Source organism: Sminthopsis crassicaudata, chromosome 4, assembly GCF_048593235.1.
Source record: "Sminthopsis crassicaudata isolate SCR6 chromosome 4, ASM4859323v1, whole genome shotgun sequence".
NCBI classification, from domain to species: domain Eukaryota; kingdom Metazoa; phylum Chordata; class Mammalia; order Dasyuromorphia; family Dasyuridae; genus Sminthopsis; species Sminthopsis crassicaudata.
Window position 1 is genome coordinate 426,496,376 of NC_133620.1, and position 120,763 is coordinate 426,617,138.

Here is a 120,763-nt window from a genome sequence, read left to right on the forward strand (position 1 = left end):
CTGGGACAAATGATCTTTGAATTTAAAAGTCTGAAGTTTTGATCGTGTTAGAGCAAAATTGCAGCAAGGCAGGAATCTCACCAGTTCTTGAAGAGAATGGTCACCACCAAAAATTGATTCAGGCTTGGCCATTTCAACAGAAAAGTTCATGGAGTTGTTTTGACAGTGCAAAGCTGAAGCTAATGGAAAATACCTAATTCAGTTGTATCATGGACAACTTTTATGTTCTTAAAAAATTTAACTACCTTCCAGGAGATTGTAACAGTAACTAAGTTTATTCTGCCTAGTTTGTCATGCTTAATGTCTCTGTCTTTTGTATTTAATATTTCTTTCATGCGTAAGAACAAATTATCTGGCCCACATTTAATTCGGATAACTTAAGAAAGTTTGTCTTTGGGAGTTTAATAAGTCAGATTGTAGTTTTATAGTATGTCCCCTCTCCAATCCATTTTCCCTAGGTCTACAAAATCTTTCTAACATACAGGTCTAAACATCACAAACCTCCTCAATAATTTTCTGTGCTCTGTTGCTTCTGGATTAAAAGATACTATCTCCTGTCATTGTCATTCAAAGCCCTTGTGGCTCCAAACTGCTTTTCCAAATATTTCACATTATTCCACTATATGCTTTAAGTCATTGTCTGACTCTTCTTGATCCCATTTGGGGTTTTTTTTTTTTTGACAAAGGTAATGGAGTGGTTTGCTCTTTCCTTCTCCTGCTCATTTTACAAATGAGGAAACTGAGGCAGAGTTAAATGACTTGTCCAGGGTCACACAACAGTGTCTTGAGGCAAGATTTGAACAAATGAAATTTTGACTTGAGGCCAGGTGCTCCATCCACTGTCCCACCTATCTGCACTAAACTGGCCTTTCTACAGACCCCTGAGCTTTTAAGCAGGCTGTCCCATACAGCTGGAATGATCTTCACCTTAGCCTCTTAGAATCCTTAGGATTCACTTATAAATTCAGTCTTGAAAGCTATCTGATCTTTCTTCCCTTTTCTTATCAGTATTCTGTCCTCCTTCAATTATCTCATTTACATATAGTTTCTAGTGGTACATTCGAAGAGATCTTAAACCCCTAGATAAGATTGTACCCTCAGCACAAGCCTTGCATGTACTAGGTTATTTAAGGAATTGTTTGATTCGAATTACTGGTACTTGGTACAAGAGGACAATATCACAAGAAACTATAATTTTAGGCTTGCTGTGCAGAAAAACTGCCCAGAGTTGTTTGGAAGTAGAATGGGCTCCCTTCAGAAGGCAGGGCTCCACTTACAGATTAAAAACCTGTTGCGGTGATAGTATTTTTGTTGAGACAGATTGAAAAATAACATGAAAACATCTAGTTCAACTTGGAATTTTTATGAAGTCTTATGTAACTGAAGCTTCTAGGAACTTGAGAAACCTGCTCAGGAATCGAGAGTCCTAGGTGGTAGCACTGGTTTCCACTTTTCCACAATAAGTCTACATATGTCTTTTCTAAATCAACTTAAGTATTGTTTTCCTGACTACATGTAAATTAAAGTCCTTTTCTGTTTTAGTAAAAGCATGAAAGCTTTTCCTATGACAAATCTCGACTTTCCCATCCGAAAGTCTGACTGCTCTTGGTTTTCATCTGATATAGAGGAAGCTTCAATTTCTGCACATCCATAGAATACATAAAGCAAATGTTTAGTCAACAACTAATAACGGAGTTATAAACTACAAGAAAAAAATATTCCTCATGTAATTGAAGCAAAGATTGAGTGACAATGTTTAGAATTGGCCTTGGAACCAGGAAAGCCTGGATTCAACTCTTAGGTCTGACTCATCCAAATGAAGTTGTATTCTGGGTAACTAAAAGAACATTTTCTCTTCATGGAGAAGTCACAGATTCAATCCCTGTATTTTGGATATAGTTCTTATAACAGAAACTTAAGAAAACAAGGAGACAAAACATGATGCCATTATAGTTCCTTCTTCCCTTATTATAATAGTGCTCCTTATACATACATAAGTTTCTTGTTTCCTGAACCCATAATTCCTTATCCACTCATCTCCAGTAATTTCTCAACTTCCATAATCAAATGCACCATATCTTACAGTCTATATATGGCCATTTTAGAACTTGGGAACAGAATTCCCTTTAGCATCAAAGGCAAAACAAGAAAGAGGAAGTACATAATAGGCTTTGCAGGCACAGGTAGGAAAAGGGCAAAGCATAGAAACACCTCACAAATCCTCCAGCAGAGTTGCCAAACACCTTGGCCTGGGGTAAACAATCAATACTGAGTTCTAATGGGGGGAAAAAAACACCTTATTAGGGATATTGTTTTATGCTTAGCATAAAAGGGCATAAGCTAGCCCTGTGTTCTGAAGGGATAGTGTTTCTGGTAAGGAGAGTAGGACTAAGGGAGTTTGAACCCCAGGTGTCAAACCAATAGTCACTGGGACACCTAAACAAAACAAAAACAGTGGAACATATATTGATAACATGGTTTTTTTCCCCCTAAGTTAGTATGTAGCCCCCAAGGATCCTTATGAATAGTTTAGTAGTCCCATTACTATTTCAGTTTAGCAACACTGATTTTACACCATCAATAACTTAATTCCAAACTTTAAACTAATAAAACTGCTAACCCACAGGGGAAAAAAAAAAGCCAGCAGAGCCCTTTAAGTAGTTTAATTCCCTGAATTTGTGAAAACAACAACAACGACTTAGCAATGATCTTCATGGTCATCCCCATTATACACAAGTCCTATTAGAGTCACAGATAGCTCCTCCTCATTGTCATCCAAATCATAAGTCATCCCCATCATTGTCACTCAAATCACAGTCCTCTTCATCGACAATGTTAATCATGACAGAAGAACCATCACTGCTTAGTGTTACTTCATCAGCAATTAGCATTTTTAACGTCTCAAGGTCACCACATAGGTGTTTTATTTTGGGGAAAGAGAAAAGCCTTTCCAGAGGTACATAGAATACATTTTCAATACAGAACGGCTTGGGGGTCTCCTCAAAGGGATCATTTTTAGATTCATTATATTTAGGCTTGACAAATTCAAGCTCATCACCACTGTCACTGTCATTCTTCATCTTGAGACTCTCTAATAGAACTCTCTTCATTTTTAAGATTTGAGAAAAAACTTCATTGGATACTGCCTTTCGAAGGTATTTTTCTTCCTTCAAGCTTGGATATATTACTGTACCAACCTGGAGGGAATAAGAAAAAGATTTCAGCTGCTATTCTTAACACAATAGATGTCCTCAAGCATACGTGCACATACACACAGATCAAGAAAAAAAATCTAAGCAAAACTGCACTGCAAAATGACTACATGAAGATGGAGGAAGGCATATGAAATTATTAGTGGAATCCTGATCTCCTAAAGGAGATCACAAGAAGTTTAAGAGGCTTATTCAACAAATATTTACTAGCACCCATAATGCATTTATTTCATCATTCCTGTTACATGATAGGCACTTGAAACAAAGACAAAAATTAAGATAGTCCCTGTCCTCCAGAAGCTTATAATCTACTGGAAGGGGAAGGCTGGGCACATGTAAGTGAAATATAAAATAAAAGTATAAATTTTCAAGAGCAAAGCACTAGAAACTGTGAAGATTAAGATAGAGCCAGTGCAGGAGGCTGCACCTCATCTGAAACTTAATGTTCAGAATTTCGAGAGAACAGATGAGGAAATGTACTCCAAGGAAGGAGAATACCCTGAGCAAGGCAGGAAGACAATATAGAATGGAGTAAGGCAGGTGGGATGGAATCTAGTGTTAAGAATAATGTATAATATGATCAGAAAAGATAGTAGAGAGGACACCAAAAACCAACCTAAGACAAAAACCAAAACCACCAGTCCTACCTTCAATGAATTAACTATATTCTAATTTTTAGGTATCCTTCTAAAATATGAAAGATGAATTTATGTATTACAAATTGATATTAAATCTGGAATAATCCAATCAAGCAGACTAAAATTTAAAGATTTGTTTAAATTTTTCAAGTCTATTAGGAAGCAATGGAGAAAGAAAGGATATTTTCTTCACAATACTTTTCATTCTGACTCTCTAGAAACAAGTCACTTTTAAAAAAAAAATGTACATTTCGTACATGAAGAAGCAGCAACTTTAAAATGTCAATCTTCCAGAAGTTTTATCAAAAGCAAGGGATCAAGTCTACATAGTGAAGAGACCAAGAAAAATTAACAGCTACCTCTGATCCATGACTAAAAACTCTTGGGAGTTTTATCAACACACAAGATGCTCTGTTCAAAGATTCTCACAGCATTATTTTTAACTTCTAAAGACTTGGATAAAGCGGCAGTATAGATGGTACAGTGGACAGTGCATTGGCCCTGGAGTAGGAGGACCCAAGTTTACATCCCTCCTCAGATACTTAACACTTCCTATCTGTGTGACCCTAGGCAAATCACTTAAGCCCAAAATGTGTCTCAGATATACACACAATTGGAGGGGGGGGATAAAAACCTGTATCCAAACCAGGAATGGTTAAATAAATCATGGCTCACTGATATAATGGAATAATTAACATATACAGTGTTTTAAAGATTTACAAAGTGTTTTATATTCTTATTTTATCTTCACATCATGTAAATGTGAAGCAGGGCTCAAACTCTGGTATCCTGACTCCTAGTAAGATGATCATGTAAGAGCAACAGAAAAATTCTAAATGGATCGTTATGAAATAATTCAAAATAAGAAAAGCAGGAAGAATTAACCAAAATTCACCTAAATGCAAATTATCATGAAATAAATTAGTTGTATAATATTGTTTACAATAAGTAATTTCTAAATAGCAGTAGAATAATAATAGGTGCAGATGTTTTGTTTTTATGTCTCACTTCCTCTTGATCTACTTCCCAGCTTCTCTCCATGATCAACTATTTTCTGAAAGACTAACTCCCATGGCTGATCCTGCTGATGACCTCCCCCATGGCTATTTTCTTCTCCCTCAGTTTGGACAACTTTCTCCTGGTCTAACTTTCCTCAGTTTATTGTGCTGAATTATACTCCCCCTAAGTGGAAGTACCCCCAAGGCCTTAACTTGATCTGTGTCCTTTTTGTGAACTCATCAATTCAACTTCAGTTTACTTGATGTAGTTTATGCTTAGATTTCATTATCTGATTATCTCCTGAATCCCAACCCCATAATACCAAATGATTGGTGGGTAATTCTATCAATGTCCCACAGACAAATTCAAGATGTATAAAAAAAAGAATTCACCATTTCACTCCTTAAACATCTCCTTCAGCTTCCCTATTTTGAGGGCACCATCATGTTTCTAGTCTAGGATTCACAACCTCAGAGCCACTCTTCTCCCTTTTTGACGGTCATTGCTTCAATTATTTCCCTCCCTTCCAATTATGTATGTAACGTACCTGATGTTTTCTCTCCTAGAACGTAAGTTTTATAAGACAGCCACTTTTTGGTCTTGTATCATCATGTACCAGTACAGGACGTGGCACATAGGTTATTTAATAAATGTTTGTTGTGGGGACAGCTAGGTGGCACAGTAGATAGAGCACCATCCCTGAAGTCAGGAGGACCCAAGTTCAAATCTGGTCTCAAACAGTTAACACTTCCTTGTCGTGTGACCCTGGGCAAATTACTTAATCACAATTGCTTCAGCAAAACACAAATAAAATAAATAAGTGCTTGTTGATTAATTTTACATTCAACAGGTCAGCACTGTAGTACCATTGGGTCACAACAAGTTTTTTTTTTTTTTTTTTTTTTTTTTTTTTTTTTTTTTTTTTTTTTACCATTTCAACTAAGCCTTTTCAGTTTCTCAGATTTGTTTTACCTTTCCTCCTTCACTGGTTAACAAGAGAACCAATATTTGACTCAGGTCTCAGGCAAATACAAGAAAAAACATCCTTTTTTGGAGTACATCAGCTATGCAGTTAAGCAAATTATTTTCTATTGCAGAGCTAGAGAAATAAAATCTAATCTTTCAAGTTTCTCTTAGCCTTGAATTCTCTCCTACCAAAATCATTAATAAGTCTGTATTTCAACTTACAAATCTAATACTTACTGTTGTATGAGTGCATTCTATAGTTTTTTCATTGTGTAGAGGTTGTATGTTTGGTTTATTTTTCATAAAGATCCCTATCTGAGTACAGAATCCAACAGCCTCAGCTCCAGGTGGTGGTTCCCCTAATCCAGTAAATTCCACTGAATAACCATAATTTCTTGCTGCTTCTGAAGCCCCTGAGGAGAAACAAATTATCTCTTTAAGTTATATAATTTACTTGGTTTTTAAACTAGATCAACATATATTAGGGGCCAGAAGTCTAATCATAAGAAATTCTATCTGAAATAGCTTAAGTGAACAAAGTTTTATATTAAAGAGTTTCATTCACAAAGAAATCTCTATTGATCTAAAGATATATAAAAACATCTATAGATCTATAAGTAGATCTAGAGATATATATCTGTAGATACAGTATATATTATCTCAGATATAATATATACACACATGTACATAAGACATTACAATTATAAAACGCATGTTTTTCAAAACTAATGCTTTACTACTCAACTTGGAAATCATTTTCCCCCCTAAAAGCTGAGGGCAACAGGTTGACATCTTAATAGTAACTGTAAATCATTAACATCAGAGAAAAATAGTGCTAATAACATTCCTATCTAAAACTTATTTAGCTTTCAAATGTAGTAGAGGTAACACAGGCTATCATTTAAGCAGTCAAACACAATGACCTAAGAGCAGACCTAAGTAACGTTATCCAAAAGCCCAGTTTATCTTTGGTGCGTTGTCCCTTCCTTTTTTGGGCTTCTGGAGAAGGAGTTTGGTGTGGTAGAAAATAATGGATTTGAAGTAAGATGCAGGTTTCATTCCCAGTCCAGTCATTTACCAGCCAGATAAACAGGGATAAGTTACTAAGTCTTTCTGAGCCCAAGTCTTCAAATGTCTAAAAGTGAGACTGATACTTCTATCTCCCCTCACAGAGGTTTGTAGGAAATTAAGCTTTTAAATGCTGTTACTCCTGAGGAGTCCTGCTATTCTTTATTCAATCCTATTCAGCCCCAGATGTTCAGGGGCTTCTACTCACTCTTTATCAGAAATTGCTCAATTAAAGAAATTTTTATCAGTCTTTTATTTCTTAATATGAATAGAAGCAGATATGTTCCCTCTCTCTAGAGGATTACAGTTAAATCACATTTCAAATTGGTGAATGAAAGACTGTTTTAGAACCAGTCTGAGGGAAGTTCAGGGTTTTTATTATTATTGTTTTGGTGAGAGGAGAGGAAAAGTCCTGAAATGCCCTGGACAAATACCATGTAAACCATTACCTTTTCTGGCATAAGGTTGTCTCTTTGTCAGATATTTATTTCCTTTCTTACTGGCTACAATACCCAATTTCATCCTTGACAGTTGATAATAGGGGGTAGGAAGCCACAAGTGATTTAAAATAATCCATTAGATAGATAATGCAGTCATTAACAAATGAAAGCTGGCTAAACTGAACAGAGAAGGCCAAAAAGGACAAAGAAAAAACACATTGTAGTACTTAAACTCAATTAATTGATATAATACAAGTGATAGATAACTAAAAAAAAAACTTACCTGTAAAGCTTCTAGAAATACGAAGGGATCCACAGCCTGCAGAGAGTTTGCTGCTTTCATTTCTATCATTGCTAGCTAACCGCTAAGTGTGCACAAAAATGCAGGCTTGGTCTTCCTGTTAAGGACAAAAGGGCTGTTGGACACCTTTTTGGCCTTCAAATTATTAAGGGGAAAGAAATGCTCCGTGGGAAAATATATATATAAATAAAACAAGTGTCTCAAAGAAGCAGAAGAGTATCACAACCCATGTCACAATTGCATCAGGGACAAATGACAGAAGTAAGAAGACCTATGAACCTTAGCCATCTATTGATTAAATAGTTCCTATTTCTATCCTGAGCTGGAGAATGCTGTTTCTCATGCTCCATGGCATGATGATGTCACCAGGGGAGACGCTCCAACCAAATGTCCCAAAATAACCATGTTAACTTGACATGAATAAACAAGTATCTGATTTTCCTGTGGCATTCATCTGGAATGTGCTTGACCTTGGATGAATAATATATCATTAAGGCAAGAAAAAAAAGTGCCAAACTTGCACAGCTAATCAAGGATTTTGAGTTCAAAATAAAGGTACCTACGTATATTTATTTTTATAGATACAGTTATGGATATATATCTGACAAGTCAGATACCAGAGAGTAAAGAGTCCAACAGGAAAAAAACAGAAGTGAGGCACTTATTCACAAGATCACTTCTTGCAAGATCCAATAAGGGTAGTGATAAAACATATAGCCTCAGATATTGACATAAAGCAAATTATGCATAATTAACAATGTGGAACAGATTCTAATTCAAATTGTTGGAATTTGACCTGGGAGTTAATGAGACTAATGAGAGCATTATTAAAGGAAATCTATGTCATTCCCATCAGATAAGTCATCTTTCTCTATCTAACCCTTCCACACATTCCTATTCTTTTCTATCAAAAAAAAGTCTGCCAAACATTCTCCTGGCTGAGAGCCTTCAATGACTATTGTCTTTAGGGAATCTCAAAAAAAAAAAAAAAAACAAAAAAAAACAAAAACAAAAACCTCCTACCTGCCATTTAAAGCCTTTCATATCATGACTTCAGGTTTTTGTAGAGTTCCTTTTACTGTCTTTCACATAGTCCATCTTTTAGCTGTTTCCCCACACTCATTTCCTTTTCTGCCTCTCTTCACTAGTCTAAGCTGAATCAACAGTACAGTCACTCTCTCTCTCTCTGGCTCTCTCATTTGTCTTTCAGAATCCTTGTTTTCCTTCAAAATCTAGCTAGATAAGTCTTCCCTCATCTCTGCTCCACCAACATGTTTCTCCTCTCAAATTACCTCATACTCTTCTACATGTATCACATATTCTCCCAATTAAAAATATTTTATTTCTATCTTTGCGCCCCTAGAACTTATAGTTCAGTGCCTTGCATACATTTTGATGGATTTATCATCTATCCATATGAGTGCAGATTCTAGCCCATTGATATCTTCTTGCTCTTGTAAAGATCCTCCCATAAATCTACAGGGATTTCCCCATTAGGGGTCATCTTCTAATCTGAATTTAAAGTAACACTGGAGCATAAAGTCCGGGAAAGCTACCATTTATTTCCTTTTATTATGACTGCCCTCCTTTCCTTTCTTGGTACACATATTTTGGAGAAAATCTATTATGGTGCTACTTCTCTGTATTTTTTCATTGGTAATACAGTATAGCTTATTTGTATCTATAGATCTCTCCAAATCTCTTGATGTGACTTGAACCTTGAATTCTTTGGAGATAGAAGTATGCAACTATCCTTAGAAGCCATAACACATCACCAAAACACTAATGTTACAAAGTTGGGCCTCTGTTTCAGAGAGAAGGTTATTAAAAGCCCAGTATAATTCCTCATATACAAGTCTGACTATTTTCTTCTCTAATTCTGTTCTTCTAAAGTGTTTTCCAGTAAATAAAACAAGCACACAACATGCAGAAACAAACATTATGGGCCATCAATTCAAGTGCCTGACAGTGTGAACACCAGGCATTCTTTGTCAGTGGGTGTTTCTTGTATATGTGGATGATTAGACTCAACTCTGGAGTTGTAGTGTATCCCATTTAGGAAGTTTGCAGTCTTCTGGAGACCACCAAATCATTTACAAACAAGAGCCTCCAAAGGACCTCATCATCTATAAAGAACGAATCCTGTCATGAAGTCCTCTGTAACAGTGGTAAATGACAAAGTCTGGTCAGCATGTCACACTGGCTTATGCCTCATTTGAATTATTACAGGGTTTAACTGGACATATGAACTACATACTGCAAAGACCCATGATTTCTTAAACAGAACTAATTAGTTGGTTATATACTTAAGTTACTGTCAATTTTAACTCCAAAACTACTATACTACTGCTGTCTCAAGGTGAAATCTATGCACTAGAAGCATGTAAGAAATGGTAGAAGTGTTATTAAAGAACTGCCCACAAAGCTTAAGATTGCTACTATAAGGATACTTCAGATTCAGGAAACAATGGCGAAAAACAATTATGTGAACATCTGCTGGAATGCTGTTAACAGCAGAAGTAGCTAATAAACACTTGTCTAAATGATCACTTTGGAAAAAAAAATTACAAATAGAGGGTGAAGAGGCTGATATTCTGGACTTGCTTCTGATCTTAAAGGACCAAATGCAGATTATGTAGTTAAAGTAATAGGAAGCCAGTGACAACTCAAGTCTGTGCCAGTTGAAAATGGAAAAATTTGGGCATAAGTCTGTAGTGCATCCTAAACTAAGAATATATTTCAGAAAAAAAATAGGTAGGTAGGAATAGGTAGGATTGAATCTGCAATTCTATAGGGGAAGCTTTCCAGGAGAGATGGAAAGGTTTCAAAGATTTCTGACAAGTAATTACAATGAGAAAGAAGAGATGAATAGATATGAAATTCATCAACCAAATTAAGATTTTTTTTCTCCCCTGGAAGAGAAGCAAAGGCATGCAATTGGAGATGAATTCAAAAGTCCCAAGACTGCTAGGGCTCAGAATGAACCAAAGGTAGCAATGAATGTTAAGGACAAAAAAAAAAAAAATATATAAATATATGTATATATATTTATATTGATAGCAATGAATGTTAAGGACAAAATATACATACATATATATATATGTATATCTTCCTAAATAAAGCTATATTATCAACAAAGATATGTATCCATGGAGCAAGGGATGGAACTATAGAATAAGACAAAACACTAAATTCTCATTCCTTTTCTCTTCTTTTATCTGAAAGTAATGGATTTTCTCCTACTAAGGCTAAGCTATCTAATTGTGATTCTGATCTCATCCTTCATCTTCTCTTTCAGGACATTTCATTTAAGAAGTCCCTCTCATCTTCATTTAACCCTACAAACCTCCTATTGTCCCATCTCTTTCACAGCAAAATGTTTATTAAAGGCCATTTACTCTTGTTGCCCTCACTTCCTTATCCCCTACTCTTTTCTCACTTGTTTGAAATATGGCTGGCAACATGCTTAAAACTGCTTTCTCCAAGAGGGGTTCTCATTCTTCTTGATTGCTTTATTTTTGTTTGACACTTCCTCCTGGAAATTGTTTTCTCTCTTATCTTTTGTAATACTGCTCTCTACTGGTCTCTTCTCTAATTGATTCTTTTTGTAGTCTTCTGAAAATATTAAGTGTCCAATGAACCAAAAGAATAACATAGTAACTTCCTCTCCTTTCCCCCGACCCCCAAAGAAAAAAAAAAAACCCAATATAATCTTGAGATACACTAAAGCGTAACTTCTATAAATAAGTATATGACAGTCACTACTGTACTCTGTTCAAATGAAGCTAGAATATTATTTCCTCGTGGGCATCACATTTTAAGAACATTAATAAGTAGAGGGTCCAAAGGGAAATAACCAAATTAGTGAAGGACCTCAAATTTGTGCTCTAGAAGGACTAGTTAAAAGAACTACAGTAATGAATGTATAGAAAAGAAGGGACAAATAGTGGTCCTTCACATTTTTGATGTGAAAGGGGGATAAAGTATGTTGTGTTTAGCTCCAAAGAGCAGAAGCAGAAGCCAACCTGGAAGCTACAAAGAACTAAATTCATATTTGATGAAGGAAAAACTTCTTAACATAAAAAATGGAAAAGGCTGCCTTCTCAAAGATCTTCATTCAGCGTCTAAGCACTGAGTAGCTTGAGGGAATTCTTTTTCTAGGTACAGGCTAAACTTCATGACCACTAAGATCCCTTCTATTTCTGAAATTGTGATTCTTTTGATGGCTCATCCATGTCTCACCTCAGTTAGCAATAGTCTTTACCCAAGATTCTCTCCTGGCTCTTTTCTTTTTCAACCTTTCCTTTTAAAGATCTCATTAGATTTAATGACAAATTTTCTTGATCATTTCAGAGGCCCTGACAACCTACTGTGTTACAGATCAGTTTAACTCAGATACTTAATCCCTCCCAAAAGGACCTTTCTACACAATAGAAGAATTAGGAAGTATTATAGAATTTGAAGGAGTCCACTGACTGACATGAAAATCAAATTGTGAAATACAAAGAACCAGAAGCACAGGAAAAACAGGGGGAAAAAATACAAGTGATAAAATGTAATCTACAAATTACATATAAATAATTCTATCAAGTATAAAAAGCAAGAGGAAGTCTGTATGTAGAGATAACTCCCAAATACATGTAAGGCCTGCTTCTGAACTCCAGTTTCACATCACCAAATGCCTACCGAATATCATATCTAGAGGTCCTAGATGTCCCAAAGGCACCTCAAACCCAAAATGACCAAAAAAGAACTCATCTTACTCAACATTTCTTCCAAATTTTCCTATTACCAATACCCTCCCCCTAAGTACCCAAATTTTCAATCTCCTCCATTTTCTAAATCCAACCAGTTGCCAAGCCTTTTCATTAACTCTACTTCTATGTCTCATAATTTAACACTCATAAGGCTACAATCTTCATTCAAGTTCTTCCCATCTTTTATAAGAACTATTCCAATAGTCTCAATAGGTTTCCTGGTCTCCAGTTTCCCCCTTTGTATAACAAGTCTGACATGGCTGCCAAAATAATCTTTCTAAAATGTAAGTCAACTATATGGTCATGAGCCTTCAGAAGAACTATTACCAAAAAATATTTCTGTCCTCAGTTTGCCAAATTGCCCATAATCTGTCTAAGGCCTATTTTTTCAAGCTTTCATCCTTCAATCCCTCTTCATTCCTGTGCCTTCTTTCTGTTTATTTCTTTTTTATTCTGGACATAACATGCAAAGAAGTGCATACAAAAACGAGTTATCTCCCCCATTGAATTCCGAGCTCCTTGAGGATAGGGAATGAATTTTGCCCTTCTGTATCTAGCATACAGCAGATGTATAAAATGTTCATTGATTGACATTCTAGCAAAACTGGCCTGGCTAATATGCCCAAACTTTGATTCCACCTCATCCTTCCATGTCTTACATGGGTTTTCTCCAGTCCTAGAAAATCCTCTTGAATTCACCATCAATTCTCAGCTGCTACATCTGACTTGAAGACCTTTCCTTCACTTAAATCTCTCTCTTCTCAGAAGGCCTCCATAGCAGTGTTAGATGATGGCAGCATAGCAGTACGAGTTGAGCACAGAATGAAAGGAGATCCAAGGCTCTTCAAAGTGCCCGGAAGAAAAGTTACATGCCACTCAAGAGAAACACTGCAAGGACGCCAGCAAAAGGTCTCTAGGAGCTGAAGGTTATCCTTTTCTCACATGTCCCCTGGCCTCCTACGGATCTGGTAGAAGAATGTGTCCCAGGCTTTTGTTTAATCCAAACCACCTTAAAGGGCCTGTCCCTGCCAACAAGCACTCAAGCACTGCCCACTAATGGACAGGTGAATATAAGAATAGCAGAACCCCTCCTTTAAACTACTAACCCTGCTTTGAGCCTAGCCCCCAAAGACATGGTCTAGGGTAATATTTTGTTGAAATTCAATCTGGTTCTGCAAGTGCTGCAGTCTGTGCTTCTTAGGTAGCCATGGTTACTGAAGACTCACAAAAACAGTTCTTCCAAACCCTTATTGTCAAATATTTAAACAGAAATAGATTTCCAAATGGAATTAACACTTTAAAAGATGTTTTTACCACTACTTTCTCACTGTACTCTAGAGAACCATTGGGCTTTTCTAACTTGGAACTAAAACCTATGTGTGATGTTCCCTCATTAAAAGGTGAGCTCTGAGAGTAGGAATTGTCCTAGTTTTGGATTTGTATCTTCACCACTTAACATAGTACTTAGTAACAGTAAACAATGCCTTATTTATTCATTTACCTTGCAATTTAATATGTACTTTAACATAAAAAAGCAAACTAATTACTTTAAACTTGACTATGAAAATTATTCACAAAACTTACCAGCTCTGAAATTGTGTTCTGTCCCATTCAAACTTATGATCTGGATGTCGGAATAGTGTCTTTCCTGAAAACAAGGGATTAAATTCGAAATTCGGTGTGCTGATAATAACTGTGGTTGGAGAGAAGAATCCAAATAATACTTCTGGGAACTGGGCCAATTCCTTGGCTTCTAGATGTTCTATTCTGAAAAGGTTGATACACGAATTTAAATATAGTATTGATTTTTAAAATACTTTTTCTAAATCAATTTAATAAAAACTATACCTTGTGTGACTCATCTCTCCCTTAATATTAACAGAATATTTTTGATATCTGTAGAACCACATTAATCATTACAACAAAATACACTCAAAGTCAACATACATTTATTTATTAAGCACTTACAAAGTACCAGACAGTGCTAAGTGTTAGAAATACAAAGAAACACAGATAACATGTTATTTTTTTCCCATCTACTGCTTTATCCTTAGCCTTATATCCTCACCCAGATTGTAAGCTTCTTGAAGACACAGGTCACAATTTATACTTTCTGTACTAGGTGATAGATGAGAAATGTATTTTAAGAATCAATAACAAACTAGTAGAGCACCTATGCAGGTAGCTAGTGGAAAGATACAAAAAAATTCTATGTCAGAGGTAAAGTTCTTACTAGTACCCATGGATCAGGGGAGGTCAACTATTAAGGAAAGTTTCATACTAAAGAAGTAACTTGAGTTTTTAAGGACAGGTAGAAATTGTAATCAACCAACAAGAATTTATTAAGCACATATTTTGTCCCAGGCCCAGAAAATACATTTCTTTTATATTCTGCTTCATCACCTAAAAGCTCTCTGTTAGCTTTGCAACTATGCACAACACATTTGGGCCAGAAAGGTCCCTTCCAATTCTAAAAATTGTATTAACAATGAATGTCAGTCTTGTGTTATGCCACATTTGATTAAAAAAAAAATATATATATATATATATATATATATATCACTAAACAAGGTTGGTTGCACCTAAACATTTTACAGTACTAGGTCAAACATTCTAAAACCAAAGACAATAAAATTTTTAAAGGTACATTGGGAAAAGGAGAATCAAAGGAAAGGAGGTGAATGGAATGATGGAGAAGCCTAGGTAACTTAATTCTACTTTGCTTTTCCACCTCTGCCAAGAATGATCTACAGACTAGCAAAGACAGAATCAAAATGCTTATTCAAAGAGTAAAAAGATAATAGTAGCATGTGACTGTCAAAGTGACCAAAAGTGTAGACAGACCACCACTCTGGAGTCCTCATGTAAACCACTACTAGCTATTTTCAAAGGGCCACTGAGAAAACCGAGAGGCACACCTCAGCATAGAAAGGCCAATGTTAATTTGATTAAAAAAAAAAAAAGTCAAAAAGCTTGTATTATTCAAATATATCTATGTTTAACTGTATCTTAGGAAAGGGGAAAAGAAAAGGAATAGAATAAAAAGTACATAGTAGGGAACAAAAGAACTCAAAAGAACAAATTGAGAACTCTAGTTTTACAAAGTTTTATTAAGCCTTTACTATGTATATCTTTTCCTTGTAGACCTGAGATGATTGGTGAATTTTTTCTATTTCTACTTTGTGTTCCTATTCTATTACTTTAGGACAATTTTCTTTAATTATTTCTTATATTACTGTGTCAAGGGTTTTTTTGGTCAGTTTTCAGGTAGGTCCAATTATGTTCTCATCTTGACCTGCTCTCCAGATCCATTTCTTACATTTCAGTCTATTTTTTATTATTTTATTATTTCTCAGTCTTTTATGGTTTCCACTTGCCCAATTCTAATTTTCAAAGTGTCATTTTTTTTCACCCCTAAGACAGGATCTTCTGAGTGAAGCAAGCAGAACCAAGAGAACAGTGTCCAAAGTAACAAGATTATGTAATCAGCTATAGACTTGTGTTTTTTTAAGCTTATTTTCAAAATATACGCATAGATAGCTCAACATTCATCCTTGCAAAAACCTGTATTGCAAATTTCTCCCTCCCTTCACCCCCTTCCCTTAGACATCAAGTAATCCAATATAGGTTAAACATGTGTAATTCTCCTAAAGTTATTTCCATTTATCATGCTGCACAAGAAAAAAAAAAAAGTGAAAATACTATGCGATCCACATTTAGTTCCCATAATTCTTTCTGAATTCAGATGGTTCTTTCCATCACAAGTCTATTGGTATTAGCCTTAATCATCTCATTGTTGAAAAGAGCCAAGTCCATCACAGTTGATCATCACAATCTTGTTGCCATGTACAATAATCTCCTGGTTCTGTTCATTTCACTTAGTATCAGTTCATCAAAGTCTCTCCAGGCCTTTCTGAAATCATCCTACTGGTCATTTCTTACAGAACAAGAATATTCCATAACATTCATATACTATAACTTATTCAGCTATTCCCCAACTGATGATATCCAGTTTCTGGTTCCTTACCCACTACAAAAAGGGCTGCCACAAACTTTTTTTTGCATATGTGGATCCTTTTCCCATTTTTATGATCTTTGAGATATAAACCCAGGAGAAACACTGCTAGATCAAAGGATATGCACAGTTTGATAATTCTCTGTGCATAGTCCCAAATTGCTCTCCAGAGCAGTTGGATTAGTTCACAACTCCAACAATGTATTAGTTGGACTTGGCTTTTTAACAATGAAGTGATTTAAGTCAATTCCAATAGACCTGTGATGTAAAGTACCACCTGCTCCAGAAAGAGAACTATGGAGACAATGTGGGTCAAAGCATAGTATTTTCACCTTTTGTTGCTTGTTTTGTTTTGTTTTTCCTTTTGATCAGATTTTTTTTTCTTGCACAGCATGACAAATACGGAAATATGCTTAGAAGAACTGCACATGTTTAACCTAAATTGGATTGCTTGCTGTCTTGAGTGGGGGGGAAGAAGGAGGGGAAAAAAAAAATTGGGACACAAGGTTTTGCAAAGGTGAATGTTGAAAACTCTTTGCAGGCACTTAGAAAAAATAAAATACTATTTAAAAAAAAGTCTCTGGATAGCCTTTTCTAGTTGGTTTACTTGTCAATCCTTGTTTTTCTTGGATTATTCTTGTTTTTCCTTCATCTTTCGCATTTGATTTTTAAAATCTTTGAGCTCTTCTATAAATTCTTTCTAGGTAGATGATCATTTAACTTTTTTATTTTTTTTAAACTTCAGTATCCTCCTCTGAAGATTAACCTGAGGCTTCTCTATTCCTATAGTAACTTTCTATGATTGGATTATTTCTCCTTTGTCAGTTCATTTTTTTTCTAATAACTATTTATTAATGTAATGACCTCTAGTCCTGGGTGTAGGGGGATGGTGTCTCTGGTTTTATTTCAGCTCTCCCATCTGATCTGGAACTTCAAACCCAAATTTCTATCCTCCTGCAGTGTACCCCCAGCATCCCTGCCCCACAGTTTCTGCACTTTACCTGTGTGAGAGTTCCTTTTTCCACTAGGCTCTTCAGCAGCAGAGCTGGGCCTGATGTTTCTAATCAGCCAAGGTCCCTTCAGGTTTTCTAGATTTGGACTGCCTGCCTGTGCCTGTGCCCCCTCCCCACAATCTAGGAGGAGAAAGTTCCTGAGGTTCAGGCTGAAGCTACCTCAGAACCCAGACCATGTCTCAAGGCTCCCTATTGCCATTTCTGTGCAAGTAATCTGGAAGTGTTTACACTTTACACTTGATTAAACCTCCAATCAATGGTCTTCCCTCTGATCTACTCTGGTTTTTCTAGGACTTCTGTTCTGCCCCAAGGCTTAATTGTTTTTTCCACTGATCTATATTCACCCCGAGGTACAATTTTGTTTGTGAGGGAAATCTGGAGAGTTTGGAATTTTCTGACCTACTCCTCCCACCATCTTCTAATCAATGTCTTTCTAAAGAACTCCGTCATTCCTCAATATCATGCCTCTCCTAACAGAAGTCTTATAAACCAAGAAATACAGTTAAATAAAACCAATCGATTATGTCTAGCAAATAGCTCATGTCTTATTCCACATTAGTAATCTACTACCTCTGTGCCCTAGAACTAAGATTTGTGATGCCTTGTTTAGAGGCCTTTTAATTTCGTGGTCACTGTATATATTTTCTTGGTTCTGTCTCACACAGTATACGTTTACTTAACTGGTTGGATTCATTTGTATGGATTCAGGCAATATCTGCCTCTAGAAGGCAACTACTGCCTTTACAAAAGCATAAAATAGGGCTTAAAAGTAATTCCTACTAATTTAGGCAGAAAAAATCCTCTAAGTTAATATCACAATATCTGTCAGATTAATACTCACAATTCTATGCATGTTATCAAATCAAATCCAAGGAGACAAGGATCTTTTTCCACCACAGAGCCATGATATAAGGTAATAGTTAAAGGTCTTTCCCTGGGGTCTAGATAGTCTCCAGCACCTGTATGTAACCTATAACTGTAAAAGCATAATTTTTAGAGTGACTAAAAGTGCTCCAAGTCCAATACCCATAGTTATTAACAGTCAAAGGTCCACCAGGCCTTCAAGACAAAGGAAATTTATTCCCAAAGACTATTCGTACTAAACCTGACCTGAGAATCAAACCACAGCATAAAACAAAAGGAAGTTAATGGAATAAAAACCATGGGTATTATAACATAGCACTCCTTGGTCTACAGATAATATCCTGTGAGAAAACAGGTAACCACACCTTTCCTAGAAAATAAGACTTTTAGAAATGTATTGTGATGGACTTGAAATTTAAAAGTACAAAGTATCAATAGGCAAAAGCCAATTTTTTTTAGTATGGTAAAGGATTAGCATAATCTGAAGGACTAGCAATCACAGGACTTCACATTTATGAATAGATATCTAATTTTATCAGATCATTTCCTAGCATTTATTATATTAGGAATGTACATGTATAATATGCAGGCAAAGTGAATTAAATTAAGGGGCATTCCTAGAAAAAGGGAGTGTGAATTTTGATGCCAGCAATATTTTACTCTAAAACATTATGAAAGTGCCTAAAACCATATGACACTTAATATTGAAAATAGATTATAATTGAATGGAATTCAACAAGTTGAATAAAATTGAAAAATGTTCTATTTTGCTCTAAAAATTACCCAACTATACTTTATTTGGAATTTTTTTCTTCATTCCCACTCCAAGATCGGGATGTATGTGTTCCACTGTTACTTCAAGCCCAAGTTACTTCAATCACCAAAACAGGTTTTTTGAAAATAGAACTACAAACTTTTGTAGCTATGAAAAATGCTTAATTTTTTTTTAACAGAAACTAAGGCCTCAAGTAAACTGTAGTGTCATAAAATTTCTGGGGTGCTATGTTCATCAATACAGATTAAATCTCTCTCCAGTGTGGTTTTTGTTCACTTCTTTACAAGAACCACACATGGAAGAACTGCACAAATTAGAAACTTTCTATTACTGTCAGCAATATCAATATATTTAACAAGTCATCTTGTCAATTACAGTTATAACTGACCTCATCTTTTTGTCTTTCTACACAAGTGCCTGATTACTAATTGCTCTTCTCAATACAAGTTTCATCAAAGGAAATAGCTGCAGCCACTTTGTACTACCAACCTGGTACCCCATGATTCATAATCATTGCAGCATTATTAGGAGAATAATGGCATTAAAAGCTAGGCTTTTGCAGCAAAAAAAGTTCACAATCTATGAAAGTGCTATGTACTTGGTCAGATGCAATCTAGCCTACTGTTTTTCCTAATCAGTTTTAGGCCTTGTTCATAATTTATCTATAGACTTCATGCAAGGTCCCTTACAGGTGGGACCAACTCATTGGGCTACTTCTCCCACATGTTATAATCTGAGTGACATGTACTCTATATTTCCTGTGTAGATAGTATGAGATTAGTCTCTTTAGCATGATCACAGATTTCAATGGAGGTATCCATTCTGTAACTTAAAGCATTCAGATACATTATTTATAAGCAAGACCATCTAAAAACCTATTTGAACTTTATACACAAATTTCATTCAAGGACATTAGCAAATAACAGTAATGATTGTGTCTCCTAACTTATGCTGCATTTATTTTTGTTTAAATGATATTTATATTATAATTTAAAGTTTCCACAGGGCTTTATATGCTTCAACTCATTTGATCCAATTATCAGATGATATTCTTAAATAAAATGTCTGTATTTTCATCAGCAAACTTGAAAATCTTTTAAGTTCTATTTTGTTCAGATAAATGTTTTGTTTAATTTTTGTTTTGCAAAAGATTTTAGATAGTCTATTTATGATTTTCTATTTCCAATATTTCAATCAAATGGGTATCTGAAGATATGGTGCAATTAGAAAAAAAACCTGTCAACATCTTTTCCTCATAAAAATATGATAGTTTCAACAATACAAAATTATATAATAAACTGACTCACAGGCTAAGTACCTTTTAGCACCATGCACTGTCATCTACAATAATAAGAAAGATAGAGTATAATTAAATAAGAGCAAAATGGACTTGGAATCAAGAATGGCCTAATTCATCTTAATGGCATAGGAACAGTAATTTCACATTCCTGTCATGGCTTTCACACAAATAAAATATGGTTGTTCCAACCCCCTTTTAAAACCACAATCCAACTAAGTTCAGTGCAGGAATACTATCACCAAGAACAAGAAAGAAAGAAAGAAAAACATCTTATTCACTGATCTTGTCTAAGGCTCTATTCCTCCTCCCCCAATCTTCCCAACTTTTCAAATTCAATATTTACAAAATTTAAACCTATCATACTGTTTTCTGTAACATTTATCTAAAAGTAAAGAACTCTAGAAAAAATTTTTCAAGTACAATATTACATGTTCCGTGTTAATATGTTCTCATCAATATCCAATCCAGCAAGCACCTCAATGGATTCATGATATTTTAGCCTCCATAATAGCTTGCAATTGGCACATCCCAAATCAGCAACCTATAAATAAAATGGAAAAAACAGTAACCATATACTCTCTCAAAAGGTATTTTATAACAAAATACACTTGAACATGAATTAAGAAGACTTCTAGAAATAAGAACAGAATAAAATAACTACATGGAAAAGAAGCATGATGCAGGATATCATCATGCTAGACTTCAAAGTTAGATGTGAAAGACAGTTCTTCCTTGCTCCAACATACATCAACTGTAACCGTAAATAAATCACTTAATCTGTGTCTCGGATAACTAACTAAATCTACCAGTTCCTCCCTTCATGGAAGCAAATCATAATTCTGGACCACTTCTCTAAGTAATGACAACCTATTTTACTAAAAATAAACACATTAACCCAATGAGCTCAAATAATTTTTAAACTGATAAAGTAAAATAATAGTATAAGAAACTTTTTAATTTCAATGCATATTTCAGTATTTCCTTGGTGGCAAATTTCCATAACAAAGAGACCTTAATAGCAGAATAACTGGTTTCAGTTTTCTATTTATATAAAATAGATATATACATATTTTGCACATTGTATTATTTACTAATCTGCAGAATATAAGGCTTAAAAAAACTGGGTGGTTTTCTTAAGTAGAAACCTATCCTTCCTATTGTAAAAATATTATCAGCCTCTCAGAAGTGGCTTTTTGCTAGTCTATGAACATCTAAATTAAAGGAATATAAATAAGTCAAAAGTCCTAAAAAGAGCCACAGCACCAAAAACCTAACTCAAAGGGTATGGAATACCTCCAAGTACCTTAAGACCATCTGGACCAACTCCATCTGGAATAAAGCACACATTTAACAGAAATTTCCACATCATAGTTTTTTTCCCCCCTTGGTCAGGAAAATGTGAGCTCAGGAGCAACATTAATACCCATTAAAATGAATGCTAACAAAAAATAAAATCCTAGATAAGGCTGCTTTCTCCAAAATTATCAAGACTTTCTTGGTGATTAAATCCACTGACCCTTATTTCATGTTCGTTTTTCTTCACTTCAATGTTGTTAATTTCCTTCCACTCATTACTCCCTCTTCCCTTTGTTTTCATAGACAATGCTTTCTCCTGCTCTTCTTACCTGACCATGCCCTTCCTTTGCTGGATTATTTTATCTCCCACCGCTTTTCATGCATTTCTTAAATGCTCCTCTTCAATGATATCAAACAAACAGAAACTGGGGCCACTAAATTAAAAATAAAGATACCTGTGGCCAATTATTAACTTGGTCTTAAAATGTAATATTAATGTTAATAATTAAAATGTAATATTACCTATGTTTTGTGTTTTTATTTGTTAAAAATTTCCCCAATTAATAAGTTTTCCCCAATTTTAATATGATTCTGGCCTCACTCAAGAATATTGTGAACTATATGTTTGGCATCTTTACTTCCCCCCCCCCCATTCTCTATATTCTCTTAGGTGGAAGTTTCATTAGTCAAAGTGCAATCATCTTTTTGCAAATGAATTCCATTTGATCAAGTACAACAGATCCCAATTCATGACAACAATTTTACTATACTATGCAAATGTATATCAATTGCCTAAATCAAGCCTAAATGCCTCGTAGTGAAAAATCTAATTTTATTTATATTGGGTAATGCTTAATTCAGTTAAATAAGCCTATCAATTTAGGAGCATTCTCTAAATGCTGAAAATCAAGTTCATTAAATTTTAGCCAAACTAAGATATTGAAACTACAATATACTCTACTCAAATCTTTTTATGCCCTTTTGTTCCAAGCCTGTATCAAGGGCAGTTGTGCTAGGCCTGAGATACAAAGACAAACAAAAAAAACCCAACTATATTCAGTTAAATACAAGTGTTTTGCTTAGTTTCCTTCATCTACTGCATTTTGGAGATATGTTTGAAGAAAACCCTTTACACATTTGTACATTCTTAAAATAATGAAATAGGAACCAACCTTTTGGGGTTTGTGTTTCCGTACAAAATCTAAAACAAACTTATGCCGCTGTTCAGATAATGAAGGTGTGAATTTAATATTCTCCTTTACTTGAACTCTTTGAACGTCTGAATCAACCATAACGTCACTAAAAATAAAAAACAATGTTTCTCTAAGTACCAATTTTTAAGTATTTACCCCGTATGACTCTTAATTATGATTAGAAAAAGGAAAAAACCCAGTCACATTATACCCTCCTATACACTACTTATTGGACAAGGTGTCCCAAAATCTTAGTGCACCTTGTATTACACTCTCTCAATTATAGCATAAGGGAGATCATACAAAAAAACTCTGATTTAAAATTGAGAGTACAAAGTTCAAAACCTTCACAAACTGTGTAACTTTAGGAGTATTATCAAAATTCTCTGGGTCTCTTTTTTCAAAGAGAAAGACTTGGGTAAGCTTTAGAAATTTCTTCTAGATAGGATTCCTAGTATCTTACATTCCCTGAAAGAATTTTTCTAATACAAAAATATCCCCAAATAACAATTAACCTATTGGTAAGTATTAATTCTATCTCTGAGTACCATAGTGAGCATGTGCAAACATGGTCTCCCAAGTACTGTGTAAACATATCACTATATTTTCAAAAGACATTGAATTTTATGAAACTTGTAAAAATTTTAATTTGGTTTATCTAGTTTGTAATCAAATGTTCTAGCATCCTACACAATGCACCTTGTCTATATCACATTTCACATTTAACCTGTTTATAAAGCCTAAATAATACCTTTCATTAAATATTTTACTAATATTGTTTTTCCTTGAAAGCCCAAATCAAGTGCAGTATGTCACCTAAATATACCCTCCTCTGATTCAAGAAATATGAGAATGTTATGTGGCAAGAAGAATGCTTTTTAAATTTCTGATAAAATGTACTTCAATGCTAATCATAAAACTTTCTATTTAATGTAGGTTTATCAAACAATGAATAAAAACTAAGTATAATTTTCTGGTAATTGAACTTTTTCATAATTTTTTAAAAATCCAAGTCTTGTTAAGACTAGGCCAATGAATGTAGTCTCTGAGCTAGTTTCTTAAAGGCATAATGTAGCCGGCCCTCCACAAAAACAAAGAAGGGATGGCAATAGAACTCGGAAGGAAATCAAAATTTGATGAAAAAGTATTCGGGAAGGAGAAGAAGGTTTGGATGTTGCAATTCTTCCAGACAGCTCCCTAGTCTTTCTACTTGAAAAGAAGCAGTAAGGATATGGAATTCACACCCAGCAATTTGCAAAAGTGTACCTTTATTTTCCTTTCCCCAAACAACCTATTATGAAATAAAGTAAGCATGACTATTATCCATCTAAAATTATTCCAAATAGGCGGAAGAATACTGCACCTTCTCTCAGCGCCCAATCTCTGTTCAGATTTGCCTTTAAAAGAGCATGAATTATTAATGCTTTAGTGGCTGGTAAGTAGTAAAGTGAATAGAACACTAGGCTTGGAATCAGAAAGAGTTTAAATCTGGTCTCACATTTACTAGCTGTGTGATCCTGGGTAAATTACTTAATCCTATCTGCCTCAGTTTCCTTATCTGTAAAATGAGCTGGAGAAGGAAATAGCAAATCACTCTGCCAAGATAACACCAAATGAAGTTGCAAAGTTGACTGAAAAAAGAAATTGACTGAAGCAATACAACAAAAAATTTTAAAATTGCATCAGTTTCCTCTGGCAGTAATAGTTCTTGAAGGAACCTTGGAGGCCATCTATTCCAACAACTGCATTTTATGGAGAATCGAAATTAAGCACAGCTTTTAAGCTACTTGCCTAAGGCAATTCCAAATTGATATTTAAGACTCCTTTAAAAAAAGAAAAAAAAAAAAAAAAAAAAAAAAAAAGCCTGGCTTAATTCTGTAATTTTTGCCCACTAACCTTCATTTATGTAGTACAGCTCCTACGGGTTACAGAACTAGTTTCTGTCGCTATTAGTATGCCTAAGTGTAAGAATAGGCTAAACTAATGGCGCTCGTAGGATCCTGGCCTGCTGGACTCTCACGTGGGATGTGAGGGGTCCCCACTCACCCTAGAGACCTACGAACAAGGAAGGGGCCCACAGGGCCTGGAATCACGGCTATAGTGCCCGCCGTCCACGGCCAGGCCTGGAGGCTTCCCAATCTCCAGCAGACACGCAGTAGGGTTCCCTGGGGCGGCCCTTAGAGCCAAAAAACCCTCAGCAGCCCCAGTATGCTCCCGCCTCCGCCTACTTCCGACTTCCTGCCTCCTTCTTTGCCTTCTTCTCCTCCTCTCCTAGTCCGATCTGGCTCAGAGACCCAGTAGCCACGCGCTTTGACTCAGCTTAGGCCTGCCCAGGTGATGTAGCCAGCGAAGCCCCGCCCTTGGCTGAGGGAAGGCTGCACGAGGATGGCGCACGTGTAGGCCGGGAGTTAATCCCTAGAGCTAGCCTAGTTGGATAAAGTGATGAGCTTCCCCGTGTCCACGTGCTTCTCAATTGGCAAAAGAGGGAAGAGCAGCAGTAACCAAGGCGGTGGGCCGGGCAGGCCGCGGGGCCTACCAAGTGGCCTGTAAAAAAAAAACTGGTGGGCAAGGCCTCGGCTTCTCTTTTCATTCAGGCGACTAAGTAGCATTTCGTAAGCACCTACTATGTGCTAAATGTTGAGGATGAGGTGGGGGGAAGGCAAAAATCTGTTCCTGCCCTCGAGGAGTCGACCGGCTAGTGGGATGCCAACAAGTTATTTAGAATCGAGGCTGGGGGGAAGGGAGGGTGACAGAGCGAAGCCACGAGGTCCAGGAAAAGGCGGAGAAAGTCGAGGGGTGGGGTGAGAGGGGGAATCCCAGCCTCTACCAAGTACTTTTTATACAGGGAAGACACAAAAAAGGAATAATTTGTTTCCCGCTCTTATAGATCTCATAATAATGAGGTTTTCTAGCCTGTACCTTAAGTGGTTTATTTCATTTCCCGCCCTGTGCTACAAAGAGTGCTAGAATCAGAAAGCAGGCTGCTTGAGACCTTTGGAAGTCCGAGGTGTGTAAGGGTACAAAGAACCACATACACTTCAACGATTAGCAAGAAATGGAAAGGGTCTGGAATTTTCTATATTTCCAGTGAATATTCTGCCAAAGGACAGAAGGAGATACAGACCGAAAGCAATATGGTGAATTTATTATATATTGAAAAGATAAAGAACAACATAAGGGGATTCCTCATTTCATGTACAACCCTTCCTTGTTCCTCGTTATATATGGAAATGTTTGTTTTATTTGGTGTTAAGAATAAAATGAAAAGGGGAAGATAAAGGAAAAAAGATTTTCTTAGGAAATGTTTAGAAATTACTTTACCTCATTCAAAAACAAAAAACAAAACAAAAAAGCCCTGTTTGGGGAGAGTGTTTGAACTCTTAAATAGTGAAAACACTTAAATAGTATTCTCTTTAAGTCAGTTTTATTTCAGGAAAACAGGTGGGCTAAATAGCATGGGCAACTAATTAGCAATTAGGATCAGGGGGAAGAAGGCTTATCTATCATAATTTTGGCTTTATGCCATGTCAGGAATTCTAAATCTGTTTTTAAAAATCTTTTTTCTAAAAATATTCTAGTCACAGGGTCTGTTAAGAACAACTTAGTCAAAACAGCAACTTGATTACTTGAATTCAAAGAACAGTTTGCTGGGCAGGTGTTTCTTCCATGATCCCAGCATGTTTAAACATACTCATTTTAATGATTTTAGAAAATGTTAGTAATTTTTATAAACTAGTCTAATATCCAAAGTGAGGGTCTAGCGTGTCCTTTACAACCACTTCAAGGTCATATCCTAAAAATGTAAGGATTGAGCTTCTGTTTCCAAACCAACTTTCAGCATATTCTTAAAGGCTAAAATCTAACATCCACTTATAAAAATTATGCCTTTGGAGACCATCTTTTGGATTCATTCTTAAGATTTTTTTATGATAAACATGATTAATGTTTATGAACAATTTTTTTCTAGTTGACAATTAGGGTGGATTCCTGTGAAGTTACTGCTCAGGCAGATGGAATTAGAAAATTGATCTGTAACATCTGGATCATTCAAATCATTTTGCAAGGACTATTTTGGTTCTTTTCATAAAATGCAAATGCTTTAAGTATTAGAAATGCTGAATGAATGAAATTGGGTAAAGAATAGTTTGTTAATAATATACTTAGAATATTGCACTATAATACCAATTCTAAGTTCTAATGAGGAAACAAAGTTTATATTTCCATAATCCATAAAATACTTTCCCCACATGAATTGATCTATTCAATTTTTAGACTATACACAAATGGAAGTTTTTTTTACATTTTTAAAATTAATTTTATAATTATAACTTTTTTTTTACAATACATATACATGGGTAATTTTTTACAACATTATCCCTTGCATTCACTTCTATTCCGAGTTTTCCCTCCTTCCCTCCACCCCTCCCCTAGATGGCAGGCAGTCTCATACATGTTAAATGTGTTATGGTATATCCTAGATACAATATATGTGTGCAGAACCGAATTTCTTGTTACACAGTAAGAATTGGATTCAGAAGGTAATAATAACCTGGGAAGAAAAACAAAAATGCAAACACTTTACACTCATTTCCCAGTGTTCCTTCTCTGGATGTAGCTGATTCTATCCATCAATTGGAACTGAATTAGATCTTCTCTTTGGTGAAGATATCCACTTCCATCAGAATACATCCTCATACAGTATCATTGTTGAAGTGTATAATGATCTCCTGGTTCTGCTCATTTCACTCAGCATCCATTCATGTAAGTCTCTACAAGCCTCTCTGTATTCATCCTACTGATCATTTCTTACAAAACAATAATATTCCATAACATTCATATACCACAGTTTACCCAGCCATTCTCCAATTGATGGACATCCATTCATTTTCCAGTTTCTAGCCACTACAAAAAGGGTTGCCACAAACATTTTGGCACATACAGGTCCCTTTCCCTTTTTTAGTATTTCTTTGAGATATAAGCCCAGGAGTAGCACTGGATCAAAAGGTATGCACAGTTTGATAACTTTGGGGGCATAATTCCAGATTGCTCTCCAGAATGGTTGGATTCGTTCACAACTCCACCAGCAATGTATCAGTGCCCCAGTTTTCCCACAGCCCCTCCAACATTCATCATTATTTTTTCCTGTCATCTTAGCCAATCTGACAGGTGTGTAATGGTATCTCAGAGTTGTCTTAATTTGCATTTCTCTGATCAATAGTGATTTGGAACACTTATATGAGTGGAAATAGTTTTAATTTCATCCTCTGAAAATTGTCTGTTCATATCCTTTGACCATTTATCAATTGGAGAAGGGCTTGATTTCTTATAAATTAGAGTCAGTTCTCTATATATTTTGGAAATGAGGCCTTTATCAGAACCTTTCACTGTAAAAATATTTTCCCAATCTGTTACTTCCTTTCTAATCTTGTTTGCATTAGTTTTGTTTGTACAAAAGCTTTTTAATTTGATGTAATCAAAATTTTCTATTTTGTGATCAATAATGATCTCTGGTTCTCCTTTGGTCACAAATTCCTTCCTCTTCCACAAGTCTGAGAGGTAAACTATCCTATGTTCCTCTAATTTATTTATATATTTATGCCTAATTGGAAAAAGTTAAACTATGCTCAAAAAAAGCTTTCCCGCCACGTGTTAATAGGGAAAGTATTACCAATCCAATCTTAAAAATTACTGAAACTATCCAAAGGCACTAAATATCTTTTCAGATTTCCCTTTAAAAAGCATGAATTATTACTGATATAAAACTGTATGTCAGTTTTCCCTCCAGGAGTATTATCTCTAGAAGGAATCTTTGAGGCTGTCTTTTCCAACTTCATTTTCCAGAGGAAGGAAATTTAGGGCAATTTCTGTGCTTGCCTAAAGCAATTCACAAAGTCGGAGGTCTCAAATTGTACATTCTGGGATATTACTTCAAAACACTCTTCTACAAAGTACACTTATAGTCTGTATTTGAAATTACTATGCCAAAAAGGTTTGGGGGGCTTTGTGCCCCCCTTTGTAAATATTGTTTTGGATATTTCGGATTTCTAGCCAAGGAAGAAATCTTTGGCACTTACCCTATTTTATGCAAATAGATCACCTGCTAGAACCTTAATTATGCATATTAGGGAAGCCACCTACTCTCTTTTCACCCTTTAGAATTACTTACTTTAGATCTTTCAGCTAAGTAGAGACCAGCTGCTGTATGTTCTCCCTAAAGTTGGGGTAGGATTGTTTAGTTCACTTAAAGCTAGTTGCTGTGATTTTATTTATTGGGTTCACCTGTGGCAGTACTTTGACCAGGTCAGGTCTTAAAGTCTACCCAGAGCATCTTGGATCAAATTTTCCTTAATGAGTTTGGGAAGAGAGTGAAGGGCACAGCTGCATTCTTTAATTGTGGTTCTTTTTAAATCCAGGATGGAAGACCCTCATCCTTTCCCATAGTATTTCAATGCCTTTTCCATTTTTAATTTGGTTATAGGCTCAGAAAGAACTGGAAGGAAGGGGGAAAAACGCCAAAGAGAAACTAGCTGTGTGAAGTTGAGAGTGTCACTTTTCTCAGCATCAGTTTCTTCACTTCTAAAACCAGAATTTGGACTGGGTTATCTCTAAAATCCTGCCTAGCTGCAACATTTTGTGAATTCCTGACTATGGTGATAATGGAGGTCAACTTAAAGCTGTTTGAAAACATTGAAAGAAATAACCCTTTAGAAGAGAAGCCTGTAAATGGTATGCGAAGAGGAGTGTCTGCAAGAATAAATCTTTGTAGCATGCTTTTCTGAAAAGAACTGTCTAAGGTATATAGGGAACGGGTTCAGAGTTACAAAAATAAGAGTTATGCTTCATATAATAAATGATCAAAAGATACGTACAAGCAGTTTACAGAGGACAAAATCCAAGCTATCAGTGGCCATATAAAAAAATGCCCCAAATCATTAATAATTGGAGAAATGCAAATTAAAACTATAAATTAACAGTCCTCATATTGATGGAGTTGATAAACAAGGGGGTGGGGGAAGTAAGTCAAATGGTAGGGCAGCTGAGGGAAAACAGGTATATTAATACATTGTTGATAAAGCTGTAAAGTGATCCAGCTATTCTGAAAAGCAATTTGGAACCAGTCCTCAAAAGTTATTTAAGCAGTACAATAACACCTTATGACCTAGCAATATTACTATTAGATTTTACTTCAAAGAAAACAAATAGAAATAAGACCCCTATGTACAAAAGTATTTATGGAAGTTCTTTTTGTGGTGAAAAAGAAATGGAAATTGAAATGAATCCTACCAGTTGAGGAATGGTTAAACATGCTATATGTGAATGTGAGGGAATACTATTGTGCTGTAAGAAATGATAAAAGGGGATGGTTTTGAGAAACTTGGGAATACTAATATGAACAGATGCAGAGCGCAGTGAGTAGAACCAGGAGAATAACATGCAATAATAATATTGAAAAAACCAACAACTTTGCAAGACTTAAGAACTCTCATCAATGCAATCACCAATCAGGATTCCAGAAGACTCAACTACAGATTTCGACTAATTTTTTTTAAACATGGTCAGTGTAGGAATTTGTTTTGCTTGAGAGGAAGAAATCCAAACTCTCAATAAACTCATATAAAAATGCTCCAGATTGTTAGAGAAATACAATTAATATAATTCTTATGTAATGCTGAATATCCATCAGATTGGCAAAGCTGACAGAAAGAAAAAATGACAAATGCTAAAGATTAGGGATTTTAGTTAATTTAAAAAAAAAAAATTAAGAAAAATAGCCACCCAGCTCTTTTTGTTGTAGCTAGAAACTGGAAGTTGAATGGATGTCCATCAATTGGAGAATGGTTGGGTAAATTGTGGTATATGAAGGTTATGGAATATTATTGCTCTGTAAGAAATGACCAGCAGGAGGAATACAGAGAGGCTTGGAGAGACCTAAATCAACTGTTGCTGAGTGAAATGAGCAGAACCAGAAGATCACTGTACACTTCAACAACAACACTGTATGAGGATGTATTCTGATGGAAGTGGAAATCTTCAACATAAAGAAGATCCAACTCACTTCCAGTTGATCAATGATGGACAGAAATAACTATACCCAGAGAAGGAACACTGGGAAGCGAATGTAAATTGTTAGCACTACTGTCTATCTATCCAGGTTACTTATACCTTCGGAAGCTAATAATTAATGTGCAACAAGAAAATGGTATCTACACACATATATTGTATCTAGGTTATATTGTAACACATGTAAAATGTATGGGATTACCTGCCATGGGGGGGGGGGGAGGGAGTGGAGGGAGGGAGGGGATAATTTGGAAAAATGAATTAAAAAAAAACCAAAACCTTAAAACTAAAAAAAAAAAAAAAAAAAAAAAAAAGCCACCTCCAAATCCTAGCACTATTTTCTAAGTTCATGTTTTCCTGAGCAAATTCCAGAATCCCTTTCCAATTTTCCTTTTGCCTAACTTCAACTATTTTGTTTATTATCTCTATTCCTGGGTGTAGACTTCATGCTGTGCCCTTTTCTCTCTTCTAATGCCTGGAGTTACTCTAATTACTTAGATTTTTTTTTCTCTCTGTCCCTTCTAGCTTCAAATTCTATGAAGGTTGTTGATTTGGTTTTTTTATGTTTTGTTTTGTTTTATTTCATCAAATTTTTTTTTTCCATTCTGGTCCTCAAAATAATCTTCCTCTGTTTAATATTTATTTAAGCCTCTCCTACCAAAAGTCTATGCAAGTGCCTCTTCAAAGCCCCTCTTCTTAAACATTTTCTCAGGATTTTCCCTCATGTTGAATACAATAAATGATGATGGTATGTCAGCTAATAGTTCTTGTTATCTTACAAAATTACAATGTACCTTTTTAACATATTCACTTTCATATTTATAAATATATTTATAGAAAGATAAATAGTACTTCTGTGAACCACAGACTTCAGGCTTTGCAATCATTTATTTTTCTAGCTTCTATTCACACCAATCTTGTTTTTTTTTAATGTTTTATATAAGGATATAAATGACATGTTTCTCAGGTTTATTGTTATTGTTCAATCGTTTTTCAGTTGTGATCAATTCTTTTTGACCCCATTTGGCATTTCTTGGCAAAAGATGCTAGTCTTGCCTTTTCCAACTCATCTGACAGATGAGAAACTAGGCAAATAGTATTAAACGACTTGCTCAGAGACACAGGACTGGTAAGTATCTGACTTAAAGGTCAATGTTCTATCCATTGTGCCAATTAACTGCCACTTACCGGTTTACAGATTTGCAAATGTAAAGAAAACCAAAAAATGAGAATTCAGGTCAATGTAATAATCAATCTTGACTCCAGTGAATTGATTATACAATGTTTCTTTTCTCTCAGTGAAAAGATGGTGATCTTGAGATTGGGAGAGATGGCTAACATTAAATAACAGCCAAGATCCATAAAGATTTTGCAGGTGACCACATGGGGTTGAACTTGATAATATAAACTTCAATAGGAATAAATGGAAAAAGAAAAACACACAAATCATCTCCATGTCTGTATGCTTCCAAATGGGATAATAGTTGTAAAAACCATTTAGCATAGTGCCTGACATTCAATGGATATTTTAGAAATGCTTATTCTTTTTCCCCCCTTCTAAAAAACTAATGTCTTACTGACATTAGAACTCTTTGTAATGGTGCAGGTATCGTGATTCTTGTCTGTATTCTCTTTCAAATCCTTCTCTTTTATTACACATTCATCAATGATGCCCCCAATAGGTATACATATTGTCTTTGTAATGATTTTGTAGCAATACTAGAGAAAGCATGGTAGTAGTTAATTAGTTATTGATATTTCTCCAGTATCCTTTTTTGGGCATAAGAACTGTAATTTCTTTTCCCAAGCATTTTGGCATTTTCCTCTTTTTCATATACCTTGAGGTATATTTTTAATATACTCTTGAGTATACAAGCTTCCTTTAGTTAGGAAGTGAATACTTGTCTGGCAGAATAGGCAGGTGAAAACATTTTGTTCCAATAGGCCATGAAGAAGCATGCATTTAAGAGTTTTGTCAGACATCAAAGATGTCAAGGTCATCACTGCGACCAGAGTCATCTCCAGTTGTCTTGTTTTTTGTCTTCCCATTGATTATAAAGAAAAGCAAAGACAAAAAGAAAATTCCTTTATTTTTCTCTTCAAGTAGGATCTATGAGTCTTTGTTCTATTTAGTTAAAACTTCTTTATATAGTCTGGCTTCACTTATTCAGAGAGAATAAGGCTGAAAACATTGTGCAATGTCTCACTTAAATCCTATTTACCAAAAAGTCAAAAAGCAAATTTTATTAATTTACTATTAAAAAAAAAAAAACTACTATGATGTCTTTTGGTCCTCTTGGCTCCAACTCTGTGTATACTCGGACTAGTCTTGGAGCTCTTCAAAAGATGTTAAAAGCAAAAAGAAAAAGAAAAAAAGATGTTTAAAGCTCAAAGATGGGCTTTGATTTCTATTTAATAATGATTAAATGTTTAATAAGGATTATGATGTTGGAGTCCAAATATGATTGCATATTCATTAAAGAGAAATTTTTTACAGAAATCTTGACAGTTTATTTTTCATATCCTCCAGATTTTTCACTATCTCTATATATGCCTTATCCTATTATTTCTACTTTCACAACATGTCTCTTGAACATCCATTCTCCCCTCTGATGCTAACAACACCCTGGTCCAGGCCTTCATCACAGCATTGTAATAACCAGTTGCTTGGTCTCTCCATAACCCAGTCCATCTTCTACTCAACTGCCAAATTGATCTTTCTAAAGTACAAGTTTGATCACATCACCTTCAATTCAGTTAACTTCAGTGACTCACACATTCAAGAATCAATGTTGTAACTTGATTCTAACATAGTGATGTCGTTTTGGCCCTCTTCAAGAACAAAAGTCAACGACAACCCCTCATACCCTCCACTTACTCTTTAAATGAGGGGAGGGGAGGAGCCCATGACAAGCATTTATCAAGCACTTACATTATGCTAAGGGAGGGCAGCTAGGTGGCTCAATGGATACAGCACTGGCCTTAGAATCTGGAGGACCTGATTCACATATGACCTCAGACACTAGTTTGTGTGACACCAGGCAAGTTGCTGAGCCCTATTTGCCTCAGTTTCCTTATATGTAAAATAAGCTGGAGAAAAATGTGGCAAACCATTCTAGCATCTCTATGAAGTAAACCCCAAATGCGTCATGAACACAATTGAAAAACAACTGACCAATAAAAAAAAAATGTGCTCAGTGCTTCACAAATATCCCATTTGATCTTCACAACAACTCTGTGAGACAGGTGCTATTATTATCCTCATTTTATAATTCCTGGCTGTGTAATCCTGGGCAAGTCACTTAACTTAATATCTTAGCAAAAATAATAATTTTAAATGAAATATTTTTTGCTGCTTTTAAACTAATTCCATTGAGTCAAGATAAAAAGCATCTATTAAGTACTTAACTAATCGCTAAGCAAACTTCTGAGAATATAAAGGAAAAGACAAAAAGAAAATTCTTTAATTTCTCTCCAAGTAGGATCTATAAGCCTTTGTTCTATGTAACTGTAATTTCTTTACATAGTCTGGTTTCACCTATTTAGTGTTTTCAAGATTGACTTTAGTTCCCACAGTTACATGCCCACTTGTTGGTCATACGATGATTTCACACTTAGATTAAAAATACATCTAATGTTAAAGTCTAAAAATAATGTGATTTTTAGCACCTTCTGTCCCATTTCCCACTACTCCCCCACTGTTATTGCAGAGGAGAACCAAATAGGATTGAAGACCATTTTAATTTTTATTTTTCTCTCATGTTATTTATACTTTTCTCTCATGTATTATTTATATATCATCGATTAAAAAAAACAGGGAAAAACCTCCTTAACTTGGTGACACCTGTCTGATATTTACTTACATCTACTCTCTAACCTCTGTTCTAAATGAGTTTGTCTCTTCCATATGCTCTGACATGCAATGAAGTAACCAAGATCTGCTGCCTTTTCTTATTTTGTTTCTTTCATATGGAATGTCTCATTCTCTTCCACATACGCAAAAAATCTACTGATCGTTCAAATGATTTATTCAAAATTCTTCCCACTTTTTCCATGAAACTTTTGACAAAAACCTTTATTGCTTTTTCACTTCTCTGAATTCCTACTGCACTTATCAAAAAACACTCATTTTAGCTCTAGAGTGTCCTCTAGTTGTTTCATGGTAATTCTGTTTCCTACACTATATTATAAACTCTTATGTAGAGGAATATACATGATAGAAATTGAGATAGTTAGAGATCATGTCTACTGTAGCTTTCATGTCATTCACAACATCTAGCACATACAGGCTGTCATTTATAAGTCATAGTCCTGAAGTCAGGGAGACCTAGGTTCAAATTTGATCTCAGACACTTAACACTTCCTGGGCAAGTCATTAACCCCAGTTATCTTAGACAAAAAAAAAAAAAAAAGAGTAAAGCTAGCAGTGGATCCCCAAAGTAGTATGGCAGAAAAAGTGAATGAGATGAAAAGTAACAATTGCATAGTACTGTATAAATTACTTTGTGACTATGTTGCAAGGAACAGTTGTAATGCTATAGAAGAGATTGAAGAAGGAATAGAATATACTATTTTACCCTCTGTCATATGATTTTACAAAGTTTAGTTCCATTAAAGCCAACATTAATTGGCTTTAATTAAAGTGCACAATACTGCTATTAAGAAAGCAAAAGTAAAAGAAGCAATGGTTTCTGCCTTTCCAATTAAAAAGTCTCTTGAAGAATAGATTTTATGATCCTTAGTTGCATCAGTGATCAGGGGAAACACTGGGAAACAGAGAAAAATGCAAGGAGGAAAAGAGTATTATGATGATGATAGCCAGCACCCACATAACACTTTAAGATCTGTAAGGTGTTTTATTGTATCTGATTTTATCCTCACAACAGCTCTAGAAAGTAGGTACTATTATTTTTCCCATTTTATCGTGGAAGAAACTGAGATAGACTTGCCTAGGTCACATAGCTGTTAAGTGTCTTAGGCAGAATTTGAACTCAGGTCTTCCTGACTTAAGGTCCAGCAATCTATTCACTGTGCCACTTATGTATAAGGCTTAGTATGTATATTCATGTATACCCTAAGTGAGATAATTATCACTACCTGTTACTAATTCATTTTCTTCATGTATTTCCATTATAAGTTCTAAAGTAATCTAGGTTCTGTCCCTGCATTTCCACATTAATTACTAACAGGGCAATATCGTTCTCATTAATTAAATATTTAGCTTTGAGCCCCTTGTTAGGTTCATTAAAATCTTTTTCTTTTTATTCTATTCCCATAAGTGTTGTGTCAAACCCTCTAATCTCTTAGGCCTAATATATCAAGGTTACTGGCTATACTATTTATTATGTATCAAATAGTAAGACAAACATATAAATAATTCTATCAATTGTGAGAAAGGTCACTGCCAAAATCACCTTTAACCATAATTGCTTCTGATTTCTTAATCTGGGAAGCATAATCCCATAATTCACGTTTCTCTAGATACCACTTAAAGGCTTTTTCTCAAGAATTCTCTTTATGTTCCTTTGTAAGATAAAGGCTAAACCCAATTGTCTTAGAGGAAAAGACCTAATATTTATTTCTTATCTCTTCAACTAATACATTGGTCTCTGTAGAATGACAGTTAAACCACAACTATCCATTATTCCATTGCTAGTTCATTTTCTTCATGTATTTCCATTATAAGTTCTAAAGTAATCAAGGTTCTGTCCCTGCATTTCCACATTAATTACTAATAGGGCAATATCGTTCTCATTAATTAAATATTTAGCTTTCAGCCCCTTGTTAGGTTCATTAAATAAGTAATGTAGTAAACAGTCTCTATGGGAGAGAGTATTGAAGCTGGAGTTACAAAAGAAATTAGATAAAAAGCTTTCTTCAGCCTACAATTTGATAAGTTTCTTAAGGATATTTATGCTTTCTTTCAAAAACACCTCTTCCATTACAACAGGTAATAAGGTATATAGTATAAGTATTTCCATTTTACTGAAAAGATAACAGTCTGCAACTGAAGTGCAGGGTACTAGATTTAAGAACCCTGGCAAGGAAGATGGCAGCAATACAGTTTGTGAACAGAGGTTAATTTACATACATACATACATACATACATACATCCCATTACCACCACCACCCTACTAATAAATTATAAAGAACTAGGAACCATTGAGAAGTAGGGTAGAGTAGTAGCTATGGTGCACTGATCTCCTTAATTATGATTAACATAGTAAGTATTGACACTCAGATTGTGTAAACAGAGCAAGAAGGTGACAGTATAGATTGTGTGAGCTTGAGGTATGTGAGATCAAGGGAGAATATAATTTGTGCTCTTACATTTTAAGATTTCAGATGAGGAATTCTGAAGGGTTTTGGAATGTAGAAAAGTTGAGTGTTAGAGATAGTGGAGTTTTAAGTTCCAGTAAAGATTTAAAATCCAAGCCCAAAGGTTCAGGATTTTGGAGCTTGAACCCCGGATGGTGATTGTGTGCTGATTCTCATAGAAGAATCTCAACATTTCCATCATGTCCAAAGTCAAGTCCCATGGTCCTTTGTGAAAATAAAGAGAGCTCAGAAAGAAGCCAGAAGCCCAGATCCTTGAACAAGGGAAGCCTGGAAATGAGGACCCAGTGTAGAAGTTAGGCCTGGAAGACAGTCAAAAAAACCAGATGAGGGTGGACTGGATTGCAGAACCAAAGAGCATCCTCGCCTCAATAACAAGACTATAATTTCCCAGTCAAAATTTAGGAGAGGTAATGGTAATCTTTAGGTGTGACCTGGTCACTACTACAATAAGTATCTAACCAAACAACTTCTCATTTACATAGTAATTTACAAAATTACAAAGTAAATTACAAAGCTATTAACTCCAGACGTGGTTATTTCTCCAGTCTAGGTTAGATGGAGCAGATTTCTGAACTTTCTCCTTTCTTGGTACACAGGCCTAGGCCTCCCTACTTGGGAATGCCACCCCAGTGTGGGTCTCCTTTTTAGTTCACCATGGATCTATAACTTAGAACCGAGTAATGGACAGGTAACCAAGCTTCCAATTTGTACCTGTGCTGGTCATAGTGACCTCTGTGGGTCTTGCCTTGGTAAACACAACCCTAGGTGGCAGATAGCTCACATCCGGCAGGTATATTCCTGGCCCAAGCCCATACCCAGTATCCACAGACCTCCCTATCCGTCTCCTTGTGTTGAACAGGAACTAATTTCCTTATTTCTGCCAAGGACATCACCATCTTTCTGGTAATCCAGGTTCACAACTTTGGAGTCATCTTTGTTCTTTAACCCAATGAACTGCTAGTTCTTGTGGGTTTTATTTCTATAATATTTCAAATCATTAGCTAATATCTTATTAAAGAATTCTGTGTACTATATAAGGCATAGACTAAATAAGTAACTTGTGCCTCCAGGTACCCAATCCGAGCCACATTTCACAGAGTGACTATTTAGGTACATCACCTAAATGTTTACTTCCACCACAATAATTCATCAGTATTTTATTCCCACTTTTACCTTTGTCAGCCAGACAATACAATTAGTACAAAGCAAAACCATTTAATGACATAAAAGTAGCTATATAAAAACCTGAAGCACACTGTTCTATAAATGTACACATTATTATGAGGGAAGAACAGACATACATACTACACATGTATGACCAAGGTATATTCATAGAGTATATTATGGAATAAAACTACTTTCTCCCATCTCCAAGATTATTCAGTTATTTTTTTAAAGCTGGCAAAGCTAGGGGACATTGCATCTTTAGGGAAGTTCCTAGCTCTGTTAAAAGATATAAATATCTTTTATATATACAGAAAAAAGCAAACATTAAATATAAATGCATAGCACAATGTCTGGCATATAGGAGGCATTTAATATTTTTTGGTTGACTAAAAGACATGTAGAAGTTATTAGGATGTGTGTTAGATCCACACTTTTTTGCACAATATCTGAATTTAGGCACTCTGATTGAGGCAAGAGAACGAATTTAAGGATTACCTAATCATTTAGATTGGACTGGCTTTAATAGCTGGACAGCTTCTTGTGCATGGGGATAGACAATCTTTGGAAAAAGAGAAAAGAACAAGGATAGTGAGGTAGTGCTTCCTTGCTTTAAACAATAGGGGGTGAACAGTTTCAAAACAGAAACTTTTGCACTTGGCCCTTCATGCCTCCAACCCTTTGAAATGTCTTTCAGTAAAGTTATTGCATTGCTCCTGCCTGATTGGATTAACCAATTGTGGAGTCTCTATTGGCAGTTGTCCCATTGAATGCATGCATCATCTTTGCCAGACAGCGGCCACTGCTACAAACAGCCCTGCCAGCCATAAAGATATGGAGCTTCTTCTGTATGTTTCTGGCTTAAGGTAAAGATAATTTTTTCTACATGGGAGAAAATCCAGAACCATTTAAAATATTATTAGAAAGAAATATTGATGTTCTAGTTAGGGTTTGGGTCAGAAGAAGCATTCCATAAGGGCAAAAGACTTATCCTGGATTTTTGATTTTCCTTTATGAATAGCTCATCTATTCCTTTTTAGAGTCTAGGCTAGAAGGCCTTTCTACTTTAAAAAGATAGTTATTTGCCCCAGGCCACAAGCACCAAGCAACTCAGAAAAGGTTTTTTCCAAATTAATTCTCTTGGGCTTCATTTTTAATTTGTATTAAAATTTCTGGTCTCTGAAGTTTGAGTTATCTTGGGCAAATTAATTCCAAGTTGTAGTGAATTACCTATAAGCCTCAAGATTTTTATTTCTAATGGCTAAAATACACCTACTTAAGGATTGCTGGCCCATTGATTGCCAAGGGGTTCTAAGATTCCAGGCTGTTCCATTTTATAAACTTCAATCCCTTCTGGTCCCCTAAATAATGAAGCAGGAAGGGTAATATCATCACGGTAGAGATAAGTCCATGGAATAAGGTCATTTATTGTCTTTCCTGTAGGTCTAGCTTAGTCCTTTATATGCAGGTATAGTAGGTAAATGCTTAATGATGAGATTGGGTACCAAATGAAAGGAGTTTAGCATCAAATGATGAAATTAGGCAGCAAATGATAAAGTTGGGGAAGTAATTCCTAGTTCACATACAAAGTGTGAGGGACAAAGCAAAATGTGAAGAAGTAAAGAAGTCACAATGGCATTCTCGATGCCAAAAGTTACTTTTATTTACAAGAAGAAGTTATGGACAAAATGAAGAGGTAAAATAGATACCAGGAGTGGTAAATATGAAATAAATTTGGGAGAGCATATAGATAACAAGGAAAAGGGTTTTTAACAAATAAGGAGGGAAAAGGCAATTAACCTCTCAGTTAATCAGAAGAAAGGAAATAGGTCATGAAGTGGGACTCTGCCAATAACTGGCAGACTAAATTCATAGAAGAATTTGGAACCCTAAAAAATTTAGTTAACTATAATAAGGAAAAAGATAAGATTTTTAGGGGAAATTTAACCTCAGAGGATTTGACATCATAAATTGGCTTTCTAATTGGATTCAGTAAGGATGTTACCCTTAAGATAAAGGCTTTCCACTCACCCTTATATTTACTGCTGTTTTTCAAATATAAGTAGAGAGTTTTAATGTTCAATATCATTTAAAAGCATTATTGAATTTATAGTAGCTTTTTGTTATGTATCTTTTAATAAAATCAGATAGTACACCTATTGCAAAGGAGAAATCTATGAAACTTTTTTTAAAATTAAAATGAGTCCTTGTTCCTGAAAATGTTGAAAACTATTGAACCAGAGGACTTCTACCTAAGGTTCCTTTCAGCTCTAAAATTCTATGAATCAGCAAGACCATTTACACTTTGATAACACTTTAAAGCTTATAAGTCATTTTACTCTTAACTGTTCATCAGTAGATAGGTAGGTGGTACAAATCTTAATTGTCCTATTTTACAAATGAGTAAACTCTGAGAGAAGTTAAGTGAATTGTCTTAAGTTCACTCACATAAACAGTAAGTGTGAGAACCTGGATTTAATTCTAGGAGTGTTGACTGCAATCAAGTCCAGTAATCTTTGTAATACTGCTTACTGATCTGTAAGCTTTTTTCTGCTCTTAAATTCTATGACGATATATGATTTGTGATTTTATTTGTGATTTACAAAGTGAAAGTACTTCATGCATTAGTTTGTAAAAAATAATGTTTTACTGCATGTGTTAATAAGTTAAGTGAGAACCTTCTTTTTCTCAATTATCCATTAAGTAAATATAATTGCCTTGTTTAATCTAGGTTAATGTCAGGTTCCAAAGGAAAAAAGGCAAAGAGAGTGTCTAAGAAATTTTAAATCCTCTTTAGATTTTAAAAGATTTTCTTTTCTTTTCTCTTTTTTATTAAAGCTTTTTATTTACAAAGCATATGCATGAGTAATTTTTCCAATATTGACCCATGCATAACTTTTTGTTCCAAATTTTCCCCTCCTTCCCCTAGTTGGCAGGTAGTCCAATACATGTTAGATTTTAAAAGATTTTCAAGGTTAAGTCTGAAAATATCAGCTCCTTTAGGCCAGAGAAATGTCATATAGTATTGCTTTTGTTATTTGTCCTTTCTTCTCAAAAAGGGCCATAACATCAAGGATTTATGTCATGACATGAAAATGATTTGGATTTAAGTGAAGGAGAGCTATTCGAAGTCACCAACTTCACTTTCTCCTCCAGAGCCATATGGGGAACAGTGGCCAAATGTAGATCAGGATGACTGGAAATGGCCCTGGACATAGTGGGAGACCTTGGCCTTTTTAAGCTCAGGTCTTGCAGAAGATTGCTAAAAGCCACTGAATAAAAAATGGGTTTTTCATTTTTGCAACAGGTTACCAAGCCAGAAAAGTAAAATATGTAAATGAAATTATTAGTAAGAAATTAGTATCAAGCAATCAAGTAACCTATAAACACTATGTATCAAGTACTGTGCTAACTACTAGACACACACAAAGAGAATGAATGAGATGAGGTGAGATCTTTCAAGACAGTTGTGAAAATCGAGTAAGGCTTCATCTACTTCAGAGTTTGAGTAGGCCTGAAGGACTTTGAGGATTGAGTCAAGGGCATAATTGAGTCCCCTTCCTGCTACCCTCCCATGACACAATTTCCTCCCTATTTCAGTCAAATATGGGCAACTATGTACTTATTGGTCAAGTTCAATTTCGTGGGTAGATCTCCAGTTTAGAATGTAAGACTCTCAGCCAATGAGGATGAGGGTCAGTGGTGGGAGGGGGTGTTTTGTGTTAGGGATTAAAGGTGCTAATCCTGCCCACAGGAGGCACTTCCTCTCTTCAATGGTCTGCACGAGGGGTGGGACGCTCTTCTCATGAGAATGTACAATAAACTTTGCTTTACTCTAGAGATCTCTCCAGCTTTTTTATTAAATGGTGACCCCTCACCATTTCCGTACCACACAAGACAAAAACAGGTGTTCATCCCTCACGAAGTTTACATACATTATAATAGAGTAGAAAACATGTAAACAAATAGGTATATGCAAAATACATGCTAAACATAGACCAAATGGCTCAAATGCCATGAGAGACCAGAGGCCTCCTGCAGAAGGTGGTATTCCAACTGGGACTTGAAAGAATTTAGGAATATCAAGAGGCAGTTAAGAGAAGGCAGAGCATTCTAAATATGAGTGACAGCCTATGAATAGGTAATGTCAGCAGATGGAATGTTGTATTCATATTGTATTCAGCAATTATACTGGTTATCACTGTCATGAAGTTCAGGAATTAAAATGTATGAAAACTGGACAGATAGTGATGTGGGTTAAGATTCCTTTCTAATTCTCAGCCCCAATCGGATCTGAGCTAACTTGGGCTGTCCTAGCCCCCATTCTAATGATCTTCTCAGGTTTCCCCAACCCCCACCCCAAGTACAAACAGTTCTTTATCAAAAAAGCCCATTGGATTCTATTCAAATTCTAACCCTAGCTGAAACCAGCCAGGAGTCAATCTGGGACTCCACCCACGGGCCCCTTCACCAAAAGCCCCCCCAATATAAAAGAGAAAAACTGGAGTCCACTCTTTGCAGGAGCCCCAAACATGGCATCCTTATGCCAGCCATGTCAAGGGTTCCTGTCCACTTGGTGCCAGCCCTGACTCTGGTGTATTTCTACCTTTAACCTTATTTCCAAACCCCATAATAAATCTCTTTTAATCTAGGTTTTCTGGTCTGTAAATTCCTTTACAGAGAACTTTTGCACCACTACTAGACCTCATTTAACTCTGTATCCTTGCGCCTAATCCAAAGGGATTGCAGAAGAGCTCTATTTGACTCCCTGTACCTCTAACCTGCCACTAGACCTCAATTAACCCTAATTTCATTTAGTTACCCCTTACCTAACTCATCAATAGGAAGGGGCTAATTTGTCAAGAGCCTCAAACACCAAACAGAGGATTTAAATTTTATCCTGGAGATAAGAAGGAACAGCTGGAATAAACTGAGGAAGGAGTGATAAGATCAGATTTATGCTTCAGGAAAATGACTAACAGTTGTCAAAGAGGAAGTGAGAAACTTGAAGCAAGAATAGGTTATTACAGTAGATCAGGAAAAAAGTGGCTCTGAACTGGCATGTCTGTTTGAGTGAAAACTTATTTTACTTCTATTTTTAAGACTTAATCAAATAGGCATGGATTTAATATTCTGCTGAACTCATAGAAGTCCAGACTCCTTACCTTTGTAACTTCATCATTATAATCCCAAGAAATTTGACTAAAGGCCAAGCTTTGTCTTATAATTTACCTCACTTAGTACTCAATTCTATTGTGAACTAAATGGCTACCCTTGTATTGTCTACCTGTGTAATGTCTACCCAAACCATGTAAAGACTTCCCCAGTGGAATGGGTGGATAAGAAGTTCTTCCTAGGGTTATGAAGACAGCTGGATTTAGTAGACTTAGAAGACACAAAGGTCATCCCACTGCATCCCCGGTCATTGCCAATCTTCAGTCTTATCTCTGGACTTCAATAATTCTGGGAGAATAAAGTTGATGTCTTTATGCAACTCTACCTCATTTAAGTCACATGAGAAGATGATACTTGTAATTCCTAATGTGGGAAAGCATTTGGTTCAGAGTCTGAATAAGAATGCTCACACGGGATTTTAAGTAAAAGCTTTATTTCATCAAAACCAAATAGCATGGGCAATTACTTGACAATTAGGGTGGGAGGAAGGCAGCTTTTATGCCATAATTTTGGCTCTAAGATATTAGAAATACTAAGGCTGCTAGAAACAATCTTTTTTCAAATAGTAGGTTAGCCACAGGATCTGTTAGAAACAGTGAAAACAGCAACTTGGTTACCTGGGTTCAAGGAATAATTTACAGGACAAATGTTCCTTCTCTGGGCCAGCAAGTCTAAACATACTTATTTTAGTAATTTTGGAAAATGCTTCTGTTAGTAATTTTCAGAATTTAGTCTAGAGCCTAGGATTAAGGTCTGCAGTCATCTACACCAAGAATGTTATCATTAGGTCAGTTAGAAGTATATCATAAGCAAATTAGGGGAGCATGTCATTCCTTACTGGTCAGATTTATGGGTAAGGGAAAATTTTAAAACCAAATGAGACAGACAACATTGCAGGAAGTAAAATGGAAAATTTTTGATTACAGCAAATTAAAAAGTTTTTGCACAAATAAAATTAATGCATCCAAGATTAGAAGGAAAACAGAAAACCCAGGGAGATTTTTTAAAAATAACATGTTGCTTTAATAAAGGCCTACTTTCTCAAATATAGAGACAATTAAATTTATAATACAAGTCATTCTTCAATTGATAAATGATCAAAGGATATGAACAGGCAATTTCCAGAAATCATAGTTGTTTAGAGTCTTATTAAAATGCTCTAAATCACTATTGATTAGAGGAAGGCAAATTAAAGTGACTCTGAAGTACTATCTCATATCTATCAGATTGACTAATATGACAGAAAAGGAAAAGACAAATGTAAAATATGGAAAAACTGGGACACTTAAAATGCACTGTTGGTAGAATTATAAACTTTCAACCATTCTGAAAAGCAATTTGGAACTATGCCCAAAGGGCTATAAAATTGCATATACCTTTGACCCAGCAAACCTACCATATCTGTATCCCAATGAAATTTAAACAACAACAACAAAAAGACCTATATTTACATAAATATTTATAGAACTATGGGCAATGCAACAGAGGCCTATACCTACTGCCATCAAATCCCCTTCTGATTAGTTGTCTGACCCCTTCACCATCTGTGGGTGGAAAGTTCATAAAGCTCCTGTGGTAGCTGATGCAGCTATCTTCACGGCATGCTGCCGGCTTGCTAGGGTACACTGCAAGCCCAACCACTATCTGGGTGAGACAGACTTTTCCTGTCAACCTCTTAAATTGTCCCTGGAAAATTGTTTCACTCTGTTCTTTTGTTGTTTCTGCCATTCCAGAATTCAGTTTGAGGTATTAAAGTTGTTTGGAGAGGAATTTGGAAGATCTCAGTCCCTACTTTTACTTTGCCACCTATGAGTTCTGTTTTAAAATACTGAATTTCATATGTTTAGCATCCAGTTATCAGTTGGAAACACCAGATTAGAACTCGAGAGTGACTAGGGCTGGATATACAGATCTAGTAGTCCATCTTCATAGAAATTATAACTATGCCCATGCAAACTGCAACATCAAATGAAATATTATAGGAAAAAAAGGGAAGAGGGCATAGGAGAAACCCTTAGGAGACAACTACAATTAAGAGACAGGAATGAAGATCCAGCAAAGGAAACTGATAAGTCAGACAGAAAAGTAGGAAAATTAAGAGAAAACTTTATTCTGAAAATCCCTCAGTGGAAAGAGTATCCAGTAGGAGAACACAACAATGTCATAGGTTGCTGAAAAATCAAGAAGGATCTTTCCCAAAATCTAAGATGAATGTCAAATTATGCCTATTGTTTCTTAATTTCTCTATCAAAAATTATAAAATAGGTCAATTTTCCTAAGTGCTCATTTTTATCCCACCAACCTATTCCTCGTTGTTAATAAGAATTTTTCCTTCTTGCTTTCCCTAGCTTTTGAAGGGTGAAATTATCATTAAGGCAGGGAGAACTTCTAAGCTGCTCTGCTTTTAGTAGAGAATAAGATCTGGCAGATGTCCAACCAATTGAAATCTCTCATCAAGATCACCTCATGGCCCCTTGCCACATTTGTGATCTATTTCCCAAACAAATCTTAGTCCTTCTGTTATGGTGGAATGTGGTATATATTACACAATAAAACTTCTATTTTTCCTTCTAATGATCTTCAACCAAGTGCTTTACATCATTTCTCCCCTCCTCTACTACCAATACCAGTTCATCATATGAATATAGATTCTTAATATATCCCTCCCTGTATTGGCTGGCCTGACTTGGGCCAGTTTCTGGTAGATTAAATTCAATATTAGAACAAAGGGAAAAACTCATGTGATTCACCATTTAGAAAAAAAAAAAAAGATTTAGTCTTAATAGGAGGCTATCAATGAGGATAGGCACTGAAGACACCTTGAGTAACATTCCCTTGCCTCAAAAATCAAATATAAAGTTGCCTATTTGACAACCTGCTTAGTTCCTTTCTTATACACTTCTCCCTTCCTCAGATTCTATAATCCAGCTATGCTAGATTGTGCAGTACATAGAATCCTGGGCCTGGAGTCGGGAAGACCTGAGTTTAAATCCAGTCTCATTCATTAACTCTGTGACCTTGAGCAAATCACCTTAACCAACCTGCCTGTTTCCTCAATTACAAATGGGGATCATAATAGCACTTATAGGGTTGTTGTGAGGTAATTTTTAAGCACTTAGCATAGTGCAAAGGACACAACAGGTCCCTTTCTTCCCTTAAAAAAAGCACACAAGATGGGCTGTCTTATCTCAGATACATGTAATGCTTAGCATTCCTGCTTTTCTTAGCTCAAATGATAGTTGCTCTAATTTTTCCCCTCCTTCCCCCCACAGATGACAGGTTGACCAATACATGTTAAATATGTTAAAGTATAAATTAAATACAATATATGTATACATGTCCAAACAGTTGTTTTGCTGTACAAAAAGAATCAGACTTTGAAGTAGTGCACAATTATCCTGTGAAGGAAATCCAAAATGCAGGCAGACAAAAATAGAGAGATTGGGAATTCTATGTAGTGGTTCATAGTCATCTCCCAGAGTTCCTTCACTGGGTGTAGCTGGTTCAGTTCATTACTGCACTATTGGAACTTATTTGGTTCATCTCATTGTTGAAGATGGCCACATCCATCAGAATTGATCATCATATAGTATTGTTGTTGAAGTATACAACGATCTCCTGGTCCTGCTAAATGAAGCCATTCTTGCTCTTTGTTAATGACCTCCTTCACAGAGTTACCTTGTATTCATTTCTGTATAATTCATGTATATATGTATCCATGCTGTCTTCCCCCATATTTCAATGAGACTCGGGACTATGTCATTTTAGTCCCTGTATCCCCAGAGCTTAGCATGGTACCATGCAGATAGTTAATTGCATATTGATTTACAATGCTATTAAATCTCCACTCCCCATTATTTATCCAGTGCCTTTTGAATAATTATAGCTAGCATTGATACAGTATTTTAATGTTTGCAATGCACTTTCCATTTATTTCATTTGATTATAACAACCCAGGGAGGCAGATGTTATTATCCCCAATTTATAGTTAAGGAAATTGAATCTTAGGAAGGGTAATTTGCTCAGGATCACAATGAAGAAAATATCTGAGGTAATTTTTTTTCTTTCATTTTCAAATTTTAGTTTTCTCAAATAACAAAAATAAACCTTTCTCCCAACAACATCCCATTTGAAAAAGAAAAGAAAATCCTTATAATAAACATGCATGGTCAAGCAAAACTAATTTACAATTGGCCATGTCCAAAAGAAAATGCCTCAGTCTGTACTTTGCGTATTTGTAAATAAACATTTAAGGTTATGGCTTTCATTTCTGTATCTTTTCTTGTATTTTGCAAAATATTAATTACTAGTAATTTCTATTATTATTCTTCCCGTGTTAATAATGGTTACTTTTTATGATATCTAAGTTATTAAACATATTTAAGTTTAAATTTCTCCTTCCGATTCCTTTATACTTTGTTAATAGAATTTTAATGTCTTGGATTCCAAACTGTATATAGCTGGAGCTGCACAAAGTAGAGGTAAGCTTTTTAGAGATCAAATAGCTATTTATCACTTTTAGAATGAAGTATACAGTTTACAAACTGAAAGTTCTCCTGGGCAGCTGATATTCATTTGGTTCAGGAAAGGTAGATATTTTATACATAAATCAGAAGCAGGGAGAGGGAATGTGGATTCCAATACAATTATTGACAGGGTCTGAGTGGTTTCCTATGACAAGCCCACAAATGCAGGACAATATGGGTGTTCTCTAGGGTGTTCCTGTGGGAAATTTGTAAGTGATTGTTTCAAATCATGGGGGTCGTTCCTTGGTAGGGGGACAGACCTCTGGTCTGTGATGGGAACAGGTTCTACAATCAATGATTCACTTCACTTAACATATACAGGAGTGTTGTCAAGAATTCATTAACCATTTCAAGATGCATTGTAAGACTCTTGACTCAAAAGCCAGAAAAGGAAACTTTGAGGGATCCAAATTAACATATTCATTCTACACATCATTTTGATTATAAAAATCATAATCATAATTTTTCCACGTTTTAAGCCACTTTGCTTATATTTGCAAAATTCTAAGCAAATATGTTTTTGCCAAACACTGTTAGATGCAACAAAAGTCCAGTTTTTTTAAATTTTAAAAAGAAATTCAAATCTGATCCCATCTTCTTTACCAGCTATTCATTAACAAAATCTTTTCTCTTCTAAGGCTTCTAAGAGATAGCTATGATGAAAGTATTACTACTAAGTATTACTACTGTGCTCATCAGGTTTTTTAGTTGCATAACCTTTACAGCGCTTTCTAGATTCTTAAAGTAATATTAATTCCAATATTAATCACCTCCAGTGGGTTGTCACATGGTATGATAATTCTCCATTAAGTTCTACATGTGGCCCAAGAAAACAGAATATTGTTTTTGAAAAGCCAATAAACAACTGCCCAAGGTCACTCAATGGGGAATCATCAGTTACCACTTTTCCTTTTTTCTTCCTCTTATTAGATAATAGATAGCTATAGTTCCATGCTGTCATTTCTTTTTTTGTTGAGGCAATTTGGGTTAAATGATTTGCCCAGGGTCACACAGCTAGGAAGTATTAAGTGTCTGAAGCTAGATTTTAACTCAAATCCTCCTGACTTCAGGGCTGATGCTCTAACCAATGTGTCACCTAGCTGCCCCCCATACTGTTATTTCTTGAAATGAAAGCAATTGCTTTCTCAGAGAAGCTAGAAAAAAGGCCTCATATTTACTACTTAAACTGATTGTAGGATTGAATTAAATTAGCTTTAAGTATCCAGGGGTCCTTCTTGTGCCAGTCTTTTCCTCTTTCAACCTCCTAAACAAAGGTCAAGTTATCTACTTTGTTTAGATTTTTTCTCTTGTTTCTAACCCAGTTTGTTTTGTTTTATAAGGAACACTTCATTTTTTTCAGAAAATCAATAAGTTTTTTCTTAAGCATGAGCAAAAATTTCCTAACAAAGACTTCTAAAAGTAATCAACAATACCAAAACATGCCTCTTTGACCATCATTCCCTTGTGTTGTCTTGCGTTTTTAAAAAAAAAAGAAAACTCTTTGAGAGCAGGGCCTATCTTGCTTGCCAGTATTGTGAACATTATTGAACCTATATTTAAAATTTTATAATTTATATATATAACATATAATATATATATAATTTAAATTTTATTGTACTCTATAATGTATTCCATTCTGTATTCTAAGAAACTTAAACCTTTTCTTTTTCTGAATGAAGATGGTCATGAGTTCAAAAATTCAGTCTTCTCTCAAGTTAGATGCAAATGTTTAAACTTTTAATCACTATTAAAGCAAAATTCTGAGTTAAAATTTAGAAGTTCAGCATTCTTATTTTTAAAATTTATGTAATATTTTCCGCATGTAATGTTTTGGTTTTCTTGGGGTCTCTGGGAGCAGCCTTCGTTTCTGTTCAGTAATCACCACATGAGTAGCCAGGGGTTAAAGTCCAAATCTTTTATTATCTCCTTCCTGGGGCTAGCTTTCTGGAGAGCCTTTCAGACTGGCCTTGGTCTCAGCAGAGAAATGCAGGAGGAGAGCCTGCCACCAGTGGTTTGATTGAAGATCAAATGAATGTCTGTCCTTGGTTCTGAGAGCTGGAACTCCGGCCTGCCTTCTTTGCCCTCTGAATCTCTACAAATCCAAAGGTTTCGTGCTTCAGCCCTCCAGCCACCACAAAGGTGGAAGATGAAATGAATCTATCTCAGCCTTTGCTGGCTGTTATATACTCCATTATCATAGGTGTGAATCTTGTGGAACTATATTCCTATAAGATAGAGAAGGGTGGTCCTAGGTTGTGTGGTGTGTGTGTGTGTGTGTGTGTGTGTGTAAGTAAACCCCTTGCCTTAATGTTACCATTCATGATTTCTCATCCTCATGATTTTGCCAACCCCCAGAATCAATGGTATGATTTCCTCACCAATTCTGTTCTGTTCTTTGTTCTATGCTTATAAAAAGGAATTAATTGAATCTTCATTCTTGTCTTCAACTAGAAATTGAGGTAAACCATTGACCTCCTTACAAATAGATTCAATGCCATATTAGTAAACTGTTATGTTGCTTAAAGAATATGCCTCACCAAGCAAATAGAATAAAAATGACAATACTACCTAAATTCATCTACTATTTAGTGCCATACCAATCAAACTCCCAAGAAATTATTTTACAGATCTCGGAAAAATAGTAACAAAATTCATTTGAAAGAACAAAAGGTCAAGAATTTCAAGGGAATTAATTGGGGGGGGGGATTGTTATTGAAGGTGGCCTAGCTGTGCTAGACCTAAAACTATATTATAAAGCAGCGGTCACCAAAATCATTTAGTACTGGCTAAGATAATAGAGGAGTTGATCAATGGGATAGTTCAGGATCACAGGACAAAATAGGCAATAACTACAGCAATATAGTGTTTGACAAACCCAAAGACCCCAGCTTTTGGAATAAGAACTCACTATTTGACAAAAACTGCTGGGAAATTTGGAAACTAGTGTGGAAGAAATTAGGGCTCAGAATAAGTCCTTGCCCCATGTGAGCACCAAACTCTCTCAATTATAATCCTTCTTCTGGAAGGAGGTTTCTTGGGAGCCTTGTGGAGCCTCCAACCAGAGCGAAGGTAGATGTGGGAATGAATCAGACTCTGCCTCCAAGAGTGTGGGATTGTGGGTTTCCCAGAAGTCAATCCTAGTTGTGAATCTCCATGAGCAGACTTTTCCTTTAGACTTGTGAATCTGCTCTTGTCCAAGTGTCCCCAGTTAGGGGACAACTGACCAGGACACCCCCTAGATGCCCTACTGCCATCCCCCACACTTCACACCTCACCTCCTGACATGAAACCCCAAATCTCTATGACCCTTGTCAGCTCGAAGCAGTTAAGAGATCGATGCCCCTTTTCCCACATGCATCTGGAAGTGACGGTTTGAGGGGGGAACAAGACGAGGGGACCCAGCTACTCTGAAGATCTTTGGAGAAAATCTTCAACCTTGCCTTAAATGAAGGACACTGCCCCAAATTTTTCTCTTAAATGAACTGAAGTCTTAATTGTTTAAGGGGGAAAATAAAGGGGGTTGAGGTCCCTTTAAGATTTCCTTTCTGATTTCCCAATCCCCATGGCTGACCTTTCACAAATCCTGGTCAAAAAGCACCCTTTTAAATATCCAGGCCTAGCCCCCACCAGATCTTAGCTGGCTTGGATTTTCCCAGCCCCCATCGGACCTGAGCTAACTGAAAGCCCGCCAGGAGCCTGGGACTCCACCCACTTTCAACATCATCAAGAGCCCCCCCATTATAAAAGGGCAACGCTAGACGCCATGCTTTTGCAGAAGTCCTAAGTATGGCACCCTTATGCCAAGGGTTTCTGCCCACTGGACCTAATCCGGTGCTCTTCTATCTCTATCCTCAACTTTGCTAACTAAACTTTATTTCTAAAATCCCTACAATAAACCTTTTTATCAATCTTTTAAAAAAAATAAAATTAAATTAAAAAAAAGTGTCCCCAGTCAGCACCCCAGTAGAATCTCGAATCCTCTTCTTCCTGAATCCTGGCTCTGAATCTCCTCCAGCTTCCCTGAAGTTCTCCTGGGAAGTCTTGTCCTTGACCCAATCCAGAGTGCCTTCCAGACTCAATTCTAGCTCCTTCTATCCTCCCAGAGAATGGGCTTGTGGGAACTCCTTTACAACCAATGAGCTAGCTCCTTTTAAAGGTGTAAACTACTTTAAAGGTTTGAACTAAAGTTGTGAACTCTGAGCTAGAGAATTATTAAATACCAACTTAGCACCTAGTAAGGAACGTAACAATACCTAACACCACATACAAAGATAAGGTCTAAATGGGTTCATGATTTAGATATGTAGTCATATAATAAGCAAATTAGAGGAACATAGGATAATTTATTTCTCAGATCTGTGGAGAAGGAAGAATTTGAAACCCATAATTCAACACTAGATAGATAGTTTTGATTATATTAAGCTAAAAAGTTTTTGTACAAACAAAACTAATGCAGACAAGATCAGAACAGAAGCAATGAATTCGAAAATCATTTTTACATTTAAGGGTTCTGATAAAGGCCTCATTTATAAAATATACAGAGAATTGCCTCAAATTTATAAGAATCCAAGCCATTCTCTAATTGATAAACAAAGGACATGAAGAGACAATTTTCAGATGAAGAAATTAAAACAATTTCTAATCATATGAGGTGCTCTAAATCACTATCGATCAGAGAAATGCAAATTAAGACAACTCTGAGATACCACTATACATCTCTCAGATTGGCTAAGATGATAGAAAAAGACAAGGACGAATGTTGGAGGGGATGTGGGAAAACAGGGACACTGATACATTGTTGTTGGAATTGTGAACTGATCCAACTATTCTGGAGAGCAATTTGGAACTATGCTTAAAGGGTTATTAAACAGTGCATACCCTTCGACCCAGAAGTGTATCTATATGGCTTATATCTCAAAGAGATCTTAAAGGAGGGAAGGGGATCCACGTGTGCAAAAATGTTTATGGCAGCCCTTTTTGTAGTGGCAAGAGGGATGTCCATCAGTTGGAGAATGGCTGAATAAGTTAAGGTATATTAATGTTATGGAATATTATTGTTATATAAGAAATGATCAGGAGGATGATTTTAGAGAGGTCTGGAGAGACTTACATGAACTGATGCTGAGAGAAATGAGCAGAACCAAGAGAACATTGTCCATGACAACATCATTATTATATGATGACCAATTCTGATGGACACAATTCTTTACAACAAGATGACTGATGCCAGTTCCAATGTCCTTGTTTTAAAGACAGCCATCTACAACTAGAGAGAGGACTGTAGGAACTAAATGTGGATAACATAAAATTCTCACTCTTTTTGTTGTTTTCTGCTTACATTTTGTTTTCTTATTCATTTCTTTTTTTGATCTAATTTCTTTTGTAAAGCAAGATAATTGTATACGTGATTATACATATTAGATTTAACATATATTTTAACATGCTTAACATATATTGAATTGCTTACCATCTAGGGAGGAGGAGGGGGGAAGGAGGAGAAAATCAGAAATACAAAGCTATTATGCAAGGATCAATGTGGATTTTTTTTTTTAGCAGAAATTATCAGAAACTCTTATTCAAATAAAGTGGATTTGATGAAATTAAGGTATCTTTCAATTGAGACTTTGTAATTCTGAGTGGTCAACATAGAAGTTAGTCAGTTATAAGCATTTAAGTACTTACTTTTGTGCCAGGTGCTGTGCTAAACACTGAGGACACAAAGAAAATTCCTGCCCTCAAGTAGCTCACATTCTAATGGGGGAGTCAGGAAAAACTAGAGGAGAAATGAATAATAAATAGGTAGAAGCAGTTAATTGCATCTACTTTATTTTTCAAAGTACTTTTCATTTGATACTTCACCCAAGTGGATCATCAGCAATATTTCTGGGAAATAACAAATGTAGCAGATTAATTGAACTAGAAATCAGAGAATCTTTTTCGATTCCCATTCCACTGTATCTGGTATTGTGAGATTTAATTTTTCTTTTCTTCCCCCCCCCCCCCAGGCTGAGGTTAAGTGACTTGCCTAGAATCACAGGTAGGAAATGTTAAGTGTCTGAGACCAAATTTGAACTCGGGTCCTCCTGAATTCAGGGCTGGTGCTCTATCCACTGTGCCACCTAGCTGCCCCAAGATTTAATTTTTCTAATGTTAAATTTTCCCCATCAGAAAATGAAGGATTGAATGAGATGACGGTAGTGTAAAGAAAACCAGTATAAATGCTTCTGGAATTCCATGATTTTCATGTGTTGCAGACTAGAAATCTAACTTGGAATAGTGTATCGATTTTGAAGCAATTCTTCTACAACAAAAATATTGAGAAAAAATAATTTATTAAGATGTCATTTGAACTTGTTCCTTTTTGCACTTAGATTCTGTGATACCCATTTTAAGAAGTTTATCTCTAATAGACAGGGAATTGTTTTGAAAAACCTTATTAGAAAAGATAAGACATTTACGTAGTTTAAACAATAAGCTAATATATTCTTAATATCAGTCTTTTACAAAAACAAACTATATTTTATTATTTTAATTATGCCAGGGAAGTTCAAAATTTAATACATTTTAACTAGAGAAATATGAAAAAATGTAGCATATCTGAAAAGAACTAAAAATGTTACCAGCTCACAAAAATTATTTCTTAGCCCTCTATTCCCCATACATCTTAAATTTCAAAGAGTGAAATAAATGTAATAAAGAACACTTGAATACTCACTTTGCATGTATTTATAGCTGTAGGAAAGAGGAAAATGACAAAATCAAACATATGATTAATGTTTATTATAATTTTGCATCATCCAATACTTATAATAGGTAATTCAATATTACATCTTCTAAAAAATAGTATAAATGCTTCTCTAACAGACCATTTTTCTCTTCTATATGTCTAATGTGGTCACTAAGACTCATCCATGAAAGATCCAAGGATGGTTATCCAAATTCTTATTCCCACTGACAAGTCAAATTCTCAGAGCTTGGCTATGTCTCCCCAAAGGGTTCTAGAGACCCAGCAATATGTGATTATCAGCTCAAAATCATTTAGTTAGCCAGGTCATATAGTTGTTTTGTTTTAATCTTTTTTTAGAAAGGGGTATTTTCTAAAATGAGATAGTAGTACAGATTTAACTCTGTGGCACACTCTTATAGGTATAAAGTCCAGGGAAAAGTGGCCTCAAACTTAGCATATACCTCAAAGTAGTTAACATACAGCTCTCTTGCTCATAGTCCTTTTCTCCTCTCTGTAAAATGTTTAGCAAGTTCCCCTTAAAAACAGAGATCTACCTTCCATTTGTCCATGGCTGTTGATCAGAAGACATAGTTTTGGACAATGTTCTCCAAAACCTCCTAAGGTGGAATGCCCCCACCTGTGGAGAGGGTTTTGCGTGACTGGGACTTAAGCCTCTTCCTCCTTAAAGGCAATTCCTCAGGGATATACTTTAAAAACCACAGGCTCCAATTTCTGAAATTCAATCCCCTTTCCATGTGCTTGATAATTTATAGATGATCTCTGGGCACAAATAAGTTTCCTCTGATTATTTAAACAGACTTCCTGTCTGGCATCATTTCACTTCATCCAGAGGTTTTCAAAGATGCTTCATTTTAAATTTAAGGTCTTTTAATTGATTGACTGATTAAAACCTGTCCTCATCTAATTAAGGTATTACAACTAAAATAGGATGAGATGGTTTACATTTCACCCTTATATAACTAAAATTTACTGACTTAAAATCATAGGTCTATTAGTCCCCAAAGTGAAACTACCAGCAAAGATTTAGGGTATAGTACATATTTCCTACAAAAGTTTTACTCTACAAAAGTCATTATCCAATTCTTTGTATTTCATAGTCAAGTCAATAAATATTTACAAATTGCCTATAAGACTGCTATGCATTGAGTTTACAAAGGAAAAAAAAAAAAAAAAATCAACCAAAAAACTTTCCTCCCGGTTATAGACTGATGAGGAAAACAAGCAAATATCTATGTGTTTGGATTACATTACATTCTTACAAGGTGCTTAGTCATGGAATGAATAGAGAAAATAATTATCTTATTTAGCATGGTTCAGTTTGATTGATCTGACCCTACAAGGAGATGTTATGGGCCAGAACTTGAAACAAGGTACTGAGTAGAATTGAGGAGACAATGGCTAAATCTCATTTAGCATTGATTTAATCCTACAACAAATAATGGTTTCCTCATGATATAATAATTGGTATATACTCAGTGTGGAACATATAAGTGAGAAGCTCTCAGAAGTTCAGGGGACTTCCAGGAGATTCACAACTAGGAGTGACTTCCAGGAGATTCACAAGTCCACCCACAAGCCCACTCTCTGGGAGGAGGAGTTAAGAGTCATTCCCACTTACACGTTTGTGGAACACACATTCTGGCTGGAGACATTCGGACAAGAGCTCTTGGGAACCAAGGAAAGAGGAAGGCCTCCAGAAAACTAGCTGAGCCCCAAGTGAAGGAGACAAAGCGTGGAAGGAGAAAAATAAAGGATTTGGACTTTAACTCCTGGCTGCATTTGAGGTGATTACTGAAACTGAATTGAAACTAAGGCTGCTTCCAGAAGCTCCCCAAAAAACCTGCTCCAAAGAACAATTACATTTTAGAGAACAGAACACTACATCTGTGTACAAACAATATACAAACTGGAAAATAATTTCATAGGGAAGGCAATAGCATCAAAGATTTAAAAAGGACTTCTTGCAAAAGAAGGGGTTTTAGCTGAGACTGTAAGGAAGGCAAGAGGTAGAATTAAAATGAAAGGGGCATTTCTTGAAACAGGGAGATCCAATGACTGAAATGTCTAGAACAGCCAGGTCTGAGTCACTAGAACATAGGAGGCAGAGTAAAGTTTAAGGTAGGAGGGGCCAATTGTAAAAAGCTTTCAATGACAAAAGGTGGATTTAACATTTGATTTTGACACTGGAGTTTATGGAAAAGGGGACAATGGGAAGTGACACGGTCAGATCTGTCCTTTTGAAAATTTAATTTGACAGTTGGGGGAGAAGAATTTTTAAAATGCCTAACTCAAATTCTAAGTAAAATTTGATTAATTTTGACAATTAGCAGTCTTCAATATTCTGCACAGGGATTATCTTTAAAAGTTTCCCTTTGCAACTTTATGTAAAGTATTTGCTTAAAATGCATAGGATTTCAAAAAAGGCATTTTAAACTTTTAGAGAACAAACTTATCTTCAAGTACAGTCCCCTGTTAACATCCATTTGTTGTACTAATTACAAGCCATTTAGATGTCTTCAAAATCCACCTAAGAAATTCGACTTTACAACTTTTTTTTTAAATCAGTTTTGGTATTTTAAACATTTTTCTTTAAGGGTAACTTTTTTTGTTAGGGATTTGAGCTTAATTGGGTCTGGAGGAGGCAGGAACCCAAGATAGCGTAGTCTTGTAAACATGTATTCATTTCCTGAAACCTTTGGGGATCACCAATTGCCCTTCTTCCTTCCTCACCCTCCCCCCCAAAAAAGTGGGGTAAAAACAGACCTAAGATTTCCACGTCGGGACCAGGACTCTCTTGGCTGAAGAGATGGTAGCGCCCTGGAAGTGGCCGCGGACCGGGTCCTGCTTTTGGAAAGGCCCAGGATCCCGATCAGGGTACTTACTCCCCGCGGGGCCTGCCTTCCCTCTCCCGAGCTGGAGGACCGACCCATGGCTAGTTTCCGCTTAGGGAAGAGTCTAGTCCCGGGACGGGAACGGATATTGCCCCCGTAATTCAGGAAACTCCCAGCCCTCAGAAAAATTAGATCCCGGCACCAAGAACCAGCCTCCAGCCAACAGACCAGACCGGGGCCCAGCGACCACAGGAGGCCTAAACTGTTCAGAAAGGAGCGCGGGCGGGAGATCCTCGCCCGCAAACTTTTTCTCCACCCCCAGAAGCCTCCGATTGGTCCCGGGGTTGGCTTGGAACGCCAGAACGTATCGCGTCACTTCCTCTCGGGTCCGCCATCTTGTTCCCAGGGGCAGTTGGCGGAAGAGATCGTGCTCCCCGGTCGTCTGCTAGTCGTGTTCCGGGAGTTGCTCTGGCCCGCGTCCCAGTTCCCAGCTTCGGCGTGGGGTTCCCTCCCCCAAATCCCCCTCACCCCGTCTTGGCCGGGGCGGAGCAGCGAGGGGGCCCCCCGCTCCTACCGTCGGCGTTCCATGGAGTAGGATCCCGGACGGTTGTGCCGAGGAGCGAGAGCGAGAGGCCGAGCTTCGCCGCGCCCCCACCCCCTCCTCCCCCTCCCTTCCTGCTGCTCCTTCCTGCCCTCCCCCCCACCTTCCGCTGCAACATGGCGAACAACAGCCCGGCGCTGACAGGCAGCAACTCGCAGCCGCCGCCGCAGCACCAGGCGGCCGCCGCGGCGGCCCAGCAGCAGCAGCAACAGTGCGGCGGCGGCGGTGGCGGCGCCATTAAGCCGGCCGCCTCGGGCAAGCAGGGTAACGTGCTGCCGCTATGGGGCAACGAGAAGACCATGAACCTGAACCCCATGATCCTAACCAACATCCTGTCGTCGCCCTACTTCAAGGTGCAGCTCTACGAGCTCAAGACCTACCACGAGGTGGTGGACGAGATTTACTTCAAGGTACGGGGCTCCTAGGCCCGGGCCGGGACCGGGGGCGGGGGCCGTGCGGGGCCGAAGCCCGGAGGTCGGGCCGGGCGGGGGGAGGAGAGCACGGGGCCGGGGCGCTGCCCCCTTCTCTCCCCTCCCGCCCCGCCGGCCGGCGGATCTCGTGGCTGCGGCTGCCGCCGGGGCGGGGTCGGACCGAGGCCGCCCGCCCGCCCTCCTCTCGATTCAGGCTTTGGGGCCTGAGCAGTCTAACTCTGCCTGCCTCCTCTCCTCACCCCAAGCCTGTCCCCCGGACCTGGTATCCGGGTAACGCTGATCCCCGCCGGGGGAGGAGGAGGAGCCAGGGGGGGTGGGGGTGGGCAGTAACTCGATCTTCCATTTAACCGCTTTCAATTATTCCTTTTGACGCGGAGCCTCGCCGCGCCGACACGGCTCTGGTCTCGGCCACCCCGGGCCCGTGGGCTTACCGACCCCCGTTTGGGCCCTCATCCCGGGTTCTCCCGGAGCCCTGGGGCTAGTCAGAATCGCGGGGTGGGGGGAAAGGGCAGGGCAGGAGGCCTGAAATATACCCTGGAGGAGCCCGAGTGGCAGGGGCACGTGAATCCCCCCCCTGCGTGTAGTTGAGGAGGTAGTAAAGGCTCGGCTGGGCCCTGGGCTTCAGCGGCAGGGTCGGTGCTGGCTTGGCTGTGCTGGGGCGATCACCTGGCGCCTCCTCACTGCACTCTTGTCTCAGTTCTTGTTTCGTTAGCAGGATTGACTCAGTCTTGCAGCGAGGCTCGGAGCAGCCCAGGGTCGCAGGTAGAGGTATGCACTATTAATCATCCTCAATCGCCTTAAATGCATTTCCCCGGCTAAATGAACAGATTTGCTTGACCACTGATTTGGGTTCTTCTTGCCCTCGAGAATTAGGCCTAATACCCATAGCTATGCCTCTTTTTAAGGCTAGATATATACCATATGTCACCTGGGAAATAACTTCCAGGCTTCTGGTGCTAGAGCATATTTAAGAAAACAAGCTTATTGCTAGGCTTAGCAGTCCTTTTAAATATTTTTAAAGGAATATTTGATGGTTATATTAGTTTAAGTGACTTGTAAAATCACTTTAGATGTTAATAGAAACGTGAGTTTAGCAGAATGCTTCTATTTTGTTTTAGAGGACCTTATATTTTCTTAGTTTTTCCACTTGACAAGTGTTGCAAAAGGGAAGATATTAGTTAATTGATATTTTCAGAGTCATGCGTTGAGAGTGATGCATGTGCAGCTTCAGGGAGATAAGGAGTATGTTTTGCAGAGGTGATTTTGTTCTCTTCCTGAGAATAATCTATATTGCTAGTCTGTTATGGATTCAGATATAGTTTTCTAAGCCAGAACTTAAAAAAAAAAATTTTTTTTTACAAGGTAAGCAGTTTTTTAATATGGGAATTTACTGGAATAGTATGGGAAATACATGTGTGCTTTTATCTTCATATAGGACACCACTGCAATTTTTAAAAATTGAAAGTTGGATTATATAGCATTCCCTTGTTTTGTTTTGCACAAGAATCTGTTCAGATATGTGTGCCAATAATAATAATAGACATGATTTGTATAAAGCATGTAAAAGATGAGATGGAAGTTTGCAGGTTTGTATGTTTTATAAATAACAAATCCCAAAGACATGAAAATTCATTTATAAAATTAAAAGTGTGCATAATTATCAAAGGTTCTAACCAAATGATCCCTGAAAGAAAGATTTAAGATCTAATAGAATTTATGCTGGATTGGTGATATTCTTTAGGAAGAATAAATTTGTTACATATTGGGAAAGCGAAATGAAAATTAAGCAGCATATTGTAATAGATCAGTGAATTTAGCCTAAAGAATGCTGAATGTTGGTGATATCTCTACCACCTATTTCTGTGACCTTGAGCAAGTCACTTAACCTTTATTGAAACATTTTCTTTTCTATAAAATGAGAGAAAATCAGTCTACCTCTTCCTACTCTCAAGCCACAAACCCTCAGCCCCTTCCAGTTAAGACATTCTGTAAAGGTAGTTTCTAATTTCTTATAATAATAGATAACTGATGATAGGTTTATATTGGGAAGGCCAATGCCACTAAAAAATTATTTTTAAGGTCATTAATGGTGGGTAAAAACAAGTATTCACATCACTAAGTTAAAAGAACAGAGCTATTTTAGTTTGAAGCACAGTGTGAAAAGCAAAATAATTTTTAATCTACCTAAGAAACATCTTGGGTTGTGGCTTATTTTAGCTAACATTTTATTTTTCTATTGTTGCTAGAAAAAATATGGCTACAGAGTATAATGGATCCCATTACTTTATAATGTAGAATATGTTTTTATCACTAGGTGACTTTTAAGGGAGGGAGGAAGAATGATCCTTTACCTGTATTATAATCCCAAACTTCTCTTGATTAAAATCTATCTTTCCTTATAAAGCTCAAAGTACATATGTATTTTTTTTCCCCTGAAAGTCATTTATACTTGAATACAAATTAAAGCTCTCTTAGTAGTTAAAAATGACACATCTTTGTGCTTTGTATTAAAGCTGGGGGTTCCATTTGTAATTAAGAAATTTGCTTGAAGCAAAGCTTCCTCTGATAAACATAAAAATAATGCAACTCAAGATTGCATTTCTAAAATGAGATTCTTTTGAAAGGAAAAGTATCATAAACACCAAAAATTGATTATAGACAAGTGATACTCAGCTCTTATACAAAGTGAATTGTGAGAGAAAATAAGGCTTTTATCTGAAACCATAATGTAATATTTTCACATTTTTTGTGAATCTAGTGATTGGTAACCTTCTGAAAGTTTACATGAAGGTTTTTTGTTTGTTTTTGGTTTTTGGTTTTTTTTAATTTATTTATTTTGCATGTCTACTACTTTTGCTCCAGAAACATTAAATTGTAGTGGGGTTAATTTAATTGCACTATGATTGTTTAGGATTTTATTTGCCTTAATCGCTTATTGTGACCCTAAAAGAAGAACTTATTGGAGTCAGTCTGTAGGGATTGTTATGTGGTCACAAACATGATTATTACAACAAATTCAAATTGGTTTCTTAATTATATAGCTTTGAGTATAGAAATTTACCAACCACAAAATTTTGATTACTTATTCTTCCAAGCTTAAGAACTTATGCTCTGCTGGCATAAAAGCAGCATTTTGTGCTCTTACTACTATCCTGGCCCCTTGTATATTATGGGCATGGGAATATTAACAAAGATGCTTTAATAATTTAAGCTACTTTTGTATAGTCAGGGTTCTATTTAAGATAGTAATTTTGGTATTTTAAAAGTTGAACTTCTTTCAGAGATACTGTACTGTATATTGATAGCTGTAAGAGGAAACAGTTTTGTCCAATCCTAAAGTAGATACAGTTTCTAAAGACATTTGGAAGAGCTGCTATGTTAAGAGTTTTGGTTTTTTTTTATCAGACATTTAAGCTTAAAGAATGAATGTTGTGATAGTTACTTTCTTGATATTTCCAGGTCACACATGTTGAGCCGTGGGAAAAAGGAAGCAGAAAAACAGCAGGCCAGACAGGGATGTGCGGAGGGGTAAGTAGAAGTACGTGCATTCTTAAGTTTTTCTGTGTCTGGTGACATTTTAAATTTACATGTTGCAAGTAAACATAGGCCTTTATATCAGTTAGACAGTTGACACAGGTAACATTTAGAAAAATCTGGATTCAAATGACCAGCAGGGTTAGAAAATAAAGCATTTTTTTCCTGCTGAAACTGACCTGCCATTTTTATCTAGACCAGGGATTCTTAACATTTTTTGTCTCACATATCCCTTTGGCAGTCTGGTATTGGCCCTTCTCAGAGTAAGAGGAGAATATATTATCCACATTCATAAATGAAAAAAAAGTCCAAATTTTGAAAGTAAACAAAGATATAAATTCATTCTTTCCTTTCCCCCCATGTTGGTAGAACCCCCAAAATCTTGTTTAAAACTTCAGGTTAAACCCCAGGTTAAGAATCCTGGTCTAGACATAAATACCCTTTTGGGTTAAGTTAATGTTAATTGATGCTCATTCTCTTATCTCCTCCCTCCCAAGGTTCGAGGTGTTGGAACAGGAGGAATTGTTTCTACAGCTTTTTGCCTGTTATACAAGTTATTTACTTTGAAACTCACTCGCAAGCAAGTGATGGGTCTCATAACACATACAGATTCTCCATATATTAGGGCCCTTGGATTTATGTATATAAGGTGAGCACTCCTTTATCATATTTGCCAGTTAGTGCATCATTGTTAAATATCATACATTTATAGTCTTTTGCAATTCCAGGTACACACAGCCCCCAACAGATCTCTGGGATTGGTTTGAATCCTTCCTTGATGATGAAGAGGTATGTCAGCAAGGGTAATAATTTGTTTTTTTTTTATTTTCTGATTTCTCTTTCTTAATTCTTTATCTTTTGAGTTTTGTATTGTAGAATTCCTTCCATTTAAATTTATAACTATTTTGAAATTATATCCCTCTTCTTAAAACATGGTATACTTTGTTTTTAAATCTTAGGTTAAATTCTTAAAAGTAGTTTTGTTATTTTGAAATTTATTTCATATAACAAATTGCCATCTTAGAGCATTTGAGGATAATCAGATTAAAATGTTTGAATTTAAAAATTATAAGTTTTGTTGGCCCTTGTTAAACTTTTGATGGCCCTTATGCTTTAGGAAAGTGTAAATTTATAGCTAAGTAATTGGTTGTTTTTAAATTAATTCGTGGTGATAGACATAATCTTTAAAGAATTGCTACTTTAAAAAAATTTTTCTTAAGATTCACATAGCCCCTTAGCTTCTTTTTTCCAACAGTAGTATGTTTATGATTATAAAAATCAAGAGTTTTTAAAAAATGAAAAATTCTGCTAAGGACTAATTTTTAGAATTTTTAAAAATCCTACATTTAGCATTCTAATCTAGATTGGGTGAAAGATACTTTGAAGATAATTATTTACCCTGACTGCCTTAGCATTTAATAACATGTATGTGATTTTTTTTTTTTTTTTTTTTTTTTTAACCTAGCAAATTGTTAGCTCTGGAAGACCTGAATGTTCAGTAAATAATTATTGAAGAGCTCTATGATTCTACTGACATTCCTATATCCATATGCCTTTTTTTTTTTTTTTTTAAACATCTTCTCTAATATTCATGAACCAAGCTAACTTGAATTAGAAAAGTCTTTTTGCAATTTACTTTTTCCTGAATTCAAAAGGAAACTTTCTTACTAAAATCTATATTTCCATCTCTTTATTTTATGAATTATCCTAACCTCACATAGCCTATTGTATACTTAGGCAACTATCAATCTTACCCAAATTATTGCTTTTATGGGAACTTTTCCATTTGTTTTTGCTTTTCATCACATGTATAGGGCCCATAAACAGATTTCAGTGTCTTTTTTTTTGTTGTTGTTGTTTGTTTGTATATTTGTTTTAAGCTACCAGAAGAGGGAGGAACCACTAGTATTGGGGCATAATCACAACTTCTATAAAGCATAGTTTCCTTTTTGATAAACCTTTGTTTCTTAATGTTTCTTTTAAATCTGTTTTTATTGTATACACATGTCTGAGGTGCTCTGTTTAAGCTAACTTATTGTTTTCTTCTTTAGATATCTGCAGCGATTATATTTGGAAAAACTGTATATCTGAACACTTAAATGTGTGTGAGTGCAAGCAGTTTTACCTTTAGCTCTTGTTTTCCTGTTTAGATAACAAATCTCACTTTCCTTGTGTGCTTGCACTATAGGTTTGGGACTGACAATAGCTGACTAACATGTCCTGAGCTGTGAGAGGGCATAGCAAGAAGGCCTTCATGCGGTAATGACCCTTTTCAGAGACAATGGTCATCATGGATTATGCGTTTCCAATTATTTGTTCATTTATTTATTTTTTACATAACTCTAAATTAGAAACCTCACTGCTTCATGGCAGTTGGTTTGCTATTGCTTCCAATTTTGTTAGGTTTTCATTTTATATTAAAATTTTTTATGATCCATTTAGACAAGAATTACCTGAAGCAGTCCATGTGTAGCTAGGACACAATTTTAGGTTTGATTGTGTGCAATTGTATATCCACATAATTACTTAGAGGAATATATACTTGAATTATGTGGGCTTTAAATTTAAAACAAGATTTTCCCACATAGCTGGGTAGTAAAAGGCTTTTGCATTTTTCTATTCACTGAGATCAGGCCCCTTTATACCCAGGAGGCTGCAGGGTTTGTATTCACCTGCATGCACACACTAAGCCTTAGCATCTTACTGTATCTTTGATTATCCAATTAGAAAGGTATACACATTGGAATTTCTCTTAGTCCTTTTAAAAAAATACTTGAAATTTCAAAAATGGTAATAAATTTTTAGTGCTCAGGTAAAACTACCTGGATTTGACCGTTAGGGTATCTTTCTTTGTGTTTTTATAGGATCTGGATGTGAAGGCCGGCGGAGGCTGTGTAATGACCATTGGGGAAATGCTTCGTTCTTTTCTTACCAAATTAGAGTGGTTTTCTACCTTATTTCCAAGAATTCCTGTTCCAGTTCAGAAAAATATTGATCAACAAATTAAAACAAGACCTAGAAAAATCAAGAAGGATGGGAAGGAAGGAATTGAAGAAATAGACCGACATACTGAACGTAGACGTTCAAGGTATATGCTTATTTCAAAAATTATTTTTATCCTTTTAATCTAGTAGATTGACTAGCTAGATCTGTGCTTGAAAAGTATATCTGTTTTCATAACTAACTAACTTGTACAATTAGAAATGTATTACTTTTAACTCTTTTCCTTAAAATTATCTTAGAGTGTATTTTAAGGAGCAGAGTAACTTATGTGGCTTTGAATATGAATAAACGAATACCTTTATGCAACCTTTCCTGAAAAATGTTTAACTTGAGAGTAGTTTTGAGTATACTGAAAGATTTTAATATTTAAAGAAACTATATGGTGAATGTTTTAAGTATTTTTAATAGTTTATACAATGAACTTTTATGTCTTTTCAAACTGTTAGATCACCAAGAAGGTCATTGAGTCCAAGAAGGTCTCCAAGAAGATCTAGAAGTAGAAGCCATCATCGAGAAGGTCACGGTTCTTCCAGTTTTGACAGAGAATTAGAAAGAGAGAAGGAACGGCAGCGGTTAGAACGGGAGGCCAAAGAGAGGGAAAAAGAAAGACGAAGGTCCCGAAGCATTGATCGCGGGTTAGAGCGCAGACGGAGCAGAAGCAGGGAGAGGCATAGAAGTCGCAGTCGGAGCCGTGACAGAAAGGGGGATAGGAGGGACAGAGATCGTGAAAAAGAGAATGAGAGAGGCCGAAGAAGAGACCGTGATTATGACAAAGAAAGAGGCAATGAAAGAGAAAAAGAGAGGGAAAGATCAAGAGAGCGAAGAAGTAGGAGTGAGGTAGAAGAAAAGAAGCATAAAGAGGACAAAGATGAAAAGAAGCACAGGGATGACAAAAAAGATTCCAAAAAAGAGAAAAAACATAGTAGAAGTAGAAGCAGGGAAAGAAAACATCGAAGTAGAAGCCGAAGTAGAAATACAGGAAAACGCAGTCGAAGCCGGAGCAAAGAAAAGTCAAGTAAACATAAAAATGAGAGTAAAGAAAAATCAAATAAACGAAGCAGGAGTGGCAGTCGAGGAAGAACTGGCAGTGTTGAAAAGTCAAGAAAACGGGAGCACAGTCCCAGCAAAGAAAAATCCCGAAAACGGAGCAGAAGCAAAGAGCGTTCTCACAAACGAGAGCACAGTGATAGCAAGGACCAGATTGACAAACAGGATCGCCGGAGGAGCCAGAGTACAGAGCGCGAGAGCCAAGAAAAGCAGCATAAAAACAAAGATGAGACTGTGTGAAGTTTTTTGTTCTTTCTTTTCTTTTTTTCTTTCTTTTTTTTTGGTTTATTTTGTAAAAGTGGATCACATTGAATCCTATAAATGTTTGATTAAATCCTGCTTATTTTTCTTCCTTAAAGTTGAGATTGTGCAGTAGTTACGCACTTTTCAACCTCCCTATATATAGGCTGCAGATTTTCATTTCCCATTTTGTGTAGGGAAGTGCCTTTGTAATCCCATTTATTGCATTGACTTTCCATTCGTTTGTTGAGTTTAATTCATGATGCAACGATTGTTCTTGCATTTTTATTGTTTGGTTGTTTCTGAAATGTACAGTCTGTACATATGTCCTGAAAATGTTTTAATTCCTTTGGCATGGTTGCCATATTGGTTAAATTTGTATAAGGCAATAAACTGCCACTAATTCTACTTTTGTTTTGTTAGATGTGGGATTATGGTTTCTGTACTGAAGTTAGCATGGCTGTGCTTTGCATAATAGGAACTGAGACTTTCAGGATGAGTCTTGAATGTGTATTATATAACAAATATTTATGTGCATACATTGTACATAAAGGCTAGGATTAACTTTTTTTGTTCGTTGTATCTTACCTTGGAAAGCTCTTTTAAAATGTATTGCATTTAGATTCCCAACAAAGCTACCTTTAGTGTGAATTTTTGAGAGGTTATCAATTTCTGATGCAGGGGTTTAAATAAGGCTGCAATTTATTCAGTAGTCCCTTTAGATTGGTACCTCAAAAGGACACTGTTAGTAAGCCTGGACTTTATCCACCTAGTTTTATTTTTCTCTTTTTTTTAAATTACTTTGAAATTTTTCATGTCTGTAACCATTTTTTGTTTGTTTAATGCAGTCTCAGTTTTTTTGTTTTGTTTTTAATACTGAAGGAAAAATCAATGCCAGCAGCCTAGCATTCTTGCAGCAACCCTACACTAACCTGTATGAGATGAGAGGGAGGGACAACCTGGTAAAGAAACAGATTCAAGCCTCAAGCTTCCAAAGCATTTTTATAAATGGAAAAGTATTTAAATTATGAGATACCTTGATAGTGTCGTTTTTTAAAAGTCATAACATGTTTTTTTATCAATACTGACGATTGCTGTTTGAGTTTGAGAACTTCATCTAGAAGAGAGAAGTATTAAAATAATGCTATAATGCATTATTAAAGAATCATCAGTCAGCAAATTATTTAATAGGCTGTTCTTATGACATGTATACTGATTGAGGAGAACCATCATGAGTCTGGAATAAACACTGGATTAAATCCTTTATCCTGGGTGTTGACTTTTCCCCCATCTGTTTTCACAAACATCAAATGAGAATTTGTTATGGTGGATCATTGTGAAACTTAGAGAAGTAAACATTTACCTTTCTACAGTTTAGTAACCTTGTGCTAACCAGATATGATGGCAAAAGAATGAGGAGTGCACACATGACTAAAAGCTTGAAATATTTGTTATATATTAGCCTATTCACAAATCCAAAATAAAGCAGCTGTTGGAGTTATGAATTTTAATAGGAGGGTGCATAATATATTACTCCTTGACTTTGTTCCTTTCTTTTTCCTCTCTATACCCTCCTATATATTTTTCAGCTGTACACATAATTTGCTATCTTCTCTCCTGCTCCCCTTCCCCCCCCCCAAAAAAAAACCACCCACTTTTTTTATTATTTACAATCTAGTTTGTCCCTGGCTATAAGAAGCCAGAGTAGTAGTAAAGTAGCAGATTTTTAAATTGCAAATTAAAAATTCTTATGATTCAATTTGATAAGATATATATATATTTTATGAAAAGTGTTCTCTAGATACAGACACTGGGAAAGTAAGACAGTTTATGTGATTAGATTAGACTAGTCAAATATGGTCTGTGAATCGGCTAAGTATTCAATTTTTAGGTTAATACCATCCAACCTTGAATACATCTTGTATCATTACTTGGAAAATAATTTTCAGATACATTTAAGGATGAATGACAGACAATATCTTCAAAGTCATGTCCAACTTGTATAATTGTTAAGCTTGTATATAGTGTTTTGTACTAGTTCACATTAAGTAATTTTTCTATGTTCTATTTTCATTTTATTGACTGTGATATAACTAGTGCTGTTTTCACTATGGTAACTAATGGGAAGAGCACGGAATCTCACACAGAAAACCTGGATTTTAGGCCGACTGTGAGACTTGAACAAGTCAATCTCTTTGAGATTTTTTTTTTTTTTTTTAAAGCAGATGGATGCTGACCAGATTTAAGCACCTTTCCTGCTTTAGCATTTTGTGCATGTACATAATGATAAAAAATCAAGTGACTCAGACATTTTGGATATCTACCCAAAAATGTCATTCCAGCCATCTCAGCTAAGGTTAAGAATCAGTTGCTAATCTGTTGACCCAAGTTGTATAATTTTCACTGGAATTTGGAGTAAAGAAATTTCTGCCATTTTTCTGTACAAAAAGTTAGATGGCAAAGATGTTATAGTGAGCTCTAAATGTTTTGAATTAGGTAGATGGCAATACTATTCAGAAAAGATAATTTCTTTTAGGATCAATTTTCAGAAGTTGTGTTTTTTCCTATAGGACTGGAGTGTGTATGTTTTTCTGTTAGATTTTAGAATTCTTCAGGTTGGTGATGAAGTGAGGAACAGGAAATCTGAAAGAGTGAGGTGGCAAAGAAAGCTAATATTTCTTGATGTTATGAAAGAAAAAATGAGTGAAATTAAATGTTTGAACTAGATTAATTCTAGCAGCCTGAAAAAATTATGGTTCTAAGCATTTACTCTCCAGTATCTAATCTTTAGAATATGTAAATTACCAGGCTAATTTTGGATAATATGCATCAATTGTGAATTGAAAGGCCCAATAAGAATATTGTAGATATTCAGTAATCACATTTCTTAACTATAGGTAAAGATCCAAAGTCTTAAAGGTATAAGACAAACAAGTAGAAGCCTCTTGTTGGCATGAAGTTGGGGGGAGGGGAGGATTTAGCATGTCTAAATTTTGGTGCTACTTTTGAATTTTACTTGGTTCAAGCATTGTAAGTCAGTAGATAATGAAATGTAGAATTTAAATTTGGGGTAATAAGGACAAGAAAGTTGTTCCCACTAGTTTTTGTGCGCTTCTCTTTGATTTATTGTAATTTTAAAAGTCATAATCAATGACCATTTATTAGGCGCCTATTATGTGCCAGTATTGAACCTTCAGTATTCTTTGAAGGAAATGATCAATTTTTGTCCTGTACATTTAAATGATGCTAGTTATTTCATACTGTGTAGTTGCTATGATTCATATTCTAAGAGTAGATTCCAGAAAGACTGGGAAAAAAATGTAGCTGTAAAAGTACTTTTTCATTTCTCAGTCCTTTCCTGCCTCCTTTAGGGATTTTCTTTCATATGACTTAAATAAGAGCCCATTATCACATTCTCAAATAACTTGTTGCAACTTGAGTTTTCATCTCTTTGGAAAATGTTAATCTTGCAATTAAATTCCCTACGTGTGTTAGTGTATCAAAATATTGTCATAAGGTATGTTTGAATGTTGCCCCTTTTAGTTGTATATAAGTTTGTGGTTTAGTCCCTCTAGGGGGTTTTTCTGTTTTTTCTCATTAAAATTAAAGGGTGTTTCACCTGTGATGAGAAATATTTATAAATATCACTGAATTAGCAGCAGTAAAAATGAAACTTAAAAGATGGACAATGAAATACAATAACTATAAATGCCAGATATATTTTGCTTGAGGAACTCAAATATAAATAATTTTACTTATCCTTGAAGGCATAGTGGTAGACAAGTTGACGCAGGACATATGTACATAGCCACTTGGACATGATTCCATATGACAAAAGTATTCTAGATTAATAATTGCCTCTGTTAGATTTAATGAAATATATGATCATTTTTATTTTGCCTGGAAAGGCATTTTTAAACTTAGGTTTTAATGTCTATCCAGAAATCAGCATCACTTGAAATAACAAAACTAACTAACTTCCCCACTATGCTCATCTCACTGAACTTTAATCTTCCAAACTGGGTTGCATCTCCTAAAATGCAAGAGTAACCTTTTCGAACTTGCTTATTCTTGCCTTGCTCAGTGATAAGAAAGGGTTTTTTGTTTGCTTTTTTAAGGCTTTCTTTTTCAACAAACATTTAGAAAGTGCCTACTCATGTCAGCACTGTCCTAATCCTGGTGCTATAATGGCACGAATTACAATCCCCCTGCCTATGTGAAGACTAAAATTAAAATACTATTTTTCAAAAAGGTTTTGAGTAGATCACAAGTTCTATGGAACTTGAACAATAGGCTTGAACATGGCATAATTTATGCTCAAAATGAACCATTCAAAATGAACCTCCCATCTCTTATGATACTTTTTTACTTCTAATTTCTGAAATTGAATATCTCTTTACTATTCAACTTTATCTGGTCTGATCTTTCCTATGTGAAAATAGTTTCCTTGGTTCTGTTGTTCCTTGACCCATCTCACTTTCATTGCCGGGTTTTTTTTTTAGAAATTTATGTACATAGTGCCTCCAATTCTAAAAGCTTTTATTGTCATCTAATAGCTACTATTGACTGTTTAATCCATTTTCATACTTTTTCTGGATTTCTTTTGCATTTTTATCTCTGCAGCTTTGGCTCTTTGTCATTTCTCTGCACCACCCAGTTCTGTCATTTCCAATTTTTATATATTCATCTTGATGATCTCATCTATTTTCATGGCTTTAGTCATCATTAATAGGTTGCATTTCATTAATGGCTACTAAAGACTTGGTTGGGATGTTCTGAATTTTTAGCTGATGCAAAGGTGGAAGAAGGGACTAGTCAGTATAGATCTAAAGATTAGAAGATCTAAAAATCTCCGTTCTCAGGTTAAATTTTACTGTGACGTTTAGACAATGAATGTCTTGCACTGGTTTAAAAATGAAATACAATATAAGTGAAATTTTGTTAGGCAATTCTTTTGAAAAAGTTAGGATTTTGATGGAATGCAATTTTTAACATGAACAATGCATATGGCAAAAGAAGGCGTTGGTCCTGTACTTAGATTACCTAGATTAGACATATTGGGATTATTTTCATCTCTATGAGCCACTATTTGAGGACTTTGATAAACTGACAGCTTCCAAGGATAAGACAGTGAAAGGCTTCTCAACTATATATAAAGATTGGTTGAAGGAATTAGAGATGAAAGACCTGGTAGCTTTCAGGGGCTGTCTTGGCTACCTACATTGCTATATGCTGTAGATAAGTTAAAATCTGCTCTTGAATTTACAAATTGTTATGCTTATTGTCAGAGGGCACAATTAAAATTGGTAGATCCTTAGATCTTTGATAACCTTAGAGGCCATCCAAGCCAAACCCACTATTTCACAGTTGCACAAACTTGTGAACTTTCCAAAGGGCTCACAAATAGATAGCAGAACTGAGTTATGAACTTAGGTCCTTCAACACTCCATATTTAATGTTTCAAATTGCACCACACTGTAAGTTGCAGACAAATACAAGACAGCAAAAGTTTCTGACAAGTAAAACTATATAAAAGTGAAATGGACTGCTGGGAGTTGATAGGTTATCACTGGTGGTCTTCAAGGAATTATAGGATGACCACTTGGGTCTCTTTTAGAAAGTTTTGTTACATATATTTTATCATAGATGTTTTTCTGAGGTTCATCTAGGATATAAATGACTCTTACGTTTAGATCTATCTTTAACATTTACACACACATGAATATGATAGCTGACATGCTTTTTAAAGTTTGGAAAACTGCCAATATCATTTGAGCTGCACAGACTTGAAAGATACTACTTATCCTCACCCCCATTTTACAGATAACCTCTGAGTATCAGTTTCTATAAATAATTTATGCTTTAGAGGACCTAATGTTCCTTACTCTAATACACCATTATATTGATTGATTGTTGAATAGACCTTAAAGAATGATGTAAGGATAATTGAGTTTTGATTAAACATGTTCACCTGAACTGGTACCTTAAATGCCACTAACCCCAAAGTGAACTCAATTCCAGAGTCAAAGAGAGACAGAAAACATCTTGTACCTAAATATAGGTTGCCTCTGCAACTTATAATGTGGTCATTTTACTCTGTTCAAAGATCTATTCCATTTTGGGACAGCATTAATTATTAGCAAGTTTTATTTTGTATTTGTCTATGCAACTTGACACTGATTGCTCCTAGTTCTGCTTTTAGGCAAGCAGAACAAGGCTGATCCCTCTTCTAGATGAAAATAGCCAAGTTCTTTTAATCGATGCAAATTGAAACCCATCTAAATCTTTAAATCCTGCACGATTCTTGTCCCTGTATAACCACAAATCTACCACAAAGGATCTATTTAGCATTCCAAAGATCTTTTGCATCTTTTGACATTCTATGGCTAGCATGTGGGATGTCCATACTTGTTCTCACCTTTTCCAATCATACATTCTTCGATCATATTTTTTTATGCCGCTTATTGGATCTATGTTCATATACCTATACCTGTTCATCTAAAATTACATCACCAAAAATCTTGTTTATAGAGATTGTGATCTTCTATAATTTCCAGCTTAATGGCAGACATCAAAAAGGTGAATTTTCATGTTAGGTAGACATTTGAGATCTTTGGAAATACAACACAATTTCTCATAAGCAATCCAAACCCCACTCACTATCTTATTCAGTTTTATTTTCAGTTCATTTTTGTGTATGCAGTTTATATTCCAGATGAACTGATGGACTAACTCAATAAACTGCCATTTCATATGTCAATTCTGGGGTTATAAGTTGGGTCAGCAGTTCATTCAAGTATCCAACTTTTCCTCACTCTTCTTATTATTGAATACGTTCTTATTCCCTAAGAGACCTCTGCAATTGCTTTGATGACACGATTTCTTTTGGCTTTGACCGTATGAAAGAGGAGAGGAAGTATGGGTGTGGTTAATGTAAGTGTGCCTCCAGGTGTTATAAATAGAGTAGGAATATAAAAAAACTTGACAATCTGGAGGATGGTTAGTAGCCTCTTCAGAACAGTTATACAACTAACCATTTTCACTATCAGAAATGGGCCTATCAAGTTCCAGAGGAATGGTATGCATACAGGGTATGAAGGATTATTGTTGCCATGAAGAATGTCCCAGATAAGATGCCTGATTCCTAAAGATAAGGTCATTAATAGGTCTGTCATATAGAAGAAAACTATCCTAAACATTAGATCTTAAAAAAAAAAAAAAACTGTCCAGTATTTGACAATTTAGTCCCTCAATTTGGTATTCTGTGCATAATACTGACTGGCACTGTTTCCTTTTTTTCTCTTCTGATGACCAGAATCCAATGTTTATCTTTTGTGCTCTTGCCTCTGCCACATACTGATTAGGTCACCTGTGTGTATGTGTACTCTTTACTCAGAATCTTGAAGTTGGAAAGCATCTCAAAGTCTTCCCTGTATGCACCCAGGAATATCCTGAACCCCATAAGAAGAATTAGGTCTCTTCTTGAAGACTTCCAATGATGAGGAATTCACTAAATCCCAGGCAATCCATTCTACTTTTTGATAGTCCTGACTTTTATGAATTTTGTTCTTATGTTAAGCCAAAACCTACTTCCCTATCGTTTCCACCTATTATTCCTAGTTCTACTCTCCAGAGTTAAGCAAATTCAGTCTAATCCCTTTTCTCCTTTGACTCTTTTCTGCAGGAAAGCTACAGAAACAGGGACATCACTATGATATAGTCACCAAGTAAGACCTACTTAATTGTCAGCTGAATAGCTCTTACAGTACTTACTAAATGCCTATCATCAAAGCATACTAAGCACTAGAAAGACAAAAAGAATTCATTCTAAAGTCCTTTTACCAAGTCCTCAAACCACAATAATTTTGGAGCAAAACTACATTGAGAAAATCAGTTCACTCACTGCCCAAAATGAGCTGTGTTTACAATCTGACTGGCTCTGTGGCCTAGGTGGAATCCACTGGACACAGTCACTCCAACTTTATAGCTTTTCTTTTTTCTATCAGAAAGAGATTGTGTGGAAATTGCTGTAATTATATATTATTCCTTTCTTTATTCTTCTCATTTGGTATTTGCTCTTTGACATATTTTTAATTAACCAGTTCATGTTGAGCAGACAATTGATTGAAATAACTTCTGGGATGCTGTATAAGCGGTTCTTGGAGGAAGAAATGCAAGTGAACAATTCTCTTAGGGAATCAAATGAATAATTAGATATAAATTAAAACAACTTGGAGGTTCTTTATAATTATCAAATTAACACAATTTTAAATGGTCAAATTCCATGTTGGAATTATGTAAATGTAGAAACTTGTTTATTACTATGCTTCCAGTATAGCTGTGAATGGGTATAACCCCCTCATATTAAAGGATTCAGACTCACAATAATCTCTGGCCCAATGATCACCCTTCAAGAATTATATCTTAAGGATCTTGTTTTCCAGACCTATCCATACAAAATGTTCACAGCAGCTTTATTTGTGAAAGTAAAACCCTGGAAACAAGCCATAAATCCAACAATTGAGGAAGGATTGGCTGAATGGGGACATAATTGTGCCCTGATAAAAGTAGTACTCCAATGTTTCATCAGTGTTGACATCATGTTCCATTCTTAAATGCTACACTAACGAGTGCAAGGTCCTATCCAGCCAGAAATGTTTTGAGTATAGGCTTTGATGATGAATGGACTGTGCATTATCCAAGGACCAGCTTAACTAAGTTTGAAGAAGCTCATCATCAGATTGACTTCAGGGTGATAGATTTTAAGTCACAGTAACTCTGGGAAACCATCGTCTTAATTATAAATGTGTCAAGTTCATAAGTGGAGAAAATATCAACAAAATATATCACAAGTTGCTGAAGTATGGAAGCAAATATATCCACCTAATGGAATATTATTGTACTATTGAAATGACAAATGCGAGGAATGGAAAGATAATGCAGAATGAAAAAAACAATCAGAAAAATCAACGAAACAGTGACAAAATCCAATAATGTACAAAGAAGAAAAATAAACAATATTGCTGTTATTTTGTAAAAGTTAATATTCACACTTTAAAAAAATTGTAAATTGTTTGAGTTTATAACTTATGGTTTTATAACTAAATTTTTTGGAATATTTGTTTTGTTAATAGTTAATAAGCTTATAATAAAATCACTTAATTTTTTCCTGTCTATTAATCAACAAGCATTAAGTGCTTCAAATGAACTAAGTTCTTGAGGTTTTAAAAAGACAAAAATGTTTTGGGTTTTTTCTCAATAGGATTTTATTTTTTCAAGTACATGTAAAAATAGTTTTCAACATTTCATTTTCAACATTCATACAAAGTAGACTTTGTGTTCCAAAATTTTCTCCCTCCTCTTACCTTCCTTCTCTCCAAGATAGCAAGCAATCTGATATAGGTTAAATATGTGAAATTATTTTAAGCTTATTTCCATATTTTCATGTTGTGCAAGAAAAATCAAAACAAAAGAGAAAAAAAAACAAAGAAAAAAGCAAAAAAGATGAAAATATGCTTTGATTCACATTCAGTCTCCTTACTTCTCTTTCTGGATGCCAATAATACTTTCCATCCCAAGAAAAGATAAAAATGTTGAAGTTCTCTCAAGATGCTTATTATGTCTTAAGAACCCAATTTTACTTAAGAATGTAATTCTTTTTGTATTCATCTTCCCACTCTTCCTATTGAAAATATTCATGATTTATAAGCATGAGGAGAGTAATTTGCAAGACTTGTCCTTTTATAATTTCTGGATCCTGGATCACATCTTTCAACACATTTTTTAAAATTATCCTCCCCTTATTCTCCTCATGTGCACCCTTTGAGAATCTCCTTAAGAATCTGGAAGAGAACTTAGAGGTTAGATTTATTTTACAAATGAGAAAAGTGAGACCCCCAAAAGCTTAATAAGCTTCTTGAAGGACATAACAGGGAATAAGTAGTAGCATCTTAAGTTTTCTGAAGAATTTCACTATTTCATTTTCTGATATGGCTATTGAATCACAAACTGTAATTATCTTCATAGTAATGATTACTTAGCTTATGCTCAGTGTAACTGAGATGACTCAGTGAGATTATTTTTCTTGTTGAGTTTGGACACATGACACAAGATTTGCAAACTCCTTCATAGTCCTTTCTGAGGAAAATGTGAAACTCATTCTTCCATTTACGGTACAGCTTCTTTAAATCTCCTGGTTTTATACGTATAGTGAGAATGTCAATATGGATAAGTTTCTCCAGTAGTATATTGTCACTGGTCAATAAAGATGGCATATGAGTTCCAACAGTTAAATGTTTTCAGACAAAAAACTGTATTGATATCCACTGTTCTCTTTTCAATTGCCCCCTTTGTCATGGTGGGATTAAAAGACAGCAGGCAATATAGGACTGAAAATCATTTTGTATTTTTCGTGGTTTCATAGAACACTTTTTTAAAAAGTCACTAGGGACTTTTTTAGTGAAGAGGTTCTTCATACTTAGCTACTGTTTTCATAAAACAGCCTTTTGTTTTATCACGAAGCTCACCTAAAATTTTTCTGGTTTGATCAAATCTATCAGAAATTACCTTTACAAGTTCAAATTTTATGCTTATTTGTCTTCCCGTACCCACTCTGATAAAGCGTTACAGTAGGATTTTCTTTTTATTATTAAAGCTTTTGTATTTTTCAAAACATGCATGGATAATTCTGCCACATTAACCCTTGAAAAACCTTGTGTTCCAGTTTTCTCTTCCTTCTCCCACTTCCCTCCTCTAGATGACAAATAGTCCAATAAATGTAAATATGGTAGAAATATATGTTAAATCCAATATATGCATACATGTTTATACAATTATCTTGCTGTATAAGAAAAATCAAGCCAGAAAAAAATGAGAAAATACAAGCAAACAACAAAAAAGTGAGAATGCCATGTTATGAACCACACTCAGTTCCCATAGTCTTTTCTAGGGGGTGTAGATGGCTCCCCTGATCACAAGACCATTAGAAATGGTCTGAATCATCTCATTGTTGAAGAGAGCCACATCTATCAGAATTGATCATCATATAATATTGCTATTATCTATAATTATCTGGTTCTGCTTAGCATCAATTCATGTAAATCTAGGCTTTAGAGTAGAATTTTCAAAGAGGAAAAACAGTATTCTATCCCCATTTGTTCCTATAGATACAAATATGCAATATAATTTTTAAAGCATTTTAGAGGCGGTACAGCTAGAAATGCCAAAACCATTGGATCCTAAAACAAAAAATTCAACTACCTGTTTGTTATACCAATTAGAGATTCTTGGTTTGAGAAGAACTGCATTTATGCAATTGGGTTCATTTTGGAAAGTAAAGCTACCATTGGTGAGTTTACTACCAAGACATCCATAGATGTCCAGGTGATCATGTCAGCGTACTTCTATGGGGTGGAGAGGATATATTGGATTTGTGTGGGACATTGCCAAGAACTTGAGAGATGAACAAGTGGAATGTTGACTGAAAGAACTTTGTGATCATGCTAACAACATTTTTATTATGCTGGCAGGGAATAAGAATGACCTATATAACATTTGTGCTAGATTTACAAAGTCTAAATAGTTGCAGAGAAAAACAACTAGTGTTTTATTGAGTTTTCTGCCTTAGATTCAAATAGTGTCAAAAAAAAGTCTTTAAAAATATCCTGAGAGGAAAGTGAAAAACAAACAAACAAAAAAAAAAGTTTTTGCCTGAAGAAAGCAGCATTCCAGTTCCCCCTTTGAACTCAAGAAAAAAATTTTTTCTCTTCTTTTTAAAAAGTTTTTTTTTAAATATTTTTTTAAAAAAAATTTAAGGCAGTGCTTATTTGTAATATGCCATTGCTCTTGGAATGACTCAGAAAAATTAATATGAAAATAGCATCTATATGTCTTCAGACTTTACATTCACCACAGTCCTTTATTTTGTATTCTAAAAACAGATCTGCTTCTCTTCTAGCTGCATTACAATTCAGAGATGAAATAATCTCTTAATCTGCATAAGGTACAGTTCACAGCCTTGGAAATTATAATTTAGTGGTGCAAATGTTCAATTTTAAAACTCTCATTCTGGGAAATTTTACATAAAAGTATACTTTATACAGGGGTTTTATACGTGTTTTATACCATGATTACTTCCAAAGCTCACAAGAAAAGTTAGTAATTAAATAAGGATCCTTTCTCCCAACCTGAGTGGATGATCAGCAAGACACAAGACAGATATTTCATTAATTTGAATATTTATTAAAAGCACATGGTAAAGGATGAGCACTTATGAATTCTAATAGTGAGAAGGGTGTATAAGAAAGGACATTTAAATGCTTTGTGGTCAAACTTAATATGTTATTTTGTTAGTTAAATTTAGAATGAAAAAAATAGTACCCCACCTAGAATTCCTTACAGTTAGGTTGATTGGAAATTGGAATCATTCTAATAATGTATGAGAAGCCTTAGTGCAAAAGGGGCATTCCATGAGCTGATTATTAATCAAAAGTATATTAGACATGTGATCTTCCGCTTTCTTTGCACAATGTCTACACTCTGATCCTGATAGTCATGCCCTTGTACATTCTGCAGCCACAGTTCCATTGGGGAAACTCTTCCCCCAAATAGCTCCAAATTCCTTTAACTAATATTTCTAAACAGATTTTAGAACATCATAACAGTCAAAAAATGGAATGAGCATTTTCCAGTCAAGTTAGAAGCTCAGCAGAAAATGTCTGTGACACCATGGTGAAAGTTCAGTGTGCAATCCTAATGCAGGGCATTCTGGCTTAGTCCCAGACCTAACTGCAGCTCAGCTCCAACCTCTGAATCAACAGCAATTCTTCGGCTTCTGGACCTCTCAGCCTAAGGGATACCAGGTTCAGTGGAAAGGGTCCATAGCAACAAGGTGGGAGTCTGGTATGCAGTCAAGGTGCAGCATCAGTCAGTGGAGCCCCAATTCTGGCCAGTACACTAGATCTCACAGCTACAGTAGGGTAGGGTAGGGACACACCTGACAGTTCTAGGGTAGCAAGGATGCTGATTCCTAAAAGGATTTTTGAAAACAGCTGCACAAAACCAATGAAGCTTGGGACAATGTATCTTCTGCCATGGAAATAGAGCACTACTTTAACAAAAAGTTAAAAGCAGAATAATAGGCTAAGAAAATGATCAGAAACCAAAAAAAAATTCTAACCATTGAAAGTTATTATGGTGACAAGGAAGATCAAAATACACACAGAAATGATGATAAAAGCAAAGCTCCTATAACCAAAGCTTTCAAGAAAAATAAGAATTGGTCTCAGTCCATGGAAGAGCTAAAAAGGGACTTTGAAAATCAAGTAAGAAAGAGAAGAGAAAAAATTAGAGGATGAATTGAGATAGGTACAAAAAAAAAATACAAAGAGCTAATGAGAAGAATGCCTTAAAAAGCAAAATTGGCTAATTGGGAAAGGAGGTACAAAAGCTCACTAAGGAAATTAGTTCCTTAAAAAAATAATTGAAGTGGCTTGCCCATGGGCTTTCCCAAGTGGCAAGTCAGGATTCAAATGGGGTCTCTTGATTCCCAAATCCTCCTCTTATTCTGGTATGCTATGTCTCTCTAGTATGTTTATTTCTATGTGTTCTGACATCAAGAAAGATGGACAATATTTGCTTGCTCTCTCAAAAGAGGATCAGAGTTAAGTGACTTATCTAGGAACATATAGCTAATAAATGTCTGAGTCTAGAATTGAACTCAGGTCCTTCTGAGTCCAGGGCTAGTACTATATCCATTGTGCCATCTACTTGCCCCTTGGTCTTTATCATTTTATTCAGTTTTCCTACCAGTTCAACTGGGAAGAGAACACTTCTAGCAGACATAAATATTTTTATTAATTTAATTAAGGTATATATTTCATATATCATAGTCTTTTGGATACATAGTTCTGATATACCATAATTAATGTCTCATGCAGAATAATACAAGGTGGCTCCAAGTCTAAGGATGGAAACTTTGTGGATTATAGAGGAAATTAACAAAACACATTAGTAGGATTTCAGTAAAGATATTCATTTTTAAAAAGTCAAATGCCTTTTTAAGGCATATAATAGCCTGCAAGACAACAAATGTAGAGATTCTTAATATCATGAAATTACTGTTCTGACTTTAACACAACATGTGGTAGGCATTTGCTTCATGTCTTAGACTTTGCTTTTATGATTTAATCTGTGTTCCCTAGAAATAATCTTTTTCTAGCTCCAGTATCCTCACCTTTCTGAAGTAAGGTAGGCATGACCTACTTAAACCATTCCCCACCCCACCCCTAGTTCTTGCCTTATCTCTTCTTATAAATACCAGGCTTTTTTTTTTTTTTTTTTTTTTTTTTTGTAGTAACAAACAATTCGAAAGAAAGCAGATACCAATGAATTGGGCAATGACTAAACAAATTGTGGCTTTTAAAGTATCTGTAACATGATTTTATAAGAGTAGGTTTTAATTTTAGCTAGATTTAATATAATACACTGAGAAAAGGAAATATCCTTATTATTTTCCTGAGAAATCTGTCAGCAACTGATGAATCAGGCCTCGGAATCAATAGGCCAATTCAGAGAGGAAAATATAGTTGTAACATAATCTCCCTGCCAGTGGTCCATCCTATTCATGAATGCTTTGTTAATAGTAAAGGTCACAAACCTCACTGTGTATGTCAAGGGCTCACTGAATATGGTGGATTTTTAAAAAATATATAGTGACCATTTTTTTATTTTGTCAGTCTTTAACTTTTCCCTAAAGGAGGCAGCACGGGAAAAACTGTTAAACATGGGGACAGAAAAGACCTGGATTCAAGTGCATTTTATTAGCTGTATAATTTGGGGCAGTACTTTGCGAAATCTCAAATTCAAAATGTGTCCAAATCAGGACCCTTTCCTTGAACTTCTCTATTTCTGTTGAAGGTACTTTCATTCTTTCAGTCTCCTAAATCCCTAACTTGGCATTTTATTCAAATCCTAACTCCTTCTAGCCAGGTATATCCAGTCAGTTCCCAAATCTTGCCATTGTTAACTCAACATTTGGATGTAAGTATTCCTGCAGGTCACATATTGACTTAGTTTTAAAATATAATATTATCTATATTTAATTGCATTTTTATTTATTTTGTTAAATATTTCCCAATTACATTTTAATCTGGTTCAGGCTGCACTTGGGAGTGTTGTTGACCACTTCTTAGCTGAGTGACCCTGGGCAAGTCACTTAACCCCAATTGCTTCAGCAAAAAAAGAAAAGAAAGAAAGAAAAAAAAAAAAGGGAGAACATGTCTTAAGCCCTCAATTGTACGCTTTGGAGAATGACCAAGTGTGACTTTGCACAGGAACTATATTCAGATTAGCTGAAGGAACTTGGTCTACTTTGTAAATTTCTGAAATCTAGAGGATTTTAGACTTCTCATCTTCCCACTGGCATCGTAAAAGTTTCCACTATACTAATTGTCTCATCTCTTTAATTTATCCTTTCCTATCTCCTTTATTAGTTTCTTCTTAAAAAAAAAACCCCACAAATTTTGTTTTTTAAAAATGTCAATCATTTTCCAGTAATTATCTCTTCCACAGAACTATCCATTATAACAAAAAAACAGTTAAGCAAAAAAATCTATTGACCATGTCTCACAGCATTTCTCTCATTCCTTGACTCTCACCCACTACTTCTCCACTAACTCCACTAAGAGAAAGGTAGTATTTTTTGCCATTAGATTTCTAGATTTAAGATGAGTCATTTTATATTGATTTGCATTCTAAAATATTTTAGTGATTTCCTTTATGCTATAGTATAGTTCTTGTGAATGTTTTCTTGCTTATGTCACTTATCAGTTCCTTTAACTCCCTTAAATTTTTCATCTCACATCATTGTTCTATCCTCTTCCTCCAATCTGTCTGCTCTTTCAAAGAATCCTTTAATAGCCAAAACATGTTGCATCTTTCTAGTGAGTGTATCTCCCAAATCTTTTCAGCCTTCTTTTCTCTATATGTTCTGCCTATCTCAGTGATTTCATCAATGTCATACATTCAATTATCATTTCTATAGAAATGACTCCAGGTCTATCTACCCCTCGTTACTCTCTTATGTGCCAACCCAAATGGCCAATTCCATCTCTGCAATTTATGTCAAACTCAAATAGAAACATGGCCACTAATTTGGATGTAAATATTCCTGTAGGTCACATATTGACTTAGTTTTAAAATATAATATTATCTATGTTTAATTGCATTTTTATTTATTTTGTTAAATATTTCCCAATTACTTTTTAATCTGGTTCAGGCTGCACTTGGGAGTGTTGTTGACCATTTTAATTCCATAAGGAATAAAGAGTCAACAGAAGTATAAAGTCCATGAGTCAAAGATTAAAAATCTAAAATAGGATGAAAGGAAAGATAAAGAAGAGAATGAGAGAAAGAAATCTTTTTTTAAAGGCTCAGGAGGCAGCTAGATGTTGAAATGGATAAAGTATTGGCCCTGAAATTAGGAGGACCTGAGTTCAAATCCACTCTCACACACTTAATACTTGTTTAGCTGTGTGACCCTAGGCAAATCACTTAACCCCAATTGCCATACACACACACACACACACACACACACACACACACACACACACATACACACACACACACACATACACACACACACACACAAAGGCTCAGAAAATTAAATTTAAAAATTAACAAACAAAACAAGTTAAAAGGGAAGAAAAGACTAAGGATTTTACTTGACTGAGAAAAAAAGAGGGGAATAATTAGATAACTAGGCAAAAGGAAGAAATATATATTAAAAAAAACAAGTTAAGCAAAATTAAGGAAAGGGTAACAAAAAACTATGGAGAGGGCTTAAGGATGAGAAGAAAAAAGTTTATGGGAATAAGGTTGCCTTATAGTAGAAAGCTAAAAAAAATTGGAAAGACAAAGTTCTGTCTTTACAGAAGAAGAGAGGAAAATATTTAATATTAATCCTCCCTAAAAAAAGACCTAAAAACCAACTCAATATTAGAAATAGAGGAAAAATTAATCCTAATTCTTATAACCTTAAATGTAGATGTAATAAACAATCTCCCTCCCCCCAAAAAAGATTGACAGATTGGATAGAAAAACCAAAATGGTATACATGTTGCTTATAAGCACATAACACACATATAGAATAAAAATAAGAGGATGGGACAAAATTTATTATGCATCAAATGAATAAGAAAAAAGCAGAAGTTGCAATAATTCTATAAGACAAAACAAAAACAAATATTGATAGCATAAAAAGACTTAAATAAGGAAACCCATAGATAATAAATCAATAGCAATGTTAAACTTATGTGCTCCAAATACTATCTACATTCAAAAAGAAATATTAACTAAATTATAAGAAGATAATAGTGATATGAGGCAGGAAATTTCTTTTTTAAATTAATTTTATGATTATAACATATATATATAATTATAATTTTTTTGACAGTACATATGCATAGGTAATTTTTTACAACATTATCCCCTGTACTCCCTTCTATTTTGAATTTTCCCCTCCTTCCCTCCACTCCCTCCCTTAGATGGCAGGCATTCCCATACATATTAAATATGTTATAGTATATCCAAGATACAATATTTATGTGCAGAACCGAATTTTTGTTGTTGTTGTTGTTGTTGCAAAGGAAGAATTGGATTCGGAAGATAAAAATAACCTGGGAATAAAAACAAAAAAACCCAAACAGTTTACACTCATTTCCCAGTGTTCTTTCTCTGGGTGTAGCTGATTCTGTCCATCATTGATCAATTGGAACTGGATTAGATCTTCTCTTTGTTGAAGATATCCACTTCCATCAGAATACATGAGGCAGGAAATTTCAATGTTCTCTTAGTTTTGGACAAATCTAACAAAAAAAGAAACAAAAGAGAAAATAGAAAATTGAATAATTTGCTGGGAAAAGTAAGTTTAATGATTTATGGCATCTTTTAAATGAGACTTCTAAAGAATATGTATATTTCTCAGCATCCCATGTAACTTTTACAAAAAGTAATCATTGATTAGACATAGAAATATCACAAACAAAAATTTGAAAAAAGACGGAAATGGTGAACACATTATTTTTATCTCATAATACTATAAAAATAATAATCTTTTCAGGGGGAATAAACAAAAAGGCATAAGCTCAAATGGAGGTTTGCCAATGAAATCCCAAATTACAAATTGTCAAACAATAAATAATAGAAACAATAATTGTGTTAAAGAAGATGATGGCTAAACAATAAACCGAAATAGCTGTGTGCTTATTCCATTGAGCTGTTGAGAAGTTGAAAAGATAGATTAGGGTCATGTGGTATATGACAAGTCATCTTTAAGCCATAATACATTATAATAGGACTTTGTGAAGGACAATTTTATAACATCACTGAAGAAAAACTCTCATATAATTGTATAAATTATATAATTGCAACTAATCTTCACTTTAAGGTATACTCTTTCCCCACAACAGCCCCATGTAAGATAAGTATACAAGTATTTTCATCCTCATTTTACAGGTTTAGGCTTACAAAGTTAATTGCAATTACACTAGTAAATATCAGAGCTAAGATTTGAACATATATCTCCAAATTTAGTACTCTTTCCCTTTTACCACACTGCAAAGTACTATCTAAGGTCTGAGGGAGGAGTTTGTAGTCAAACAGGGAAAGACCTTTTTGTAAAGTCAATTATAAAGAACTGTAGATACCCTCACTTAAACATAAATTTTAAAATAAAGACTTGAATCCTAAGTAATCTGAGGTTCTTGGTTGGATAGTTGTCTTTTTCATTTTTTTCTTTTTTACCATCCTCCCCTCCCCTAAATACAATGATCAAACCAAAACTAGAGAGGTGGAGCTATGTTCCAGTGTCTATTGCCAGCATCACAATTAGACTACAGATATCTTGGTTTCTACAGCACTATTTGCTTTCTTTTTACCTCTTTACTAATAAAAATCAGTCAGTATCTAGCAGAATGGTCAATGCATCTGTGAAGTGGATGTCATTAATTGGAGTCATTCTCATCTGTTTTAAAGTGGTAAGTTCAATTAATTTCTTGTTGCAATTATTTTTGTGGTAAAGAAACATTTGTCATTAATTTTTAAAAGCATAATTAGAACTCTTTAGACCACTATAAGATCTTACAGTATTGTTAGTTGGGTTTTTTATGCTCTAAATGCTACAAATACATTATTGAGAGAAAACAACCTTATCATTTTATCTTTTGAACCAAGAATTGTTTTTTTAAATCTGTCAGTAACCACTGATAGACTTCTGAGTCAATAGACAGATTCAGAGAGATATGAGAAATACTAATGTGATCTACCCAGCAAGGTCCCCTTCACCTTGTGATTGTTGTGTCAATGAATCCAATAGTAGCAAACCAATTTATGCAAATAAATTATGACATTGATTCAGGTTGTATAGTGTATAAATATATATAATATCATTTGTATTGTCTCAAGTTACAGTTGATATTTCCCCCCAAATGACAGTTTTCTTTATGGTTGTGATCTAATTTTCTTTTTTCAGATTGCTTCATCAAATTCAGGTAAAACTCTCTCAAAAAGCAGGGTTGGTCTCCCTATATATTGATTTTAATTTCCATTGTTTTCTTTGTGGACTCATCTGAAACATTCAAATTATATCAGGATATGAATTCAACAACTGGTAAGATAAATTAACAAATAAATGTAACGAGATCTGTCCAAATGAAGTATCCTTAGTAATGCCATTTCTGAAGTAACATAGAAGTAGTTATTTCTTTATCGGTAGGTTAACTCATGAGTATGATAACAAACCAAAAAAAGGTTTTATGAAAATATGAACAATTCAAGACAAAAATCCATTTTATCAGTCCCCAGAAGGATGGCATTAATCCTAAAAGTCAGTGGAGATGTTAATCATTGTCATGTTATTAACTAATTTATTTTTCTATGAAAAGAAGTAGATTATTGCCTTGTTCATAATTGACTAAAAAACAGGGTTTAAGGTTTTTTTAATCACTTGGGGGAAGCAATAGGAATAAATTAGAAATTTTACTCTAAGTAGAAATTAAAATAATTAATGCTTCTTAAAAATACAATCTTTTAGTTCTTGGAAACCTTGTTCCCCATAGTTCTGTTCCATGTAACAGTAAAAAAAAAAAAGCACAATTGATCAAAATAACATCTTTCAGGATATGCAACATTTTATATTTAATTAATAATAGCTAGTATTTTATATAGTGCTTTAAAGTTTGCAAAGTGCTTTATATGTTAATTCATTTGATCCTCATAAAAGTTCTCAGATGTATGTGCTCTTACTATCCCCAATTTTACAAATGAGGAAACTGAGATAAAAAGTGATGAGGGACTTGCCTAAGATCACACAAATACTAGTGGCTGAGGGAGGATTCAAAATCAGATCTTCTTGACTTTAAATCACATGCTCTATCTGTTAAACTACCTAACTGCTTTTTATAGTCTTATGGTCCATGACTATATTATTATCAGGAGAAAAATATATTTCATCACTTGAGATCTTCTGAAACCAAGATCATCAGACAAGGCATTTGATAAGGATTCTGATGGCTTCCAATGTTTTCATTTGTACTATTGAAGTCATAGTATATTGTTCTTTGCTTCTGTTTTCCTTGATTTGCATAAATTCACATGGGTCTTCCTACATTTCTTTAAATCCATATATTCATTGTTGTTAGGATATGATAATATTTCATTACATTCATTGACCATAATTTATTTAATCATTCCTCAAAAGATGGGGACTTACTTTGTTCAATTTTTTGCTACTTTAATAAATGATGCTATAAAATTTGTTTAGCTTTGATTTCTTACTAAAGATCTAATTTTTAATTTTGTCTGAACTCTCCCCTAAAGTGAATTTTTAACTCTGGGAAACATAAATTTAAAAAATCATTCTCTTTCTTAGATAATCTTAGTTTTATCATCTGGCTTTTTCCAAAAGCAGGGAATTAAATTAGATGATCATCTAATTCTAAAATTCTACAATTCTAAGGCACATACATGCACATACTCACACACATATAGACATATACATATTTGATCTTCACAACAATACTATGAGGTTACTATCTCCATTTCACATATAAGGAAACAGGATGGTTAAATGACATACCCATGGTCATTAAGCTAATAAGAGTTGAAGGTAGTATTTTAATTTATCTTCCATACTCCAAGGTCAGCATACTAGTCACTATCACGTAGTTGCACCAAGAATGATATGTATTGATAATTAAATTCTTTACTTCAATTCTTACTGTATATACATATATAGTATATGTATTATATTTACACTATATATCTTCATTAACCTTAAAGCATTTATGATCATTCTTCCAAAGCTGAAGTTTATTTTTCTTGTGACTATTTCCTCCATGTTTTTATCATTTTATCCCTTCCCTTTTCTAGTTCCAACTTGTTTCTTTCCATGTGAGTATAATGTATTTTTCTATACCAAACTCTGTGTGTGTGTGTGTCCAACATTCCTTTATTTGATTTATATTGGAGTAACATCATGAGAAAATTATTCCTTCTACCCTACCTTTTATCAATAATGAGTTCCTCTCCCTTATTCCTCATTTCTTCTCTCATGTATTCCTTTCCCTTCTTTTTTCTTTAATGTCATCAGACCAATAATAATAATAATAACAAAACTAGACTCTGTGTTTATATTACTTAAATTCCCCTGTTACCCTTGAAGGCATTAGAATTTTGAAGAAATATATCTCTTCAAATTATCTTACATAAAATATAAGTCTCTCAACATCATTTAATTTCTTCCAATTGCTTTTTACATTTCTCTTGAATCATATGTTTGCATTTCAAAATTTCAACTATACTTTGATATTTTTATTAGGAATGGTTGGAAATTCTTTATTCTATTTTTTATACTCTTTTTTTTTTGCAGGATAAATTGCAATTCCTCCTATTTCACCTTTTAAAATATTGTATTTTAAGATTTTCTCTTCTTTATAATAGTTGCTGTTAAGTCTTGTTTGATCCTGCCTGGTTCCTTAGACATTTTAATTATTATTTTAAGCTCTAGATTTTGGCTTTGACAAATAATAGGTTTTAGTTTTAGGATTTTTTTAAAAGATATGATCAATAGATTCTATTTTTCTTTATACTTCTGGTTCTAATCAATCTAAGTTTTGTTTTGTTTTAAGGTTACTGCTGTCTTGTTGTTGTTGTTTTTGCTTTTTTTTTTAGTATAGCATCTAGATTTTTTTTTGTGGCTTTTATAGTCTGATGGTTTTAAAATTATCTTTCCTCAATCAGTTTTCTAGAACAATTGTTGTTCATAGTAAGTACTTTACATTTTCTTCTATCTTTTTCAATCTTTTGACTTCGTTCAAATATTTCTTGTTGTCTCATGGAATCATTAAATTCTGTTTGTTCCATTCTGGTTTTGAGGAAATATATTACTTGAATAATATTTTCCACCTTCTGTTTTAAACTACTCTTAAAGAGTACACTGGATGTAATGAGAAGAAACTCATTTTCTGAGTTGGCTTGTTCACTCCAACTTACCTTCACAGATTTGAATTCCCAAAGAAGGATCCCACCTTTAAAATTCTCTCAAGATCCTAAGAGCAAACCTCTTGTAGGGAAATGTACTTCTCTTAATAAGCACCCTAGCTCTTGAGCTCTCATCAATGCATTTGTATTTATACAACCAAGTCCTTGCAATAATGAGATTAAAATAATAAACATAACCATTTATTTTACAATAAGGCAAGGAATTAATGATATTATATATAGGTAATCACATTAAAGTATATGTGTCAAAAATTATATTATAATTTATACATAAACCTGGGTCATACTATTCCAACAGAAGTTCAATATCTAAGTGGGAAAGTGGACACATACTTATAGAAACTTACCAAAGAGACAAGAAAGAGTTTAGACCTAGACAACAAAATGAACTCCAGTTACTCATGGTTCTTTATAAATTGCCTATATTCTCTGCCTTTTTCTTTTCAGTCCCACTGATCATTTGAAGGTTTCTGGGAATGCTGCCTTTAAGCCAATCTGGTTCCTTTTCTTACCCCTACTAATATGCTAAGGTAGTTCTAGTAATTAGCTCTCCTCACTAACTCTTACCTATTATGTGTGAACCAATCTTCATTCAAGAAATTCTAAGAAAGCCATAACAAGAAATTCAAGAAACCTAGAGTTTATTTACAGGCAATGGGAAGCTAACTGGAGGATCTCTTGACCTTTCAGCAGATTTCACTATCTCTATTTGTGATGTGACTTCCACGGGCATTAATCTGAGGTGGGCCAAGATTTCAGGTGCTGTGTCTTACAAGGTCACAGTCACTCCTGTCAACATGGTAGGCTCTTCGATATTTGCCCTTTTCAATGATGCTACGCTCCTAGGTACAATTGCCTCCCTCAGACCTAACACCATCCATACCATTAAAGTGGATGCCCTCGATAAAAATGGGATGCTGCTGGCTGAGGCACTGACAATGCAATTAACAGGTTAGTTCAGATTACTTATCCCAGTCATGTGTTCTGTTACTACTATGGAAATGAGAATTTGTTTTCCTAATTGAGGGTCCTAGTTAAAATCAATCTTTTAATTGATCTCATCTCTAGAACCATAATTTTTTGTTTGTAATTTTAAATTGGGTGGATTATTTTCACTGAAAACTGAATATAGAACAAATTAAAGTTAAATGATTTATCTAAAAACATTAAACATTAGTGAAGAATAGGATCATAAGATATATAAGAAACATTTATCTTGAACCTGGAATCAGGTAGATCTGAGTTCAAATATTTCCTCAAACACTTCTTATGTGGTTCCAGACCATTGCTACCTGCCTCAATTTCCTCATCTGTAAAATGGGGATAATAAAAGCAACTACTTCCTAGGGTAGTAGTGAGGATCAAAGAGATAATATTTGTAGAGTGTCTATATACTTAATAATCTTTGGGGTTTTTTAAAATCTAGATTTGGAATTTGATCTGGGGGGGGGAAGTGTGTTAAAAGCTGGTTTTACATGTAATTGAAGAAACATATTATTTTTAAAAAATCTTGTGAGTGGACTAAACAAAGCAAAAAGATAATCAGTCACAAAATGTTTATTAAGCAGCAACTGTGTTCCAGGAACTGTGCTAAGCATTGGAGATATAAAGAAAAGCAAAAACAGAGACCCTGTCCTCAAGGACTTTACACAGTCCTTCTTAAATTTTCCCACTTGTGACACTTTTTCTCCTGAGAAATTTTTACATGACCCCAGGTATATGGGTATATAAAATATCAAGAGACTAAACATTTACTGATAACAAATCACAAAGAAATTTATTTTAAAACAATTCTTTGGTATACATATAATTTTACTATTCATTAAAAATTAAAGCAAATTTTCATATACTGAGATAGTTGTGCTTGTTTATTTTTACATAATGGGATACCTAATACCTTTTACCTGGAAGATTTATTTCAAATCATAAAATAAGGATAGAATAGTAATAGAGAGCCAGTGTAGTCTGTTGATGAAGGGGCACAACATGGTCAAACCTCCTCTGAAGGAATAATGAATCTTCCAAATCTGTAACTTTTAGGATGTTACTTGATTTATCTTCATCCATGAAATGGTTATAATTATACAGAAACATCCATTTTCTCTTTTTTTTAGAGCTATTCAGAGCTAGTCCTTTAAGCAAGATGTGAATTAAACCTAGGGTTTTTTGGTAGTCATCCATAGCATAGACTGGACACATCTAATGGCTTTGATTCAAGTCTCAGGGTTACCATTTAACCATGACTTTACCAAAAATTTGTGCTCTCTGATTTCAGTTTCTTGCACTGCAAAATGGAAATAATAATTCTCATCTCACCAATTTCAGAGAGATGTCATTCTTATCAAATAAGATACTGTGTGGGAAAGTGCTTTATGAATAATAAAGCACTATAGAAATGCTAATATTACTACTTTGGTATCTTAATATTATTAATGTCATCATGTTTTCCTTCTCATCTCCAGCTCTTGGAATCACTAGATGTCCTTAAAGCTCAGGTCAAATGCCACCTCCAAGAAGCTTTTCTTGATTCCTCCAGTTGTTCAGCCTCCTTGACTCTCATTTATGTTATATTCTTAATTTGTTATCTACCCTGTGTTTAAATATCTGCAACATATGCATCTCCCACCAGCCTCCATTCTCTTGAAAGATCCTTGGAGGTAACTGTAAATCCAGTGCCCAATATTATATTCAGGATTGGTGCTAATGATTGTTGATTGATTATCCTTTCAATTGTTCCTGACAGTTAAGGATCCCAGTTGTGAGATTCCTGAGAAGCCACATATTCTGAAGTTCAAAAATCTCCACTGCAACCTCCTTTTGCCCTTAATATCCTATTAAAAATGACTTACCCCCTGTACTGTTCTTACATGACTCTGCTAGGTAACTAAATAACTAGCTAATCTGAAGCTCATTCAATAAGGACTTAATGAATTATAGCAGCTTAATGTATCACCCCTCCAAAAAAACATCCACGATAGCTTTTATTGCTTTAACCTAAAATAGTAAGTATTATGGGCATATAGGGCAGATATTTATAGGGAAGAGGGGAAGGCCTCAAATCTTGTCATCTAGCCAGCTGCTCATTCTGCTTCTGGGTAAGGCCTGCGGTTGGTTGTTGCTCCTCAAAGTCAAACAATCTGCTCCTTAGTGGTTCAAAAATTTTATATAGAGCTTATAGCCATTCCAAATATGCCATGATTGGGCTGGTTCATTGGAGAGCAAGTTCTCCTTTTTTTTAAGGGAAAAAAAATATTTTCCCCAATTACATGTAAAGACAATTTGTAACAATAATTTGAAAAAAAAAATTTGAGTTCCAAATTCTTTCCTTTACCCATTCCCCGAGATGGTAAGCAATTGTATATAGGTTATACATGCATAGTCATACAAAACATATTTCCATTTTAATCATGTTGTGAAAGAAGATACAGATCAAAAGAAAAAAAATGCTAAAAAATAAAGTGAAAAATTATATGCTTCTATCTGCATTCAGATTCCATCAGTTCTTTCTCTGGAGGTGGATAGCATTTTTCATCTTGGGTCCTTTGGAACTGGGAGAACAAGTTCTCTTGAGAGGAATGAAGGAAACAGGAAATACTAAGATTAGGCCAAAGGCCTCATCCTTGACTTTTCTGCAGGTTTTTGTTGTTGTTTTGTTTTGTTTTTTACACTCTTCCTGAGTACCCTCTCCTCCAATCCAATCCAACAAGCATTTATTAAGAAAATACTATATTCAGGGTACTGTTAGAAAAAAAATGGACTTTCTCCTGTCAAGGAACTTACCTTCCCTCACAGAATACAGTGTGTAAACAGGTAAAGACAAGATAATTCAAAGAGGGAAACTATATAAGCAACTAGGAAGATTTAGAATGTAGAAAGATTTCCTGCAGAGGTTTGTGACTCCGTTGCATGAACTTTAAAAACATATATTTTGATAAATATTTCAGTTTAATGTTTCCTTTGTAATTCTATGTGTTTTACTTGAACTCAAGTTTCTGCCTCCAATTCTGAACTTTTCCCTACTATAAGGGATAAATTAACAGAAGTCCAGAATGGTTCATGGATTTTTCCAAAATCACACAGCTATGAAGTAGCTTAGCCAGTATGGGCCCCCATACCTCCCAAGGTTCTGGCAAAGAGTATATTCCCTACTACCTTATGGTGCCTTCAGGGCAGTGCTTCCTCCTCTGACAACAGAATCACTGTCATAATTTTTTAAGAGATGGCAAGAGAAAAGCATACCTGAATAATGTTGAAAGAATGCTTGGCTATCACACAGTGGGTATATTGTTCATCTTTGTAAAACTATTATTCTTGAGTAGCTGCCAAATCCCTAGGCCATTGTATAGAAATAAATGGTTGTTTGTGACCAGAAACAGAAAAATTTGGAGTTTTAAAAAATTCTCTTTTTTTGCATGGGTGAGTGACATATACTTAGATGAAAAGGCACTACAGTAAAATGTGGGATAAGGAAGAAACCTTTATTTTGGAAGACTCACTGATTTCCCTTCCTATAAAATGACAGTGTTGGACTATATAATTTAAGCTCTAAAAATCCATGATTTTAAGTTGGAGGCAGAATGTTCCAGTGGGTTTACCACAGAGCCAATCAGGTCAGTTCCCAAGGTAGCTGGCTCCATGCAGACTTCCCACAGGCAGAAGGCCACTGTTGATCTCATCTTTCTCTCAGTCTCCTCTTTATTTTTCTGAGTCATTTAAATCCTTTTCAAAGGGAAAATTTCTCACACTTTCTCCTTTTTCCCTTCCCACTACTCCAAATGATTGTCAACAACACTCAACTCTAATTCTGCCTTTTCTTCATACTTTCCAGATGTCTCTTTGGATAAATCATTTTATCTCTTTTTTTTCCTCTGTGTCTTCATCTAAGAGATGGATAGACAGATAAAATATGCCAGGCACTGTATTTGCACTGGGGATATTAGAATAAGCAAGGAAGACAGACAGTCCTTGTCCCCAAGGAGCTTACATTCTAATAGGAGAAGACAATGTACAAAGGGGAGAAGGAATGGGGTAAGTCCTTATTTTCAGTGTGTTGATTTGGCATAGAAGTGACTCAGAGGCCTGGATCTTGGCAAATTAAAGCTTACCTAGGAGACCAAAGGGACCCAGGTTCAAATTCCAGGGTTCTGATAAGAAGGAGATAGGATGATGGCCAAGAGCAGGGGAAAAAATGGGAAAAGGGAAAGGAGAAGGGAACAAGAATGTATGGGTTCAGGACAAAATAGTTAATAACTACAGTAATCTAGTATTTGACAAACCCAAAGACCCCAGCTTTTGGGATAAAAATTTACTATTTGACAAAAACTGCTGGGAAAATTGGAAACTAGTTTTGGCACAAATTAGGCATTGACCTACACCTAACACCACATACCAAGATAAAGTCAAAATGGGTTCATGATTTATACATCAAGAGTGATATTATAAAGTAGAAGAATGTTTACTTCTCAGATCTGTGAAGAAGGAAGTAATTTGTGACCAAAGAAGAAATGGAACTCATTACTGAATACAAAATAGATAATTTTGATTATATTAAGTTAAAAAGGTTTTGTAAAAACAAAACTAATGTAGACAAGATTGAAATGGAAGCAATAAGTTGGGAAAATGTTTTTACATTCAAGGGTTCTGATAAAGACCTCATTTCTAAAACATATAGAGAACTGACTCAAATTTATAAGAATTCAAGCCATTCTCCAATTAATAAATGATCAAAGGATGTGAATAGACAATTTTCAGATGAAATTAAAACCATTTCTAGTTCTATGAAAAAGTGTTCTAAATCACTATTAATCAGATAAAAGCAAATTAAGACAACTCTGAAGTACCACTACACACCTCTCAGTTTGGCTAAGATGACAGGAAAAGAAAGATAATGATGAATATTGGAGGGGATATGGGAAAACAGGGATACTAATACATTGTTGGTGGAATTGTGAACTGATCCAAATATTCTGGAGAGCAATTTGGAAATATGCTTAAAGGGTTCTCAGATAGTGCATACCCTTTGACCCAGCAGTGTATTTACTGGGCTTATATCCCAAAAAGATCTTAAAGGAGGGAAAGGGACTCACTTGTGCAAAAATATTTGTGATAGTCCTTTATGTAGTGGCAAGAAACTGGAAACTGAGTGGATGCCCATCAGTTGGAGAATGGTTAAATAAATTGTGGCATATGAATGTTATGGAATATTATTGTTCTGTAAGAAACAATCGTCAGGATGATTTCAGAGAAGCCTGGAGAGACTTATATGAACTGATGCTGAGCAAAATGAGCAGAACCAGGAGACCATTGTATTCAGCAAGAGCAAGATTATATCAAGATCAATTCTAAAGGATGTGACTCTTTCCAACAATGAGATGATTCAGGCCAGTTCCAATAATTTTGTGATAAAGAGAGCCATCTATACCCAGAGAGAGGATAATGGGAACTGAGTGTGGATCACAACATAACATTTTCACTTCTTTTGTTGATGTTTGCTTGAATTTTATTTTCTTTCTCATTTTTTTACCTTTTGATCTGATTTTTCTTATGCAGCAAGATAATTGTATAAATATGTATGCCTATATTGAATTTACACACATTTTTACCATGTTTAAAAAAAAGAAATTATTGCAACCAATCTTTTTAAAAATGTATTGCGTTTCTACTGTGTGCCAAACAATACAAATATCTCATTTGCTCTTTGCAACAATCTTGGGGGGTGGGTACTATTATTATCTCCATTTTATAGTTGAGAAAACTGAGGCAGACAAAGGTTAACAGTCATTCCCAGGGTCATATAACTAGATTAAATTTGAACTCAGATCTTTTTGACTCTAGGCCCAGTGTTCCATCTGCTACATCACCCACTTAGTAAGGAGAACTTGTTAAAAATATAATGAGAATACATGTGTTTGAAAAGGCAAAAAGGATATGGGAGGTGGATATTGTCTTTATCCTTACTAATATGATATTTGGCTATTGATTTTGTTTTGTTTTTAGCTCCAGAAATACCCATTATTGATCAGGCTTATTCCAAACTTAGCAACAGCATTACTGTGGAATGGGCACCTGTACCTGGGGCTACTAGTTATCTCCTCACAGCCCAAGATGGAGAGTCCTTCATTGAAACAATAGTCACCAATTCACCAGGCACAGTGTCAGGCCTGAAGGCAGCTACCATGTACAAAATCACCATCAGATCAGTCAATGCTGGAGGGAGAAGTCAGGCATCAGCTCCCAAAAAGGCAAAGACAGGTAATTACAATACCTGGGAACAAATAAGGAAAAGAACACGAGCTTGCTTGGGAATTGGTTTTGCTAATATGCTTAAAATTTGATCTAGAATGAATTTTTGAGATCTGGTGCTCAGAATTATGAAAAAACAGTACTACTTGTGAAGTTGGGGTTTGGGAGGAAAAAAAATGTAATTTAAATGTCATATGTGATTACCTAAAATTAGGTCATTATGAGATAGAAGGGATTTCTTGAGAAGTATTAGACTGCTTAAATTAGGGAAATATTTTTAGTTGGTACCAGGAAGACCTCAGGTCCAATCCTACTTCTGATACAAAGCATGATGACCCTAGTACAGGTCCCTTAAGCTTTCTTTGACTTCTATAACTTATTTACCAAATCAGAAATTACAATCTTCTTCATCTGGCAAAATCACTTCCCACAGCAGAAGGTCTTTTTGCCTAATGAAATCAGTGACCCTTCCCACTTGTTCATATTCCCAAAGACCACTGATGAATACAGCCTAGTTAGGTGGGATTTTATAACAGTTTGACACACATTGAAACACCTACCAAGATTTACTCTTATTTGGCTTTGTGTGGAAACATTAATTATTAAATATAAATGTATATAAGGGCATTTTGATATGGAATGAATGTTTTTGAGAAGTTGTGTTTAACTCAAATTATATTTTCCCACTGACTTATGTTTGAATTTCATTGGTGTTGTTCAGTCATTTTTCAATCATGTCCAATTCTGTGACCCCATTTGGGATTTTCTTAGCTAAGATATTGGAGCATTTTGTCATTTTCTTCTCCAGCTCATTTTACAGATGAGAAAATTGAGGTAAACAGGAGTAAGTGACTTACCCAGGGTCACATGTATCTGAGTAAGTATCTGAGGCCAGATTGGAAGATGAGTTTTCCTGACTTCTAGACTGGTGTTCTTTCCATTGTGCCATCCTACGAATTCCAAAGATCCTTCAGTTTTCATTTCTGATACATCTCTAACTGTCAGCGGTTTCTAATACTTATAATTTCTCTCCTACCAAGATTTCAGTGGAGTAGTTAGTAATTTGTAAACAAAAGCCTAGATATAGTGGGGGAGTTACTACTTTAAAAAACCCTCCTATGAATCTTTTTGTAAAGCAAAAAATTCTTTGACAATGTAAATGATCATCCCACATTTACTTGCTTTTTTTGTTTTAAGTTTATATTATGCTACATTTGGTTTTTCTGAAGCAATTTGCATATGTAAGTGTCAAAGGAAGTGAATTATTTTCTACCTTTTCAGTCTTGGCTGCCCCTGTCTTAGATGTGAGTTCTCCTAGTTCTGACTCAATCCTGGTGCAATGGGAAGCTGTATCCATGGCGGTCGGATTCTCCGTGTCCATCATGCGTTCTAATGGCTTGGGTAGGATGTGGAAAGAGAATACCACCAACACCTCTTTGACCTTCACCAGTTTAGATGCAGGAACGCTCTATACCATAAAGGCATATGCCTGGAATGCTAATGGGATTCCTGGAGATGATTCTACTTACAATCAAAGAACAAGTAAGCCCTTTTAAAAAATATCATTTAGCTCAGCATAATGTAACTAATAACTTTTAAGAACTAGTAAAAGAGAATATGGTTGCTCACATGTAACACAGAACACTAGTCCCCATCACCTGAAGGCCAAGTAAGTTATATTTCACCCTATTCCCAGAGTTTCCAGTATCCTTAAGGGAATTGGGTTAGGGAGGTCTAGGCTCTCTGAACATGGCTTCAATCTTTATTGATAAGTATTCCACCAAGTAGAGAGTTTCCTTAGCCACTAATAGTCAGATTAACAGAAATATTTACTTCAAAATATCTAATTACAAATATAGAAAATTATTCCCTCAATATGTGAGAGACATAATCTTCCTCCTCCTTTCTCTTGTACCACTTCAATTTCTAGGGAGGGAAAGATTAAGTTTATAGCTTAGATCAGTTTCTATACAACATAGTCTCAGTCATTTTTCAACATCTAAAACAGGAGGATGATTTCTCAGAGGGATAAAAGAGAACATGGGAAGGAGAGTCCTTGCCTTCTCATCCCTGCACTTCATAGTGCCCATGCTGTGACCAAACAGGGATCTTTAAAACCTGTGGGATGCAGTAGATAGGAATTTTACAATCATCAAAAGCTACTTCAACACATATTATAAGGAGTGCAGGGGCTTCCATTTTATGCACACTAGTAATGCTCAAAAAGCCTTCAAGAGTACCTCTGTTTTAGGAGAATTAGATATGTTCATGGTTACATCTGTAACTATGAGATCTATTGACATTGATGATCACATAATCAATAATCTTGGAGCTTTCTTGTAGGTGTTAAATTAATTATTGAATGTGATAAGAAAAGTTATTCTGAATAGATGTGGCCTGTCACCAATCCCATTTATAACTTTTTCAAATATATCACCATCCATTATCACATAGCAAAGCATGATGTTGTTCTAGGAAGCCAACAGTAATTGTGAACTTAAAATTCAATACATACACACATGGATATGTGCATATATACATATATGTAACATACATACATGTATTGTATGTATTATATGTGTGTATGTATATGTACATTATATAAATGTAGATACACAAAGATAATTAGATATAGATGTTTTAATACAGAATAAGAAATTTGGAGGGGACAGTAGGGTGAAAATCTAATAAAATATTGGGTTTTTAAAAAGTAGTTTATTCTTTATTTACCATTTTATTTTTTTCATATTCTCAGGAGGAAAATGTATGAGTTATATAATTTTTACTATAGAACAATTGAGGCTATTGAAAACTCTAAGAAGTTTTAAGAAAGCATCCATATGTATTTATAGTTCATATGAGAGTGACTTTTGTCAATTGCAAAATGATTATACTACAGTTTGCTTTAAAAGCATCCAAACAAAGAGAAGGCATGCGTGTTGGGGGGGGGGGGGGGGAACATTGCCTTCAGGAAAATTAAAAAATGAAATTCTTTTGATTGAAAGTTGGTTACTGAGTCAAAATTGTAAGTGCCTCCTTGTGTTATTTTAGGAATGAGACTAGGATCTTCATCAATATCATCTCTGGAGAAATATTGAAATACTCATATAATCTTTGGGTATGAGAGCAATAAATACAGGATCCTGCCGACATTTTAGAATGTACCCATTATTTACAGATGAGGGAATTTAACTTTCAGAGAGGTGAAAAATATTTTTCTAAGAGTAGACTTCTAGTTAATAGCAGAACCAGGGTTAGGGTTCAGGAAACCTGAATCCCAGTTTTTGGCAGCTGTCAGAGATTCTTAATACTTTTTTTCTTCAATTCAGCTCTCTGTGAAGTCATAAATAATCTTTAGATTTGTTTAAAGATTACTTTTTACTTTTACTTTTTTTTTACTTTACTATTACTTAAATCTGTTATTCAATAATAGCTTACATTTGTACCATGCTTTCAGTCTGTAAAATAACTTGCATGACTATCATTTAATTTGTTGCTCTCAACAACCCTGGCAAGTAATTATAGTAGATACTATACTATCCATTTTACAAATGAGGAATTAAAAGTTATATGTCTTACCCCAACTCCCACACCAAAGTAGAATGTTGCTGGAATTCATTTCCAGGAATGTCTAGATTCTGAAATTTATGGAGGGAGTTGATCTTCAAAGTTGATTCCTGTATGTATGTATGTATGTATGTATATATATATATATATGTGTGTGTGTGTGTATATATATATATATATATATATATATATATATATATATATATACATATATATATATATATATATATGTTGATGTTCAATCATTTTCCCCCCTTTATGACCCCATTTGGGTTTTTTTGGCAAAGATACCAGAGTGATTTGTCAGTTCCTGCTCCAGATTATTTTACAGATGAGGAAGCTGAGGTAAAAAAATAAGGTTAAATGATTTGTTCAGGGTCCCATAGCCAGAACTTGTCTGAGGCCAGATTTAAATTCACAAAGAGGGGTATTCCTGACATCAGACCCACCCTCTATTCACTGATCCTTTTAGTTGCCCACTTTTTAAGATTAAGTCTCTCCATTTTATCCAGGGAAGAAACTCAGAAATAATAACAGGGTTGATACTACAACTGATTAGCACAGGACCTTTGACCTGTACCTGACCAGGGACAGTTCAGACCTCTTTAGGTAAGCTGGCTTGATTGGCATATTTATGTTAAACTAATTGTGGTCATCAAATATTACTCAGAAGGCCCAGGCCAAGAGAGGCACTATTCTCCATCCTCCTAGTAGTGCCTGTACCATCACATCTGAAATTAATTCTTGATGGAATATGAAACATATTAAATTGTTTCCCCAAAATCCCAATTCCCTCCCCCCAAAAAACTCTAGGTCCTCATGCTCCAGCAGACATCAAAGTGTCTTTTGATAGTGGGACTCGGAAGGCAACAGTTTCATGGATGCCAACGGAAGGAGCTTTCAGTTATACTGTGACGGCCTCCAGTGAGACTTCAAAACTGAATTGTAGTACTGCGTCTAATTCCTGCACTATCTCTGCTCTCCAGTGTGGAACCGAGTATGCCCTTTCTATTTTAGCAAGTAATGATGCTGGATCTAGTCATTCAACAGCAACAGTAAACTTAAAGACTGGTAGGTAAAATAGGCATATATATCATGAGATTAATTGGTCAAGGTGCCAATAATGTTTCTCCAAAAACCTTGGGCCAAGGCCCTTTTGAGTGCATGAAAGAAGCAATTTATGAAATAGGGGCTTTCCTTACAAAATGAAGCCCATTCTAAAGGATATAAAGTGAAGGGTTATAGGGAATAGGGGAGAATTTTGTCAAAATTGAAAAGTGTTCCTGACAAATACTGGAAACTCTGCCCAAACATTAGCTACACAGTCTTGATTCTACCAGTAACAGCCAGTTACTTGTAGATTTAACAATTGAAGAACTTCAGCAGCCACCTAGTCTACTCCTTTCATTTTGCAGGTGAAAAAACTAAGACACAGGTAATAAATGGTAAAGAAAATGGTATTAAACTCATGTCCTGAAACACTATAAACAATGTTCTTTTTTCTTACCACGAAATCCAGGCAACATATATCTAGTATTTATGAGAATGAATTCCTAATTAAAAAGTTGCCTCTGCATCAAAAAAATTATTTTTTTCCCTGAGGCTGGGGTTAAATGACTTGCCCAGAGTCACACAGCTAGAAAGTGTTAAGTGTCTGAGATCACATTTGAACTCAGGTCCTCCTGACTTCAGGGATGGTACTCTATCTACTGCACTATCTAGCTGCCCCCTACATCAAAAAATGTCAAAGTTGTAGGGGACCTTCCAGGTCTGAAAAGAAATACCTTCTATATCCTACCCAATAAGTGATCTAATCTTCGTTTGAAGATTTCTAGTGAAGGGAAAACCTGCTTTCTTCTAAGGCAACTTGTACTTTGGAATAGCCCCAATTATTAGGAAATGTGTGCATATTGGAATATTTCTATATTTTACTTTTTAAAATTGTTTTATTACTTGTTGTACAAATAAAAAGGAATTCTAAAAGCCTACTCTGATGTTTCACAATGGCATGGAAGTGATCCTGAGTTCTTGAAGGCTATACCATTTGCACAAATAGAAAGTAAATATAAATAAAATACATATCCTTTTTTAAAAAAATCTAGAATTAAAATAGTCTGGGGACTTAAAAAGGCCAAAACTTCAGGTTCTTTGAAAATTCATTCATTCCAGATTCTTATTCTCTGATGTTGTTGGATAATGAGGCATTACCAAAACATAGACATAACAAATATTAGCTACTTCTATTTCTAATTCATTTGCCATGAATTATTTACTAGAAATTTTTATGACATTAAAAACAATATATCACTTTTCCTGATTACTAATGAGTAACATTTATCATAGAGATAAATAGATATCTATCTCTTGTCTGTCCATTGTGGATAGTATTGTATCTTTCTTTCTAAGCTTCATTCCAGAACTATAGAAAATATATCATACCAGTTGCTACCTGTTGTATACTACCCAAAAATCAGAAAGATTTTTCATATAGATATATTTTCTTTAAAAATTATGACAGCAATGAAATAGTTATTCATTTCACTTCATTCTTCTTTACACCCAGTCTAGATTTGTCCCGCCTTTGATACAGACAAAATCCAATACAACAGATAAAATCAAATAAGACTAAAAAATTAACCTGGAGAATGTCCAGAGGAGAACAAAAAATCTGATGAAGAATCTTAAGCTCATATAACATGAGGATTAATTGAAAGAACTAGAGATGTTTTATTTGGAGAAAACTTGGGGGAAGAGAGAAAGTTGTGGCAGCTATGTTCAAGTATCCAAAAGATTGTCATTTGGAAGAAGGTTTAGATTTGCTCTGATTTGCCCCAGAGGTCAGAACAAGGAGCAATGAGTAGAAATTACAAAAAATAAATAAATAAATTAAGTCTTGAACTAAGAATACAATTAAAGCTAGGTAAAAATGTAATGATTTGCATTTTGTAGGGTTCCTCTTCTTGAGAGGTCTTCAAGTAGAGGCTAGACTATCTCTCATGTATGCTGTAGAAAGAATTCTTGTTCAGGTATCAGTTGAATTACATATCCATGAAGGTTCTTTTTAATTATGAGATTTATTTTGATTCAATAGGGTGGCCCTGAAAGTCTTTAAGTTATTATTAAAACTAAAAATAGCACTAAGACTTTTGGGATACCTGATATAAGGAAAGCACTTTGTTGCCATTGTGCAGCCGATTCAGAATCTTTATAACCTTATTTGAGGTTTAGATTCTGGAGTGATATGTCATTTTCTTTTCCCACAAATTTTACAGACTCTAGTCTCCAATCGAAACCATTTAAAAGTAGATAAGGTGAAGTCTTATTCAGCCTGAACTCCCCTATCTTTAAGCCTTTATTTCCCTGCCTTGAAAAGACTCCACTTCCTCTTCTTTCTGTTGAAATCCAGTCCTTTCAAGTTCTGACTCTGGCACCTCCAGATTCTTGGAGCCTTCTTTGACCTTCCTATCTTCCTATCTTTCCTCAAACTATTGTATTTAAATCTCTTTTGTGCATACTTATCACTCTCCATTGCACTTATCCTGCTTTGTCTCAAAAGAGTAATTTGATCCTGTGTATCCTTTCTCCTCCCACAGCCCCCACATATATACTATTGCCATTGGATTATAAGTTCTTTAATTGCATGTTATTAATAGTATCTATTTTCATATCCCCAGCATCTTGAACACATACATACTTAATAAATGTTTGTTGAATTAATGCTGTTATTGCTATGAAAATTGCTCTGTAACCACATGGATTTTAGGCCCTACCAAATGTCCTGCTTATTTCAAGCAATATTTGATATCCTTCCCTTCCATCAAAGAAAAAACATCTGAATATTTCATTGGATTTTATTGTAATAAGGCATGAAATTCATCTGTTGGTCCCTCAGGAATTTTTTCTAATACTGATTTATTGATCACTTTTTATAATGCAATTTACTAAGCCTGGTCTGTAACAGAACTCAAACAGTTGCTATCTTGAAATGTTCTGAAGTTTTATGTCATGATAAAAGAATCAGATAAAATCTCTCTACCTTTAAATGTTTTTCCTAGTTGCTTGTGCACCCAGAAGCATCTCAATCCAAGAGGACAATCCTGGTCACCTGTCTGTATCATGGACTGATGTTGAACTTGGAGATTACTATGTGGCCTTTGTGAAAAGTGATGATGGTTTGGAAATGCATTGTAATACATCATTCACCCAATGTAGTTTTCCATCTGATTGTGGTTTCACATACTTCATTAGTGTCTTTGCCTACAATGAAGCGGGGCAGAGCCCTCTAGGTGATGTGTTCAACTACACAACAGGTAAGTAGCATGGGATACCTACCTAGGGGAGTAAGGATTCACCAGACATGAGAACACCACAAATCATTCATTCCCCTGCAGAATTCACTTAGTGTTACTCAAAGGAGTTGAATAAAGAGTGGAAAATTTGACAGTGTTATTGCTAGCCCCCTTGCCTGATCCAATAATAAGAATTGGGTACTGAAAATCTCCAATTCGCCTCAGTAATAATATGTGACACTTGATATCAGAAGATCCACAGGGAAAATGCCAAACTTTTTATGGTTCTCAGAAATCTAGTTACTGCTATTCTCTAGCTTTTTTGGGTGACTTGTGTTAGTCCAGGTTGTGTGATCTGTGTTGATTTATCTAATTAGTTTCTTGGCTCAGCTCTTAACCACTGGGATTTCTATGTTATTCTCTTTGAGCTGTGTTTCCACAAAATCACTTTAGCATAGAAGAGTGGAATTGATCACATAAACATGGCTTCTTTGTATATTCTTATTTATAACCACAGAAACAAAAGGAATAAAATTAAATATATCAAAATATCTTCCCTGCATTTAGTAAGTCTGCAACTCTGACCAAACCAATACCATATATATGTCCCCAAATCTCGAGTTCCAGGAAAATAATTAAATTGCTTACATTCAAACTTTTCCATCAGTCATTTCCTTCAGGACCAAGCTGGAATTCCCAGTGCTTTTCCATTCACCAGTTTCTAAAAAATCAATGTCTAGTCAGCTAAGAGAACTCAGGATCCTTGGGCATTGATGGCTCCTTCACATTCTTTTTACCACTTATTATTCTGGTAGTGGCTAGAATTTCTGATGCTTCCTTCAAGCAACTTCTTAGCATGATAGACTTACTGGTGAGGCTGTATCACACCCCTCATAGCTATCTTTATTACAGTATCATCTTCCACCACATGCTTTAGAAAATTGAATTACTGGACCTCCTCAAACATACTTTGGTCTTTCCTCCTCTGTCTTGGTATTTAATTATTTTTGCACCTTTCCCATCCAACAACACCTTCCATAATTAAATCCTGGCTAGCTTGCAAGGCTATATTTAAATATCATTCATTCCTTGAAACCTTTCCTAGTCCCTTTCATTTAGGGTTTTCCAAGAATTTATTTACATAATAATACTTTCTTTTAAAATTTTGTCTGTCTTGACATTTGGAATGGATGATGGGCCTAAAAAAAAAAAAAAAAAAAAGAAAGAAAGAAAGAAAAGGAGATTAATATAACCTCTGCCACAGAAAACCAGGCTTATAAAAGCTGACCAATGACTCTTGGATTTATTTTTTTTTTGTATATTTATGATTTATTATTGAGTTAAGTATATCACAAGTATTATTTCCATTTTATGGAGGGTAAAACAAAAATCACATAGTCTGACAGTGAGTTATTATGCAGGATATTTCTAACTGTGTAGGATTGGACCAAATTTATGCTATTGCTGGCATAGGCTTTGAGATCTCAGAGTCACTTCTATGTCACAACAAAGGCAAAAGTTAATTAACAAAAATAATGTTGACATTGATGACGACTGACTTTTTTTTTTTAATTTAAGGTTTACAAAATTATTTACATACAGAATTTTACTTAGTGTTCCCAACAGCAGATATAGAAAGATAAACTAAATTCTTTGATTCTTAGTAGCATAGACCCATTCTAGCATATCTCACAGTGACCATCATTATTCATAACTGAACTGTCACTGTTCATGTTACTAACAGTCACTCTCTGTTTTTATACCCTTTAGCTCCTTGTTGTCCTAGAGACATTAACCCTGTGTTTGTGTCCAGTGATACAGTTGAGCTTGTCTGGTCTCCTGTCCGTGGTGCTGAAATGTATGAAACAAAAGCTGTTGATGGGAGTCATGTGATTGAGTGCAATGACACTGCTACTGCTTGCACTCTTTCTGCCTTGCAGTGTGATACTGTGTACAATGTCACTGTATATTCTTTCAGTGAAATCAGGGGGAGCAATATATCTTGTGCTCCTCAGTGTGTGACAACAGGTACAGTATAGCTTTTATTTCAAACCCTGGTAATGGTTTCAAAGCAAAGACACCTTTAGCAAAGGAACCAGCAATTAAAAAAATAATAATGTCTGCATGCAAAGTAATGCCTATGAATGCAGATAATGGTGGTGATTATGATTACTTTGATACTTCATGCATCTGTAATTTTGTTTCTATGGGTATAAGCTTTATAGAATCAACTCAAATCTCTTTTAAGACATAATAGATAGCCTTTGAGAGTTTATATGGCTTCCTAGCTGGGTGACCCTGGGCAAGTCACTTAACCCCAAATGCCTCAGGAAAAAAAAAAGAGTTTATGTGGGAAAAATATTCATCAATCTATGGTTATCTTCTTGATGAGTATCTCTGGATTTAGATGGGATAATAGTCTGAAGAGAAACATAGTCTGACAATGAGCTGTTATGCAGGGTCTTTCTAACTTTGTAGGACTGGACAGAATTTGTGCTATTGCTGGCATAGCCTTTGAGATCCTAGAATCACTTCTATGCCACAACAAAGACATTGAGTGAACTAATAATAATGATGATGATATTGATGACAACTGACTTTTTTTTTCAAAATTTTAGGTTTACAAAATTATTTGCATACATAATTTTACTTGGTACTCTTAACAGCTCTATAAGAGAGAACTAGAACTTAGTAGGGAGATGAGAAAAGGGAAAGAAATTCAATTATTTAATGAATTTCTATTAAGGATCTATTGCAAGGCCCTATGCTAAGTGCTAAAAGATAAATAAGGGAAGAGAAGAAGAAAGGGGAAAAAAGGAGAAAAGCAAATAAAAGACAGAGAAAGAAAACTGTGACTATGGTAGAAAGTTAAAAGTGTTCTTAGTAATTGACATAATTACTATTCATAGCTTCCCATGTCATTCATAAATTGCCTAACTCAGTTTTAATACCATGAAAGCTAAAACTTTAAGCTTTTAAGTGACCTAAATGTTGGGATTTTTAGGGGAGAGAAGAGGGTCCAAGATGTTCCTAAACTTTCAAGCTTCTTAAGTTTAACATTTTAATGGTTGTATGTAATCTCATTACCCAAGTATTACCCATCTTATAGTGGTACAGTCTAGATTCATTTATATTGTCACTTGTATTAGATGAAATTTGTAGTACTTTCCCCAGAAAAATTCCTAACTTTGCTTTGTCATATGCTGGTTAAGAAAATAACCCAAACTCTCTCAGCTCCTTGCAGTCCAGAAATAAAAAATGTTTCCAAGGATACTTTCCCTATCATTAATGTGCACTGGAATGCCAATAATAATGAAGCTACTTATGTAGTAACTGCCAAAGGGGAGTCTGGGCTAGTCTACCATTGCACAAGCTCCAGAGACTTCTGTACAATAGCTGACCTGCCCTGTGGATCCATTTTCTCCATAAGTGCTGTGGCACAAACAGAAGCAGGACAGAGTTTGCCAAGCTACAGTGTGCCTTTAGAAACAGGTATGTTAGCAAAAATCAAATTAAATGTTGAAGTTGGTAGAAACGATAATGGTTTGTCTTAAGATTGTGTTGCTGTTATCATTTTCCATTTCCATGCAAAAGAATGAGCTGTGGGAAATGGAGCATAAGTAAATGGAGCATAAGACTCAGAAAACATTTCATGAGCCCTAATTTTTTTTTTTTTAGTAAATTCAATTAGCAAACAAATTGCATACAACAAACTCTTACCAACACTAATGGGTATTAGAGGAATATAGGCATGATTGAAATCCATATATTTTATTTTATTTTATTTTTGGTGGTATTTAAAAATTTTTAGTAATAGCTTTTTATTTTTAAAAAAACATACAAAAATAATTTTCAATATTCACCCTTGCAAGACCTCATGTTCCAAATTTTTCTTCCTTCCTTCCCTCTACCTCCTTCCCCTAGACAGCAAGTAATCCAATAAAGGTTAAATATGTATAATTCTTCTAAATATATTTCCACATTTATCATGCTGCACAAGAAAAATCAGATCAAAAAGGAAAAAAGTGAGAAAGAAAAAAAAGCAAGCAAATAACAAAAAAGGTGAAAATGTTGTGATCTGCATAGTCCCCATAGTCTTTTCTCTAGATGCAGATGGCTCTCTCCATCATAAGTCTATTGGAATTGGCTTGAATCTACTAATTGTTGAACAGATTCACATCCATCACAGATGATCATTATATAATCTTGTTGTTTCTGTGTACAATATTCTCTTGGTTCTACTCACTTCACTTAACATCAGTTCATCTAAGTCTCTCCAGACTTTTCTGAAATAATCCTGCTGATTGTTTCCTATAGAACAATAATATTCCATTATATAACTTGTTCAGCCATGTTGGGTATCCCCATTTTTATGAAACACTGCTGGATCAGAGGGTATGCATAATATGATAGTCCTTTAGGCATAATTCCAAATTGTTCTCCAGTGTGGTTGGATCAGTTCACAACTCTAATAACAGTGAATTAGCATTCCAGTTTTCCCACATCTCTTCCAACATTTATCTTTATCTTTTCCTGTCATCTTAAACAATATGAGAGGTATATAGTGGTACTTCAGAGTTGTTTTATTTTTCATTTCTCTAATCAATTGTGAAAATCCACCTATTTTAGTCAATAATTATTATATTTTTCTTTCCCACACATTTTATAAGACACTATCAAATAGTAAAGTGGGATGATTCTAGTTTCCATTTGTCTGCCCTACCCTCATCTATTTTATTTTTAGAAGTGTAAAATTGTCATAAAACGTCTTGAAAAGCAACAGGATAAGGATCAGGAGAAAACATCAAAACTTTCATAAATCCCTGAATAACTGAGAGCTGTCTATAAATGTTTATAATATCTATTAGTATCTTAAATGGCTAAGAGAATCTCAAATTATAATAATAAACTGTATAATTTGTTGACTTTTTTAGTGAGAAAGATTTATATATATATGTGTGTGTGTGTGTGTGTGTGTGTGTGTATGAGAGTGCTTGTATGTATGTATATAGTTGTAAGGTGTTACATGAAATAAAGTCTAATTAATCAAAGAAGTCAGGAAACTTGGTAAAGGTCCCTTTTGTTAGAAAAAGTTGCCTTTCTTAACTATAACTACTATGGATAAATAAGTACATCTGAAGAAATGAAAAAGAAAAAATCCATTATCCAATTTTAAAATTCAGGATACATAATTCAATTCAATGAATATTTATTAACATATTAATATGTAAAATATTATGCTAGACACTGGAGGTATATAGGTAAAAACAAAACTGTCCATATCCTCAGGGAGTTTACATATTTTTTGGGAAAAGATTTGTTAATAGTTAAGTAAATACAACATACATGCAAAGTAAATGAAAATAATTTCAGGATGAAGTTAGAGAAAATACTAGTAACTGCTGAAATTAGACTAAGTTTAAGGTAACAAGAGAACTGAACTGACCTTTGAAAGGTTCTAGAAATTCTAAAAGGCAGAAATGGATATAGAACATTCTAGAAATGGGAGACCGCCTACCCAAATTCATGAAAGCAGGAAACAGGATGTCATGTATAAGAAACAGCAAGTAAGCCAGATTGGATGGAACATCAAGGAAGTAAGTAAAGTGAAATCAACATGGGAAAATAGTCGGGGCCAGTGTAGGAAAAAGGAGCCTAGAGATGGAATTGGGCAAGGTAAAATCCATTGTGGGGGAATATTAGGTTAATTGTTGTACAGATGATGAATTGGAAAGGAGAGAAACTGAAAATCAAAAAATTAGAAGATTATTTCAGTAATCCAAGAGAGGGATGATAATGGGTTAAGCCAAATCGACATACATATATACATATGTGTGTGTGGCAATGCAGTGGCAATGTGACTAGAGAAAGGGATAGATGCAAAAGATGTTGGGAAGATAAAATCTACAAAATTTGGCAATTGATTTTTTATTGTTTGGGAAGGGTATGGTTAAGGAATCAAAATTATTCAGGAAGATTCTGAAATTTCAAACACAGGAGATTGGAAAGATGGAGGTGTCTTCAATAGAAATATGATAGCTAGGGGAGAGATAAGTTCAAGGAGAGAAATAATGAATTCTGTTTGGGACATTTTTAGTTTAAGATACATAACAAAGCATGAATTTAATTCCTAATAGATTTAAAGATAATAACTTAATGAACATGAAATCAAATTATTCTCTCTTTGTGTTTCATTTTGAAGTGCCATGTTGCCCAGCAGACCTGACAATAACTCAAGTCACCCAGTCTGTAACCAATGTAAGCTGGACTATTGGGACAGGGGCACAAACCTATGTGATAATTTTAGAGTCTCACAAAGGACAGTCAAAGTGTCATACTCTGCAAAATCATTGTATCCTGGGATGTATCAGCTGTGGCACCAATTATACAGTGGCTCTGAAAGCTATTAGTGCTACAGGATTGACTGCTTTTTGCACTTACCAAGATTATTCTTCCAGTAAGTATTTGCTACAAGCTGGCAATAAATATCATTTAAATCAGTGGGGAGCTTACTTGTTCATTTGTTGAATGAGCATTTACTGTATGGCTACTATGTGTCAGGCACTAGAGATCAAAAAGCAAAAATGTAATAATCCCTGGCTACAAGGAATTTTTGATCTATTAGAAGGAAAGAATATGTACAAATATAAGTATATACACTATATGTGTATATGTATAGATATATATGTGTGTGTATATTATATGTGAATAATATGTAAATATGTGTATATATATATGTGTATATTATATGTGTATATATGTGTATATGAATAACATGTACATACATACATACATATATATAAGGGGAGAGAACAAACCCTTTTGCTTTAACTATCTATGCATATCTAATGCAGATAGAAATGCATGCTACACCTCTATTGAGTGCACTTACATTATGAATTAATTTTATCTAAAATATCTACCTTTTAGGAATCACCCAGTCCAATTCTTAATTTTTCAGATGAGGAAGCAGGTTCAGGAAGATTAAAGTTTTTATTGCCTGCTGATGCAACCCCTAGCTTCTTTTAAAGATCATCGAGGGTGTCCCCTCCTACATGTGGCCTTTCCTTATTCTTCCCAGCTGTTAGCACTATTCCTCTTGAAATACTTCTGTATTACTTTATATTTACTTACTCACATACAAACTTTATGCCTCTATCCCATCAGTAAACTATCAGCTCTTTGATGCAGAGACTGTTTGGTTTTGATCTTTCTCTTTCTAAAAGCTAACACAGTGCAGAGTGGAGTCATTTAACAATTATTGGATTGAATTGAATTAAGTGGAAGCTAAGTAGTACAGTAGATAGAGCTTTACGATTATTTATCTAGCTTCTCTTACTGTGTGATCCTGCCACTTACCTTCTGTTTGTCAGTTTCCTCAACAGTAAAATGGGGATAATAATAGCACCTTTCTCTCAATGTGTTATCAAGTAACATAATAATTGTAAAGCCCTTAGCACAATGTCTGGAACATAGTAGGTGCTAAATACAAATGCTTATTCCCTTCTCTTTTCCTTCCACCTTGTTAGTAAATGGCTGAGTTGATTAAGATTGAGACACAAATGCCCTCACTCCAAACCCAGGGCTTTTTTGATCTCTTCATGCTGCCACAGATATAGCATATAAACTGTACTTATCATGGGCTTTAGCTGCTCTACCCTAGTGGCTACTTTTCAGAAGTGATATTTTATCTTATCAGTTGATCAAAGTCATGTAGATGTTAAATGGGCAGAGAACTTTTGTTTTATTTAAAAAAAAAAAAAAAAAAGGAATTTTGATACAGACTTTATCTTTCAGGTGCCTGTTGCCCTTTGGGGGTGAAATTATATCGACTGGGCAATAATGGTATTCAGATCTGCTGGAGAGCCTCTGTAGGGTCTGCAAACTACAGGGCAGAACTTTATGGATCTAAAGGTGTTTTCACTTGTACCCCGACCTCTGCACTTAGTTTCTGTGATATCACTGAGATACCTTGTGGGGATGTATATACAGTCATGGTGTCTCCAGTTGATGAAATGGGATCCAAACTTACCTTCTGTCCCCAAAAAATATATTCAGGTAAATTGAGACCACTCCCATGTCATTCCTGTAAACAGAATTCCTTGACAATAAATTTATTTGCTATTTGAAAAATTATGGATAGACTAGAATAATAGTAACTGATATTTATAAAGCACTTAAAGACTTGCAAAGGCATTTATGTGCATTTATCTTGTAAACCTCACAATTACCTAATGAGTAAGTAATAGGGGTTAGGTTCTGGTTAATTATAAGACTGAAGGTGTAATTGCATTCATATAAGAGACTTCTAAATAAGGAAACTTATTTCCAAATAAGGAAACTCCCTCCTCCTAATATAGGTCAGCAACTTGTATTTCATTTATTTATTTATTTATTTTTAATTTTTAGAATAACTTTTCATTGTTCAAAATGCATGCAAAAATAGTTTCACATTCAGCCTTACAAAACTTTGTGTTCCATACTTTTCTCCCTCTCTCCTCACATCCCCTCTCCCCTAAACAGCAAGCAATCCAATATAGGTTAAACATGTACAGTTCTTCTAAACATATTTCCACATTTATCATGCTGCACAAGAGAGCTGACCAAGGCATTGAGAGATTGTTATTAGTCTCATATAGCCAATCTAAATTAGAGATGAAACTTTAACCTAGTTATTAGCTCTATATCCCACTCTTTAGCCATTTACCACACTACCTGTCTTGGGTTAGAGAAATTAAGTGCTTTGCTCATAACTTCACCTCTAATAAGAATTAAAGGTAGAATCTAAATATAAGTTTTTGGGATTCCAGGTCCAGAACTCTATCCACTATGAAGCAATGCTTTTTAATTTCCTGTACAATTTTTTCAATCAACAACAATCCATTCTCTCTCCTTCCCCTCAACCTCAAACACCATGACTACCACCATCTCCTTTGAGAAGAAAAGAAAAAAGGAAAAACAAAAACTCTGTTACAACATATATAGCCAAACAAACAAATTCCCACAAATTTAAGGATACAACTTGAACAACTAGGTCTGGTCCCCTTGCTCCATTAAGTGCTGATCTACTTCATTACATTCATGCATTATTCTTATTTCCCTGTTCTGTTGATTAAATTAGAATCTTTAGAGTAAAATTATTCAGTGATTTATGTCATTGATTTAAATGTGTTTGTATCCATTTAAGCTTTTATGCATTTTTATTTATTACAGTAACCTGCTCTGGCAGTTCAGTAGGAATGGGTAAGTCCCTATCACTGATTATTTTCAAAATATGTGTGTCTATATCGATATAACCAACATGATATAGTGACTAGAGCACTGGACTTGGAGGCAGGTTCAAATCATGCCTTTGATGCTAATTATGTGACTAACTTAATAACTTAATCAATCTGAGGCTTAGTGAACTCTTTAAGACTACAAGTTATAGATAAGTTGTAATGAAGTTGGTGGAGCTCCCATAATGCATTAAAATCATAGACTCTCTATAAAGATATAAATATATATGTGTGCATACCTATATATGAAATATCATATATGAATTGTATATAAATACACATACCTATGTTTATATACACATATATAAGCAGAAAGAAAGCCAGTCCCTGCAATACATAAAAGAAAACTGACAAGAAAGGAGTGGGAGAGAAGAGATGAAAGTACCTGGTGAAAGGGCATTATAGAGAAAGTCCAGAGAGTCAGGAATGAAAACGTAATTAGTCTGGTCATCCTCCTTCAAACGGATATTCTGAAAGGAACCAGCCAATCAAAGGGAGAGGCCACTGGGGCTGACAGTACTTCAAATAGGAGAAGTCCAGGAGTAAAGTGGGTTTTCATGAAGAGGTTTTTACCAAGAAGCTTGGTAAAGAAAATCTAGAGTCAAGAATGCAGCCTAGGGAAAATGTTGGATATGACACTATAACACAAATTCACTTTTTCCTAATCCATCTTCTCCAAAGTCAGCTAAATAAGAAATTCTTTGGAAGAAAATGGATTGGAAAGAAGGGAGAAAGGGAAGTCCTATTAATCTTAGTAAAATACATTCTGCTGACTCAGTCCCCCCTGGAAGACTGAATTGTTCCTCTAGCCTCCATTTCCTGTTCAGTTGCTATGGAGTTCTATGAAAACTGTATTTTAAACCAAAAATGCTGATTCAAAGAAGATTGAAAAAGAAACATCACTACACAGCTATTGTTCTTAGCTAAAAATTGCTACTCCCTTACTTTCTATATCTTTTATTCAGTGATTTTCAGAGGAAAGAGAAATGCAGAATAATGCACCAAATTCTGGGTGGAAACAGGGATTCAGTAAAGCAAGTAAGTAATTTGGATTGGATTTGTGATGTGCATGCAAATGGACTATTTAAAAATTTTTTTCTATTCTTTCTTTGCAGAATGCCTTTGTGCTACTTAATTTTAGAACTGTAAATGATCTATAAGAAACCTGAAAGTTAAAGAAAAAGGGCAGTGGAGGAAACCAACATTCGGTTCCTTCCTCTTTATACAAGAATCTTCAACTCTACCTTTCTTTTAATAAGCTAAAGTCCTTGAACAATTTCATATAATCAAGATGATTCCCTATAGAAAGAAGCTTTGAAGAGAACTCAAGAGAGACAGTAAATTGGGAGGCTAGATAAACTATCAACCTATAGAACAAGGACTTCTAACCTTCAGCATTGGACTTCTCCCAACCTTCCAATGTACATAGGCAGCTCATTCCCCTTTTAAAAAATCATTTGGGGGGTATGTGTACACATACACACACACAGAAAGAAAGGCAGAAACACAGAGAAAGTTATGTTTGATGTTTGGGATGAGGAACCCCATATAAATGGTAGTATAGTAAGCATGAATATGTTAGTGCTATAAACTTGAGATGCAAAATTTGAGTTTGAATACTATGATTTGGACCATGCCAAAGGATTATAAAGTGTTTCTTAACTTCCTACAGGATTTGGAAATCCAGAACTCCCACCAACTTCTTCAGCTTCACCTTCCTTCTAAGATTTCCTGAGCACCAAATGCCAATGTAACAATGACTGCAAGTCAAAGCCCTGTAGTGAAGTCAATGAATGCAAACATTGCCATTGAAATTGAAGTTCCACATTATAGACAATTTACTGTCCCCAATTTACTCTTCCACACTGTGACTTTTGGGGTGAGACATAAAGATAGAATGGATTCTCTAAGCATCTGTTCTTTACTATCCAAGCAGGGAGTCCAGTTAAGTCAGTAAGCATTTATTATGTGCTTACTATGTGAAAAGTTGCCTTAAGCAGCTGGGAATACATATTGGAGGTCAAGAGGCCCTGCTCTCAAGGACCTTACAATCTAATGGAGAAAGACAATACATAAAAAAGAAGGTCTGGGAGAGGAGAAGGAGAATGTACCTGCATGGGGGCCTGAGAGAGAGTCAGGAATGGCACATGGAAGAATGAACACATGGCTAGCCTGGGAAATGGAGATTCGGAGAAAGAGGCCATAGGGACAAAGTGTGTTTCTAGAGTGAGAAGGTCAGAAGCAGAAAAAAAAATTTCAGATTAAGGCTGCTGTGGTATGGTGGAGAAAGTCTGGAGATTTAGGAGTAGAAGCCAAGAGGAATGAAAATCAGAGGGTAGAAGAGATATGTTAAGGATTCATTCAAGCATGGCCTCTTAAGGGGCCATTGCTGGCAAAAACACAGAAGCTGACTGGACTTTCAATCTATAAAGACTGTATCTTCTCCTCTTGGGGAAAGATTTTTCAAACAAGGAAGGTCTTTAGAGTCAGTATCTTAAATAGTGGCAGATCTTTCTGAAAGTAAGTGCAGATGTTAATCAGATGGCACACTTCATATATTCTCTGCTGGAAAGAATTTGTAGCCTGTTCAACCCCATAAGGATTGTCATCAGTTCGGTCTTTTTTTTTTTTTTTTTTAAGAAGGACGATAACACACAAAATAATACAAAATACAAGAGTGTTTTTCCTTATATTCTTATAGTAATATACAATTGTTACAATTATACAATAACAATTATAACAATTTTATAATCTGTGGACCATGAGAAGTTGAGTACATACACCTACTATACTTACATAAATACATATATATCAATCAACCAGAAAGCACTATTATGTAACAGACACTGTGTTAAAGAAATAATGATAAAAACAGAACAATTCCTGCCCTCAATTAGCTTACAGTTTACCCAGAGAGAAAATAGGTACATATATAGGTATACATAAAAAAATATACTACATAGGTCAAGGATGGGAGGAGAGGCTCTAACAATTGGTAGGAATAAGAAAGGCTTCACTTTGAGAGTAGCATCTGGGCTCAGCCTTGAAGCAAATTAGGGATTCTAAGAAGCAGAAGTCTAACACAATTCATCACTTTTATCTTTGATATTTTCTTTTTCTCTAGGTTTTCATTACACAGCTCTCTTCTGTTTTTTCTTCTGTCTAATTATTCATTTTCTGTCTCTTTTGCTGGATTTTCATCTAGGTCACTCTCAAAAACTATGATTAAGGAGGAAGGGAATAAACATTTATTTAGCACCTGCTATTATGTGTCAGGCACTATCCTAGGCAATTGACAGATGTTATCTGGCTTGATTAAGGACATTAGAGATTCAGCCCATCAGGTCTCTGTTCTGAGTCCTTTTCTCTTCTTCCTCTATGCTGCCTTGGTTGGTGATCTCATCAGCACCCAGGGATTCAATTATCATTTCTATGCACATAATTTCATCTATTTATCCAACCCAGACATCTCTCTCTTGACCTCTAATATCCCATCTCCAACTGCCATTTGGGCATCTCAAAGAAAAAGTCATATATAGACATTTTAAATTCAACATATTCAAAACTGTATTCATTCACTTCCCCTAAAACCCTCTCTTCTTTCAAATATTCCTATTACTGTTAAGAGTACCATTAATCTTCCAGTGACCCAGGCTGAAACTTAGATGTCAGCTTCATAGCTCATTTTTTTCTCACCCTCCTTCCCCACATATCCAATCTGCAGTCAAGTTTTATTGGTCCTCCCTTTGTGATATCTCTCCTTTGACACATCTATCACTTTGGTGTGTGTCTCATATCTGTATTCTGTATCAAGTGTCTCCTACTCCAATCTCTCCTTCACTCAGCTGCCAGGATGACAGTTTCTACCCCAAGCCCATTCAGCCCATTCTAACCCCATTCCATAAATCCTAGTGTCTTCCTATTACCTCCAGCATCAAATATAAAAATTCTTTGGCTTTTAAACTCTATATAATGTTGTCCTTCCTTCTACCTTTCAATTCTTCTTACAACTTACTCTCCTACTCTTACTCAGTGATACAGTGACTCTTCATCTCCACTTCCTAACTTTATTCTCAGATAGAATCCCACCATTTTCAACAAACTTTTCCTGATCTGCCTTAGTGCTAACTTTCTTTCAAGATTATCTCCATTTTATCCAGTATAAATTGTTGCAAGAATTTTTAAGGTCCTTGTTCAAATCAGCCAGCAAAAGATACAGACAGGTAAACTAGAATTTATTTGTTCATTCAAGAGTGTGACACCCACCATCAATGGTAGACATGTATATCTCACAATTCCATAAATGACATATATGTATACACACATATACATGCATATGTTCCCCCATACACACTCCACACCTCTGTCTCCTAGCTACTTGTTCCAGAGAAAGTAACAAAAGAAAAGATGTATTTCTTACACAGCAATTTTAGTAAGAGTAAGTAGGCCTAGATAGGGAAAAGTATTTATTAAAACAGAAAGATACTTAAATTATTACAGAGAACAAAATGTATTGAGAGAGGAGTTTAGCTAGGCAGAGCAGTAGATAGAGTGCTGGTCCTAAAGTCAGGAAGATCTGAGTTCCTGAGCAAGTCACTTAATTTCTGTTTGCCTCAGTTTCCTTCTCTGTAAAATAGCATCTATTTCCCAGGGCTTTTTTGAGGATCAAATAAGAAAAATATTACAATGAGTGGCACAGAGTCTGGCATATAATGTGTTAGCTATTATTGTGGTTGTTATGGAAAATATAGTCATTTACACTACACTGAAGAAACTTTGACCTCCTTTATTGATCTGTCAATAAGCATTTGCTGAGGGTTTATTAGTGCTTTAACAGATAAGATAAAGAAAAGGGAACAATTCTTAAGTTGTTTAAAATCTGAGTTTATTGAAGGAAAAAGACATTTTGCTGAGATATCACAAAGGAAAATACTCTAGCAAATACAGAAAAAATGGACTTCCTTATGACAACTCTTAACAGATCACTTTTAGTTCTTAACAGATTACTTTTAGTTTATAAAAATCCTCTGTCCACAGTATCTTGTTTGTACATAGTTGCTTGCAGTCGGTCTTCCCCATTAGATTGTGAGTTCTTTGAGAACACAGTTTCTTGTCTTTCTTTGTATCCTCAGTGCTTAGCACTCTGGTGAATAGTAGGTGCTTAATAAGTGCTCGTCAATTTGCCTTGTTGACTGAACTTTGAAGGAAGACAGGGATTGAAAGAGACAGGAATGAAAAAGCAATATATTTGAGGCATAGAGGATTTCCTCAGATATACTTTTATTGTTGTTCAGTTGTGTTTCGTTCTTCATGCCCGATTTTGGGATTTTCTTGGCAAATATACTGGGGTGTTTTGTCGCTTCCTAGTCTTATTTTTTTACAGAAGAGGAACTGAAGCAAACAAGGTTAAGTGACTTGCACAGGATCACAAGGCTGGATTCAAAGTCATGAAGATGAGTCTTCCTGATTCTAAGCCTAGTGTTCTATCCACCTTGCCACCTACCTGGCCTCTCATATTTTATCCCTCCTCCAATAGGCTGCCCAGTTTAATAAGTCTAAAAGGCAGTTTCCTGAAGTTCAGGAAAGAGATTAGAGCTGGAGACAGAGATCTGGGAGGGAGCAGCACAGAGACAATTAAACCAGTGGGAACTGCTTTGGAAAAAGAAGGGGGGAGGGAGGATAGGGCATTATTATGCATCTACAACTAAGGGGATTAGTACCAATGATATGCCAGCAAAATTGAGAATAAACAGTCAGATAAGTAAGTAAGAAGAGAACCCAGGAAGAAGAGTTTCATGAATACCCAAAGGAGTGTTTAACAGTGTCACCAAAAGCTGCAAAGAAGTCAAGTAGGATTGGGTCTGAGAAAAGACCCAGCAGATTTGATCTTTAAGAAATCTTTGGTAACTGCACTAAGCAGTTTCAGTGGCACTGTGAGAATGAAAATTAGATTATTAAGAATTAAGGATAATAGTGGAGAATGTATATATCAGGATAATCCATATACACACACATGCATGTATACATGGATTATCATGATAACAGGTCTAGGGCTACAGCCCATGACATGTTGTAAGGATGGCATTTTGAAATAGTACAAAAGCTGAGGTGGGGAGAAGGCCATGATTTAGGAAACGGGTCAAAAAGAATGTGGGATAATTCCTTCATCCATTAAGATAAGAAAATTGTCAAGAGTTAAGATAATTCCAGGTCCTGCTTTCTCTGAAATTCAATTCAGTTCAATTCAATTAAATAACAAACAAGGATCCCTGGATATAGAGGATATGGATCCCTTTTGACTTGCTCTGAAGGAGTTTACAATAGGATTGGGGTAGGAGCAAGACAAGCAAATGAAAAAATGGTAATGAATATTAACTTAGAAAAAATATTTTCCAGTGGAGTGTTCCAGAAAATCTGTCTTTGGTTCATGACTGTTTTTATCAATGACTTGGATAATTTGAATACACTATAACAGGGGTTCTCAAACTAAGGCCCTCGGGTCAGATGCCGCCCAGCTGAGGACATTTATGCAGCCCGAAGGGTTATGGCAAACGGGCTGAGGGGCGGAGACAGAGTGTGAGCTTTTGTTTTTACTACAGTCCGGCCTCCCACAGTCTGAGGGACAGTGAGCTGGCCCCTATTTAAAAAGTTTGAGGACCGCAGTAACAAAAATTAGAGGCAGCGAGGTGGCTCAGTGGATGGAACACTGTTAAAGTCAGGCCTCAGACACTTTCTAGCTCTATGATCCTGGACAAGTCATTTAAATTCTGCCTCAGTCCACTGGAGAAGGAAATGGTGGAATAATTCAGTATCTTTTGCCAAACCAAACCATGAGAGATTGGAGTGCTAAGGTCCACAGGGTCATGAAAAAGTTAATACGTGATTTGAACAGCACTCAAGAAATTAGCTCATTTAAAGATTAGGTGGCAATATAATGTCCACTAAGGTCAACACAGTTCCTTTATCTCAAGCTTTAGAAAGTTTATTTTAGAGAAAAAAAAATTATAAGTTCAATACCTCGAAGCATCCAGTTGGAAAAATTTTTTTAAAATTTAGACAGAGGTTGGATGATAGTGGTTGCACTTTTACTCATTCTCCTTGGTTCAGTGGAATACTTCTTGCTCCCCACCGCCATGGTCAGGTTCTTCCCCCTCCTCCATCACTCAGTAACATTGGGTCCTTTGAGTTTTATACTTCCATACAATCAAAATCCTGGTAGTTGGTTGCCTATAAAACCTCCCCAGTCAGTGTCCTTCCCTGAAGAGTTGGACACCTGGCTTACAATTTTTCTTT

General features: G+C 35.3%; 3 protein-coding genes and 1 long non-coding RNA gene across 8 annotated transcripts; 2 read left to right on the forward strand and 2 right to left on the reverse strand.

Moving 5' to 3' along the window:
• Positions 1–2,649: 2,649 nt before the first annotated feature.
• HENMT1 (HEN methyltransferase 1) lies at positions 2,650–58,051 on the reverse strand. Of its 4 annotated transcripts, none has more exons than XM_074262853.1 (7): positions 57,614–58,051; positions 22,817–22,943; positions 20,777–20,889; positions 18,251–18,385; positions 13,965–14,148; positions 6,053–6,226; positions 2,650–3,197 (listed from the first exon to the last, which is right to left on the reverse strand). In XM_074262853.1, exons 1-7 carry the CDS (start codon positions 57,778–57,780, stop codon positions 2,781–2,783), a joined length of 1,317 nt encoding a protein of 438 aa, XP_074118954.1. In that variant the 5' UTR covers positions 57,781–58,051; the 3' UTR covers positions 2,650–2,780. The 4 variants fall into 4 exon arrangements, with proteins under 4 accessions (XP_074118954.1, XP_074118952.1, XP_074118951.1 ...); XM_074262851.1 differs by lacking the exon at positions 57,614–58,051 and adding an exon at positions 25,066–25,185; XM_074262850.1 differs by lacking the exon at positions 57,614–58,051 and adding an exon at positions 24,884–25,183.
• LOC141539724 (uncharacterized) lies at positions 50,003–57,607 on the reverse strand. Its single transcript, XR_012481383.1, has 2 exons — positions 53,785–57,607; positions 50,003–50,194 (listed from the first exon to the last, which is right to left on the reverse strand). It is a non-coding gene; the product is annotated as an uncharacterized LOC141539724 (long non-coding RNA).
• Positions 58,052–58,060: 9 nt separating the features above from the next.
• Positions 58,061–67,801, forward strand: PRPF38B (pre-mRNA processing factor 38B). 2 transcript variants are annotated; one of them, XM_074262849.1, is made up of 7 exons: positions 58,061–58,692; positions 59,429–59,481; positions 62,173–62,241; positions 62,745–62,896; positions 62,976–63,036; positions 65,112–65,335; positions 65,697–67,801. In XM_074262849.1, exons 1-7 carry the CDS (start codon positions 58,563–58,565, stop codon positions 66,535–66,537), a joined length of 1,530 nt encoding a protein of 509 aa, XP_074118950.1. In that variant the 5' UTR covers positions 58,061–58,562; the 3' UTR covers positions 66,538–67,801. The 2 variants fall into 2 exon arrangements, with proteins under 2 accessions (XP_074118950.1, XP_074118949.1); XM_074262848.1 differs by lacking the exon at positions 59,429–59,481.
• Positions 67,802–89,891: 22,090 nt separating this feature from the next.
• On the forward strand, positions 89,892–115,342 carry FNDC7 (fibronectin type III domain containing 7). The gene is made up of 12 exons (XM_074264891.1): positions 89,892–90,045; positions 96,091–96,345; positions 97,618–97,878; positions 100,717–100,974; positions 103,959–104,213; positions 105,963–106,220; positions 107,427–107,684; positions 110,395–110,649; positions 111,990–112,250; positions 113,406–113,435; positions 114,436–114,508; positions 115,143–115,342. Exons 1-11 carry the CDS (start codon positions 89,892–89,894, stop codon positions 114,465–114,467), a joined length of 2,277 nt encoding a protein of 758 aa, XP_074120992.1. The 3' UTR covers positions 114,468–114,508; positions 115,143–115,342.
• Positions 115,343–120,763: the final 5,421 nt, after the last annotated feature.

What these genes read in the sequence shown, in the direction of transcription:
- HENMT1 (XM_074262853.1), bottom strand. Translation starts at nt 57,780, where the DNA reads ATGGGTCGGTCCTCCAGCTCGGGAGAGGGAAGGCAGGCCCCGCGGGGA. An exon ending in GGAAACACAAACCCCAAAAG is followed by an intron (nt 20,890 to 22,816) that starts GTTGGTTCCTAT and finishes TTTTATTTATAG; the next exon opens with GTTGCTGATTTGGGATGTGC. An exon ending in TTGATAACATGCATAGAATT is followed by an intron (nt 14,149 to 18,250) that starts GTGAGTATTAAT and finishes CAACCTTTTCAG; the next exon opens with AATAGAACATCTAGAAGCCA.
- PRPF38B (XM_074262848.1), top strand. Translation starts at nt 58,399, where the DNA reads ATGGCGAACAACAGCCCGGCGCTGACAGGCAGCAACTCGCAGCCGCCG. An exon ending in AGACAGGGATGTGCGGAGGG is followed by an intron (nt 62,242 to 62,744) that starts GTAAGTAGAAGT and finishes CTCCCTCCCAAG; the next exon opens with GTTCGAGGTGTTGGAACAGG. An exon ending in CCTTCCTTGATGATGAAGAG is followed by an intron (nt 63,037 to 65,111) that starts GTATGTCAGCAA and finishes GTGTTTTTATAG; the next exon opens with GATCTGGATGTGAAGGCCGG.
- FNDC7 (XM_074264891.1), top strand. Translation starts at nt 89,892, where the DNA reads ATGGTAGGCTCTTCGATATTTGCCCTTTTCAATGATGCTACGCTCCTA. An exon ending in ACTGACAATGCAATTAACAG is followed by an intron (nt 90,046 to 96,090) that starts GTTAGTTCAGAT and finishes TTTTGTTTTTAG; the next exon opens with CTCCAGAAATACCCATTATT. An exon ending in AACAGTAAACTTAAAGACTG is followed by an intron (nt 100,975 to 103,958) that starts GTAGGTAAAATA and finishes TGTTTTTCCTAG; the next exon opens with TTGCTTGTGCACCCAGAAGC.